The 140282-nt window shown below is 44.3% G+C and overlaps 1 long non-coding RNA gene across 1 annotated transcript; it reads right to left on the bottom strand.

Annotated features, from left to right (window-relative positions):
• Positions 1–4571: 4571 nt before the first annotated feature.
• LOC310759542 lies at positions 4572–81035 on the bottom strand. Its single transcript, XR_014546394.1, has 3 exons — positions 80900–81035; positions 5248–5388; positions 4572–4675 (listed from the first exon to the last, which is right to left on the bottom strand). It is a non-coding gene; the product is annotated as an uncharacterized lncRNA (long non-coding RNA).
• Between the last annotated feature and the right edge of the window lie 59247 nt (positions 81036–140282).

The raw sequence follows: 140282 nt of genomic DNA on the forward strand, positions 1-140282 counted from the left end.
GGCTCTGTACAATTGAAACGTAGATCTTAAATTTCACATCATTATCCAAATAAAATATATCTGCCAAAGGGGACTGGTATTACACAGTTAGAGAACCGCGATACCAGTTCTAGGATTAACATATTGAGAGGAATATAAGAATTTCTCACCTATTTTCCAGAGGGAGACTAACTGGGGAGCTGGTGGTAAAGAGACTAATTGAACATGCTCTCTCTGTTAAGTAGGAAGACGCCCAGCACTGGGGCTGCCCATTCCACAAAAGCAGACGAGACTGTCCTTCATACATTACCCATGCTTTCTAGCGGACAATTGAGTGGGGAAGCATAAAATCTTCTTACTTTTCTAAATAAGTAAAAGAGAGAACAAATGTTTTGTAATGTTCACAAGGTTCAAAACCATACCTGCCTTTCACTTTGAGACCAAAAATATTGCGTGGAAGGAGAAGGGGAAATATTTTCCTCCCTGTCATAACTTAAAGCCACCTACTTCAATACTGATGAGCCCTTATTCAGGAGGTGGGAGTGGGTTTCTTTTAACCTTTTAGAAAAGGCTTTCTACTCTGCCCCCGCCCCCATTGCAGGCAATGGGAGTGAATAAACTACACTAACTTCAGGGCTAACATAGTTAAGGACTCAGTTGGATGCAGGCCAGGAAAATGAGGGGGTGAGGATCCGGCAGAGCCAAGCTCATGTCTGACACACCCCATTTCTGGCCCTACCCCCACTGGGGTTACTTTCAGCCGTACGGTACATCTGTGCCCATGAAGCTTTCTGTGGGTATGCAAGGCAGCCTCCAGGATAGAAGTGCCAACCTCCTTCCACAGCCCCCTGTCCTTGGTTGCACCTTGTCACCAGAAATGTCTGTGGCACAGAGGTGATTCTCTCAACTCTGTCTGGTTTACCTGCTACAGCCAATCTTCCTCTTTGGATTCGGAACACAGGCAGTTGCTTTGTACTAAGCCAAAGCACTGGTCCCTCTAGCTCACTTCCATCGACAGACCAGGAGTGGTTCTCCAGCGTCTCAGGAGCAGCTCTGTCTTATTCATACCAGAGGCGGAGCTAGCTGCTCTGGCACCCAGAGCAGCACACATGCTATTCCCCCGGGGGGGGGGGGGGTTGCAAGCAGTGAGCGGCCCAGAGGGGTGCCGCCCTCAGTGAGCATCCCAGGAGGGCGGGATGGCAATGTCACCCCCCCCTCAGGGATGACACCTGGGGCGGACCGCACCCACCGCACCCCCTTCCTCCGCCAGTGATTCATATCAGTACACACTAAAGACTGAACCTGGGACATTCTTCATGCAAAGGCATGAAGCAGACTTCTGAGCTTAGTCCTTAATGTGCAGTGCTGTAGGGCTGCCTTTGAGGTTGTCTCAGAAACTGCAGCTAATGCAGGAGTGGAATCCCCAGAACCATTTCCAACAACAGCAAAATGAATAGTGACAAAAATGAGAATGCAGAGGCTTTGCTTTTGCAACGATCATTAATCAGGAAAGCCCACAGTCCGATGCACCTACGCAGGAACAAGCCCCATTGAACCCCATGGGAACGTGTTGACATCTGTCCGTCTCAAGAGATAATAGAGTGGGCTTCTGGGGGTGAAGCCAAACCATGGTGTTAGCAGCATCAAAGTTACCTCCCCAGGGTGCAAGCCTGAGCAGTGTGTATGGAGGACCTGGGCTACCCAGGTAAATGTAAAGGACCCCTGGACGGTTAAGTCCAGTCAAAAGTGACTATGGGGTTGTGGCGCTCATCTTGCTTTCAGGTCAAGGGAGCCAGCATTTGTCCACAGACAGCTTTCCAGGTCATGTGGCCAGAATGACTAAACCGCTACTGGAGCGATGGAACAACGTGATGGAAACCAGAGCGCACAGAAACGCCGTTTACCTTTCCACCACAGTGGTACCTATTTATCTACTTGCAATGCTGTGCTTTTGAACTGCTAGGTTGGCAGGAGCTGGGACAGAACACCTGTCGCAGGGATTTGAACCATCAACCTTCCAATCAGCAAGCCCAAGAGGCTCGGTGGTTTAGACCACAGCTCCACCTACAACACACACCCCTCTTGGCCTCACCAAGGTGGTCCAAAGCAGACCAATACAATTGGCACCAGCCTGGCTGCAGGAGTAGCTGGAAGGAGGCAGACAAGGTGCCAACCTGCAATTTCTGCTCCTGTTTCTGTTTTCATTGAAATTTTCCAGCATCCTTAGCTGACCTGGCTGGCCCCTCCTCTAGGTTGGGGTCTGAGATGCTGCCTGGAGTGGTGCTTATGACACTCCCTTTGATTCTAGAATGGAATCCTAACCTGTTTGCGAGAGAATCATGGTGCAGCCAACAACTTGCTTGACTTGGGGGCTGGGGGCAAAATAGAAATACGTTGCAGAGTCTGCAGTTGTTCCTTGTCCTTCTGCTTCTTCTGGATGCATAACGTTGGGGTGGGTAGCAGAGTCAGGAGTGAACCTGGATTAGCAAAATTGAGAGGAAACCAAATTACGGTAGTTTGTTTATCCTTCAACAAGTGCCATTACTAGCCATCCCCTTATTCAGTTGGAGGAGCAATAACACCGTGGAAACAAACAAGGAAGCTGCAAAAGCACTTTTCCCAACCATTGGTAATGCCAGCTGGGACTGATGCAAGTTGGAATCAAATTTTAATCAGTCCCCACTTGCTTCATTGGTTAATTAGCTCAATTAAGCCACCACCTTAATGATAAAGGTTTGTGATATGTGAAGTCAGTGTGTAGAGCCTGGGAGTTCTATTTATGCCTCCTTGAGTTCTATGGAAGAAACACCAGATATAAATGTAATTTTAAAATGAGCTTCGTCCTTATGATTTCCACCTTGGGACTGGTGCTATTTAACTTGCTAGGTCTGGGGTGGTCAGTGATGCAACCAAGCTGCAAAGGAGGCCAAATTATTTGGTCGAGACAAAATCCAAGCACTGTAAGGTGTGAAATCTAGACTTTTATACCCTTGGAAGTGGAATGTTCATTTGACCATCATATTATTCTTCTAAAAACTCCTCATTCACTTAAAGCAACTGCAAAAACCCCTGAAAAACAGGGTATCGCTCTTCCTTGGGGAGTGGGTTTGGGAGGGGAGGGAGAATCAATTTTTATGGCAGGAAATTTGCCCCTTAAGTTATCACTAAACCTGCTGATAATTAACACCTTCCATATCATTGGATCAGATAAGGAAGGGAGAGAATCTATTATGTTGATTCCACCGTCCATCTGGTAGTTTTTTCCCCGGAACTGGCTGAAGTAGAGCAGCAGTCATACATAACAGCCTCCGGTAAGTCAGCGCAGCACTCCTGTGGGGTTATCAAGCAGGCCAGCCCTCGAAGGCAGAGCAAAACCTTCCGCCAGGGAACTTCCTGCTAAAGTGCTTGCACCGCATCTCTAGGATTATCCCCACAACACCAACATATCATCTGGCTTTAAACTTCACGCCCCCTGGCAACATATACACTAAAAATTCTATTCCCTTCCATGTGCCTTCTTATCCTTTAGCTCTGTCTTCCAATTGTGCCTCCCAGCAGCCATTGGCTGAGGCTCACACCACCCAACACCAAGCTGGATTAGCTGCAAGCCAATAGCTGGGGGTCAGGATTAAGAGGCCAGTGTGTGCTTTAATATAAGCTGCCTATAATTAATGGCATTATTAATAGCTTGACTGAAAAATTCATTAAAAAATCCATTAAAAATAAATACCCTTTTACAAAAGGCATTGCCTTGGGTGAGAAAAACAGGGGGGGAAGATAAAGCAGAATTGATTGGTGGTTTTCAGTTCAGAGAAAGACAGACCATAGTTCAAGCTGATTAAAATTGAACATTTGAGATTAAGCACTCTTGCCAAAATATTCTCTGTAGTTACTTAATATGAAAATATTATAAGATGTCACATTTAAACATCTTTTATAGAGAGAGGACTTGAGTGTGTGATACGAGTTGCATGTCACTGCTATATAAAGTTCTTCTCTAGCAGAGAATCAGTATAGAAATCTGAAGTTAACTGTATGAGCCACTCCACCTCTCAACTGCACGCAGGGCTTTCAAATGCTTCCTCCAGTTTTTTAACCCCTAACAAAATGCCTTGGGAAACGTTTGCACTGAAATTTGAGCAGCTGTGGGCCTTTGGTCCCTCTGTTTAGGACACTTTTCATTCTCTTTACAATCTGGCAAGCTGGTCTCTGTGGTGCACTGCAGCAATGCTCATTTTTGGCACTTTTCATCTCCCCTCTCGCCCCTCAAGCAAACTCCCCTTCCCCACCAGAATGTATATGCAAAAGGCTGGAAGGATCAAAGGAACCAAGCCACGCCTAGGCCACGTGCCAGCTTTGCATGGACTTTGACTTTTTGCTTAGAGGCCCAGATTGTAATGGCTCTCTCAGGGAATTTAAGGCTTGGAGCGGTAAGCCAAAGCCCTCGTGCTACTAAAGGCTAGAGAAGCTCGCAGAAGGGAGCAGAAGAGCCCAGTAGGTCACATCAAACAGTCAAGAGATTCCCCAAGGCAATGGATTTGGTGCATTCATTTAAGTTGGCCATTAGTGTCTCCACACTGCAGGTTACCTCAGTTTTGAGTCTTGGTCAGTTTCTGTTCTCTTTGCTTCACACAGATCGGCTGCTGGGTGCTTTTGTTGTATGAGAATATCTTGCACGTTTGAGTGTTGGGCTGTTCTACAATAAATGAAGTTTCCAGCTTTGGATTAAGGTACATTTCTGTTAGCAGTGCTTTTTTTCTTTAAAAAAACCCGGTGCTGGTAGAGTTTGAAGAAGAAGAAGAATTTGGATTTGATATCCCGCTTTATCACTACCCTAAGGAGTCTCAAAGCGGCTCACATTCTCCTTTCCCTTCCTCCCCCACAACAAACACTCTGTGAGGTGAGTGGGGCTGAGAGACTTCAGAGAAGTGTGACTAGCCTAAAGTCACCCAGCAGCTGCATGTGGAGGAGCGGGGAAGTGAACCCGGTTCCCCAGATTACGAGACTACCACTCTTGACCGCTACACCACACCATTAAGTTGTTATAGTAATTGCCACACTTTTAACATTGGGGGGGAGGTGCCGGTACTGTATACCATTGAGTACCCCGCAGAAAAAAAGCACTGTCCATTAGTCTTCAAAATATTGGTATGAGCTTTCATGTACACACGAAAGCTCATAAATAAGAAACTTAGTTGGTCTCTAAGGTGCTACTGGAAGGAATGTTTTTATTTTCTTTGACTACGGCAGACCAACACGGCTACCTACCTGTAACTAGAACATTAGTCTTCAATTAGGGATGTTAGAGTAATCCATTGAAATGGACTTTCAAGTGGATTTTCTTCCATCCACCTGTTGGACCCCCATCTGGCACGGGCTCTTCTTATGAACACTCTTCATCTTAGTTTTCTACCATTTAAAATAAATAAATACACATACGATGCATAAATTGCTTTGCAATTCACATTATCTACATATTCCTGAATGTATAATTGCTGCTGTCTCAACAGAGGTCTCATTCATTTTCTTTATTTCTGAAATGCTGTTTGTCTGCATATATGTTGCTAGAGACAGCCTACAGCATGGGTAGGCAAACTAAGGCCTGGGGGCCGGATCCGGCCCAATCGCTTTCTCAATCCGGCCGGCGGACGGTCCGGGAATCAGCGTGTTTTTACATGAGTAGAATGTGTGCTTTTATTTAAAATGCATCTCTGGGTTATTTGTGGGGCATAGGAATTTGTTCATTATTTTTCTCCAAAATATAGTCCAGCCCCCCCACAAGGTCTGAGGGACAGTGGACCGGCCCCCTGCTGAAAAAGTTTGCTGACCCCTGGGCTACAGGCAGTAAGGCTAGAATCCTAACCATATGAACTTAGAAGTAGGTTCCCTTGAATTCAGTGGGTCTTATTCCCATGTAAATGGGATTATGATTGCAGCCTTCATCCACTTCCTTCTGTACAAATCATCATCATTACCACCAATGGAATTTAGCATTCCTCATTGTTCTTTCAACCTGGAAAGATGTGATCTCTTTTGTTGCCTATTTTGTTGTCAAGGTGAGGGATCAGGATAGGGTTATGGTTAGGGTTAGGGTTGGGATGGGAGTTAGGTTTAGGTTTGGGTTTAGGGTTAGGGTTAGGGTTAGGGTTAGGGTTAGGGTTAGGGTAAGGGTTAGGGTTAGGGTTAGGGTTAGGGTTAGGGTTGAGGATAGGGTTAGGGTTGGAGTTCGGGTTGGAGTTAGGGTTAAGGTAAAGGTTAGGGTGGTTAGGGTTAGGGTTGAGGATATGGTTATTGTCAGGTTTGAAGTTATCGTTATGGTTAGGGTGAGGCTTAAGGTTAAGGTTAGGGTTAGGGTTAGGGTTGAGGATAGGCTTAGGGTTGGAGTTGGTGTTGGGGTTAGGGTTAGGGTTAAGGTTAAGGTGAAAGTTAAGGTTAGGGTTAGGGTTAGGGTTAGGGTTCAGGTTGAGGATATGGTTGAGGATAGTGTTAGGGTTGGAGTTGGGGTTGGGGTTACGGTTAAGGTAAGGGTTAGGTTTAGCGTTGAGGATAGGGTCTGGGTTAGGGATGAGAATACGGTTAGGGTTAGGGTAAGGGTTAGGGTTAGGGTTAGGGTTAGGGTTAGGGTTAAGGTTAGGGTTAGGGTTGTGCTTGGAGTTAGGGTTAGGGTTAGGGTTGAGTATAGGGTTAGGGTTGGAGTTCCGGTTGGGGTTAGGGTTAAGGTAAATGTTAGGGTTTTTAGGGTTAGGGTTGAGGATAGGGTCAGGAGTAGGGATGAGGATAGGGTTATGGTTAGGTTTGAAGTTAGGGTGAGGGTTAGGGTGAGGGCTTAAGGTTAAGCTAAGTGTTAGGGTTAGGGTTAGGGTTAGGGTTAGGGTTGAGGATAGGGTTAGGGTTGGAGTTGGGGTTTGGGTTACGGTTAAGGTAAGGGTTAGTTTCAGCGCTGATCAGAGGGTCAAGGTTAGGGATGAGGATAGCGTAATGGTTATAGTTAGGTTTGGGGTTGGAGTTAGGTTTAGGTTTAGGGTTAGGGTTAGGGTTAGGGTTGAGGATGGGGTTAGGGTTGGAGTTCGGGTTGGGGTTAGGGTTAAGGTAAAGGTTAGGGATGTTAGGGTTAGGGTTAAGGATAGGGTTATGGTTAGGGGTAGGGGTAGGGTTAGGGTTAGGGTTAGGGTTAGGGTTAGGGTTAGGGTTAGGGTTAGGGTAGGGTTAGGGGTAGGGGTAGGGGTAGGGGTAGGGGTATGGGTAGGGTTGTGGATAGCGTTAGGGTAGGAATTGGGGTTGGGGTTACTTTTAAGGTAAGGGTGAGTTTTAGCATTGAGCCGAGGGTCAGGGTTAGAGATGCGGGTTAGGGTTAGGGTTAGGGTTAGGGTTAGGGTTAGGGTTAGGGTTAGGGTTGGGGTTGAAGTTAGGGTTCGGGTTCGGGATCGGGTTCGGGTTCGGTTTAGGGTTGGGGTTGAAATTAGGGTTAGGGTTAGGGTTGAGGATAGGGTTAGGGTTGGAGTTCGGGCTGCGGTTAGGGTTAAGGTAAAGGTTAGGGTTGTTAGGGTTAGAGTTGAGGATATGGTTATGGTCAGGTTTGAAGTTATCGTTACGGTTAGGGTGAGGCTTAAGGTTAAGGTTAAGGTTAGGGTTAGGGTTAGGGTCAGGGTTGAGGATAGGCTTAGGGTTGGAGTTGGTGTTGGGTTAGGGTTAGGGTTAGGGTTAGGGTTAGGGTTAGGGTTAGAGTTAGAGTTAGGGTTAGGGTTAGGGTTAGGGTTAGGGTTAGGGTTAGGGTTGTGGATAGGGTTAAGGTAAATGTTAGGGTTTTTAGGGTTAGGGTTGAGGATCGGGTCAGGGGTAGTGATGAGGATAGGGTTATGGTTAGGTTTGAAGTTAGGGTGAGGGTTACGGTGAGGGCTTAAGGTTAAGCTTAGGGTTAGGGTTAGGGTTAGGGTTAAGGATAGGGTTAGGGTTGGAGTTGGGGTTCGGGTTACGGTTAAGGTAAGGGTTACTTTCAGCGTTGATCAGAGGGTCAAGGTTAGGGATGAGGATAGGGTTATGGTTATGATTAGGTTTGGGGTTGGAGTTAGGTTTAGGTTTAGGGTTAATGTTAGGGTTAGGGTTGAGGATAGGGTTAGGGTTCGAGTTCGGGTTGGGTTTAGGGTTAAGGTAAAGGTTAGGGTTGTTAGTGTTAGGGTTGAGGATAGGGTTATGGTTAGGGGTAGGGTTAGGGTTAGAGTTAGAGTTAGGGTTAGGGTTAGGCTTAGGCTTAGGCTTAGGCTTAGGCTTAGGGTTAGGGTTGAAGTTAGGGTTAGGTTTAGGGTTAGGGTTAGTGTTAGGGTTGAGGAGAGGGTTAGGGTTGGAGTTGGGGTTGAGGTTGGGGTTAGGGTTAGGGTTATAGTTAGGGTTAGGGTTGAGGATAGGGTTAGGGTTGGAGTTGGGGTTGAGGTTGGGGTTAGGGTTAAGGTAAAAGTTAGGGTTGTTAGGGTTAGGGTTGAGGATAGGGTTATGGTTAGGTTTCAAGATATGGTTACGGTTAGGGTGAGGCTTAAGGTTAAGGTTAGGGTTAGGGTTAGGGTTGTGGATAGGGTTAGGGTTGGAATTGGGGTTGGGGTTATGGTTAAGGTAAGGGTTAGGTTTAGCGTTGAGGATAGAGTCAGGGTTAGGGATGAGGATGCGGTTAGGGTTAGGGTTAGGGTTGAGAATACAGTTAGGGTTGGGGTTGTGGTTAGGGTTAGGGTTAGGGTAAGGGTAAGGGTAAGGGTAAGGGTAAGGGTAAGGGTTAGGGTTCGGGTTCGGGTTGTGATTAAGGTTAGGGTAGGAATTGGTGTTGGTGTTACTGTTAAGGCAAGGGTTAGTTTTAGCGTTGAGCAGAGGGTTAGGGTTAGGGATGAGGATAGGGTTATGGTTAGGGTTGGGTTTGAATTAGGTTTAGGGTTAGGGTTAGGGTTAGGGTTAGGGTAGGAATTGGGGTTGGGGTTACTGTTAAGGTAAGGGTTAGTTTTAGCGTTGAGCAGAGCGTCAGGGTTAGGGATGAGGATAGGGTTATGGTTATGGTTATGGTTATGGTTATGGTTATGGTTAGGGTTAGGGTTAGGGTTAGGGTTAGGGTTGGGGTTGAAGTTAGGGTTAGGGTTAGGGTTAGGGTTAGGGTTCTTAGGGTTAAGGTTGAGGATAGGGTTATGGTTAGGTTTCAAGTCAGGGTTAGGGTTAGGGTTAGGGTTAGGGTTAGGGTTAGGGTTAGGGTTAGGGTAGGAATTGGCGTTTGGGTTACGGTTAGGGTTAGGGTTAGGGTTGTGCATAGGGTTAGGGTTGGAATTGCGGTTGGGGTTACGGTTAAGGTAAGGGTTAGGTTTAGCGTTGAGGATAGGTTCAGGGTTAGGGATGAGGATACGGTTATGGTTATGGTTAGGGTTAGGGTTGAGAATACGGTTAGGGTTGGGGCTGGGGTTGGGGTAAGGGTTAGGGTTAGGGTTAGGGTTAGGGTTAGGGTTAGGGTTAGGGTTAGCGTTAGCGTTAGCGTTAGGGTTGTGGATAGGGTTAGGGTAGGAATTGGGGTTGGGGTTTCTGTTAAGGTAAGGGTTAGTTTTAGCGTTGAGCAGAGGGTCAGGGTTAGGGATGAGGATAGGGTTATTGTTATTGTTATGGTTATGGTTAGGGTTAGGGTTAGGGTTAGTGTTCGGGTTCGGGTTAGGGTTAGGGTTAGGGTTAGGGTTAGGGTTAGGGTTGGGGTTGGGGTTGAAGTTAGGGTTAGGGTTAGGGTTGAGGATAGGGTTAGGGTTGGAGTTGGGGTTACGGTTAGGGTTAGGGTTGGAGTTGGGGTTGGGGTTGCGGTTAGGGTTAAGGTAAATGTTAGGGTTTATAGTGTTAGGGTTGAGGATAGGGTCAGGGGTAGGGATGAGGATAGGGTTATGGTTAGGTTTGAAGTTAGGGTGAGGGTTACGGTGAGGGCTTAAGGTTAAGCTTAGGGTTAGGGTTAGGGTTGAGGATAGGGTTAGGGTTGGAGTTGGGGTTCGGGTTACGGTTAAGGTAAGGGTTAGTTTCAGCGTTGATCAGAGGGTCAAGGTTAGGGATGAGGATAGGGTTATGGTTATGGTTAGGTTTGGCGTTGGAGTTAGGTTTAGGTTTAGGGTTAATGTTAGGGTTAGGGTTGAGGATAGGGTTAGGGTTCGAGTTCGGGTTGGGTTTAGGGTTAAGGTAAAGGTTAGGGTTGTTAGGGTTAGGGTTGCGGATAGGGTTATGGTTAGGGGTAGGGTTAGAGTTAGGGTTAGAGTTAGGGTTAGGGTTAGGGTTAGGTTTAGGGTTAGGGTTAGGGTTAGGGTTAGGGTTAGGGTTAGGGTTGAGGAGAGGGTTAGGGTTGGAGTTGGGGTTGGGGTTAGGGTTAGGGTTAGGGTTAGGGTTAGGGTTAGGGTTAGGGTTGAGGATAGGGTTAGGGTTGGAGTTGGGGTTGAGGTTGGGGTTAGGGTTAAGGTAAAAGTTAGGGTTGTTAGGGTTAGGGTTGAGGATAGGGTTATGGTTAGGTTTCAAGTTATGGTTACGGTTAGGGTGAGGCTTAAGGTTAAGGTTAGGGTTAGGGTTAGGGTTGTGGATAGGGTTAGGGTTGGAATTGGGGTTGGGGTTATGGTTAAGGTAAGGGTTAGGTTTAGCGTTGAGGATATGGTCAGGGTTAGGGATGAGGATACGGTTAGGGTTAGCGTTAGGGTTGAGAATACAGTTAGGGTTGGGGTTGGGGTTGTGGTTAGGGGTAGGGTTAGGGTTAGGGTTACGGTAAGGCTAAGGGTAAGGGTAAGGGTAAGGGTTCGGGTTTGGGTTCGGGTTGTGATTAGGGTTAGGGTAGGAATTGGTGTTGGGGTTACTGTTAAGGCAAGGGTTAGTTTTAGCGCTGAGCAGAGGGTTAGGGTTAGGGATGAGGATAGGGTTATGGTTAGGGTTGGGTTTGAATTAGGGTTAGGGTTAGGGTTAGGGTTAGGGTTGAGGATAGGGTTATGGTTAAGTTTGAATTTATTGTTATGGTTAGGGTGAGGCTTAAGGGTGAGGGTTAGGGTTAGGGTTACAGTTTGGGTTAGGGTTGTGGATAGGGTTAGGGTAGGAATTGGGGTTGGTGCTACTGTTAAGGTAAGGGTTAATTTTAGCGTTGAGCAGAGGGTCAGGGTTAGGGATGAGGGTTAGGGTTAGGGTTAGGGTTAGGGTTACAGTTAGGGTTGGGGTTGAATTAGGGTTAGGGTTAGGGTTAGGTTTAGGGTTAGGGTTGAGTATAGGCTTAGGGTTGGAGTTGGGGTTGAGGTTGAGGTTGGGGTTAGGCTTAAGGTAAAGGTTAGGGTTCTTAGGGTTAGGGTTGAGGATAGGGTTATGGTTAGGTTTCAAGTTAGGGTTTCGGTTAGGGTGAGGCTTAAGGTTAATTTTAAGGTTAGGGTTAGGGTTAGGGTTGTCGATAGGGTTAGGGTTGGAATTGGGGTTGGGGTTACGGTTAAGGTAAGGTTTAGGATTAACGTTGAGGATAGGGTCAGGGTTAGGGATGAGGATACGGTTATGGTTATGAATATTGTTAGGGTTAGGGTTGAGAATACGGTTAGGGTTGGGGCTGGGGTTGGGGTAAGGGTTAGGGTTAGGGTTAGGTTTAGGGTTAGGGTTGTGGATAGGGTTAGGGTAGGAATTGGGGTTGGGGTTACTGTTAAGGTAAGGGTTAGTTTTAGCATTGAGCAGAGGTTCAGGGTTAGCGATGAGGATAAGGTTATGGTTATGGTTATGGTTATGGTTAGGGTTGGGATTGAAGTTAGGGTTAGGGTTAGGGTTGAGGATAGGGTTAGGGTTGGAGTTGGGGTTGAGGTTGGGGTTAGGGTTAAGGTAAAAGTTAGGGTTGTTAGGGTTAGGGTTGAGGATAGGGTTATCGTTAGGTTTCAAGTTATGGTTACGGTTAGGGTGAGGCTTAAGGTTAAGGTTAAGGTTAGGGTTAGGGTTAGGGTTAGGGTTGTGGATAGGGTTAGGGTTGGAATTGGGGTTGGGGTTATGGTTAAGGGAAGGGTTAGGTTTAGCGTTGAGGATAGGGTCAGGGTTAGGGATGAGGATACGGTTAGGGTTAGGGTTGAGAATACAGTTAGGGTTGTGGTTGTGGTTAGGGTTAGGGTTAGGGTAAGGGTAAGGGTAAGGGTAAGGGTAAGGGTAAGGGTTGTGGATAGGGTTAGGGTAGGAATTGGTGTTGGGGTGACTGTTAAGGCAAGGGTTTGAATTAGGGTTAGGGTTAGGGTTAGGGTTGAGGATAGGCTTAGGGTTGGAGTTGGGGTTAGGGTTAGGGTTAGGGTTAGGGTTAGGGTTAGGGTTGGAGTTGGGGTTGAGGTTGGGGTTAGGGTTAAGGTAAAGGTTAGGGTTCTTAGGGTTAAGGTTGAGGATAGGGTTATGGTTAGGTTTCAAGTCAGGGTTATGGTTAGGGTGAGGCTTAAGGTTAATATTAAGGTTAGGGTTAGGGTTGTGGATAGGGTTAGGGTTGGAATTGGGGTTGGGGTTAGGGTTAGGGTTAGGGTTAGGGTTAGGGTTAGGGTTAGGGTTAGGGTAGGAATTGGGGTTGGGGTTACTGTTAAGGGTTAGGGTTAGGGTTAGGGTTAGGGTTAGGGTTAGGGTTGGTGTTGAAGTTAGGGTTAGTTTTAGGGTTAGGGTTAGGGTTAGGGTTAGGGTTAGGGTTAGGGTTAGGGTTAGGGTTGAGGATAGGGTTAGGGTTAGGGTTAGGGTTAGGGTTAGGGTTGGAGTTGGGGTTGAGGTTGGGGTTAGGGTTAGGGTTAAGGTAAAGGTTAGGGTTCTTAGGGTTAAGGTTGAGGATAGGGTTATTGTTGGAATTGGGGTTGGGGTTAGGGTTTGGTTTAGGGTTAGGGTAGGAATTGGGGTTGGGGTTACTGTTAAGGCAAGGGTTTGAATTAGGGTTAGGGTTAGGGTTAGGGTTAGGGTTGAGGATAGGGTTAGGGTTGGAGTTGGGGTTAGGGTTATGGTTAGGGTTGGAGTTGGGGTTGAGGTTGGGGTTAGGGTTAAGGTAAAGGTTAGGGTTCTTAGGGTTAAGGTTGAGGATAGGGTTATGGTTAGGTTTCAAGTCACGGTTATGCTTAGGGTGAGGCTTAAGGTTAAGGTTAGGGTTAGGGTTAGGGTTGTGGATAGGGTTAGGGTTGGAATTGGGGTTGAGGTTGGGGTTAGGGTTAAGGTAAAGGTTAGGGTTCTTAGGGTTAAGGTTGAGGATAGGGTTATTGTTGGAATTGGGGTTGGGGTTAGGGTTTGGTTTAGGGTTAGGGTAGGAATTGGGGTTGGGGTTACTGTTAAGGCAAGGGTTTGAATTAGGGTTAGGGTTAGGGTTAGGGTTGAGGATAGGGTTAGGGTTGGAGTTGGGGTTAGGGTTATGGTTAGGGTTGGAGTTGGGGTTGAGGTTGGGGTTAGGGTTAAGGTAAAGGTTAGGGTTCTTAGGGTTAAGTTTGAGGATAGGGTTATGGTTAGGTTTCAAGTCAGGGTTATGGTTAGGGTGAGGCTTAAGGTTAATATTAAGGTTAGGGTTAGGGTTAGGGTTAGGGTTAGGGTTAGGGTTAGGGTTAGGGTTGGAATTGGGGTTGGGGTTAGGGTTAGGGTTAGGGTTAGGGTTGTGGATAGGGTTAGGGTTGGAATTGGGGTTGGGGTTAGGGTTAGGGTTAGGGTTAGGGTAGGAATTGGGGTTGGGGTTATTGTTAAGGTAAAGGTTAGTTTTAGCTTGAGCAGAGGGTCAGGGTTAGGGATGAGGATAGGGTTATGGTTAGGGTTAGTGTTAGGGTTGAGGATAGGGTTAGGGTTGGAGTTGGGGTTGAGGTTGGGGTTAGGGTTGAGGATAGGGTTAGGGTTAGGGTTGGAGTTGGGGTTGAGGTTGGGGTTAGGGTAAAGGTAAAAGTTAGGGTTGTTAGGGTTAGGGTTGAGGATAGGGATATGGTTAGGTTTCAAGTTAGGGTTTTGGTTAGGATTAGGGTTAGGGTTAGGGTTAGGGTTAGGGTTGTGGATAGGGTTAGGGTTGGAATTGCGGTTGGGGTTATGGTTAAGGTAAGGGTTAGGTTTAGCGTTGAGGATAGGGTCAGGGTTAGGGATGAGGATACGGTTATGGTTACGTTTAGGGTCGGGGTTGAAGTTAGGGTTAGGGATAGGGTTAGGGTTGAGGATAGGGTTAGGGTTGGGGCTGGGGTTGGGGTAAGGGTAAGGGTAAGGGTTAGGGTTAGGGTTAGGGTTAGGGTTAGGGTTAGGGTTAGGGTTAGGGTTGTGGATAGGGTTAGGGTAGGAATTGGGGTTGGGGTTACTGTTAAGGTAAGGGTTAGTTTTAGCATTGAGCAGAGGGTCAGGGTTAGGGATGAGGATAGGGTTATGGTTATGGTTAGGGTTGGGGTTGAAGTTAGGGTTAGGGTTAGGGTTAGGGTTAGGGTTAGGGTTGAGGATAGGGTTAGGGTTAGGGTTGGAATTGGGGTTGGGGTTACTGTTAAGGTAAGGGTTAGTTTTCGCATTGAGCAGAGGGTCAGGGTTAGGGATGAGGATAGGGTTATGGTTATGGTTAGGGTTGGGGTTGAAGTTAGGGTTAGGGTTAGGGTTAGGGTTAGGGTTGAGGATAGGGTTAGGGTTGGAGTTGCGGTTAGGCTTAGGGTTAGGGTTGGAGTTGGGGTTGAGGTTGGGGTTAGGGTTAAGGTAAAGGTTAGGGTTCTTAGGGTTAAGGTTGAAGATAGGGTTAGGGTTGGAATTGGGGTTGGGGTTAGGGTTAGGGTTAGGGTTAGGGTAGGAATTGGGGTTGGGGTTACTGTTAAGATAAGGGTTAGTTTTAGCGTTGAGCAGAGGGTCAGGGTTAGGGATGAGGATAGGGTTAGGGTTAGGGTTAGGGTTAGGGTTGAGGATAGGTTTAGGGTTGGAGTTGGGGTTGAGGTTGGGGTTAGGGTTAGGGTTAGGGTTGAGGATAGGGTTTAGCGTTGGAGTTGGGGTTGAGGTTGGGGTTAGGGTTAAGGTAAAAGTTAGGGTTGTTAGGGTTAGGGTTGAGGATAGAGATATGGTTAGGTTTCAAGTTAGGGTTGTTAGGGTTAGGGTTGAGGATAGGGATATGGTTAGGTTTCGAGTTGGGGTTTGGGTTAGGGTTAGGGTTAGGGTTAGGGTTAGGGTTAAGGATAGGGTTAGGGTTGGAATTGGGGTTGAGGTTGGGGTTAGGGTTAAGGTAAAGGTTAGGGTTCTTAGGGTTAAGGTTGAGGATAGGGTTATTGTTGGAATTGGGGTTGGGGTTAGGGTTTGGTTTAGGGTTAGGGTAGGAATTGGGGTTGGGGTTACTGTTAAGGCAAGGGTTTGAATTAGGGTTAGGGTTAGGGTTAGGGTTGAGGATAGGGTTAGGGTTGGAGTTGGGGTTAGGGTTATGGTTAGGGTTGGAGTTGGGGTTGAGGTTGGGGTTAGGGTTAAGGTAAAGGTTAGGGTTCTTAGGGTTAAGGTTGAGGATAGGGTTATGGTTAGGTTTCAAGTCAGGGTTATGGTTAGGGTGAGGCTTAAGGTTAATATTAAGGTTAGGGTTAGGGTTAGGGTTAGGGTTAGGGTTGCAATTGGGGTTGGGGTTAGGGTTAGGGTTAGGGTTAGGGTTGTGGATAGGGTTAGGGTTGGAATTGGGGTTGGGGTTAGGGTTAGGGTTAGGGTTAGGGTAGGAATTGGGGTTGGGGTTATTGTTAAGGTAAAGGTTAGTTTTAGCTTGAGCAGAGGGTCAGGGTTAGGGATGAGGATAGGGTTATGGTTAGGGTTAGTGTTAGGGTTGAGGATAGGGTTAGGGTTGGAGTTGGGGTTGAGGTTGGGGTTAGGGTTAGGGTTAGGGTTGAGGATAGGGTTAGGGTTAGGGTTGGAGTTGGGGTTGAGGTTGGGGTTAGGGTAAAGGTAAAAGTTAGGGTTGTTAGGGTTAGGGTTGAGGATAGGGATATGGTTAGGTTTCAAGTTAGGGTTTTGGTTAGGATTAGGGTTAGGGTTAGGGTTAGGGTTAGGGTTGTGGATAGGGTTAGGGTTGGAATTGCGGTTGGGGTTATGGTTAAGGTAAGGGTTAGGTTTAGCGTTGAGGATAGGGTCAGGGTTAGGGATGAGGATACGGTTATGGTTACGGTTAGGGTCGGGGTTGAAGTTAGGGTTAGGGATAGGGTTAGGGTTGAGGATAGGGTTAGGGTTGGGGCTGGGGTTGGGGTAAGGGTAAGGGTAAGGGTTAGGGTTAGGGTTAGGGTTAGGGTTAGGGTTAGGGTTGTGGATAGGGTTAGGGTAGGAATTGGGGTTGGGGTTACTGTTAAGGTAAGGGTTAGTTTTAGCATTGAGCAGAGGGTCAGGGTTAGGGATGAGGATAGGGTTATGGTTATGGTTAGGGTTGGGGTTGAAGTTAGGGTTAGGGTTAGGGTTAGGGTTAGGGTTAGGGTTAGGGTTAGGGTTAGGGTTAGGGTTGAGGATAGGGTTAGGGTTGGAATTGGGGTTGGGGTTACTGTTAAGGTAAGGGTTAGTTTTCGCATTGAGCAGAGGGTCAGGGTTAGGGATGAGGATAGGGTTATGGTTATGGTTATGGTTAGGGTTGGGGTTGAAGTTAGGGTTAGGGTTAGGGTTAGGGTTAGGGTTAGGGTTAGGGTTAGGGTTGAGGATAGGGTTAGGGTTGGAGTTGCGGTTAGGCTTAGGGTTAGGGTTGGAGTTGGGGTTGAGGTTGGGGTTAGGGTTAAGGTAAAGGTTAGGGTTCTTAGGGTTAAGGTTGAAGATAGGGTTAGGGTTGGAATTGGGGTTGGGGTTAGGGTTAGGGTTAGGGTTAGGGTAGGAATTGGGGTTGGGGTTACTGTTAAGATAAGGGTTAGTTTTAGCGTTGAGCAGAGGGTCAGGGTTAGGGATGAGGATAGGGTTAGGGTTAGGGTTAGGGTTAGGGTTGAGGATAGGGTTAGGGTTGGAGTTGGGGTTGAGGTTGGGGTTAGGGTTAGGGTTAGGGTTGAGGATAGGGTTTAGCGTTGGAGTTGGGGTTGAGGTTGGGGTTAGGGTTAAGGTAAAAGTTAGGGTTGTTAGGGTTAGGGTTGAGGATAGAGATATGGTTAGGTTTCAAGTTAGGGTTGTTAGGGTTAGGGTTGAGGATAGGGATATGGTTAGGTTTCGAGTTGGGGTTTGGGTTAGGGTTAGGGTTAGGGTTAGGGTTAGGGTTAGGGTTAAGGATAGGGTTAGGGTTGGAGTTGGGGTTAGGGTTAGGGTTAGGGTTAGGGTTAGGGTTAGGGTTGGAGTTGGGGTTGAGGTTGGGGTTAGGGTTAAGGTAAAGGTAAGGGTTCTTAGGGTTAAGGTTGAGGATAGGGTTATGGTTAGGTTTCAAGTCAGGGTTATGGTTAGGGTGAGGCTTAAGGTTAATATTAAGGTTAGGGTTAGGGTTGTGGATAGGGTTAGGGTTGGAATTGGGGTTGGGGTTAGGGTTAGGGTTAGGGTTAGGGTTAGGGTTAGGGTTAGGGTAGGAATTGGGGTTGGGGTTACTGTTAAGGGTTAGGGTTAGGGTTAGGGTTAGGGTTAGGGTTGGGGTTGAAGTTAGGGTTAGTTTTAGGGTTAGGGTTAGGGTTAGGGTTAGGGTTGAGGATAGGGTTAGGGTTGGAGTTGGGGTTGGGGTTAGGGTTAGGGTTAGGGTTAGGGTTAGGGTTAGGGTTAGTGTTGTGGATAGGGTTAGGGTTGGAATTGCGGTTGGGGTTACGCTTAAGGTAAGGGTTAGGTTTAGCGTTGAGGATAGGGTCAGGGTTAGGGATGAGGATACGGTTATGGTTATGGTTAGGGTTAGGGTTGAGAATACGGTTAGGGTTGGGGCTGGGGTTGGGGTAAGGGTAAGGGTAAGGGTTAGGGTTAGGGTTAGGGTTAGGGTTAGGGTTAGGGTTAAGGTTGTGGATAGGGTTAGGGTAGGAATTGGGGTTGGGGTTACTGTTAAGGTAAGGGTTAGTTTTAGCATTGAGCAGAGGGTCAGGGTTAGGGATGAGGATAGGGTTATGGTTAGGGTTGGGGTTGAAGTTCGGGTTAGGGTTAGGGTTAGGGTTAGGGTTGAGGATAGGGTTTGGGTTGGAGTTGGGGTTAGGGTTAGGGTTAGGGTTAGGGTTGGAGTTGGGGTTGAGGTTGGGGTTAGGGTTAAGGTAAAGGTTAGGGTTCTTAGGGTTAAGGTTGAGGATAGGGTTATTGTTGGAATTGGGGTTGGGGTTAGGGTTTGGTTTAGGGTTAGGGTAGGAATTGGGGTTGGGGTTACTGTTAAGGCAAGGGTTTGAATTAGGGTTAGGGTTAGGGTTAGGGTTGAGGATAGGGTTAGGGTTGGAGTTGGGGTTAGGGTTAGGGTTAGGGTTGGAGTTGGGGTTGAGGTTGGGGTTAGGGTTAAGGTAAAGGTTAGGGTTCTTAGGGTTAAGGTTGAGGATAGGGTTATGGTTAGGTTTCAAGTCAGGGTTATGGTTAGGGTGAGGCTTAAGGTTAATATTAAGGTTAGGGTTAGGGTTAGGGTTAGGGTTGGAATTGGGGTTGGTGTTAGGGTTAGGGTTAGGGTTAGGGTTGTGGATAGGGTTAGGGTTGGAATTGGGGTTGGGGTTAGGGTTAGGGTTAGGGTTAGGGTAGGAATTGGGGTTGGGGTTATTGTTAAGGTAAAGGTTAGTTTTAGCGTTGAGCAGAGGGTCAGGGTTAGGGATGAGGATAGGGTTATGGTTACGGTTAGGGTTAGGGTTAGGGTTGAGGATAGGGTTAGGGTTGGAGTTGGGGTTGAGGTTGAGGTTGGGGTTAGGGTTAGGGTTAGGATTAGGGTAGAGGATAGGGTTAGGGTTGGAGTTGGGGTTGAGGTTGGGGTTAGGGTTAAGGTAAAAGTTAGGGTTGTTAGGGTTAGGGTTGAGGATAGGGATATGGTTAGGTTTCAAGTTAGGGTTTTGGTTAGGATTAGGGTTAGGGTTAGGGTTAGGGTTAGGGTTAGGGTTAGGGTTGTGGATAGGGTTAGGGTTGGAATTGCGGTTGGGGTTACGGTTAAGGTAAGGGTTAGGTTTAGCGTTGAGGATAGGGTCAGCGTTAGGGATGAGGATACGGTTATGGTTACGGTTAGGGTTGGGGTTGAAGTTAGGGTTAGGATTAGGGATAGGGTTAGGGTTGAGGATAGGGTTAGGGTTGGGGCTGAGGTTGGGGTAAGGGTAAGGGTAAGGGTTAGGGTTAGGGTTAGGGTTAGGGTTAGGGTTAGGGTTAGGGTTAGGGTTGTGGATAGGGTTAGGGTAGGAATTGGGGTTGGGGTTACTGTTAAGGTAAGGGTTAGTTTTAGCATTGAGCAGAGGGTCAGGGTTAGGGATGAGGATAGGGTTATGGTTATGGTTAGGGTTGGGGTTGAAGTTCGGGTTAGGGTTAGGGTTAGGGTTAGGGTTGAGGATAGGGTTAGGGTTGGAGTTCGGGTTAGGGTTAGGGTTAGGGTTGGAGTTGGGGTTGAGGTTGGGGTTAGGGTTAAGGTAAAGGTTAGGGTTCTTAGGGTTAAGGTTGAGGATAGGGTTAGGGTTGGAATTGGGGTTGGGGTTAGGGTCAGGGTTAGGGTTAGGGTTAGGGTTAGGATAGGAATTGGGGTTGGGGTTACTGTTAAGATAAAGGTTAGTTTTAGCGTTGAGCAGAGGGTCAGGGTTAGGGATGAGGATAGGGTTATGGTTAGGGTTAGGGTTGGACTTAGGGTTAGGGTTAGGGTTAGGGTTAGGGTTAGGGTTAGGGTTAAGGTTAAGGTTAAGGTTAGGGTTAGGGTTAGGGTTAGGGTTAGGGTTAGGGTTAGGCTTAGGGTTAGGGTTAGGGTTAGGGTTAGGGTTAGGGTTAGGGTTAGGGTTGGGGTTGGGGTTGAAGTTAGGGTTAGGGTTAGGGTTAGGGTTAGGGTTAGTGTTGAGGATAGGGTTAGGGTTGGAGTTAGGGTTGAGGTTGGGGTTAGGGTTAGGGTTAGGGTTAGGGTTGAGGATAGGGTTAGGGTTAGGGTTGGAGTTGGGGTTGTGTTTGGGGTTAGGGTTAGGGTTAAGGTAAAAGTTAGGATTGTTACGGTTAGGGTTGAGGATAGGGTTATGGTTAGGTTTCAAGTTATGGTTAGGGTTAGGGTTATGGTTAGGGTTAGGGTTAGGGTTAGGTTTGAGGATAGGGTTAGGGTTAGGGTTGGAGTTGGCGTTAGGGTTAGGGTTAGGGTTAGGGTTGGAGTTTGGGTTGAGGTTGGGGTTAGGGTTAAGGTAAAGGTTAGGGTTCTTAGGGTTAAGGTTGAGGATAGGGTTATGGTTAGGTTTCAAGTCAGGGTTATGGTTAGGGTGAGGCTTAAGGTTAATATTAAGGTTAGGGTTAGGGTTAGGGTTAGGGTTAGGGTTGGAATTGGGGTTGGGGTTAGGGTTAGGGTTAGGGTTAGGGTTGTGGATAGGGTTAGGGTTGGAATTGGGGTTGGGGTTAGGGTTAGGGTTAGGGTTAGGGTTAGGGTTAGGGTTAGGGTTAGGGTAGGAATTGGGGTTGAGGTTATTGTTAAGGTAAAGGTTAGTTTTAGCGTTGAGCAGAGGGTCAGGGTTAGGGATGAGGATAGGGTTAGGGTTAGGGTTAGGGTTAGGGTTAGGGTTGAGGATAGGGTTAGGGTTGGAGTTGGGGTTGAGGTTGGGGTTAGGGTTAGGGTTAGGGTTAGGGTTAGGGTTAGGGTTAGGGTTAGGGTTAGGGTTGAGGATAGGGTTAGGGTTGGAGTTGGGGTTGAGGTTGGGGTTAGGGTTAAGGTAAAAGTTAGTGTTGTTAGGGTTAGGGTTGAGGATAGGGATATGGTTAGGTTTCAAGTTAGGGTTTTGGTTTAGGTTTTGGTTTTGGTTAGGGTTAGGGTTAGGGTTAGGGTTAGGGTTAGGGTTAGAGTTAGGGTTAGGGTTGTGGATAGGGTTAGGGTTGGAATTGCGGTTGGGGTTACGGTTAAGGTAAGGGTTAGGTTTAGCGTTGAGGATAGGGTCAGGGTTAGGGATGAGGATACGGTTATCGTTATGGTTAGGGTTGGGGTTGAAGTTAGGGTTAGGATTAGGGTTAGGGTTAGGGTTGAGGATAGGGTTAGGGTTGGAGTTGGGGTTGTGTTTGGGGTTAGGGTTAGGGTTAAGGTAAAAGTTACGATTGTTAGGGTTAGGGTTGAGGATAGGGTTATGGTTAGGTTTCAAGTTATGGTTAGGGTTAGGGTTATGGTTAGGGTTAGGGTTAGGGTTAGGGTTAGGGTTGAGGATAGGGTTAGGGTTAGGGTTGGAGTTGGCGTTAGGGTTAGGGTTAGGGTTAGGGTTAGGGTTAGGGTTGGAGTTGGGGTTGAGGTTTAGGTTAGGGTTAAGGTAAAGGTTAGGGTTCTTAGGGTTAAGGTTGAGGATAGGGTTATGGTTAGGTTTCAAGTCAGGGTTATGGTTAGGGTGAGGCTTAAGGTTAATATTAAGGTTAGGGTTAGGGTTGTGGATAGGGTTAGGGTTAGGGTTGGAATTGGGGTTGGGGTTAGGGTTAGGGTTAGGGTTAGGGTTAGGGTTAGTGTTAGGGTTAGGGTTAGAGTTAGGGTTAGGGTAGGAATTGGGGTTGGGGTTACTGTTAAGATAAGGTTTAGTTTTAGCGTTGAGCAGAGGGTCAGGGTTAGGGTTAGGGTTAGGGTGAGGGTGAGGGTGAGGGTTAGGGTTAGGGTTAGGGTTAGGGTTAGGGTTAGGGTTAGGGTTGAGGATAGGGTTAGGGTTGGAGTTGGGGTTGAGGTTGGGGTTAGGGTTAGGGTTAGGGTTAGGCTGGGGGTTAGGCTTAGGGTTAGGGTTGTGGATAGGGTTAGGGTTGGAATTGCGGTTGGGGTTACGGTTAAGGTAAGGGTTAGGTTTAGCGTTGAGGATAGGGTCAGGGTTATGGATGAGGATACGGTTATGGTTATGGTTAGGGTTAGGGTTGAGAATACGGTTAGGATTGGGGCTGGGGTTGGGGTAAGGGTTAGGGTTAGGGTTGTGGATAGGGTTAGGGTTGGAATTGGGGTTGGGGTTACTGTTAAGGTAAGGGTTAGTTTTAGCATTGAGCAGAGGGTCATGGTTAGGGATGAGGATAGGGTTAGGGTTAGGGTTAGGGTTAGGGTTAGGGTTAGGGTTAGGGTTAGGGTTAGGGTTAGGGTTAGGGTTAGGGTTAGTGTTGAGGATGGGTTAGGGTTGGAGTTGGGGTTGAGGTTGGGGTTAGGGTTAGGGTTAGGGTTAGGGTTAGGGTTAGGGTTAGGGTTGAGGATAGGGTTAGGGTTGGAGTTGGGGTTGAGGTTGGGGTTAGGGTTAAGGTAAAAGTTAGGGTTGTTAGGGTTAGGGTTGAGGATAGGGTTATGGTTAGGTTTCAAGTTATGGTTACGGTTAGGGTGAGGCTTAAGGTTAAGGTTAGGGTTAGGGTTAGGGTTGTGGATAGGGTTAGGGTTGGAATTGGGGTTGGGGTTATGGTTCAGGTAAGGGTTAGGTTTAGCGTTGAGGATAGGGTCAGGGTTAGGGATGAGGATACGGTTAGGGTTAGGGTTGAGAATACAGTTAGGGTTGTGGTTGTGTTTAGGGTTAGGCTTAGGGTTAGGGTAAGGGTAAGGGTAAGGGTTGTGCATAGGGTTAGGGTAGGAATTGGTGTTGGGGTTACGGTTAAGGCAAGGGTTTGAATTAGGGTTAGGGTTAGGGTTAGGGTTAGGGTTGAGGATAGGGTTATGGTTAAGTTTGAAGTTATTGTTTCGGTTAGGGTGAGGCTTAATGGTTAGGGTTAGGGTTAGGGTTAGAGTTTGGGTTATGGTTGTGGATAGGGTTAGGGTAGGAATTGGGGTTAGTGCTACTGTTAAGGTAAGGGTTAATTTTAGCGTTGAGCAGAGGGTCAGTGTTAGGGTTAGGGTTAGGGTTAGGGTTGAAGTTAGGGTTAGGGTTACGGTTAGGGTTGGGGTTGAAGTAAGGATTTTGGTTAGAGTTAGGGTTAGGGTTAGGTTTAGGGTTACGGTTAGGGTTGAGCATAGGGTTAGGGTTGGAGTTGGGGTTGAGGTTGAGGTTGGGATTAGGCTTAAGGTAAAGGTTAGGGTTCTTAGGTTTAGGGTTGAGGATAGGGTTAAGGTTAGGTTTCAAGTTAGGGTTACGGTTAGGGTGAGGCTTAAGGTTAATGTTAAGGTTAGGGTTAGGGTTGTGGATAGGGTTAGGGTTGGAATTGGGGTTGGGGTTACGGTTAAGGTAAGGGTTAAGGTAAGGGTTAGGTTTAGCGTTGAGGATAGGGTCAGGGTTAGGGATGAGGATACGGTTATGGTTATGGTTAGTGTTAGGGTTTAGAATACGGTTAGGGTTGGGGCTGGGGTTGGGGTAAGGGTTAGGGTTAGGGTTAGGGTTGTGGATAGGGTTAGGGTAGGAATTGGGGCTGGGTTTACTGTTAAGGTAAGGGTTAGTTTTAGCGTTGAGCAGAGGGTCAGGGTTAGGGATGAGGATAGGGTTATGGTTATGGTTATGGTAATGGTTTGGGTTGAAGTTAGGGTTAGGGTTAGGGTTAGGGTTGAGGATAGGGTTAGGGTTAGGGTTGGAGTTGGGGTTGAGGTTGGGGTTAGGGTTACGGTAAAGGTTAGGGCTCTTAGGGTTAAGGTTGAGGATAGAGTTATGGTTAGGTTTCAAGTCAGGGTTCTGGTTAGGGTGAGGCTTAAGGTTAATATTAAGGTTAGGGTTAGGGTTGTGGATAGGGTTAGGGTTGGAATTGGGGTTGGGGTTAGGTTTAGGGTTAGGGTAGGAATTGGGGTTGGGGTTACTGTTAAGGTAAGGGTTAGTTTTAGCGTTGAGTAGAGGGTCAGGGTTAGGGATGAGGATAGGGTTAGGGTTAGGGTTAGGGTTAGGGTTAGGGTTAGGGTTAGGGTTAGGGTTGGGGTTGAAGTTAGCTTTAGGTTTACGTTTAGGTTTAGGGTTAGTGTTAGGGTTAGGGTTAGGGTTAGGGTTAGGGTTGAAGTTAGGGTTAGGGTTAGGGTTAGGGTTAGGGTTGAGGATAGGGTTAGGGTTGGAGTTGGGGTTGAGGTTGGGGTTAGGGTTAAGGTAAAAGTTAGGGTTGTTAGGGTTAGGGTTGAGGATAGGGTTATGGTTAGGTTTCAAGTTATGGTTATGGTTAGGGTTAGGGTTGGGGTTGAAGTTAGGGTTAGGGTTAGGGTTAGGGTTGTGGATAGGGTTAGGGTAGGAATTGGGGTTGGGGTTACTGTTAAGGTAAGGGTTAGTTTTAGCATTGAGCAGAGGGTCAGGGTTAGGGATGAGGATAGGGTTATGGTTAGGGTTAGGGTTAGGGTTGGGGTTGGAGTTGGGTTTGAGTTTGGGGTTAGGGTTAAGGTAAAGGTTAGGGTTCTTAGGGTTAAGGTTGAGGATAGGGTTATGGTTAGGTTTCAAGTCAGGGTTATGGTTAGGGTGAGGCTTAAGGTTAATATTAAGGTTAGGGTTGTGGATAGGGTTAGGGTTGGAATTGGGGTTGGGGTTAGGGTTAGGGTTGAGCATAGGGTTAGGGTTGGAGTTGGGGTTACTGTTAAGGTAAGGGTAAGTTTTAGCGTTGAGCAGAGGGTCAGGGTTAGGGATGAGGATAGGGTTATGGTTAGGGTTAGGGTTAGGGTTAGGGTTAGGGTTAGGGTTAGGGTTAGGGTTAGGGTTAGGGTTGAGGATAGGGTTAGGGTTGGAGTTGGTGTTGAGGTTGGGGTTAGGGTTAAGGTAAAAGTTAGGGTTGTTAGGGTTAGGGTTGCGGATAGGGTTATGGTTAGGTTTCAAGTTATGGTTATGGTTAGGGTTAGGGTTGGTGTTGAAGTTAGGGTTAGGGTTAGGGTTAGGGTTGAGGATAGGGTTAGGGTTGGGGCTGGGGTTGGGGTAAGGGTAAGGGTAAGGGTAAGGGTTAGGGTTAGGGTTAGGGTTAGGGTTAGGGTTAGGGTTAGGGTTGTGGATAGGGTTAGGGTAGGAATTGGGGTTGGGGTTACTGTTAAGGTAAGGGTTAGTTTTAGCATTGAGCAGAGGGTCAGGGTTAGGGATGAGGATAGGGTTATGGTTAGGGTTAGGGTTGGAGTTGGGGTTGAGGTTGGGGTTAGGGTTAAGGTAAAGGTTAGGGTTCTTAGGGTTAAGGTTGAGGATAGGGTTAGGGTTGGAATTGGGGTTGGGGTTAGGGTTAGGGTTAGGGTAGGAATTGGGGTTGGGGTTACTGTTAAGATAAGGGTTAGTTTTAGCGTTGAGCAGAGGGTCAGGGTTAGGGATGAGGATATGGTTATGGTTAGGGTTAGGGTTAGGGTTAGAGTTAGGGTTAGGGTTAGGGTTAGGGTTAGGGTTAGGGTTAGGGTTAGGGTTAGGGTTAGGGTTAGGGTTAGGGTTAGTGTTGAGGATAGGGTTAGGGTTGGAGTTAGGGTTGAGGTTGGGGTTAGGGTTAGGGTTAGGGTTAAGGTTGAGGATAGGGTTAGGGTTGGAGTTGGGGTTGTGTTTGGGGTTAGGGTTAGGGTTAAGGTAAAAGTTAGGATTGTTAGGGTTAGGGTTGAGGATAGGGTTATGGTTAGGTTTCAAGTTATGGTTAGGGTTAGGGTTATGGTTAGGGTTAGGGTTAGGGTTAGGGTTAGGGTTAGGGTTAGGGTTAGGTTTGAGGATAGCGTTAGGGTTTGGAGTTGGCGTTAGGGTTAGGGTTAGGGTTAGGGTTGGAGTTGGGGTTGAGGATAGGGTTAGGGTTGTAGTTGGGGTTGAGGTTGGGGTTAGGGTTAAGGTAAAAGTTAGGGTTGTTAGGGTTAGGGTTGAGGATAGGGTTATGGTTAGGTTTCAAGTTATGGTTACGGTTAGGGTGAGGCTTAAGGTTAAGGTTAGGGTTAGGGTTAGGGTTGTGGTTAGGGTTAGGGTTGGAATTGGTGTTCGGGTTATGGTTAAGGTAAGGGTTAGGTTTAGCGTTGAGGATAGGGTCAGGGTTAGGGATGAGGATACGGTTAGGGTTAGGGTTGAGAATACAGTTAGGGTTGTTGTTGTGGTTAGGGTTAGGGTTAGGGTTAGGGTTAGGGTAAGGGTAAGGGTAAGGGTAAGGGTAAGGGTTGTGGATAGGGTTAGGGTAGGAATTTGTGTTGGGGTTACTGTTAAGGCAAGGGTTTGAATTAGGGTTAGGGTAAGGGTTAGGGTTGAGGATAGGGTTATGGTTATGTTTGAAGTTATTGTTTCGGTTAGGGTGAGGCTTAAGGGTTAGGGTTAGGGTTAGAGTTTGGGTTAGGGTTGTGGATAGGGTTAGGGTAGGAATTGGGGTTGGTGCTATTGTTAAGGTAAGGGTTAATTTTAGCTTTGAGCAGAGGGTCAGGGTTAGGGTTAGGGTTAGGGTTAGGGTTAGGGTTAGGGTTGAAGTTAGGGTTAGGGTTAGGGTTAGGGTTGAAGTTAGGGTTAGGGTTACGGTTACGGTTGGGGTTGAAGTAAGGATTTTGGTTAGGGTTAGGGTTAGGTTTAGGGTTAGGATTGAGCATAGGGTTAGGGTTGGAGTTGGGGTTGAGGTTGAGGTTGGGGTTAGGCTTAAGGTAAAGGTTAGGGTTCTTAGGGTTAGGGTTGAGGATAGGGTTATGGTTAGGTTTCAAGTTAGGGTTACGGTTAGGGTGAGGCTTAAGGTTAATGTTAAGGTTAGGGTTAGGGTTAGGGTTGTGGATAGGGTTAGGGTTGGAATTGGGGTTGGGGTTACGGTTAAGGTAAGGGTTAAGGTAAGGGTTAGGTTTAGCGTTGAGGATAGGGTCAGGGTTAGGGATGAGGATACGGTTATGGTTATGGTTAGGGTTAGGGTTGAGAATACGGTTAGGGTTGGGGCTGGGGTTGGGGTAAGGGTTAGGGTTAGGGTAAGGGTTGTGGATAGGGTTAGGGTAGGAATTGGGCTGGGTTTACTGTTAAGGTTAGGGTTAGTTTTAGCGTTGAGCAGAGGGTCAGGGTTAGGGATGAGGATAGGGTTATGGTTATGGTTATGGTTATGGTTATGGTTATGGTTTGGGTTGAAGTTAGGGTTAGGGTTAGGGTTGAAGTTAGGGTTAGGGTTAGGGTTAGGGTTAGGGTTGAGGATAGGGTTAGGGTTGGAGTTAGGGTTGAGGTTAGGGTTAGGGTTAGGGTTAGGGTTGAGGATAGGGTTCGGGTTGGAATTGGGGTTGAGGTTGGGGTTAGGGTTAAGGTAAAAGTTAGGGTTGTTAGGGTTAGGGTTGAGGATAGGGTTATGGTTAGGTTTCAAGTACTGGTTATGGTTATGGTTATGGTTAGGGTTAGGGTTAGGGTAGGAATTGGGGTTGGGGTTACTGTTAAGATAAGGGTTAGTTTTAGCGTTGAGCAGAGGGTCAGGGTTAGGGATGAGGATAGGGTTAGGGTTAGGTTTCAAGTTAGGGTTACGGTTAGGGTGAGGCTTAAGGTTAATGTTAAGGTTAGGGTTAGGGTTAGGGTTGTGGATAGGGTTAGGGTTGGAATTGGGGTTGGGGTTACGGTTAAGGTAAGGGTTAAGGTAAGGGTTAGTTTTAGCGTTGAGGATAGGGTCAGGGTTAGGGATGAGGATACGGTTATGGTTATGGTTAGGGTTAGGGTTCGGGTTCGGGTTCGGGTTCGGGTTAGGGTTAGGGTTAGGGTTAGGGTTAGGGTTATGGTTAGGGTTGGGGTTGAAGTTAGGGTTAGGGTTAGGGTTGAGGATAGGGTTAGGGTTGGAGTTGGGGTTAGGGTTAGGGTTAGGGTTAGGGTTGGAGTTGGGGTTGCGGTTAGGGTTAAGGTAAATGTTAGGGTTTTTAGGGTTAGGGTTGAGGATAGGGTCAGGGGTAGGGATGAGGATAGGGTTATGGTTAGGTTTGAAGTTAGGGTGAGGGTTACGGTGAGGGCTTAAGGTTAAGCTTAGGGTTAGGGTTGAGGATAGGGTTAGGGTTGGAGTTGGGGTTCGGGTTACGGTTAAGGTAAGGGTTAGTTTCAGCGTTGATCAGAGGGTCAAGGTTAGGGATGAGGATAGGGTTATGGTTATGGTTAGGTTTGGCGTTGGAGTTAGGTTTAGGTTTAGGGTTAATGTTAGGGTTAGGGTTGAGGATAGGGTTAGGGTTCGAGTTCGGGTTGGGTTTAGGGTTAAGGTAAAGGTTAGGGTTGTTAGGGTTAGGGTTGCGGATAGGGTTATGGTTAGGGGTAGGGTTGGGGTTAGGGATGAGGGTTGGGGTTAGGGTTAGGGTTAGAGTTAGGGTTAGGGTAGGAATTGGGGCTGGGTTTACTGTTAAGGTAAGGGTTAGTTTTAGCGTTGAGCAGAGGGTCAGGGTTAGGGATGAGGATGGGGTTATGGTTAGGGTTAGGGATGAGGGTTGGGGTTAGGGTTAGGGTTAGAGTTAGGGTTAGGCTAAAGAAATTGCAACTGCTGCTGAGGAAAAGTTTCCACCAGTGTACAAGAAGCTGGATGAGTATGAGCTGGCACTCTCTATGCAGGTAATGCAACGTAAGGAAAGGAACCTAAGGATTAGACTTGTGCCGGAAAAAGAAGGAGACAACCTGGTGGACTATTTGACAAAAGAATTTTCTGACTTTTGGAAGCAGGAGCTGGACAAAGAAGAATTTAAGATAGAAAGCGCATTCAGATTGGGAGCAAGGCAGAGGAAGAACAGACCCAGAGACTGCTTAATAACTCTAAGATCAAAGGAGGAGCGAGACAAAATATTGAACCTGCATTTCCAAACAACCCTTCGAATCGAAGATTTTCATATTGAGATTTTTAAAGACATTCCCAAAAGTATTTTGGACGCAAGAGGATTCTACAAAGACTTGGTGACACTGCTGAAAAGGAACTACATACCATTCTGGTGTGAATTTCCCCAAGGCTTGTCTTTTAAATACAAGGGGAAGAAAAGAAGAATAAGGACAGTGAGTGATAAAGACAAGTTCTTGGGAGAACACGAAGAAGACCTACAGAAAGAGACGTTTCCAGGACAAGGGCATCCTTCATTAGATACGGATACGGAACCACCGACAAACGAGGAACAAAAACTGGGAGCTGTAGGAGGAAAAAGTAAATAACCCCATCATGGCTCTGCAACTTCTAACCTGGAATTGTAACGGTTTGAATATTCCCAGGAAAAGAAAAAATATATTTCATGCTTTAAAGAAAGACCAATTGGACTTGATTTGTTTACAAGAGACCCATGTGACAAGAGCACATAGGAAATTATTAATAAATAAAAGATTGGGACAAGAATTTATATCTTCAGACAGAGTAAAAAAGAGAGGAGTGGTGATTTATGCAAAGGAAAAGTTGCAACCGAAACAAATTTTTAAAGATGACCAAGGAAGATATTTGGCAATTGAAATTGAATTTCAAGGAGAAAAGTATCTGATAGTGGGAATCTATGCACCAAATGAAGGGAAAGCTGAATTTTTTAAGAAGTTGCATGAGACTTTGATAGATCATATGGATTACAATTTAATCATGATGGGAGATATGAATGGAGTAGTTTCAACAAATATGGACAAAGCACAAAGACAGGTTGTGACAAAAGATGGAAGACTACCAAAGACCTTTTTTGAAATGACTGACAATATGGACTTGATTGACATTTGGAGAACAAAACACCCATTAGAAAGAGAGGGAACCTTCTTTTCTGAAGCCAAAATGACATGGACAAGGATTGACCAAATTTGGGTGACTAGCAGTATGGCGCCGAACATAAGGAAAGTGGAAATCTGCCCAAAAACCTTCTCCGACCACAACGCAGTAAAGATGGTGATGAGGCAAACAACAACTGGCTCCTTCAGATGGAGAATGAATGACATCTTATTCAGAGACGAGGAGATTTGTAAGAAGGCCCAAAAAACTTTGAAAGACTATTTTGAAATTAACTTAAGGACTAAAGTAGAAAAAAGAATAGTATGGGATGCAAGTAAAGCCGTGATGAGAGGGTTCTTGATACAACAAAATACATTAAAGAAAAGAAAGCAAAATGAAAGGAAGGAAAAAATACTGGAAAAGATAAAAGAGGGGGAAAAGAAATTAAGATTGAAGCCAAAATCGCAAGAGATCCTAAGAGAAATTAAATTTCATCAAACACAATATATGGAACTGATGAATCAAGAAGTAGAGTGGAAAATTAAGCAAATGAGACAAAAGACCTTTGAATCTGCTAATAAATGTGGCAAGTTACTGGCTTGGCAAATAAAGAAGAGACAAAAACTCAACACGGTAACAAATATAGAAGTGGAAGGAAAGAACATAAGCAACCCAGCGGAAATTAGGAATTGTTTTCAGAACTACTTTAGACAACTTTACACACAAGGGCCGCAGAAAGAAATGGATATACAACAGTTCCTCGAGAAAAATGGGCTGAAAAAGATTTCGTTAGAAAGTAAGACAATTTTGAACCAGGAGATATCAGCACAAGAAATAGAAGATGCCATTCAAGGTATGACGCTGGGCAAATCCCCCGGACCGGATGGACTGACTTCCAAATACTACAAAGTTTTGAAGGAAGGCTTGATACAACCTCTGAAGGAAGTCTGCAATGAGATTATGGAGGGGAAAAGGGCACCCGATACGTGGAGGGAGGCTTACATTACACTTATACCAAAGACAGAGACTGAAAAGACCCAACTTAAAAACTACCGACCCATCTCGTTATTGAATGTGGATTACAAAATCTTTGCTGACATTTTAGCAAAGAGACTGAAAAGAGTTTTGATGGAGGAGATTCATGGGGACCAAGCGGGTTTTCTCCCAAAAAGGCATTTGTCGAACAATGTAAGGAATATAATTGACATTTTGGAAAAGCTGGAAGTGAACATAAACACTAAGGCTGTTTTGATATTTGTGGATGCCGAGAAAGCCTTTGACAACGTTTCTTGGAGTTTTATGTTGAAGAACCTCCGGGGGATGGGGGTAGGCCAAGGGTTTGAGAATGGTATAGGTGCAATATACTCTGAACAGAAAGCAAAACTAATTGTAAATAATGTGGTTACAGAAGAGTTCAAGATTGAAAAAGGGACACGTCAGGGGTGCCCTATCTCCCCACTACTTTTTATATCGGTCCTGGAGGTTTTGCTTAATATGATCAGGAGGGACCAGTTGGTTAAAGGGATTCAGGTCGGAGCTAAACAATACAAATTGAGAGCATTTGCAGATGACTTAGTACTTACATTGCAAGAGCCAGAAGCTAGTACGAAAAGAGTTTTGGAAATAATCCAAGAGTTTGGTCAATTGGCAGGATTTAAATTGAATAAGTTAAAGACAAAGGTATTGGAGAAAAATTTAACACAGATTGAAAAAGAAAGGTTTCAGAATGAGACAGGGTTGATCGTGGTTAAAAAAGTGAAATATTTGGGTATAAATATGACAGCTAAGAATGTGAACCTATTTAAAGACAATTATGAAAAAACTTGGACAGAAGTGAAAAAAGATTTGGAGATTTGGTCAAACTTAAAGCTTTCCTTGTTAGGTCGAATCGCAGTTATAAAAATGAATGTATTGCCAAGAATGTTGTTTTTGTTCCAAGCATTACAAATAATGGAAAAAATGGACTGTTTCAAGAAGTGGCAAAAAGATATATCTAAATTTGTCTGGCAGGGCAAGAAGCCCAGAATTAAATTTAAGATATTAACGGATTCAAAGGAAAGAGGGGGGTTTGCCCTGCCAGACTTTAAACTTTACTATGAAGCGGCAGCTTTCTGCTGGCTGAAAGAATGGCTGCTTCTTGAAAACACAGACATTTTGGATTTGGAAGGTTTTAATAACATTTTTGGGTGGCATGCATATTTGTGGTATGACAAGGTTAAAGCACATAAAAGTTTCAAAAACCATATTGTCAGAAAAGCACTATTAAATGTTTGGATCAGATATAAAGATTTGCTGGAAAATAAAACTCCAAGGTGGCTGTCGCCAATGGAAGCTAAGGCAGTTAAAAAGTTGAACATGGAGTCGAAGTGGCCAAGATACTGGGAAATCTTGGAAAAGGAAGGGGACAAATTGAGATTGCAGAGTTTTGAGAAATTAAAAGGGAAGGTGAGAGATTGGCTGCACTATCATCAAATAAATGAAGCGTTTAAATTGGACAGTAAAATTGGCTTCCAGGTGGAAAAATCAAAATTGGAGACAGAATTGTTAGAACCCAGTACTAAGAATTTGTCAAAAATGTACAACTTGCTGCTGAAATGGAATACACAAGATGAAACGGTTAAATCAGCTATGATTAAATGGGCTCAGGACATTGGTCATAATATTTTGTTTGCTGATTGGGAAAAGTTGTGGACCACCGGGATGAAATTTACGGCATGTAATGCTCTAAGAGAAAACATTATGAAAATGATATATAGGTGGTACATAACCCCAGTCAAGCTTGCAAAGATTTACCATTTGCCTGATAATAAATGTTGGAAATGTAAAGAAAAGGAAGGTACATTCTTTCACCTTTGGTGGACGTGCCCGAAGATTAAGGCATTCTGGGAAATGATCTATAATGAACTTAAAAAGGTATTTAAATATACTTTCCCTAAGAAACCAGAGGCGTTTCTCTTGGGTATTGTCGGCCAAGGGGTGTTAAAGACGGATATAACTTTCTTTTTGTACGCTACAACAGCAGCTAGAATACTTATTGCGAAGTACTGGAAGACACAAGAACTACCCACACTGGAAGAATGGCAGATGAAGGTGATAGACTACATGGGCCTGGCAGAAATGACGAGCAGAATCCGAAACCAGGGAAAAGAAACAGGGCAAGAAGAATGGAAAAAGTTCAAGGACTATTTAAAGAAATATTACAAAATTAACGAAAGTTAGAATGATGTTGGACTGGAAAGTAAATGGTTACTATTAGTAAGGGTTAAGACAAGGAGAATAAGGAAGACTAGATTAAATTTAAATTAAAATAAGGGAAGATTTGCTGAGCAATTGATAAGAATTTGGAATACAGAAAAGGGAGGCATGAGGAAGTCGGGGAAGAAAGGTATAAGAAATTAAGATTTGAAATGGTACATGTTTTTTTTGTTTTGATTTTGTTTTTTGTCTGTTTATGTATTTGTTATATGTTTTGTTGTTGTTATAAAAACCTTTAATAAAAAATCATTTAAAAAAAAATAGAGTTAGGGTTAGGGGAGGAATTGGGGTTGGGGTTACTGTTAAGGTAAGGTTTAGTTTTAGCGTTGAGCAGAGGGTCAGGGTTAGGAATGAGGATAGGGTTATGGTTAGGGTTAGGGTTAGGGTTAGGGTTAGGGTTAGGGTTAGTGTTGAGGATGGGTTAGGGTTGGAGTTGGGGTTGAGGTTGGGGTTAGGGTTAGGGTTAGGGTTAGGGTTAGGGTTAGGGTTAGGGTTAGGGTTGAGGATAGGGTTAGGGTTGGAGTTGGGGTTGAGGTTGGGGTTAGGGTTAAGGTAAAAGTTAGGGTTGTTAGGGTTAGGGTTGAGGATAGGGTTATGTTTAGGTTTCAAGTTATGGTTACGGTTAGGGTGAGGCTTAAGGTTAAGGTTAGGGTTAGGGTTGTGGATAGGGTTAGGGTTGGAATTGGGGTTGGGGTTATGGTTAAGGTAAGGGTTAGGTTTAGCGTTGAGGATAGGGTCAGGGTTAGGGATGAGGATACGGTTAGGGTTAGGGTTGAGAATACAGTTAGGGTTGTGGTTGTGGTTAGGGTTAGGTTTAGGGTTAGGGTTAGGGTAAGGGTAAGGGTTGTGGATAGGGTTAGGGTAGGAATTGGTGTTGGGGTTACTGTTAAGGCAAGGGTTTGAATTAGGGTTAGGGTTAGGGTTAGGGTTGAGGATAGGGTTATGGTTAAGTTTGAAGTTATTGTTTCGGTTAGGGTGAGGCTTAAGGGTTAGGGTTAGGGTTAGGGTTAGAGTTTGGGTTAGGGTTGTGGATAGGGTTAGGGTAGGAATTGGGGTTGGTGCTACTGTCAAGGTAATGGTTAATTTTAGCGTTGAGCAGAGGGTCAGGGTTGGGTTAGGGTTAGGGTTAGGGTTGAAGTTAGGGTTAGGGTTAGGGTTGGAGTTAGGGTTAGGGTTAGGGTTAGGGTTAGGGTTACGGTTAGGGTTACGGTTAGAGTTAGAGTTAGGGTTAGGGTTAGAGTTAGGTTTGAGGATAGGGTTAGGGTTAGGGTTAGGGTTGGAGTTGGGGTTAGGGTTAGGGTTAGGGTTAGGGTTGAGGTTGGGGTAAGGGTTAAGGTAAAGGTTAGGGTTCTTAGGGTTAAGGTTGAGGATAGGGTTATGGTTAGGTTTCAAGTCAGGGTTATGGTTAGGGTTAGGCTTAAGTTTAATATTAAGGTTAGGGTTAGGGTTGTGGATAGGGTTAGGGTTGGAATTGGGGTTGGGGTTAGGGTTAGGGTTAGGGTTAGGGTTGTGGATAGGGTTAGGGTAGGAATTGGGGTTGGCGTTACTGTTAAGGTAAGGGTTAGTTTTAGCATTGAGCAGAGGGTCAGGGTTAGGGATGAGGATAGGGTTATGGTTATGGTTAGGGTTGGGGTTGAAGTTAGGGTTAGGGTAAGGGTTAGGGTTAGGGTTAGGGTTGAGGATAGGGTTAGGGTTAGGGTTAGGGTTAGGGTTGGAGTTGGGGTTAGGGTTAGGGTTAGGGTTGGAGTTGGGGTTGAGGTTGGGGTTAGGGTTAAGGTAAAGGTTAGGGTTCTTAGGGTTAAGGTTGAGGATAGGGTTAGGGTTGGAATTGGGGTTGGGGTTAGGGTTAGGGTTAGGGTTAGGGTTAGGGTTAGGGTTGGGGTTAGGGTTAGGGTAGGAATTGGGGTTGGGGTTACTGTTAAGGTAAGGGTTAGTTTTAGCGTTGAGCAGATGGTCAGGGTTAGGGATGAGGATAGGGTTATGGTTAGGGTTAGGGTTAGGGTTGGGGTTGAAGTTAGGGTTAGGTTTAGGGTTAGGGTTAGGGTTAGGGTTAGGGTAAGGGTTAGGGTTAGGGTTAGGGTTGAGGATAGGGTTAGGTTTGGAGTTGGGGTTGAGGTTGGGGTTAGGGTTAGGGTTAGGGTTAGGGTTAGGGTTAGGGTTAGGGTTGTGGATAGGGTTAGGGTTGGAATTGTGGTTGGGGTTACGGTTAAGGTAAGGGTTAGGTTTAGCGTTGAGGATAGGGTTAGGGTTAGGGATGAGGATAGGGTTATGGTTATGGTTAGGGTTAGGGTTGAGAATACGGTTAGGGTTGGGGCTGGGGTTGGGGTAAGGGTAAGGGTTAGGGTTAGGGTTAGGGTTAGGGTTAGGGTTAGGGTTAGGGTTAGGGTTAGGGTTGTGGATAGGGTTAGGGTAGGAATTGGGGTTGGGGTTACTGTTAAGGTAAGGGTTAGTTTTAGCATTGAGCAGAGGGTCAGGGTTAGGGATGAGGATAGGGTTATGGTTAGGGTTAGGGTTGGGGTTGAAGTTAGGGTTAGGGTTAGGGTTAGGGAAGGGGTTAGGGTTGAGGATAGGGTTAGGGTTGGAGTTGGGGTTAGGGTTAGGGTTAGGGTTAGGGTTAGGGTTAGGGTTGGAGTTGGGGTTGAGGTTGGGGTTAGGGTTAAGGTAAAGGTTAGGGTTCTTAGGGTTAAGGTTGAGGATAGGGTTATGGTTGGAATTGGGGTTGGGGTTAGGGTTAGGGTTAGGGTTAGGGTAGGAATTGGGGTTGGGGTTACTGTTAAGGCAAGGGTTTGAATTAGGGTTAGGGTTAGGGTTAGGGTTGAGGATAGGGTTAGGGTTGGAGTTGGGGTTAGGATTAGTGTTAGGGTTAGGGTTGGAGTTGGGGTTGAGGTTGGGGTTAGGGTTAAGGTAAAGGTTAGGGTTCTTAGGGTTAAGGTTGAGGATAGGGTTATGGTTAGGTTTCAAGTCAGGGTTATGGTTAGGGTGAGGCTTAAGGTTAGGGTTGGGGTTAGGGTTGTGGATAGGGTTAGGGTTGGAATTGGGGTTGGGGTTAGGGTTAGGGTTAGGGTTAGGGTTAGGGTTAGGGTTAGGGTAGGAATTGGGGTTGGGGTTATTGTTAAGGTAAAGGTTAGTTTTAGCGTTGAGCAGAGGGTCAGGGTTAGGGATGAGGATAGGGTTAGGGTTGGAGTTGGGGTTAAGGTTGGGGTTAGGGTTAGGGTTAGGGTTGTGGATAGGGTTAGGGTGGGAGTTGGGGTTGAGGTTGAGGTTAGGGTTAAGGTAAAAGTTAGGGTTGTTAGGGTTAGGGTTGAGGATAGGGATATGGTTAGGTTTCAAGTTAGGGTTTGGGTTAGGGTTAGGGTTAGGGTTAGGGCTGTGGATAAGGTTAGGGTTGGAATTGCGGTTGGGGTTACGGTTAAGGTAAGGGTTAGGTTTAGCGTTGAGGATAGGGTCAGGGTTAGGGATGAGGATACGGTTATGGTTATGGTTAGGGTTGGGGTTGAAGTTAGGGTTAGGGTTAGGGTTAGGGTTAGGGTTAGGGTTAGGGTTAGGGTTGAGGATAGGGTTAGGGTTGGGGCTGGGGCTGGGGTTGGGGTTGGGGTTGGGGTTGGGGTTGTGGTAAGGGTAAGGGTAAGGGTAAGGGTAAGGGTAAGGGTTAGGGTTAGGGTTAGGGTTAGAGTTAGGGTTAGGGTTGTGGACAGGGTTAGGGTTAGGGTTAGGGTTAGGGTTAGGGTTGGGGTTAGGGTTAGGGTTAGGGTTAGGGTTAGGGTTAGGGTTGGAGTTGGGGTTGAGGTTGGGGTTAGGGTTAAGTTAAAGGTTAGGGTTCTTAGGGTTAAGGTTGAGGATAGGGTTAGGGTTGGAATTGGGGTTGGGGTTAGGGTTAGGGTTAGGGTTAGGGTAGGAATTGGGGTTGGGGTTACTGTTAAGGTAAGGGTTAGTTTTAGCGTTGAGCAGAGGGTCAGGGTTAGGGATGAGGATAGGGTTATGGTTAGGGTTAGGGTTAGGGTTGGGGTTGAAGTTAGGGTTAGGGTTAGGGTTAGGGTTAGGGTTAGGGTTAGGGTTGAGGATAGGGTTAGGTTTGGAGTTGGGGTTGAGGTTGGGGTTAGGGTTAGGGTTAGGGTTAGGGTTAGGGTTGTGGATAGGGTTAGGGTTGGAATTGCGGTTGGGGTTACGGTTATGGTAAGGGTTAGGTTTAGCGTTGAGGATAGGGTCAGGGTTAGGGATGAGGATAGGGTTATGGTTATGGTTAGGGTTAGGGTTGAGAATACGGTTAGGGTTGGGGCTGGGGTTGGGGTAAGGGTTAGGGTTAGGGTTAGGGTTAGGGTTAGGGTTGTGGATAGGGTTAGGGTAGGAATTGGGGTTGGGGTTACTGTTAAGGTAAGGGTTAGTTTTAGCATTGAGCAGAGGGTCAGGGTTAGGGATGAGGATAGGGTTATGGTTAGGGTTAGGGTTGGGGTTGAAGTTAGGGTTAGGGTTAGGGTTAGGGTTAGGGAAGGGGTTAGGGTTGAGGATAGGGTTAGGGTTGGAGTTGGGGTTAGGGTTAGGGTTAGGGTTAGGGTTAGGGTTGGAGTTTTTGTTGAGGTTGGGGTTAGGGTTAAGGTAAAGGTTAGGGTTCTTAGGGTTAAGGTTGAGGATAGGGTTATGGTTGGAATTGGGGTTGGGGTTAGGGTTAGGGTTAGGGTTAGGGTAGGAATTGGGGTTGGGGTTACTGTTAAGGCAAGGGTTCGAATTAGGGTTAGGGTTAGGGTTAGGGTTGAGGATAGGGTTAGGGTTAGTGTTAGGGTTAGGGTTGGAGTTGGCGTTGAGGTTGGGGTTAGGGTTAAGGTAAAGGTTAGGGTTCTTAGGGATAAGGTTGAGGATAGGGTTATGGTTAGGTTTCAAGTCAGGGTTATGGTTAGGGTGAGGCTTAAGGTTAGGGTTGGGGTTAGGGTTGTGGATAGGGTTAGGGTTGGAATTGGGGTTGGGGTTAGGGTTAGGGTTAGGGTTAGGGTTAGGGTTAGGGTTAGGGTTAGGGTAGGAATTGGGGTTGGGGTTATTGTTAAGGTAAAGGTTAGTTTTAGCGTTGAGCAGAGGGTCAGGGTTAGGGATGAGGATAGGGTTAGGGTTTGGGTTAGTGTTGAGGATAGGGTTAGGGTTGGAGTTGGGGTTAAGGTTGGGGTTAGGGTTAGGGTTAGGGTTGTGGATAGGGTTAGGGTTGGAGTTGGGGTTGAGGTTGAGGTTAGGGTTAAGGTAAAAGTTAGGGTTGTTAGGGTTAGGGTTGAGGATAGGGATATGGTTAGGTTTCAAGTTAGGGTTTGGGTTAGGGTTAGGGTTAGGGTTAGGGTTAGGGTTAGGGCTGTGGATAAGGTTAGGGTTGGAATTGCGGTTGGGGTTACGGTTAAGGTAAGGGTTAGGTTTAGCGTTGAGGATAGGGTCAGGGTTAGGGATGAGGATACGGTTATGGTTATGGTTAGGGTTGGGGTTGAAGTTAGGGTTAGGGTTAGGGTTAGGGTTAGGGTTAGGGTTGAGGATAGGGTTAGGGTTGGGGCTGGGGCTGGGGTTGGGGTTGGGGTTGGGGTAAGGGTAAGGGTAAGGGTAAGGGTTAGGGTTAGGGTTAGGGTTAGGGTTAGGGTTGTGGACAGGGTTAGGGTTAGGGTTAGGGTTAGGGTTAGGGTTGGGGTTAGGGTTAGGGTTAGGGTTAGGGTTGGAGTTGGGGTTGAGGTTGGGGTTAGGGTTAAGGTAAAGGTTAGGGTTCTTAGGGTTAAGGTTGAGGATAGGGTTAGGGTTGGAATTGGGGTTGGGGTTAGGGTTAGGGTTAGGGTTAGGGTAGGAATTGGGGTTGGGGTTACTGTTAAGGTAAGGGTTAGTTTTAGCCTTGAGCAGAGGGTCAGGGTTAGGGATGAGGATAGGGTTATGGTTAGGGTTAGGGTTAGAGTTAGGGTTAGGGTTAGGGTTAGGGTTAGGGTTAGGGTTAGGGTTAGGGTTAGGGTTAAGGTTAAGGTTAGGGTGAGGGTTAGGGTTAGGGTTAGGGTTAGGGTTAGGGTTAGGGTTAGGGTTAGGGTTAGGGTTAGGGTTGGGGTTGAAGTTAGGGTTAGGGTTAGGGTTGGAGTTGGGGTTGAGGTTGGGGTTAGGGTTAAGGTAAAGGTTAGGGTTCTTAGGGTTAAGGTTGAGGATAGGGTTATGGTTAGGTTTCAAGTCAGGGTTATGGTTAGGATGAGGCTTAAGGTTAATATTAAGGTTAGGGTTGGGGTTAGGGTTGTGGATAGGGTTAGGGTTGGAATTGGGGTTGGGGTTAGGGTTAGGGTTAGGGTAGGAATTGGGGTTGGGGTTATTGTTAAGGTAAAGGTTAGTTTTAGCGTTGAGCAGAGGGTCAGGGTTAGGGATGAGGATAGGGTTAGGGTTTGGGTTAGGGTTGAGGATAGGGTTAGGGTTAGGGTTAGGGTTAGGGTTAGGGTAGGAATTGGGGTTGGGGTTATTGTTAAGGTAAAGGTTAGTTTTAGCGTTGAGCAGAGGGTCAGGGTTAGGGATGAGGATAGGGTTAGGGTTTGGGTTAGTGTTGAGGATAGGGTTAGGGTTGGAGTTGGGGTTAAGGTTGGGGTTAGGGTTAGGGTTAGGGTTGTGGATAGGGTTAGGGTTGGAGTTGGGGTTGAGGTTGAGGTTAGGGTTAAGGTAAAAGTTAGGGTTGTTAGGGTTAGGGTTGAGGATAGGGATATGGTTAGGTTTCAAGTTAGGGTTTGGGTTAGGGTTAGGGTTAGGGTTAGGGTTAGGGTTAGGGCTGTGGATAAGGTTAGGGTTGGAATTGCGGTTGGGGTTACGGTTAAGGTAAGGGTTAGGTTTAGCGTTGAGGATAGGGTCAGGGTTAGGGATGAGGATACGGTTATGGTTATGGTTAGGGTTGGGGTTGAAGTTAGGGTTAGGGTTAGGGTTAGGGTTAGGGTTAGGGTTGAGGATAGGGTTAGGGTTGGGGCTGGGGCTGGGGTTGGGGTTGGGGTTGGGGTAAGGGTAAGGGTAAGGGTAAGGGTTAGGGTTAGGGTTAGGGTTAGGGTTAGGGTTGTGGACAGGGTTAGGGTTAGGGTTAGGGTTAGGGTTAGGGTTGGGGTTAGGGTTAGGGTTAGGGTTAGGGTTGGAGTTGGGGTTGAGGTTGGGGTTAGGGTTAAGGTAAAGGTTAGGGTTCTTAGGGTTAAGGTTGAGGATAGGGTTAGGGTTGGAATTGGGGTTGGGGTTAGGGTTAGGGTTAGGGTTAGGGTAGGAATTGGGGTTGGGGTTACTGTTAAGGTAAGGGTTAGTTTTAGCCTTGAGCAGAGGGTCAGGGTTAGGGATGAGGATAGGGTTATGGTTAGGGTTAGGGTTAGAGTTAGGGTTAGGGTTAGGGTTAGGGTTAGGGTTAGGGTTAGGGTTAGGGTTAGGGTTAGGGTTAAGGTTAAGGTTAGGGTGAGGGTTAGGGTTAGGGTTAGGGTTAGGGTTAGGGTTAGGGTTAGGGTTAGGGTTAGGGTTGGGGTTGAAGTTAGGGTTAGGGTTAGGGTTGGAGTTGGGGTTGAGGTTGGGGTTAGGGTTAAGGTAAAGGTTAGGGTTCTTAGGGTTAAGGTTGAGGATAGGGTTATGGTTAGGTTTCAAGTCAGGGTTATGGTTAGGATGAGGCTTAAGGTTAATATTAAGGTTAGGGTTGGGGTTAGGGTTGTGGATAGGGTTAGGGTTGGAATTGGGGTTGGGGTTAGGGTTAGGGTTAGGGTAGGAATTGGGGTTGGGGTTATTGTTAAGGTAAAGGTTAGTTTTAGCGTTGAGCAGAGGGTCAGGGTTAGGGATGAGGATAGGGTTAGGGTTTGGGTTAGGGTTGAGGATAGGGTTAGGGTTGGAGTTGGGGTTGAGGTTGGGGTTAGGGTTAGGGTTAGGGTTGAGGATAGGGATATGGTTAGGTTTCAAGTTAGGGTTTGGGTTAGGGTTAGGGTTAGGGTTAGGGTTAGGGTTAGGGTTAGGGTTAGGGCTGTGGATAAGGTTAGGGTTGGAATTGCGGTTGGGGTTACGGTTAAGGTAAGGGTTAGGTTTAGCGTTGAGGATAGGGTCAGGGTTAGGGATGAGGATACGGTTATGGTTATGGTTAGGGTTCGGGTTGAAGTTAGGGTTAGGGTTAGGGTTAGGGTTAGGATTAGGGTTGAGGATAGGGTTAGGGTTGGGGCTGGGGCTGGGGCTGGGGTTGGGGTAAGGGTAAGGGTTAGGGTTAGGGTTAGGGTTAGGGTTAGGGTTAGGGTTAGGGTTAGGGTTAGGGTTGTGGACAGGGTTAGGGTTAGGGTTAGGGTTAGGGTTAGGGTTGGGGTTAGGGTTAGGGTTAGGGTTAGGGTCAGGGTTGGAGTTGGGGTTGAGGTTGGGGTTAGGGTTAGGGTTAGGGTTAGGGTTAAGGTAAAGGTTAGGGTTCTTAGGGTTAAGGTTGAGGATAGGGTTAGGGTTGGAATTGGGGTTGGGGTTAGGGTTAGGGTTAGGGTTAGGGTAGGAATTGGGGTTGGGGTTACTGTTAAGGTAAGGGTTAGTTTTATCATTGAGCAGAGGGTCAGGGTTAGGGATGAGGATAGGGTTATGGTTAGGGTTAGGGTTAGGGTTGGGGTTAGGGTTAGGGTTAGGGTTAGGGTTAGGGTTGGAGTTGGGGTTGATGTTGGGGTTAGGGTTAAGGTAAAGGTTAGGGTTCTTAGGGTTAAGGTTGAGGATAGGGTTAGGGTTGGAATTGGGGTTGGGGTTAGGGTTAGGGTTAGGGTTAGAGTAGGAATTGGGGTTGGGGTTACTGTTAAGATAAGGGTTAGTTTTAGCGTTGAGCAGAGGGTCAGGGTTAGGGATGAGGATAGGGTTATGGTTAGGGTTAGGGTTAGGGTTAGGGTTAGAGTTAGGGTTAGGGTTAGGGTTAGGGTTAGGGTTAAGGTTAAGGTTAGGGTTAGGGCTAGGGTTAGGGTTAGGGTTAGGGTTAGTGTTGAGGATAGGGTTAGGGTTGGAGTTAGGGTTGAGGTTAGGGTTAGGGTTAGGGTTAGGGTTAGGGTTAGGGTTAGGGTTATGGTAGGAATTGGGGTTGGGGTTATGGTTAAGGTAAGGGTTAGGTTTAGCGTTGATGATTGGGTCAGGGTTAGGGATGAGGATACGGTTAGGGTTAGGGTTGAGAATACAGTTAGGGTTGTGGTTGTGGTTAGGGTTAGGTTTAGGGATAGGGTTAGGGTAAGGGTAAGGGTTGTGGATAGGGTTAGGGTAGGAATTGGTGTTGGGGTTACTGTTAAAGCAAGGGTTTGAATTAGGGTTAGGGTTAGGGTTAGGGTTGAGGATAGGGTTATGGTTAAGTTTGAAGTTAGGGTTAGGGTTAGGGTTAGGGTTAGGGTAGTAATTGGTGTTGGGGTTACTGTTAAAGCAAGGGTTTGAATTAGGGTTAGGGTTAGGGTTAGGGTTGAGGATAGGGTTATGGTTAAGTTTGAAGTTATTGTTTCGGTTAGGGTGAGGCTTAAGGGTTAGGGTTAGGGTTAGGGTTAGAGTTTGGGTTAGGGTTGTGGATAGGGTTAGGGTAGGAATTGGGGTTGCTGCTACTGTTAAGGTAAGGGTTAATTTTAGCGTTGAGCAGAGGGTCAGGGTTAGGGTTAGGGTTGGGGTTGAAGTAAGGATTTTGGTTAGGGTTAGGGATAGGTTTAGGGTTAGGGTTAGGGTTAGGGTTGAGCATAGGGTTAGGGTTGGAGTTGGGGTTGAGGTTGAGGTTGGGGTTTTGCTTAAGGGAAAGGTTAGGGTTCTTAGGGTTAGGGTTGAGGATAGGGTTATGGTTAGGTTTCAAGTTAGGGTTATGGTTAGGGTGAGGCTTAAGGTTAATGTTAAGGTTAGGGTTAGGGTTAGGGTTGTGGATAGGGTTAGGGTTGGAATTGGGGTTGGGGTTACGGTTAAGGTAAGGGTTAAGGTAAGGGTTAGGTTTAGCGTAGAGGATAGGGTCAGGGTTAGGGATGAGGATACGGTTATGGTTATGGTTAGGGTTAGCGTTGAGAATACGGTTAGGGTTAGGGCTGGGGTTGGGGTAAGGGTTAGGGTTAGGGTTAGGGTTGTGGATAGGGTTAGGGTAGGAATTGGGGCTGGGTTTACTGTTAAGGTAAGGGTTAGTTTTAGCGTTGAGCAGAGGGTCAGGGTTAGGGATGAGGATAGGGTTATGGTTATGGTTATGGTTATGGTTATGGTTATGGTTATGGTTATGGTTATGGTTATGGTTTGGGTTGAAGTTAGGGTTAGGGTTAGGGTTAGGGTTGAGGATAGGGTTAGGGTTAGGGTTAGGGTTGGAGTTGGGGTTGAGGTTGGGGTTAGGATTACGGTAAAGGTTAGGGTTATTAGGGTTAAGGTTGAGGATAGGGTTATGGTTAGGTTTCAAGTCAGGGTTATGGTTAGGGTGAGGCTTAAGGTTAAGGTTAAGGTTAGGGTTAGGGTTGTGGATAGGGTTAGGGTTGGAATTGGGGTTGGGGTTAGGGTTAGGGTTAGGGTTAGGGTAGGAATTGGGGTTGGGTTAGGGTTAGGGTTAGGGTTAGGGTTAGGGTTAGGGTAGGAATTGGGGTTGGAGTTACTGTTAAGGTAAGGGTTAGTTTTAGCGTTGAGCAGAGGGTCAGGGTTAGGGATGAGGATAGGGTTATGGTTAGGGTTAGGGTTGAAGTTAGGGTTAGGGTTAGGGTTAGGGTTAGGGTTAGGGTTAGGGTTAGGGTTGGGGTTGAAGTTAGGTTTAGGTTTAGGTTTAGGTTTAGGTTTAGGTTTAGGTTTAGGTTTAGGGTAAGTTTTAGTGTTAGGGTTAGGGTTAGGGTTAGGGTTAGGGTTAGGGTTAGGGTTGAGGATAGGGTTAGGGTTGGAGTTAGGGTTGAGGTTGGGCTTAGGGTTAGGGTTAGGGTTAGGGTTAGGGTTAGGGTTAGGGTTAGGGTTGAGGATAGGGTTAGGGTTAGGGTTAGGGTTAGTGTTGAGGATAGGGTTAGGGTTGGAGTTAGGGTTGAGGTTGGGCTTAGGGTTAGGGTTAGGGTTAGGGTTAGGGTTAGGGTTGAGGATAGGGTTAGGGTTGGAGTTGGGGTTGAGGTTGGGGTTAGGGTTAAGGTAAAAGTTAGGGTTGTTAGGGTTAGGGTTGAGGATAGGGTTATGGTTAGGTTTCAAGTTATGGTTATGGTTGGGGTTTTAGGGTTAGGGTTGGAGTTGGGGTTAGGGTTAGGGTTAGTGTTAGGGTTAGGGTTAGGGTTAGGGTTAGGGTTGGAGTTGGGGTTGAGGTTGGGGTAAGGGTTAAGGTAAAGGTTAGGGTTCTTAGGGTTAAGGTTGAGGATAGGGTTATGGTTAGGTTTCAAGTCAGGGTTATGGTTAGGGTTAGGCTTAAGGTTAATATTAAGGTTAGGGTTAGGGTTGTGGATAGGGTTAGGGTTGGAATTGGGGTTGGGGTTAGGGTTAGGGTTAGGGTAGGAATTGGGGTTGGGGTTATTGTTAAGGTAAAGGTTAGTTTTAGCGTTGAGCAGAGGGTCAGGGTTAGGGATGAGGATAGGGTTAGGGTTTGGGTTAGGGTTGAGGATAGGGTTAGGGTTGGAGTTGGGGTTGAGGTTGGGGTTAGGGTTAGGGTTAGGGTTGAGGATAGGGATATGGTTAGGTTTCAAGTTAGGGTTTGGGTTAGGGTTAGGGTTAGGGTTAGGGTTAGGGTTAGGGTTAGGGTTAGGGCTGTGGATAAGGTTAGGGTTGGAATTGCGGTTGGGGTTACGGTTAAGGTAAGGGTTAGGTTTAGCGTTGAGGATAGGGTCAGGGTTAGGGATGAGGATACGGTTATGGTTATGGTTAGGGTTCGGGTTGAAGTTAGGGTTAGGGTTAGGGTTAGGGTTAGGGTTAGGGTTGAGGATAGGGTTAGGGTTGGGGCTGGGGCTGGGGCTGGGGTTGGGGTAAGGGTAAGGGTTAGGGTTAGGGTTAGGGTTAGGGTTAGGGTTAGGGTTAGGGTTAGGGTTGTGGACAGGGTTAGGGTTAGGGTTAGGGTTAGGGTTAGGGTTGGGGTTAGGGTTAGGGTTAGGGTTAGGGTTAGGGTTAGGGTTAGGGTTGGAGTTGGGGTTGAGGTTGGGGTTAGGGTTAGGGTTAGGGTTAGGGTTAAGGTAAAGGTTAGGGTTCTTAGGGTTAAGGTTGAGGATAGGGTTAGGGTTGGAATTGGGGTTGGGGTTAGGGTTAGGGTTAGGGTTAGGGTAGGAATTGGGGTTGGGGTTACTGTTAAGGTAAGGGTTAGTTTTATCATTGAGCAGAGGGTCAGGGTTAGGGATGAGGATAGGGTTATGGTTAGGGTTAGGGTTAGGGTTGGGGTTAGGGTTAGGGTTAGGGTTAGGGTTAGGGTTGGAGTTGGGGTTGATGTTGGGGTTAGGGTTAAGGTAAAGGTTAGGGTTCTTAGGGTTAAGGTTGAGGATAGGGTTAGGGTTGGAATTGGGGTTGGGGTTAGGGTTAGGGTTAGGGTTAGAGTAGGAATTGGGGTTGGGGTTACTGTTAAGATAAGGGTTAGTTTTAGCGTTGAGCAGAGGGTCAGGGTTAGGGATGAGGATAGGGTTATGGTTAGGGTTAGGGTTAGGGTTAGGGTTAGAGTTAGGGTTAGGGTTAGGGTTAGGGTTAGGGTTAGGGTTAGGGTTAGGGTTAAGGTTAAGGTTAGGGTTAGGGCTAGGGTTAGGGTTAGGGTTAGGGTTAGTGTTGAGGATAGGGTTAGGGTTGGAGTTAGGGTTGAGGTTAGGGTTAGGGTTAGGGTTAGGGTTAGGGTTAGGGTTAGGGTTAGGGTTATGGTAGGAATTGGGGTTGGGGTTATGGTTAAGGTAAGGGTTAGGTTTAGCGTTGATGATTGGGTCAGGGTTAGGGATGAGGATACGGTTAGGGTTAGGGTTGAGAATACAGTTAGGGTTGTGGTTGTGGTTAGGGTTAGGTTTAGGGATAGGGTTAGGGTAAGGGTAAGGGTTGTGGATAGGGTTAGGGTAGGAATTGGTGTTGGGGTTACTGTTAAAGCAAGGGTTTGAATTAGGGTTAGGGTTAGGGTTAGGGTTGAGGATAGGGTTATGGTTAAGTTTGAAGTTAGGGTTAGGGTTAGGGTTAGGGTTAGGGTAGTAATTGGTGTTGGGGTTACTGTTAAAGCAAGGGTTTGAATTAGGGTTAGGGTTAGGGTTAGGGTTGAGGATAGGGTTATGGTTAAGTTTGAAGTTATTGTTTCGGTTAGGGTGAGGCTTAAGGGTTAGGGTTAGGGTTAGGGTTAGAGTTTGGGTTAGGGTTGTGGATAGGGTTAGGGTAGGAATTGGGGTTGCTGCTACTGTTAAGGTAAGGGTTAATTTTAGCGTTGAGCAGAGGGTCAGGGTTAGGGTTAGGGTTGGGGTTGAAGTAAGGATTTTGGTTAGGGTTAGGGATAGGTTTAGGGTTAGGGTTAGGGTTAGGGTTGAGCATAGGGTTAGGGTTGGAGTTGGGGTTGAGGTTGAGGTTGGGGTTTTGCTTAAGGGAAAGGTTAGGGTTCTTAGGGTTAGGGTTGAGGATAGGGTTATGGTTAGGTTTCAAGTTAGGGTTATGGTTAGGGTGAGGCTTAAGCTTAATGTTAAGGTTAGGGTTAGGGTTAGGGTTGTGGATAGGGTTAGGGTTGGAATTGGGGTTGGGGTTACGGTTAAGGTAAGGGTTAAGGTAAGGGTTAGGTTTAGCGTAGAGGATAGGGTCAGGGTTAGGGATGAGGATACGGTTATGGTTATGGTTAGGGTTAGCGTTGAGAATACGGTTAGGGTTAGGGCTGGGGTTGGGGTAAGGGTTAGGGTTAGGGTTAGGGTTGTGGATAGGGTTAGGGTAGGAATTGGGGCTGGGTTTACTGTTAAGGTAAGGGTTAGTTTTAGCGTTGAGCAGAGGGTCAGGGTTAGGGATGAGGATAGGGTTATGGTTATGGTTATGGTTATGGTTATGGTTATGGTTATGGTTATGGTTTGGGTTGAAGTTAGGGTTAGGGTTAGGGTTAGGGTTGAGGATAGGGTTAGGGTTAGGGTTAGGGTTGGAGTTGGGGTTGAGGTTGGGGTTAGGATTACGGTAAAGGTTAGGGTTATTAGGGTTAAGGTTGAGGATAGGGTTATGGTTAGGTTTCAAGTCAGGGTTATGGTTAGGGTGAGGCTTAAGGTTAAGGTTAAGGTTAGGGTTAGGGTTGTGGATAGGGTTAGGGTTGGAATTGGGGTTGGGGTTAGGGTTAGGGTTAGGGTTAGGGTAGGAATTGGGGTTGGGTTAGGGTTAGGGTTAGGGTTAGGGTTAGGGTTAGGGTTAGGGTAGGAATTGGGGTTGGAGTTACTGTTAAGGTAAGGGTTAGTTTTAGCGTTGAGCAGAGGGTCAGGGTTAGGGATGAGGATAGGGTTATGGTTAGGGTTAGGGTTGAAGTTAGGGTTAGGGTTAGGGTTAGGGTTAGGGTTAGGGTTAGGGTTAGGGTTGGGGTTGAAGTTAGGTTTAGGTTTAGGTTTAGGTTTAGGTTTAGGTTTAGGTTTAGGTTTAGGTTTAGGTTTAGGGTAAGTTTTAGTGTTAGGGTTAGGGTTAGGGTTAGGGTTAGGGTTAGGGTTGAGGATAGGGTTAGGGTTGGAGTTAGGGTTGAGGTTGGGCTTAGGGTTAGGGTTAGGGTTAGGGTTAGGGTTAGGGTTAGGGTTGAGGATAGGGTTAGGGTTAGGGTTAGGGTTAGTGTTGAGGATAGGGTTAGGGTTGGAGTTAGGGTTGAGGTTGGGCTTAGGGTTAGGGTTAGGGTTAGGGTTAGGGTTAGGGTTGAGGATAGGGTTAGGGTTGGAGTTGGGGTTGAGGTTGGGGTTAGGGTTAAGGTAAAAGTTAGGGTTGTTAGGGTTAGGGTTGAGGATAGGGTTATGGTTAGGTTTCAAGTTATGGTTATGGTTGGGGTTTTAGGGTTAGGGTTGGAGTTGGGGTTAGGGTTAGGGTTAGTGTTAGGGTTAGGGTTAGGGTTAGGGTTAGGGTTGGAGTTGGGGTTGAGGTTGGGGTAAGGGTTAAGGTAAAGGTTAGGGTTCTTAGGGTTAAGGTTGAGGATAGGGTTATGGTTAGGTTTCAAGTCAGGGTTATGGTTAGGGTTAGGCTTAAGGTTAATATTAAGGTTAGGGTTAGGGTTGTGGATAGGGTTAGGGTTGGAATTGGGGTTGGGGTTAGGGTTAGGGTTAGGGTTGTGGATAGGGTTAGGGTAGGAATTGGGGTTGGGGTTACTGTTAAGGTAAGGGTTAGTTTTAGCATTGAGCAGAGGGTCAGGGTTAGGGATGAGGATAGGGTTAGGGTTGAAATTGGGGTAAGGGTTAGGGTTGGAGTTGGGGTTGAGGTTGGGGTTAGGGTTAAGGTAAAGGTTAGGGTTCTTAGGGTTAAGGTTGAGGATAGGGTTAGGGTTGGCATTGGGGTTGGGGTTGGGGTTAGGGTTAGGGTAGGAATTGGGGTTGGAGTTACTGTTAAGATAAGGGTTAGTTTTAGCGTTGAGCAGAGGGTCAGGGTTAGGGATGAGGATAGGGTTAGGGTTAGGGTTAGGGTTAGGGTTGGAGTTGGGGTTAGGGTTAGGGGTAGGGGTAGAGTTTGGGTTAGGGTTAGGGTTAGGGTTAGGGTTAGGGTTAGGGTTAGGGTTAGGGTTAGGGTTAGGGTTGGAGTTGGGGTTGAGGTTGGGGTTAGGGTTAAGGTAAAGGTTAGGGTTCTTAGGGTTAAGATTGAGGATAGGGTTATGGTTAGGTTTCAAGTCAGGGTTATGGTTAGGGTGAGGCTTAAGGTTAATATTAAGGTTAGGGTTAGGGTTAGGGTTAGAGTTAGGGTTAGGGTAGGAATTGGGGTTGGGATTAGGGTTATGGTTAGGGTTAGGGTAGGAATTGGGGTTGGGGTTAGGGTTAGGGTTAGGGTTAGGGTTAGGGTTAGAGTTAGGGTTAGGGTAGGAATTGGGGTTGGGGTTACTGTTAAGGTAAGGTTTAGTTTTAGCGTTGAGCAGAGGGTCAGGGTTAGGGATGAGGATGGGGTTGTGGTTAGGGTTAGGGATGAGGGTTGGGGTGAGGGTTAGGGTTAGAGTTAGGGTTAGGGTAGGAATTGGGGTTGGGGTTACTGTTAAGGTAAGGTTTAGTTTTAGCGTTGAGCAGAGGGTCAGGGTTAGGGATGAGGATAGGGTTATGGTTAGGGTTAGGGTTAGGGTTAGCGTTAGGGTTATTGTTGAGGATGGGTTAGGGTTGAATTTAGGGTTAGGGTTAGGGTTAGGGTTAGGGTTAGGTTTGAGGATAGGTTTAGGGTTAGGGTTAGGGTTAGGGTTGGAGTTGGGGTTAGTGTTAGGGTTAGGGTTAGGTTTAGGTTTAGGGTTAGGGTTAGGGTGAGGGTTAGGGTTGGAGTTGGGGTTGAGGTTGGGGTTAGGGTTAAGGTAAAGGTTAGGGTTCTTAGGGTTAAGGTTGAGGATAGGGTTATGGTTAGGTTTCAAGTGAGGGTTATGGTTAGGGTTAGGCTTAAGGTTAATATTAAGGTTAGGGTTAGGGTTGTGGATAGGGTTAGGGTTGGAATTGGGGTTGGGGTTAGGGTTAGGGTTAGGGTTAGGGTTAGGGTTAGGGTTGTGGATAGGGTTAGGGTAGGAATTGGGGTTGGGGTTACTGTTAAGGTAAGGGTTAGTTTTAGCATTGAGCAGAGGGTCAGGGTTAGGGATGAAGATAGGGTTATGGTTAGGGTTAGGGTTAGGGTTGAGGATAGGGTTAGGGTTGGAGTTGGGGTTAGGGTTAGGGTTGGAGTTGGGGTTGAGGTTGGGGTTAGGGTTAGGGTTAGGGTTAGGGTTAGGGTTAAGGTTAAGGAAAAGGTTAGGGTTAGGGTTAGGGTTAGGGTTAGGGTTAGGGTTAGGGTTAGGGTTAGGGTTAGGGTTAGGGTAGGAATTGGGGTTGGGGTTACTGTTAAGATAAGGGTTAGTTTTAGCGTTGAGCAGAGGGTCAGGGTTAAGGTTGAGGATAGGGTTAGGGTTGGAATTGGGGTTGGGGTTAGGGTTAGGGTTAGGGTCAGGGCTAGGGTTAGGGTTAGGGTTAGGGTTAGGGTTAGGGTTAGGGTAGGAATTGGGGTTGGGGTTACTGTTAAGATAAGGGTTAGTTTTAGCGTTGAGCAGAGGGTCAGGGTTAGGGATGAGGATAGGGTTATGGTTAGGGTTAGGGTTAGGGTTAGGGTTAGGGTTAGGGTTAGGGTTAGGGTTAGGGTTAGGGTTAGGGTTAGGGTTAGGGTTAGGGTTGAAGTTAGGGTTTGGATTAGGGTTCGGGTTCGGGTTAGGGTTAGGGTTAGGGTTAGGGTTAGGGTTAGGGTTAGGGTTGGGGTTGGGGTTGAAGTTAGGGTTCGGGTTCGGGTTAGGGTTAGGGTTAGGGTTAGTGTTGAGGATAGGGTTAGGGTTGGAGTGAGGGTTGAGGTTGGGGTTAGGGTTAGGGTTAGGGTTAGGGTTGAGGATAGGGTTAGAGTTGGAGTTGGGGTTGAGGTTGGGGATGAGGATAGGTTATGGTTAGGGTTAGGGTTGGAGTTGGGGTTGAGGTTGGGGTTAGGGTTACGGTAAAGGTTAGGGTTCTTAGGGTTAAGGTTGAGAATAGGGTTATGGTTAGGTTTCAAGTCAGGGTTATGGTTAGGGTGAGGCTTAAGGTTAATATTAAGGTTAGGGTTAGGGTTGTGGATAGGGTTAGGGTTGGAATTGGGGTTGGGGTTAGGGTTAGGGTTAGGGCTAGGGTAGGAATTGGGGTTGGGGTTACTGTTAAGGTAAGGGTTAGTTTTAGCGTTGAGCAGAGGGTCACGGTTATGGATGAGGATAGGGTTATGGTTAGGGTTAGGGTTAGGGTTAGGGTTAGGGTTAGGGTTAGGGTTGGGGTTGAAGTTAGGTTTAGGTTTAGGTTTAGGTTTAGGGTTAGGGTTAGGGTTAGGGTTAGGGTTAGGGTTAGGGTTAGGGTTAGGGTTGAAATTAGGGTTAGGGTTCGGGTTCGGGTTCGGGTTCGGGTTCGGTTTCGGGTTCGGGTTCGGGTTCGGGTTCGGGTTCGGGTTAGGGTTAGGGTTAGGGTTGGGGTTGGGGTTGAAGTTAGGGTTCGGGTTAGGTTTAGGGTTAGGGTTAGGGTTAGGGTTAGGGTTAGGGTTAGTGTTGAGGATAGGGTTAGGGTTGGAGTTAGGGTTGAGGTTGGGGTTAGGGTTAGGGTTAGGGTTAGGGTTGAGGATAGGGTTAGGGTTGGAGTTGGGGTTGAGGTTGGGGTTAGGGTTAACGTAAAATTTAGGGTTGTTAGGGTTACGGTTGAGGATTGGGAGATTGTTTAGGTTTCAAGTTATGGTTAGGGTTAGGGGTAGGGTTAGGGTTAGGTTTGAGGATAGGGTTAGGGTTGGAGTTGGGGTTAGGGTTAGGGTTAGGGTTAGGGTTTGGGTTAGGGTTAGGGTTAGGGTTAGGGTTAGGGTTAGGGTTAGGGTTAGGGTTGGAGTTGGGGTTGAGGTTGGGGTTAGGGTTAAGGTAAAGGTTAGGGTTCTTAGGGTTAAGATTGAGGATAGGGTTATGGTTAGGTTTGAAGTCAGGGTTATGGTTAGGGTGAGGCTTAAGGTTAATATTAAGGTTAGGGTTAGGGTTAGGGTTAGGGTTAGGGTTAGGGTTAGGGTTAGGGTTAGGGTTAGGGTTAGGGTTAGGGTTAGGGTTAGGGTTAGGGTTAGGGTTAGGGTTAGGGTTAGGGTTAGGGTTAGGGTTAGGGTTAGGGTTAGGGTTAGGGTTAGGGTTAGGGTTAGGGTTAGGGTTAGGGTTAGGGTTAGGGTTAGGGTAGGAATTGGGGTTGGGGTTACTTTTAAGGTAAGGTTTAATTTTAGCGTTGAGCAGAGGGTCAGGGTTAGGGATGAGGATGGGGTTATGGTTAGGGTTAGGGTTTGGGTTAGGGTTGGGGTTGAAGTTAGGGTTAGGGTTAGGGTTAGGGTTAGGGTTAGGGTGAGGGTTAGGGTTAGGGTTAGGGTTAGGGTTAGGGTTAGGGTTAGGGTGAGGGTGAGGGTGAGAGTGAGGGTTAGGATTAGGGTTAGGGTTAGGGTTAGGGTTAGGGTTAGGGATGGAATTGCGGTTGGGGTTAGGGATAGGGTTAGGGTTAGGGTAAGGGTTAAGGTAAGGGTTAGGTTTAGCGTTGAGGATAGGGTCAGGGTTAAGGATGAGGATACGGTTAGGGTTGGAATTGCGGTTGGGGTTACAGTTAGGGTTAGGGTTAGGGTTAGGGTAAGGGTTAAGGTAAGGGTTAGGTTTAGCGTTGAGGATAGGGTCAGGGTTAGGGATGAGGATACGGTTATGGTTATGGTTAGGGTTAGGGTTGAGAATACGGTTAGGAGTGGGGCTGGGGTTGGGGTAAGGGTTAGGGTTAGTGTTGTGGATAGGGTTAGGGTAGGAATTGGGGTTGGGGTTACTGTTAAGGTAAGGGTTATGGTTATGGTTAGGGTTGGGGTTGAAGTTAGGGTTAGGGTTAGGGTTGAGGATAGGGTTAGGGTTGGAGTTGGGGTTAGGGTTAGGGTTAGGGTTAGGGTTAGGGTTGGAGTTAGGGTTAGGGTTAGGGTTAGGGTTGGAGTTGGGGTTGAGGTTGGGGGTAGGGTTAAGGTAAAGGTTAGGGTTCTTAGGGTTAAGGTTGAGGATAGGGTTATGGTTAGGTTTCAAGTCAGGGTTATGGTTAGGGTGAGGCTTAAGGTTAATATTAAGGTTAGGGTTAGGGTTGTGGATAGGGTTAGGGTTAGGGTTGGAATTGGGGTTGGGGTTAGGGTTAGGGTTAGGGTTAGGGTTAGGGTTAGGGTTATCGTAGGAATTGGGGTTGGGGTTACTGTTAAGATAAGGGTTTGTTTTAGCGTTGAGCAGAGGGTCAGGGTTAGGGATGAGGATGGGGTTATGGTTAGGGTTAGGTTTAGGGTTAGGGTTGGGGTTGAAGTTAGGGTTAGGGTTAGGGTTAGGGTTAGGGTTAGGGTTAGGGTTAGGGTTAGGGTTAGGGTTAGGGTTGAGGATAGTGTTAGGGTTGGAGTTGGGGTTGAGGTTGGGGTTAGGGTTAGGGTTAGGGTTGTGGATAGGGTTAGGGTTGGAATTGCGGTTGGGGTTACGGTTAAGGTAAGGGTTAGGTTTAGCGTTGAGGATAGGGTCAGAATTAGGGATGAGGATACGGTTATGGTTATGGTTAGGGTTAGGGTTGAGAATACGGTTAGGGTTGGGGCTGGGGTTGGGGTAAGGGTTAGGGTTAGGCTTGTGGATAGGGTTAGGGTAGGAAATGGGGTTGGGGTTACTGTTAAGGTAAGGGTTAGTTTTAGCATTGAGCAGAGGGTCAGGGTTAGGGATGAGGATAGGGTTATGGTTATGGTTAGGGTTGGGGTTGAAGTTAGGTTTAGGGTTGTGGATAGGGTTAGGGTTGGAGTTGGGGTTAGGGTTAGGGTTAGGGTTAGGGTTAGGGTTAGGGTTGGAGTTGGTGTTGAGGTTGGGGTTAGGGTTAAGGGTTAGGGTTAGGGTAGGAATTGGGGTTGGGGTTACTGTTAAGATAAGGCTTAGTTTTAGCGTTGAGCCTCTGCTCAGGGTTAGGGATGAGGATAGGGTTATGGTTAGGGTTAGGGTTAGGGTTAGGGTTAGGGTTAGGGTTAGGGTTACGGTTATTGTTGAGGATAGGGTTAGGGTTGGAGTTGGGGTTGAGGTTGGGGTTAGGGTTAAGGTAAAAGTTAGGGTTGTTAGGGTTAGGGTTGAGGATAGGGTTATGGTTAGGTTTCAAGTTATGGTTAGGGTTAGGGTTAGGGTTAGGGTTAGGGTTGAGGATAGGGTTAGGGTTAGGGTTGGAGTTGGGGTTAGGGTTAGGGTTAGGGTTAGGGTTAGGGTTAGGGTTGGAGTTGGGGTTGAGGTTGGGGTTAGGGTTAAGGTAAAGGTTAGGGTTCTTAGGGTTAAGGTTGAGGATAGGGTTATGGTTAGGTTTCAAGTCAGGGTTATGGTTAGGGTTAGGCTTAAGGTTAATATTAAGGTTAGGGTTAGGGTTAGGGTTGTGGATAGGGTTAGGGTTGGAATTGGGATTGGGGTTGGGGTTAGGGTTAGGGTTAGGGTTAGGGTTAGGGTTAGGGTTAGGGTTAGGGTAGGAATTGGGGATGGGGTTACTGTTAAGGTAAGGGTTAGTTTTAGCGTTGAGCAGAGGGTCAGGTTTAGGGATGAGGATAGGGTTACGGTTATGGTTAGGGTTGGGGTTGAAGTTAGGGTTAGGTTTAGGTTTAGGGTTAGGGTTAGGGTTAGGGTTAGGGTTAGGGTTAGGGTTAGGGTTAGGGTTAGGGTTGAGGATGGGTTAGGGTTGGAGTTGGGGTTGAGGTTGGGGTTAGGGTTAGGGTTAGGGTTAGGGTTGAGGATAGGGTTGGGGTTAGGGTTGGAGTTGGGGTTGGGGTTAGGGTTAAGGTAAAAGTTAGGGTTGTTAGGGTTAGGGTTGAGGATAGGGTTATGGTTAGGTTTCAAGTTATGGTTACGGTTAGGGTGAGGCCTAAGGTTAAGGTTAGGGTTAGGGTTGTGGATAGGGTTAGGGTTGTAATTGGGGTTGGGGTTATGGTTAAGGTAAGGGTTAGGGTTAGGGTTAGGGTTAGGGTTAGGGTTAGGGTAAGGGTAAGGGTTGTGGATAGGGTTAGGGTCGGAATTGGTGTTGGGGTTACTGTTAAGGCAAGGGTTTGAATTAGGCTTAGGGTTAGGGTTAGGGTTGAGGATAGGGTTATGGTTAAGTTTGAAGTTATTGTTACGGTTAGGGTGAGGCTTAAGGTTAATGTTAAGGTTAGAGTTAGGGTTAGGGTTGTGGATAGGGTTAGGGTTGGAATTGGGGTTGGGGTTACGGTTAAGGTAAGGGTTAAGATAAGGGTTAGGTTTAGCGTTGAGGATAGGGTCAGGGTTAGGGATGAGGATACGGTTATGGTTATGGTTAGGGTTAGGGTTGAGAATACTGTTAGGGTTGGGGCTGGGGTTGGGGTAAGGGTTAGGGTTAGGGTTAGGCTTAGGGTTAGGGTTGTGGATAGGGTTAGGGTAGGAATTGGGGCTGGGTTTACTGTTAAGGTAAGGGTTAGTTTTAGCGTTGAGCAGAGGGTCAGGGTTAGGGATGAGGATAGGGTTATGGTTATGGTTATGGTTTGGGTTGAAGTTAGGGTTAGGGTTAGGGTTGAAGTTAGGGTTAGGGTTAAGGTTAGGGTTAGGGTTAGGGTTGGAGTTGGGGTTGAGGTTGGGGTTAGGGTTACGGTAAAGATTAGGGTTCTTAGGGTTAAGGTTGAGGATAGGGTTATGGTTAGGTCTCAAGTCAGGGTTATGGTTAGGGTGAGGCTTAAGGTTAATATTAAGGTTAGGGTTAGGGTTGTGGATAGGGTTAGGGTTGGAATTGGGGTTGGGGTTAGGGTTAGGGTTAGGGCTAGGGTAGGAATTGGGGTTGGGGTTACTGTTAAGGTAAGGATTAGTTTTAGCGTTGAGCAGAGGGTCAGGGTTAGGGATGAGGATAGGGTTAGGGTTAGGGTTAGGGTTAGGGTTAGGGTTAGGGTTAGGGTTAGGGTTAAGGTAAAAGTTAGGGTTGTTAGGGTTAGGGTTGAGGATAGGGTTTTGGTTAGGTTTCAAGTTATGGTTAAGGTTAGGGTTTTAGGGTTAGGGTTGGAGTTGGGGTTAGGGTTAGGCTTAGGGTTAGGGTTAGGGTTAGGGTTAGGGTTAGGGTTGGAGTTGGGGTTGAGGTTGGGGTAAGGGTTAAGGTAAAGGTTAGGGTTCTTAGGGTTAAGGTTGAGGATAGGTTTATGGTTAGGTTTCAAGTCAGGGTTATGGTTAGGGTTAGGCTTAAGGTTAATATTAAGGTTAGGGTTAGAGTTGTGGATAGGGTTAGGGTTGGAATTGGGGTTGGGGTTAGGGTTAGGGTTAGGGTTAGGGTTGTGGATAGGGTTAGGGTAGGAATTGGGGTTGGGGTTACTGTTAAGGTAAGGGTTAGTTTTAGCATTGAGCAGAGGGTCAGGGTTAGGGATGAGGATAGGGTTATGGTTATGGTTAGGGTTGGGGTTGAAGTTAGGGTTAGGGTTAGGGTTAGGGTTGAGGATAGGGTTAGGGTTGAAGTTGGGGTTAGGGTTAGGGTTGGAGTTGGGGTTGAGGTTGGGGTTAGGGTTAAGGTAAAGGTTAGGGTTCTTAGGGTTAAGGTTGAGGATAGGGTTAGGGTTGGCATTGGGGTTGGGGTTGGGGTTAGGGTTAGGGTTAGGGTTAGGGTTAGGGTTAGGGTAGGAATTGGGGTTGGGGGTTACTGTTAAGATAAGGGTTAGTTTTAGCGTTGAGCAGAGGGTCAGGGTTAGGGATGAGGATAGGGTTAGGGTTAGGGTTAGGGGTAGGGTTTGGGTTAGGGTTAGGGTTAGGGTTAGGGTTAGGGTTAGGGTTAGGGTTAGGGTTAGGGTTGGAGTTGGGGTTGAGGTTGGGGTTAGGGTTAAGGTAAAGGTTAGGGTTCTTAGGGTTAAGATTGAGGATAGGGTTATGGTTAGGTTTCAAGTCAGGGTTATGGTTAGGGTGAGGCTTAAGGTTAATATTAAGGTTAGGGTTAGGGTTAGGGTTAGAGTTAGGGTTAGGGTAGGAATTGGGGTTGGGGTTAGGGTTAGGGTTAGGGTTAGGGTTAGGGTTAGAGTTAGGGTTAGGGTAGGAATTGGGGTTGGGGTTACTGTTAAGGTAAGGTTTAGTTTTAGCGTTGAGCAGAGGGTCAGGGTTAGGGATGAGGATGGGGTTGTGGTTAGGGTTAGGGATGAGGGTTGGGGTTAGGGTTAGGGTTAGAGTTAGGGTTAGGGTAGGAATTGGGGTTGGGGTTACTGTTAAGGTAAGGTTTAGTTTTAGCGTTGAGCAGAGGGTCAGGGTTAGGGATGAGGATAGGGTTATGGTTTGGGTTAGGGTCAGGGTTAGCGTTAGGGTTAGTGTTGAGGATGGGTTAGGGTTGGAGTTAGGGTTAGGGTTAGGGTTAGGGTTAGGGTTAGGGTTAGGGTTGGAGTTAGGGTTAGGGTTGAGGATAGGGTTATGTTTAGGTTTCAAGTTATGGTTACGGTTAGGGTGAGGCTTAAGGTTAAGGTTAGGGTTAGGGTTAGGGTTGTGGATAGGGTTAGGGTTGGAATTGGGGTTAGGGTTAGGGTTAAGGTAAGGGTTCGGTTTAGCGTTGAGGATAGGGTCAGGGTTAGGGATGAGGATACAGTAAGGGTTGTGGTTGTGGTTAGGGTTAGGGTTAGGATTAGGGTAAGGGTAAGGGTAAGGGTTGTGGATAGGGTTAGGGTAGGAATTGGTGTTGGGGTTACTGTTAAGGCAAGGGTTTGAATTAGGGTTAGGGTTAGGGTTAGGGTTGAGGATAGGGTTATGGTTAAGTTTGAAGTTATAGTTTCGGTTAGGGTGAGGCTTAAGGGTTAGGGTTAGGGTTAGGGTTAGGGTTAGGGTTAGAGTTTGGGTTAGGGTTGTGGATAGGGTTAGGGTAGGAATTGGGGTTGGTGCTACTGTTAAGGTAAGGGTTAGTTTTAGCGTTGAGCAGAGGGTCAGGGTTAGGGTTAGGGTTAGGGTTAGGGTTGTAGTTAGGGTTAGGGTTAGGGTTAGGGTTGGGGTTGAAGTAAGGATTTTGGTTAGGGTTAGGGTTAGGGTTAGGGTTAGGGTTGGAGTTGGGGTTAGTGTTAGGGTTAGGGTTAGGGTTAGGGTTGGAGTTGGGGTTGAGGGTGGGGTTAGGGTTAAGGTAAAGGTTAGGGTTCTCAGGGTTAAGGTTGAGGATAGGGTTATGGTTATGTTTCAAGTGAGGGTTATGGTTAGGGTTAGGCTTAAGGTTAATATTAAGGTTAGGGTTAGGGTTGTGGATAGGGTTAGGGTTGGAATTGGGGTTGGGGTTAGGGTTAGGGTTAGGGTTAGGGTTAGGGTTAGGGTTAGGGTTGTGGATAGGGTTAGGGTAGGAATTGGGGTTGGGGTTACTGTTAAGGTAAGGGTTAGTTTTAGCATTGAGCAGAGGGTCAGGGTTAGGGATGAGGATAGGGTTATGGTTAGGGTTAGGGTTGGGGTTGAAGTTAGGGTTAGGGTTAGGGTTGAGGATAGGGTTAGGGTTGGAGTTGGGGTTAGGGTTAGGGTTAGGGTTAGGGTTAGGGTTAGGGTTGGAGTTGGGGTTGAGGTTGGGGTTAGGGTTAGGGTTAGGGTTAGGGTTAGGGTTAGGGTTAAGGTTAAGGTAAAGGTTAGGGTTCTTAGGGTTAAGGTTGAGGATAGGGTTAGGGTTGGAATTGGGGTTGGGGTTAGGGTTAGGGTCAGGGTTAGGGTTAGGGTTAGGGTAGGAATTGGGGTTGGGGTTACTGTTAAGATAAGGGTTAGTTTTAGCGTTGAGCAGAGGGTCAGGGTTAGGGATGAGGATAGGGTTATGGTTAGGGTTAGGGTTAGGGTTAGGGTTAGGGTTAGGGTTAGGGTTAGGGTTGGGGTTGGGGTTGAAGTTAGGGTTCGGGTTAGGGTTCGGGTTCGGGTTCGGGTTCGGGTTCGGGTTAGGGTTAGGGTTAGGGTTAGGGTTGGGGTTGGGGTTGAAGTTAGGGTTCGGGTTAGGGTTAGGGTTAGGGTTAGGGTTAGTGTTGAGGATAGGGTTAGGGTTGGAGTTAGGGTTGAGGTTGGGGTTAGGGTTAGGGTTAGGGTTGAGGATAGGGTTAGGGTTGGAGTTGGGGTTGAGGTTGGGGTTAGGGTTAAGGTAAAAGTTAGGGTTGTTAGGGTTACGGTTGAGGATTGGGAGATTGTTTAGGTTTCAAGTTATGGTTAGGGTTAGGGTTAGGGTTAGGTTTGAGGATAGGGTTAGGGTTGGAGTTGGGGTTAGGGTTAGGGTTAGGGGTAGGGTTTGGGTTAGGGTTAGGGTTAGGGTTAGGGTTAGGGTTAGGGTTAGGGTTAGGGTTAGGGTTAGGGTTGGAGTTGGGGTTGAGGTTGAGGTTGGGGTTAGGGTTAAGGTAAAGGTTAGGGTTCTTAGGGTTAAGATTGAGGATAGGGTTATGGTTAGGTTTCAAGTCAGGGTTATGGTTAGGGTGAGGCTTAAGGTTAATATTAAGGTTAGGGTTAGGGTTAGGGTTAGAGATAGGGTAGGAATTGGGGTTGGGGTTAGGGTTAGGGTTAGGGTTAGAGTTAGGGTTAGGGTAGGAATTGGGGTTGGGGTTAGGGTTAGGGTTAGGGTTAGGGTAGGAATTGGGGTTGGGGTTACTGTTAAGGTAAGGTTTAGTTTTAGCGTTGAGCAGAGGGTCAGGGTTAGGGATGAGGATGGGGTTGGGGTTATGGTTAGGGTTAGGGTTAGGGTTAGGGTTAGGGTTAGGGTTGGGGTTGAAGTTAGGGTTAGGGTTAGGGTGAGGGTTAGGATTAGGGTTAGGGTTAGGGTTAGGGTTGGAATTGCGGTTGGGGTTAGCGTTAGGGTTAGGGTTAGGGTAAGGGTTAAGGTAAGGGTTAGGTTTAGCGTTGAGGATAGGGTCAGGGTTAGGGATGAGGATATGGTTAGGGTTGGAATTGCGGTTGGGGTTACAGTTAGGGTTAGGGTTAGGGTAAGGGTTAAGGTAAGGGTTAGGTTTAGCGTTGAGGATAGGGTCAGGGTTAGGGATGAGGATACGGTTATGGTTATGGTTAGGGTTAGGGTTGAGAATACGGTTAGGATTGGGGCTGGGGTTGGGGTAAGGGTTAGGGTTAGGGTTGTGGATAGGGTTAGGGTAGGAATTGGGGTTGGGGTTACTGTTAAGGTAAGGGTTAGTTTTAGCATTGAGCAGAGGGTCAGGGTTAGGGATGAGGATAGGGTTATGGTTATGGTTATGGTTATGGTTAGGGTTGGGGTTGAAGTTAGGGTTAGGGTTAGGGTTAGGGTTAGGGTTAGGGTTAGTATTAGGGTTGGAGTTAGGGTTAGGGTTAGGGTTAGGGTTAGGGTTAGGGTTGGAGTTGGGGTTGAGGTTGGGGTTAGGGTTAAGGTAAAGGTTAGGGTTCTTAGGGTTAAGGTTGAGGATAGGGTTATGGTTAGGTTTCAAGTCAGGGTTATGGTTAGGGTGAGGCTTAAGGTTAATATTAAGGTTAGGTTTAGGGTTGTGGATAGGGTTAGGGTTGGAATTGGGGTTGGGGTTAGGGTTAGGGTTAGGGTTAGGGTTAGGGTTAGGGTTAGGGTTAGGATTAGGGTTAGGGTTAGGGTTAGGGTTATCATAGGAATTGGGGTTGGGGTTACTGTTAAGATAAGGGTTTGTTTTAGTGTTGAGCAGAGGGTCAGGGTTAGGGATGAAGATGGGGTTATGGTTAGGGTTAGGCTTAGGGTTGGGGTTGAAGTTAGGGTTAGGGTTAGGGTTAGGGTTATGGTTATGGTTAGGGTTAGGGTTAGGGTTAGGGTTAGGGTTGAGGATAGTGTTAGGGTTGGAGTTGGGGTTGAGGTTGGGGTTAGGGTTAGGGTTAGGGTTAGGGTTGTGGATAGGGTTAGGGTTGGAATTGCGGTTGGGGTTACGGTTAAGGTAAAGGTTAGGTTTAGCGTTGAGGATAGGGTCAGAATTAGGGATAAGGATACGGTTACGGTTAGGGTTAGGGTTAGGGTTGAGAATACGGTTAGGGTTGGGGCTGGGGTTGGGGTAAGGGTTAGGGTTAGGGTTAGGGTTGTGGATAGGGTTAGGGTAGGAATTGGGGTTGGGGTTACTGTTAAGGTAAGCGTTAGTTTTAGCATTGAGCAGAGGGTCAGGGTTAGGGATGAGGATAGGGTTATGGTTATGGTTAGGGTTGGGGTTGAAGTTAGGGTTAGGGTTGTGGATAGGGTTAGGGTTGGAGTTGGGGTTAGGGTTAGGGTTAGGGTTGGAGTTGGTGTTGAGGTTGGGGTTAGGGTTAAGGGTTTGTGTTAGGGTTAGGGTTAGGGTAGGAATTGGGGTTGGGGTTACTGTTAAGATAAGGGTTAGTTTTAGCGTTGAGCAGAGGGTCAGGGTTAGGGATGAGGATAGGGTTATGGTTAGGGTTAGGGTTAGGGTTAGGGTTAGGGTTAGGGTTAGGATTGGGGCTGGGGTTGGGGTAAGGGTTAGGGTTAGGGTTGTGGATAGGGTTAGGGTAGGAATTGGGGTTGGGGTTACTGTTAAGGTAAGGTTTAGTTTTAGCATTGAGCAGAGGGTCAGGGTTAGGGATGAGGATAGGGTTAGGTTATGGTTAGGGTTAGGGTTGGGGTTGAAGTTAGGGTTAGGGTTAGGTTTAGGGTTAGGGTTAGGGTTAGGGTTAGGGTTAGGGTTAGGGTTATTGTTGAGGATAGGGTTAGGGTTGGAGTTGGGGTTGAGGTTGGGGTTAGGGTTAAGGTAAAAGTTAGGGTTGTTAGGGTTAGGGTTGAGGATAGGGTTATGGTTAGGTTTCAAGTTATGGTTAGGGTTAGGGTTAGGGTTAGGGTTAGGGTTGAGGATAGGGTTAGGGTTAGGGTTAGGGTTAGGGTTAGGGTTAGGGTTAGGGTTAGGGTTAGGGTTGGAGTTGGGGTTGAGGTTGGGGTTAGGGTTAAGGTAAAGGTTAGGGTTCTTAGGGTTAAGGTTGAGGATAGGGTTATGGTTAGGTTTCAAGTCAGTGTTATGGTTAGGGTTAGGCTTAAGGTTAATATTAAGGTTAGGGTTAGGGTTGTGGATAGGGTTAGGGTTGGAATTGGGGTTGGGGTTGGGGTTAGGGTTAGGGTTAGGGTTAGGGTAGGAACTGTTAAGGTACTGTTAAGGTAAGGGTTAGTTTTAGCGTTGAGCAGAGGGTCAGGGTTAGGGATAGGGATGAGGATAGGGTTACGGTTATGGTTAGGGTTGGGGTTGAAGTTAGGGTTAGGGTTAGGTTTAGGGTTAGGGTTAGGGTTAGGGTTAGGGTTAGTGTTGAGGATGGGTTAGGGTTAGGGTTAGGGTTGGAGTTGGGGTTGGGGTTAGGGTTAAGGTAAAAGTTAGGGTTGTTAGGGTTAGGGTTGAGGATAGGGTTATGGTTAGGTTTCAAGTTATGGTTACGGTTAGGGTGAGGCCTAAGGTTAGGGTTAGGGTTAGGGTTGTGGATAGGGTTAGGGTTGTAATTGGGGTTGGGGGTTATGGTTAAGGTAAGGGTTAGGGTTAGGGTTAGGGTTAGGGTTAGGGTTAGGGTTTGGGTTAGGGTTAGGGTTAGGGTTATGGTAGGAATTGGGGTTGGGGTTATGGTTATGGTAAGGCTTAGGTTTAGTGTTGAGGATAGGGTCAGGGTTAGGGATGAGGATACGGTTAGGGTTAGGGTTAGGGTTGAGAATACAGTTAGGGTTGTGGTTGTGGTTGTGGTTGTGGTTGTGGTTAGGGTTAGGGTTAGGGTTAGGGTTAGGGTTAGGGTTAGGGTTATGGTTATGGTTATGGTTATGGTTATGGTTATGGTTATGGTTAGGGTTAGGGTTAGTGTTAGGGTTAGGTTTAGGGTTAGGGTCGGAATTGGTGTTGGGGTTACTGTTAAGGCAAGGGTTTGAATTAGGCTTAGGGTTAGGGTTAGGGTTGAGGATAGGGTTATGGTTAAGTTTGAAGTTATTGTTACGGTTAGGGTGAGGCTTAAGGTTAATGTAAAGGTTAGGGTTAGGGTTAGGGTTGTGGATAGGGTTAGGGTTGGAATTGGGGTTGGGGTTACGGTTAAGTTAAGGGTTAAGATAAGGGTTAGGTTTAGCGTTGAGGATAGGGTTAGGGTTAGGGATGAGGATACGGTTATGGTTATGGTTAGGGTTAGGGTTGAGAATACGGTTAGGGTTGGGGCTGGGGTTAGGGTAAGGGTTAGGGTTAGGGTTGTGGATAGGGTTAGGGTAGGAATTGGGGTTGGGTTTACTGTTAAGGTAAGGGTTAGTTTTAGCGTTGAGCAGAGGGTCAGGGTTAGGGATGAGGATAGGGTTATGGTTATGGTTATGGTTTGGGTTGAAGTTAGGGTTAGGGTTAGGGTTGAAGTTAGGGTTAGGGTTAAGGTTAGGCTTTGGGTTAGGGTTAGGGTTAAGGTTAGGGTTGGAGTTGGGGTTGAGGTTGGGGTTAGGGTTACGGTAAAGGTTTGGGTTCTTAGGGTTAAGGTTGAGGATAGGGTTATGGTTAGGTTTCAAGTCAGGGTTATGGTTAGGGTGAGGCTTAAGGTTAATATTAAGGTTAGGGTTAGGGTTAGGGTAGGAATCGGGGTTGGGGTTACTGTTAAGGTAAGGGTTAGTTTTAGCATTGAGCAGAGGGTCAGGGTTAGGGATGAGGATAGTGTTATGGTTAGGGTTAGGGTTAGGGTTAGGGTTAGGGTTAGGGTTAGGGTTAGGGTTAGTTTTGAGGATAGGGTTAGGGTTGGAGTTGGGGATGAGGATAGGGTTATGGTTATGGTTAGGGATGAGAATACGGTTAGGGTTGCGGTTGAGATTAGGGTTAGGGTTAGGGTTAGGGTTAGGGTTGGGGTTGGGGTTGGGGTTGGGGTTGGGGTTGGGGTTGGGGTTGGGGTTGGCGTTGGGGTTGGCGTTGGGGATGAGGATAGGGTTATGGTTAGTGTTAGAGTTGAGAATACAGTTAGGGTTGGGGTTAGGGTTAGGGTTAGGTTTGGTGTTGAGGATAGGGTCAGGGTTAGGGATAAGGATAGGTTTATGGTTAGGGTTAGGGTTGAGAATTCGGTTAGGGTTGTGGTTGGGGTTCAGGATAGGGTTTGGATTAGGGTTAGGGTTAGGTTTGAGGATAGGGTTAGGGTTGGAGTTAGGGTTGAGATAAAGTTTAGGGTTCTTACGGTTAGGGTTGAGAATAGGATTAGGGGTTAGGGTTAGGGTTAGGTTTGAAGTTAGGGTTAGGGTTGAGGATAGGGTTATGGTTCGAGTTGGGGTTAGGGTTAGGGTTAGGGTTAGGGTTAGGGTTAGGGTAGGAATTGTGGTTGGGGTTACTGTTAAGGTAAGGGTTAGTTTTAGCGTTGAGCAGAGGGTCAGGGTTAGGGATGAGGATAGGGTTATGGTTAGGGTTAGGGTTAGGGTTGGGGTTGAAGTTAGGGTTAGGGTTAGGGTTAGGGTTAGGGTTAGGGTTAGGGTTGAGGATAGGGTTAGGGTTGGAGTTGGGGATGAGGATAGTGTTATGGTTATGGTTAGGGATGAGAATACGGTTAGGGTTGCGGTTGAGATTAGGGTTGGGGTTGGGGTTGGGGTTGGGGTTGGGGTTGGGGTTGGCGTTGGCATTGGCATTGGCGTTGGGGTTGGGGTTGGCGTTGGGGTTGGGGATAGGGTCAGGGTTAGGGATAAGGATAGGTTTATGGTTAGGGTTAGGGTTGAGAATTCGGTTAGGGTTGTGGTTGGGGTTCAGGATAGGGTTTGGATTAGGGTTAGGGTTAGGTTTGAGGATAGGGTTAGGGTTGGAGTTAGGGTTGAGATAAAGGTTAGGGTTCTTACGGTTAGGGTTGAGAATAGGATTAGGGGTTAGGGTTGAGGATAGGGTTAGGGTTCGAGTTGGGGTTGGGGTTAGGGTTAAGGTAAGGGTTAGGGTTGTTATGGTTAGAGTTGAGGCTAGGGTTAGAGGTAGGGATGAGGATAGGGTTATGGTTAGCTTTGAAGTGAGGGTTAGGGTTAGGGTGACTTTTAAGATTAAGGTTAGGGTTAGTGTTAAGGTTCAGGATAGCGTTAGAGTTAGGTTGTTAGGGTTATGGTTGAGGATAGGGTGAGAGGTACGGATGATGATAGGGTTATGGTTAGGTTTTGAAGTTAGGGTTTGGGTTAGGGTTAGGGTGAGGTTTAAGGTTAAGGTTAGGGTTAGGGTTCAGGATAGCGTTAGGGTTAAGGTTGGGGCTAGGGTTAGGGTTGGCGTTGGGGTGGGTGTTGCGGGTGGGTAGGAGTTAGGGTTAGGGGTTAGGCTTAGGCTTAGGGTTGAGGTTTGGGTTAGGGTTAGGGTTAGGGTTAGGGTTAGGGTGCAGCATAGCGTTAGGGTTAGGGTTAGGTAAAGGGGTAGAGTTCGGGTTAGGGTTAAGGTTGAGGTTAGAGCAAGGGCTAGTGCTAGGGTTAGGGTTAGGGGTTGGGTTAGGGTTAGGGTTAGGGTTAGGGTTAAGGTGCAGGATAGCGTTAGGGTTAGGGTTAGGTAAAGGGGTAGAGGTTGGGTTAGTGTTAAGGTTGAGGTTAGAGCAAGGGCTAGTGCTAGCGTTAGAGTTAGGGTTAGGGTTAGGGTTGGGGTTAGGGTTAGGGTTAGGGTTAGGGATAGGGATAGGGATAGGGTTAGGATTAGGTTTGAGGATAGGGTTAGGGGTAGGGTGAGGCTTAAAGTTAAGGTTAACGTTAGGGTTGGGTTTAGGATTAGGTTTAGGGTTGAGAATAGGGTTGGGGTTGGGGCTAGGGTTGGGGTTCGGGTTGAGGTTTGGGGTTCGGGTTTGGGTTTGGGTTAGAGATAGGGTTAGGGTTAGGGATGAGGATCAGGTTAGGGTTAGGGATGAGGATAGGGCTATGCTTAGGGATGAAGATTAAGGATAGGGTTAGGGTTAGAGTTGGGGTTAGGGTTAGTGTTAGGGTTGAGGTTAGGGTTGCGGTTGGTGTTGGGATTGGGGTTGGGGTTAGGGTTAGGGTTAGGGTTAGGGTTAGGCTTAGGGTTAGCGTTAGCGTTAGGGTTTGGGTTACCTTTAGGGTTGCGGTTAGGGTTGCGGTTAGGGTTAGGGTTTGGGTTAGAGTAAGGGACAGGGGTGGCGTAGCGGTAAGGGTGGGGGTAGGGTTAGGTCAAGGGGTCCAGTTTGGGTTAGGGTTAAGGTTGAGGTTAGAGCTAGGGCTAGGGTTAGGGTTGGGGTTGAGGTTTTGGCTTTGAGATTAGGGTTAGTCTTAGGGTCAGGTTTGAGGTTAGGGTTAGGGTTTGGGTTGAGAATATGGTTTCGGTCGGGCTTGGGTTTTGGGTTGAGCTAAGGTTTGGGTTAGGGTTAGGGTTAGGGTTAGCGTTAGGGTTGGAGTTGGGGTTGGGGTTACAGTTAAGGTCAGGGTTAGGGTTAGCGTTGAGGATAGGGTCGGGGTTGGGGTTAGGGTTTTTGGTTTTTTTAAAAATAATATTTTTATTCATTTTCCAAGAAAGAGAAAAAAAAATTTATACAATCAATTCACATTTTATCACACATTTATCTCTTTTTTTGACTTCCCTCAGCTCCTCTGCCGATCTTTCGTTTGCATCAATATTATTAACACACTTCTTAACTTACTATTGCCTTTAGATATCTCCTTCCCTCCTCTTATTTTCTTTTTAACAATATTCCTCTGTTTTTCACAGAGTCTCTTGAAAACCAACAAACGTTATCTGTTCATCACATATGCCTTTCAGATAATCTGTAAATCTTCCCCAGTCCTCGATGAACTTTTGGTCTCGTTGATACCGAATCTTCCCTGTTAGTTTGTCCAATTCTGCATAATCAGTCAATTTCACTCTCCATTCTTCCACCGTCGGTAATTCTTCCTGTTTCCATTTTTGGGCCAGAAGTATTCTCGCTGCTGTAACTGCGTATTGAAAAAGTTTACAGTCTTATCTCATTTCCTACCAATCCCAATAAGAAGGCCTCCGGTTTCTTAATAAACGTATATTTCAACATCTTTTTCAATTCATTATATATCATTTCCCAGAAGCCTCTCACCTTTTTACACTCCCACTACATATGATAGAATGTCCCTTCTTTTTCTTTACATTTCCAACACTTATTACATGTTTTGTACATTTTAGCTAGTTTTACTGGCGTTATATACCATCTATATACCATTTTCATCACATTTTCCTTTAACGCAGTACATGCCGTAAATTTTAGTCTTTCATTCCATAATTTTGACCATTCATCATATTGTATATTATAACCAAAATCTCTGGCCCAATGTTTCATTACCGATTTAACCTCTTCATCTTTTGTATACCACTCCAGCAACATTTTATACATTTTAGACAAATTTTTATACTCAATATCTCTAGTTTTATACTTTTATACTTCAATATCTCTAGTTGAAATTTTGATTCTTTTTCTCCATATCCATACATTTTACAGTCTTTTTTAAACATTTCACAGACCTGATAGTAATGCAACCAATCATAGACAAATTCTTTTACTTCTTCATAGGGTTTCATTTTCCATTTCCCACCTTCTTTAACTGTCAATTCTCCATATGTTATCCACCTCCCCCTCATATTGATCTTTTTTACGCTCATCACTTCTAAGGGTGAAATCCAGTGGGGGAGTTTAAATTCCAACAAATTTTTATACCTGTCCCATACATTTATTAACGACCTTTGGAAGATGTGGTTTTCAAACCCTTTATGAATTTTCTTCTTTTCATACCATATATAGGTGTGCCAACCAAATCTATTATCAAACCCTTCCATATCCAACAATTCTCCTTTTTCTAATTTAATCCACTCCTTTAACCAACATAAGCAAGATGCTTCATAATATAGTTTCAAATCTAGCAGGGCGAAGCCACCTCTTTCCTTCGCATCTGTTAGTAACTTAAACTGAATCCTTGGCTTCTTACCCTGCCAGATATACCTTGATATTGTCTTTTGCCATTCTTTAAATATTGATGTCCCCTTAATTATCGGGAGTGATTGAAATAAAAATAACATCTTTGGTAGCACGCTCATCTTTATCGTTGATATTCTCCCCCAAAAGGATAACTTCAACCTTCCCCACACCTCCAAATCCCTTTTTATACCATTCCACACAGGTATATAATTATTTTGAAACAAATCTATATTTCTGGGGGTTAACCAAATTCCTAAATATCTCACTTTGTTCACCACCTCTATTCCAGTTTGTTGTTGCATTACCTCTATTGATTCTTGTTTCATATTTTTTGCAATAATTTTTGTCTTCTTTTTATTTAAATAAAACCCTGCAACTTGACCGAATTGATCTATTTCTTCTAGTACTCTTTCAACACTTCCCAGTGGTTCCTCCACTGTTATTACCAGATCATCTGCGAACGTTTTAACTTTATATTCATTTTTAACCACAGTCACCCCTTTTATTTCTTCATTTTTCCTTATTGATTTTAACAAAACTTCCAGAACCAAGATGAATAATAGTGGCGATAACGGGCATCCCTGTCTTGTACCTTTGTTTATTTTTATATCTTCTGTTGTAATATTGTTTACTATCAACTTTGCTTTCTGCTCTGTATATATTGCTTTTATTCCATTAAAAAATTCCTTACCCACTTCCATATGTTCTAAATTCTTTAACATAAAATCCCATGATATATTATCAAAGGCCTTTTCAGCATCCACAAAAATCATCATAGCTTGTTTCTCATTCCTGGCATTCAGATATTCTAAAATATTAATTATGTTTCTTATATTATCTTTCATCTGTCTGCCAGGAAGGAAACCTGTCTGATCCTTGTGTATAATTTCTCGTAGAACATTTTTCATTCTGTTTGCTAAAATACTTGCAAAAATTTTGTAGTCAGTGTTTAACAATGAAATAGGCCTGTAATTTTTAACTTGCATTAAATCTGAGTCTTGTTTTGGAATGAATGTAATATACGCCTCTTTCCATGTTTCTGGGATTTCTCTATTTCTCATAATGTTATTCATGCAATTAGGATGTCTTTCATTTCTTTATAGTAACTAGCTGTAAATCCATCTGGACCTGGAGCTTTCCCTTTTTTCATCTCTTTTATTGCCTCTTTTATTTCTTCCGTTTCAATCGGGGCATTCAAATTATCTTTTTTTTCCGTCGGGATCTTCTGCAGCTCTTTATCCTTTAAAAATCTTTCTATTTTTCTCATGTTGTTCTTGCCTTTACTTCTATATAGATGTCTGTAAAAGTCCAGGAATCCTTTTCTAATCTCTTTCAGATTATCTATCTCGATACCTTCAATGATGATCTTATTCACTGTGTTTTGTTCCTTTCTTTTCTTTATCTGCCATGCTAGCCATTTTCCTGATTTATTCGCGAACTCGAAATTTCTCTGTCTCAACCTTTTTTATATTTCCTTCTACTTCTTTGTTTATTATCATTGCAAATTGTGTTTGTAGAGCCTTTATGTTGTGTTTTATCTTCTCATTATTAGGTTTCTTTATCAATTTTTTTTCATTCTCTGTTATTTGTCTCAAAATTTCCTTCTTTACTTTCTCTCTATTTTTGTTTTTCAAGACATTTTGCTGGATAAAGAAACCTCTCTTCACGGCCTTGCTGGCATCCCATACCATGTTTGGGGTTAGGGTTAAGGTAAGGGTTAGGGTTGTTAGGGTTAGGATTGAGGATAGGGTTAGGGATAGGGATGAGGATACCGTTATGGTTAGGTTTGAAGTTGGGGTTAGGGTGAGGGTTAGGGTGAGACTTAAGGTTAAGGTTAGGGTTAGGGTTGAGGATATGGTTAGGGTTAGGGTTGGGGCTAGGGCTAGGGCTAGGGCTAGGGTTAGGGTTGGGATTGGGGTTGGGGTTGCGGTTGGGGTTAGGGGTAGGGGTAGGGTTGAGGTTTGGGTTGGGGTTGCGGTTAGGGTTGAGAATAGGGTTAGGGTTAGGGTTGGAGTTAGGGTTGGGGTTATGGTTAAGGTTAGGGTTATGGTTATGGTTATGGTTATGGTTAGGGTTAGGGTTAGGGTTAGGATTAGGGTTAGGGTTAGGGTTAGGGTTAGGGTTAGGGTTAGGGTTTGGGTTTGGGTTAGGGTTGAGGTTAGGGTTAGGGTTAGGGTTAGGGTTGGGATTAGGGTTAGGGTTAGGGTTAGGGATAGGGATAGGGATAGGGATAGGGATAGGGATATGGTTCGGATTGGGAATAGGGTTAGGGTTAGGGTTAGGGTTTTGGTTAGGGTTAGGGTAACGGGTAGTGGTAGGGGTGGGGGTAGGTTTAGGTCAAGGGGTATAGGTTGGGTTAGGGTTAAAGTTGAGGTTAGAGCAAGGGCTAGGGTTATCGTTATGGTTAGGCTTATGGTTTAGATTAGGGTTAGGGTTAAGGTTGAGGTCAGGGTTAGGGTTAGGGTTTGGGTTAGGGTTAAGGTTGGGGTAAGGGTTAGGGTTAGGGTTAGGGTTAGGGTTAGAGTTAGAGTTAGGGTTGGTTTAGGGTTAGGGGTAAGAGTAGGGTTAGGATTGGGGTTAGGGTTAGGGTTGAGGTTAGAGCTAGGGCCAGGGTTAGGGTTAGGGTTAGGGTTAGGGTTAGGGTTGGTGTTGAGGTTCTGGTTTGGGTTTGGGTTTGGGTTTGGGTTCGGGTCAAGTTTAGGGTCAGGGTTAGGGTTAGGGTTGGGGATAGTTTTAGTGTTAGGGTTAGGGTTGTTAGGGTTAGGGTTGAGGATAGTGTTAGGGGTAGGGATCAGGATAGGGTTATGGTTAGGTTTGAATTTAGGGTTAGGGTGAGGCTTAAGGTTAAGGTTAAGGTTAGGGTTCAGGATAGGGTTAGGGTTAGGGTTAGGGTTGAGGTTTGCGTTAGATTTAGGGTTAGGGTTAGGGTTACGAATAGGATTCGGGTTTAGAATAGGGTTAGGGTTAGGGTTAGGGTAAATGGTAGGGGTAGGGTGAGGTTTGGGTTTGGGTTTTTAGTTTGGGTTTGGGTTTAGGATAGGGTTATGGTTAGTGTTGATGTTAGGGATAGGGTTGATCTTAGGGTTTGAGTTGGGATTCGGGTCAGGGTCAGGTTCAAGGTCAAGTTTAGGGTTAGGGTTAGTTTTAGGGGTAGAGGTAACGTTAGGGGTAGAGTTAGGGTTAGGGTTAGAGGTTTGGTTAGGGTTAGGGTTACAGTTGGTTTATGGTTAGCGTTAGGGTTAGGGTTGACGTTATTATCTGGGTTAGGTTTAGGCTTAGCGTTCTGATTAGAGTTACGGTTTGGGCTACGGTTATGGTTAGGGTTAGGATTAGGGTTACTGTTCGGGTTTTGGATCGTATTAGGGATATGGTTACGGATACGGTTAGGGTTGGGTTAGGGTTAGGGCTGAGGTTCTATTTCGGGTTTGGGTTTGGGTTAGAGTTAGGGTTAGTGTTAGGGTTAGAGTTGAGGTGTCCATAGCTGTTATTGGTGAGTTCAAGATTTCAGTTTTTTCCTTAGGTATTAATGGTGGTTTATTTTTGCCCAAATAATCAATTATTTTTTCTAGAGTCTCTGGACCTTCTTTATATAGCTTTCCGAAAAAACTAGCAAAATTTTTACTAATTTCCTTCGGTTCTTGAATCCATTTGTCTTCAATTTTAATTTTATTGATAATTCTATCTTCCTTTTTCTTCTTTAATTGCCAGGCCAGAAGTTTGCCAGGTTTATTTGCAAACTCAAAATTTCTATGTCGCAACCATTTTATCTTCCATTCTATCTCTTCGTTTATTATCATGGAGAATTGCGTCTGTAAAATTTTTATATTTTGCTTAATTAGTTCATCATCTGGTTTTTGGAAAAGGATCCTTTCCTTTTTTCTAATTTCCTCCCAGATCTCCATTTTCTCCTCCTCCTTTATTTTCCTTTGGAATGCATTTTGTTGGATAAAGAAGCCTCTTATGACGGCTTTACCCGCGTCCCAAACCATCTCTAGATCTACTCCTTGATTTAAATTAAACTTAAAATATTCTTCTAAGATTTGCTTGGCCTTCTGTACAGTTTTTTCATCGTTTAACATACTCTCATTAAGTTGCCACCTTTTAACCTTTTCTTCTTTTCCTTTAAAGTTAACTCAGACTGCGCTATGATCTGAAATTGTCCTTGGATGGATTTCTGCTTTTGTAATATTATTTGATAAATCCTTTGTTGTCCAGATCGCGTCGATTCGTCCCGCCGATTTATGTGGCTCTGTATAGTGTGTAAATTCTTTCTCTGTTGGATTCTTAAACCTCCAAGTGTCAAACAAATTCAGGAGTTCTATTAATTGGAAAAATGTAGTTGGGAGTTTGTTCTGCCTCTTTTCTTTCTTCTTTATTGTTCTGTCCATGTTTGGATTGACTACTCCATTAAAATCTCCTAATAATATAATATCCCCTCTAAATATTCTATGACTTTTTCTTCCAAGAATTGATAGAATTCAGATTTTCTTTCATTTGGTGCATAAATTCCAATAACTATCTGTCAGAGGCTCAGGAGCAGAAGAGCAGGGGAGAGAGCAAATAGAGAGCGTAGGGGAATATGACAGTGGACCGAGAGATTCCATGAGCTTCTCCAGCGAATCTGAAGATTCCCAGGAGGGGGCGCCTATGGTAAGGGCGAGGCGAATCCCAGAGGGGACGATCCATAAACAAGGAACCAGAGGGGAGTCCCAAGGGAGTAGCGGAGCAGTAGGGCCAGTTCCCCCACCAGAGCACAGTGGGGGGGAAGAGTCACGTGAGTCAGGACCAGCTTCTCCTCCATCGGGGAGTGGGGAGACGGAGGGAAGGCCAGGTCCAGCTAGCCTCCCCGAAAGGGGGAGCAGTGACACAAGTGTAACGGTCAGAAGGAAAGTGGGAGGCTGCGCGCGCGCGCCAAGTTCAAATGTGGAGGAGCGCGGGACAGCAGAAAACCCGGATTGGGAGCCAGGTCCTAAAGCCCGAAAGAGGGGGGGGAGGAGTCGGGAGAATCAGCGTCAGAAGAATCTCGGAGGGCTGAGACTCCGACTAGCAGAAGGACCCAGAGAAAGAAGGAACAGAGGAAAAGGTGGAGTAAGGCTAGAATCGTAAGCTGGTGTCAGGGGGGAGGAGATTCAGATGGGAGTTCTACGGTCTGACGGACAGATGTAGCGTTGCACGCTGCGCGTCTAGAAATGAGACTGAACTTCAATAAAGACTTTTAAACTTGGGCAAGGAGCAGCGTTGGTCTTGTGTGAGCTGGGACCTTGGGCAGCGCTGACACTATCACTTTTTATTATTGATCTTAACTTCTATAATCACTGTTCGACCTTTTTCATCATTGTAAAGCAGTTTTGGCTCCAGCTGAGGTTTTACATAGGTTACCACCCCTCTCTTTTTTTCTTTACTTGATGCAATAAACTCAAGCCCCAGTCTTTTATTTTATGTTTTTCCGCTACATGGGTTTCTTGCAGACAGATTAGATCATATTTTTGCTTAACCAGAATGTTCCACCTTGTTCCTTTTTGATTTTTCATTTAAACCATTTACATTCCAAGTAATAAATTTATAATCCATACTTTATTTCTTATGATACGTGAACGGATTAATAAAAAATAATAAATAAATAAAATTACACATTCAAGGTCTCAGTATACGTTTAATAAATTCCCTTCTTAAATCTGTCTCCTAACTCTCAACTGTTTGTTCCATTTCCTCTGATTCTCCCAACAATTGCATTTTCCCTCCGAGCTCTTTCCAGTACTTTTTCCAGAACTTGTCTGCATCTAATGCCGATAAGCACTTTCTACATTTCCCTTTAAAGAAAAAGGAGATGCCTTCAGGGTACTCCCACCTATAGTCCACTGCCTTAGCCTTTAGTGCCTCGGCTAGAGGTCTTTTTTATCAATCGATTTGGGATAATCTTGTGGACGATAATATCATTTCCTTCTGACTTGAATTTCTTCTTGTTGCTAGCTTGTAAAATTCTATTTCTGAAATCCATAGAGTTAAAAGAGACCAAACAGTCAGCCAGCCAGTTATTTGCTTTTGCTACATTAGATTTGACTCTAAATGCTTTTTCTATTTTTTGTGTTACTTCTGCTTCTTCTAGGTCTAACCAAGCAGCTAGCTCTTTTGAGATTTTTTTCTCAATTATTTCCTCTGCATCCTCTGTTAGTCCTCTGAATCTTAGAGTATTCTCCCTTCTCTGTATTTGCAACATCGCAATAGAGTCCAAAGTTGAATCCTGCTGTGCTTTCAGATCTGCTGTTTCTTTCCTTATCTTATCACATTCCCTTTTCAACTATTTTCATTTTGTAATTTTTTCTGAGCTTCCTCTAGGTTCTGTGTTTTACCTTTAAGGTCTAGCACTATTTTCGTCAGTTCTGAATTTTTTTGTACTAAATTGTTGACTACTGATAGACTCTAAAGAAAGGGGTGGCTTCTCTCTGCCAGATTTGAAACTATATTATGAAGCGTCCAGCCTATGCTGGCTTTGGGACTGGATATCATTTAAAAAATACAGATATTTTATTTTAATAGGTTTGGGTGGCACACATATTTATGGTATGAAAAAATGAAAGTACATAAGGGATCCTTGAACCACTTGATAAGAAAATCTATTCATGAGGTATGGGAGAAATATAAAAAATCTCCCCATTCGAAGCAATATCTGTTAAAAAATTAAATATGAGAGGTGATTGGGGAATTTATAAAGAGCTGTTAACAGAAGTGGAAGATCAATTAAAACTGAAAAAGTCTGAAGACATTGGAGAGTTATTAACAGACTGGTTACAATACCATCAATTAAAGGATGTCTTCAAACTGGACAAAAAGAAAAGATTTGGTACAGAGATGTCAAGGTTTGAAAAAGATCTGTTGGAAAATAATGTGAAATCCCTTTCAAAAATGTATAAATTTATTTTAGAATGGTTTACTAAAGATGAAGAAGTTAAATCAGTAATGATACACTGGGCAAGAGATTTTGGTTATAATATACAGTTTTCTTCATGGGAAAAGTTATGGAAAGAGAATTTGAAGTTTACAGCCTGCTGTTCGTTGAAAGAAAATTATATGAAAATGATGTATCGTTGGTATCTGACACCTAGAAAAATGGTGAAAATGTATAGAACCAGTTCAAATGTGCGCTGGAAATGTAAAAGAAAAGAGGTTATGTTTTATCATACGTGGTGGTCATGTGGGGTAGTAAAAGCTTTCTGGGAAATGATATATAATGAGTTGAAAAAAATGTTTAAGATAACTTTTGTTAAAAAAACCAGAGGCTTTTTTGTTAGGCATTATAGGTGTGGAACTACCAAAAGAAAATAAAAGTCTGTTTATGTATGCAATGACAGCAGCAAGGATGCTTCTTGCCCAGAGATGGAAAGAAGAAGAAGCACCGACCAGAGAAGAGTGGCAGACCAAGCTGATGGAATATGCAGAAATGGCGAGACTGATGGGAAAGATCAGAAATCAGGAAGACCAAGTATTCTTAAAAGACTAGAATAGCTTTTTAACATATGTGAGAGATCTCTGTAAACAGTTCAAACTATTGGCAGGTGTCAGCGCTGCCCAAGGTCCCAGCTCACACAAGACCAACGCTGCTCCTTGCCCAAGTTTAAAAGTCTTTATTGAAGTTCAGTCTCATTTCTAGACGCGCAGCGTGCAACGCTACATCTGTCCGTCAGACCGTAGAACTCCCATCTGAATCTCCTCCCCCCTGACACCAGCTTACGATTCTAGCCTTACTCCACCTTTTCCTCTGTTCCTTCTTTCTCTGGGTCCTTCTGCTAGTCGGAGTCTCAGCCCTCCGAGATTCTTCTGACGCTGATTCTCCCGACTCCTCCCCCCCCTCTTTCGGGCTTTAGGACCTGGCTCCCAATCCGGGTTTTCTGCTGTCCCGCGCTCCTCCACATTTGAACTTGGCGCGCGCGCGCAGCCTCCCACTTTCCTTCTGACCGTTACACTTGTGTCACTGCTCCCCCTTTCGGGGAGGCTAGCTGGACCTGGCCTTCCCTCCGTCTCCCCACTCCCCGATGGAGGAGAAGCTGGTCCTGACTCACGTGACTCTTCCCCCCCACTGTGCTCTGGTGGGGGAACTGGCCCTACTGCTCCGCTACTCCCTTGGGACTCCCCTCTGGTTCCTTGTTTATGGATCGTCCCCTCTGGGATTCGCCTCGCCCTTACCATAGGCGCCCCCTCCTGGGAATCTTCAGATTCGCTGGAGAAGCTCATGGAATCTCTCGGTCCACTGTCATATTCCCCTACGCTCCCCTCTGATTCCTCTCCTCCGCTCTCTATTTGCTCTCTCCCCTGCTCTTCTGCTCCTGAGCCTCTGACAGCAGGAATACTATGACACTTATAATGGAACATTTTGGATTTTGGATACAATGATTATATAACAGATAGATTACAGTAAAAGATGCAGGAATAAAATTTAGAATTGGAACCCATGGAAGGGAGGAAGGAGGTCGCAAGGTTCGAAAGAATCCTGTTCTTTTTCTAATGTGATGTGTGAAAATGATATGTTTATGGTGTATAACTTTCATGTAAAATTAATTAAAAAAAACACTTAACTTTATATAAAAACACACTTAACTTTTACCCTGCACTTTCTAGGCAAATAACCACACTTTAAAGTGCCATATCCAATTTTCTTTTTCTTTTGCCTTGGTGCAAACATCAAATTGCAGAAAACCCAACTGGTGTTTGTTCCATGGGTTTTCCTGGGGAATTTGGCAAGACGAAACAAAAACATCTCACTTTTTTATTGAGTTTTTTGGGGGGAAATTATACATATAAAACAAAATGATTTCCAACATTAAAATACAGAGTTCTTTCAAACCCTTAGACTTTCCTTCCTTCCTTCCATGGGTTCCATCTTTAAGATTAAATTTACTGCATCTTTTAACCTGGGCTGCATCAATAGGAGTATAGCATCTAGATCAAGGGAAGTAATAGTGCCACTGTATTCTGCTCTGGTCAGACCTCACCAGGAGTACTGTGTCCAGTTCTGGGCACCACAGTTCAAGAAGGACACTGACAAACTGGAACAAACTGGAACGTGTCCAGAGGAGGGCAACCAAAATGGTCAAAGGCCTGGAAACGATGCCTTATGAGGAACGGCTAAGGGAGCTGGGCATGTTTAGCCTGGAGAAGAGGAGGTTAAGGGGTGATATGATAGCCATGTTCAAATATATAAAAGGATGTCACATAGAGGAGGGAGAAAGGTTGTTTTCTGCTGCTCCAGAGAAGCGGACACGGAGCAATGGATCCAAACTACAAGAAAGAAGATTCCACCTAAACATTAGGAAGAACTTCCTGACAGTAAGAGCTGTTCGACAGTGGAATTTGCTGCCAAGGAGTGTGGTGGAGTCGTCTCCTTTGGAGGTCTTTAAGCAGAGGCTTGACAACCATATGTCAGGAGTGCTCTGATGGTGCTTCCTGCTTGGCAGGGGGTTGGACTCGATGACCCTTGTGGTCTCTTCCAACTCTATGATTCTATGATTCTATGATTCTATTCTATAATTCTAACCTTATCTATCTATTATATAACCATAATTACCATTAAAATATTCCAGTTACAAGTTTCTTTACATCCCTGCCACAGATTTTAACTGTTTACAGTGGTCTTTTAAAGAAATTACAAATTTACTCTGGTCATTTTAGAACTTGTTTTGTACATTTTAGCATTTTTACTCTCTGTTAGATACCAACGATACATCATTTCCATATAATTTTCTTTCAAGGAACAGCATGCAGTAAATTTTATTTCCTCTTTCCATAAGTTTTCCCAAGATGAAAGTTGGATATTATATCCAAAGTCTCTAGCCCAATGTATCATCACTGCCTTAACTTCTTCATCTTTTCTATGCCATTCTAAAAGTAATTTATACATTTTTGATAGAGCGTGTTCTCCTTCATAGAGAGCACGTGTTGTGGGCTGGGATTGTATAGATGGCCACAGCAGTGATTGGGCTGTTTTGGGTTGCTGGGGAAATTTTGATGTTGCCAATTTGTGGGATGGACCAAGGTTTTATATACTGAGCACGCAGCATTGAGCGTTCTCTTTCACTGCGTGCACCGGATCACCCGCCCACCCTCCCTAATTTAGGGCTTTTGCGTTTGACCTTGCTATGCCTGTCATGGGGTCGTCTGCTTTTGGGGCAGGGGCCTGGTAGGAATTTTGTCCACTTGGCTGATTGGCTGGTGCCATTTGGTCTTTGCTTACTGCGTAGCAAATCGTCACAACTTGTAAGGTTGCGGTTAGGCATTGGTTAAAAAATTGGTTAGTGGAGGGGTAAGGATTGGCTGTGCCTGCCCCTCCAATGCTGCTGCTGCTGCAAGGGAATTCCGTTAAAAGAATCCAGGGGCTCGTCATGCTTTCGTCCGAATCCCTGGCGTGGGGCTTGGGAGCATGCAGGGAGAGGTGAGGGTCTGGTGACCAGCTCCATTTTCTCCCCAAAATTTTTTTCCCTTACTGGCTTTCGCAGGGTTGCGGAAGTCAGTTCTTTCCCTGGGTGGGGACAGATAGTCGTAACCAATGCCTAAGCAACCATTCACATTTATGTATTTTAATAAAGTTGTGGCCAAAATTATGCCAAAAACCTTAAACAAAAATTCTGTGTGAATTGTGATTGATTTTTGGGGGGTGGCTTGGGGGACCTCAACATGCAACACTTTCGAAATAAAAACTTCTCAGTCCTGTGCCTAGAAATCAAATGGAAATGTAGATGAGCTCCCAAAATGCTACATAAATCATTATTAATACTGCTATTACCAAATAAGCTTTTAGGAAGACCCCCCCACTCCTGCTACTTACATAAGGGCTAAGACAAAACAGGCTTCCAAAAGAGTATGAAAATGTAAGCGTATTATCTTAGTTGTTTCCCATAGTGCCTATGCAGTAGATGCTGTTCGTGCCAGATTATAGCATGCAGAATTCAGTTTTCATCATTGTTCCCCTGAAAATAAATAGGATGACTCATGTGTAACTGGCTGGGTTGTGTATTGGATGTCCAATCTGGGGGTATCAATGAACTCTCTCATACTCCTTCCCAAGAGGGCAGAAATATTGCTCCTTGGCTCAAAATTCCTTCTTGGCTCTTTGCGCTGCCAGCTGTTAGGTTGAATGGCAATCAAACTCTTTGTGCCTTGGAATTAAAAGGATCCTGGAGGCTATGTTAGATCCCACCCTATCTCTCGAGGAAGAGCGATTCTGTGTTCAGATCATCTCTATGTCGCCTAAGGAGTATTGCTAAATTGTTTCCGTGGCTGCGGCAGGGACAGGCAATGCCTGCCTTCTTAAACTATGCATAATGCCATGCAGCGTGTCACAGTGGCCAAATCTTTCTGAGCATGCAATGGGCAACTGGTATCAAAAGTGCCAATCCTTGAATGCAAATCGCCCACAGGCTGCCACCACTACTGCACACATATTTTTATGGCATGGTTTATTATAAAAAATATACAGTATGAATTAGGGCTGTCAACCAATTTAAGGATTTGTCATTAATGGGTAATCTACCCTTTAACTGTTTAATCAATCAATTAGGTTTATAGGCATATCTGTATGACCAAATATCTGAAAATGGTTGCCTTGGTGAAGAAAGGAAGGGCAAGATGATCCGCAATTTCACAAACAAAAGTTAGAAGAAAACTTTTGCCCATGGAATATTAGAAGGAAAGTTCACATATTTTTATTTTGTGGGCCAGATTCAACTCACCTGCTGCACTAGTGGAATCCAGTGTAAGGATTCCCTCAAATGCAATGGGGGTTCCCCTCTCCTCCCCCAAATTCACACAGAAAGGTGAGGGGAACCCCCAGAAGAGTGGTGGGTAGGCTTGAGAGGGGATATTATTCTGTCTGACAAACAAAAAATGTTTGTGCTGATGGAACAATTGCATTAGCACAACATTGAGTTCCACCCTATAGGATTATACTGACATACTGTATTGTACCACTGCTAAAGGAGCCTCACAAAGCAAACGAGTGTCCTGAACTTACAAGGCCCTGCTAATTAAAATTACCAAAAGGGAAAGGCCATAATAAGATGGAAGCAGGACTTAGGTTATGTAACTGAATATAAAGAGTGGGGAAAACTGTGGACAAAAAATATAAATTTTACAGCATGTTATTTAATAAGAGAAAACTACCTGAAAATGCACCATAGGTGGTATTTAACACCAGAGAGATTGGCTAAAATGAACAAATCACTTGGTAATAAGTGTTGGAGATGCACAAAGCAGATTGGAACCTTCTACCATATGTGGTGGACATGTCCAGAGATCAGAAAGTTCTGGGACATGATCCATGAAGAAATAAAAAGTTACTAAGAACTTTACATAGCAAAAGACCAGAAACACATCTTTTGGGAATATTGAACAGTGATATTCCTAGAGAAAATACTAAATTCTTTCTGTATGCAACATCAGCAGCAAGAATCCTGGTGGCTACGTGCTGGAAGGGTAACCAGGTACGGACCAAAGAGGAATGGTTATATAAATTATGTGAGTATTTGGAACTGGCCAAATTGACAGATATAATAAGACTAAAGCCAATGAATACAGTCAAGAAGGAACGGAAGTGCTTGAATGATTATTTAGAAAGACAAGGTTCTAATGTAAAAAATTGGCTGTGTCTAGAATGACCTCGTGAATAGAAAAGGAGAAACATACATACATATCTATATATTAAGATGAAAATAATACTGAAATACAGATAAAATGTGAAATGTGAAAGGAAGTGTTGTGAGAGTGATGGAAGAGTGATTATTACTAATATTTTTTTAAAATAGTGTTTATTGTATTGAAATATTATACTTTTCTTTATTCTTTTACTGTCTACTTTTCTTTGCATTTTTATCTTTTTCTTCTTTCTTTTTTCTCTTTATATTATTGTTTATGTATGGTTTGGTACTGATGTATTTACTTTGTAATAAAAAAATTATTAAAAAAAAATAAAAAAATAAAATTACCAATATCCACTAAGCAAGAACAGTCCTTGTCGCAGAAGATTGTTTTATTACAATTCCCCATTTTAATTTGTTGCTCATGTTATTTCTCCTAATTCTTTCTGGCTTAGCATATGGTGCTTAGCAGAGATGGGCTCACACATCCTGCATGGCCTCAAATAAATGGGTTGCAGCTCAGTAGAAAACTGAAAGCAGCCCAATTTACTGCAGCAACCCTTCCTTGCCAGCCCCTCCTTTCCCCAAGGATACAGAGGGCTCTTATTATTTTTGCTGGAGATTGTGAAGGCTTCCAAATGGACCAAAGCTTTGCAGTCAGACAGAAGTTCCAGAGGGGCCACTTTCCTGTTGCACAGATATGTCATTTGCCACTGGAAGTGCCTGTAATTCCTGGCAGCAGGGAATATAGCATATGCGCTGCCAGGGTGCAAAGATGCGCCCAGCGCCCCCAAATTTAGTTTAGCCACTTCCAAATTAACTACTTTTATTGAGCTTTCTGCGGGAGGGGGAAAGCCAAAAGTTGTTGAGCTTTTTTTTGGAGGGGAAATTGCTCACCTGTGACAACGAAATACTGCTTTTGTTTCCTGACTCATCAATCAGGTATATGGAGTAAGAGAGTGACAGAGGAAGCGGGTAGGGACTTTTGCGCCATTGCTTTTCACTGCCGCCAATCGAGAGGGACTGGTATACAGTAGGTATACATTTGGCGCCCCCTAGAATTTGGCACCCAGGTGCCCCACACCCCTTGCACCCCTGGGTACAGACGGCCCTGCCTGGCAGCCAGGAGTCATGGGGACTTGTGAGCATCCACAAACCCCAGCTGACCCCAAATGACAGCCCCGCAAGCTTAAAGGAGGATTTGCAATACTTGAATTGGGGCTATTTGAGAGAGGGAAGTTCACCTAGTGGGCGGCCAAAGGGACTGAGGTAGCCTTTCAACTCCACATATTGATTTAAGCCAGATTCCTTTGAGCAGAATCCAAAGTACCTTCTTCCACTGAGTTTTTAACTCAGGATTTGCTGACGCCAGTGTTTTCCCCTTGCCCTCCAGCTCCATAAACTGCTTTCTAAGCCGAATGCATCTTTCCTAAATTCAAAAAGGATATAGAGATTCTTTCTGCAGTTCTTGCCTGTGAAGACAAGATACATACAAGGTAATAATTCCGTATTTTTTCAACCTACATTATCCACTCCGGTGGAGTGAGGTGGTGGTGCTACAGTGGATTAAAGATGTCTCTTTTAAAGAAACGATGGGTGGCTGTGTGCTCCACTGATGCCGAGGGCTAGAGCACAGCCTACATGGAAGTAAAACAACAACAAACAACAACAGCAGCAACATAGAAGCAGGGACTATCTCTGTAATAGAGCAGGGAATCCTGAGACTCAGGCCAAACTGAACATTATGGTAATTGTATGGATGCAGTTAATAAACTTGGTTTTTTTAGAAACTGTAAATAGCAGCTGGAGGGATTGAGCAGCCCTGGGACCACAGGGGATAGGGAGGGAGAGTTTAATACTCTCCACCACACCACACCCCAGCTGCAGTTCCAGCAATACAATGCAAATAGCAGTTTCGGGGGGACAATTTTCATCAGAACCACAGTGAGGAGTAAGGGTGTATAGAAAAAATAATGAGATATTATTTGATATTTGACAACACTTGGTGGTTGGCATGCAATACTATTTAATCTTTAACTATATCTAATCTTTAACATAAAATGATTATTTAGCGTTTTATAGCATTCAAAAGCTGAAATAAAATGGCACATAGTATTTGATAATCATAAGAGGTTTCATATTTGATGTATGACAAAACAATGCACATACAACTTTTAATTTAAAAATTCACATTCAGAATTATTTTTGATTTGTTATGTTTTGTTCCTGACATGTTATGACTATTGGATGTACCTAAATCTTTGCAACAGCACTGCCATTTGCCTGTGATACTTGTTCTCAAAAATCCATCAATATATTTTTTAAAGGAAGAAATTGAAAAGTGTGGTGGAATTTTGGAAATGCTCCTTTCAGTTCTGTTCAGCCCCCCACCCCCACCCCCATTGCTATAACTGAGACCATGTGGTTTCCTTCCTCTCCCCTCCTGCATGAGAAAAAAAATTCTTGGGGTCAGTATTTTTATTATTATTTGGATTCCTCAGAAGGTTCAAAGTTAATGAGCAAAGAACCACTGATGGCAATCTCTGCTGATTGATGTAAGTCTGACTGAAGTTGCTTACAAGGAAACAATCTCATTTGGTAGAATTATAAACTGGTCATAAACTAAGATTCTTTGAGTTGTGAGGCAAGCAGGAGCAGCTTGTATGCCATTCTACTTCTCCATAGTCTTTCCTTTCAACTTTCCCAAGTAAGGAAAGGAACCTGCAAGGGCTGAAGCTATTAATTGAATGAATTGGTACATTTGTAAATTGCATATTAAAAGCGTGGATTTTTAATTGGATTCTAATTGGAGCCAGCCCTCATGAAAGGGTGCTCAGTGCTGAGGGCATCAGAAATTATCATTGTATGGCTCTTGATTGAGGCATTGCATTCGAGATAATTTTTGTTGGTTTTTAGAGACGTTAGGTGGCAGTATAATTACTTTAGAAGCTGGTAATTGTCCTCAAGGATCTATTTGTAATTCCAGAGGGGCAGGTGTTGCAGCAGAAGTAACCAGGAATCCTGTGGTGCCTTAAAGATTAACCGATTTATTGCAGCATAAGTTTATGTGGGCCACAGCCCACTTCACTGGGTGCACTGAGTAGGTGCAGATTTCCGGAGGAGAGAGAGGAGAAGAAAAGTGTCGCCCATTTGCAGCTAGTGGGTGCAAGTGATTAATAATCATAAAGAGGCGTAAACCATCCTTTCCAAGGGGCACTCCAATATGAAACTGCTGGAACGGAATTTAGTATTAATAATAACATCAAGAAATTCAGTCCCAACAAATCCTGGGTGTGGCTAGCTCACTGTGGAAAGTAATTGCCTCCCTTTAGGTGTTTGTTAACACAATTGACCTAGCTTTGCCTAGTCATCACCAGGAGTCACAAGTTAGGACTGGGTCACACTCATGTCATTCAATCTTGTACTAATTCACTTGATTGCACATTGTATTCAGTTGTGTCCTTTTGCTTTATCTCTGTGCAAAACACTCCTCCTCCTGTATACTGACCATATCAGTTTGTGCATCTGGCACACAAAAGCTTAAAGATAAAGGTAAAGAGAACCCTGGTCCAGTCGCTGACGACTCTGGGGTTGCAGCGCTCATCTCGTTTTATTGGCCAAGGGAGCCGGCGTACAGCTTCCGGGTCATGTGGCCAGCATGACTAAGCTGCTTCTGGTGAAACCAGAGCAGCGCACAGAAACACCGTTTACCATCCCGCTGGAGCAGTACCTATTTATCTACTTGCACTTGACATGCTTTTGAACTGCTAGGTCGGCAGGAGCAGGGACCGAGCAATGGGAGCTCACCCCGTCGCAGGGATTCAAACCGCCAACCTTCTGATCAGCAAGCCCTAGGCTCTGTGGCTTAACCCACAGCGCCACCCAAGTCCCTTATGCCCCCATAAATGTGTCAGTCTTCAAGGTGCCACAAGACTCTCTGTTGCATTCGTCTCATTTAGTCATACATAATTTTTGTTCTGTTACAGGACATTGGTCCTTCTCCCCACTCAAGATGAAATCTGAATTTCCAAAACAAGCACCGAACTCTGAGCAACAAAGACTTCATGTCTGTGGCATTATCTAGCCCATTCCCCTCTGCACAAAAAGACTGAATCTGCCCAATAGAGGTAGGAATTATTGGATTAATTAAGGCTAGAGATATATATTTTTAAAAGCTTTTTTAAAAATAGTAGGAAGTGGTACATCAAAGTCTTGGATCCCTATGCCCCACTTTGTGATCAAATAGGGCTTCAATGCACTCCCAGAATTGTTGGCGATAGTCATACAGTGGTACCTCGGGTTAAGTACTTAATTCGTTCTGGAGGTCCGTACTTAACCTGAAACTGTTCTTAACCTGAAGCACCACTTTAGCTAATGGGGCCTCGCGCTGCCGCCACTCCGCCAGAGCATGATTTCTGTTCTCATCCTGAAGCAAAGTTCTTAACCCGAGGTAATATTTCTGGGTTAGCGGAGTCTGTAACCTGAAGTGTATGTAACCCAAGGTACCACTGTATATCATAAATTCAAATAGCATATATAATATGCATATTTGGCGCTCTCTCTCTCTCTCTCCGTCTCTCTCTATCGTTCTCTCTCCAACACACACAATTTCTTCTTTCAGCAGCATCATTTTATAGATTTTTATACTTTTGGTGTCCCTACCACTAGGGAGGGTAAGGTGGCCTTTCTCAGAAAATGCACAATAACGGCATAATAACAATAATGTTAAAGGTCATTCAACATTTATAAAGCAAAGCTTTACAGCTCTGCTCAGGAGTAAGCCCCAGTGAGTTCAACAGGATTTATTCCCAAATCTACATGTATAAAATTGTACACCCTTTATGAAACACCATATCTGCCTCTAGGAATCTTCACAATGTGAGTATCCTGATTGTACAGATCAGTTTCAGGTGATGGCCCTACATTACAGGAGTTCTACTGCTATTCCAAGAACTTTGCCCAGGTATTCTGGTTCCTCATCCAATATCCTAACAGTTTAACCATGATTCCTATAAAGAAGATATGCATAGAGACTGCTGAAGAAGAGATAAGGAGATTTTACTTAGACACTGATAATTGGTAGTGCTGGGGATTAGTTTTTTCATTATTATTATTGTTGTTGTTGTTGTTGTTAAAAAGTGATCCAATAATTGAGTGTTACATAAATGATATTTTACTACCCCAAAGGAAGAATTCCCGCTCCCCCGGCGAGATAATTGGGCAAGTTAAAGAGGAAATGCCCAACTTATTGTACGATATGTGGTGCCTACACGTTCCATTGTGGGTATGTTACAGCTTAATTAAAAACAATAGAATATTCATTGACCATAACATTTTTAAAAAGGTGTCATATAATTTTATTTTAAGCTGCATATTCCTTTGGGATATTCTTCCTTCGACTTGGTAGCTCACACTGCTCAGCTGCACATCAGTCAGCAAGTCACGTCATCCGAACGGCATGTGTGCTATTCTGTATGCAAAAGATATCCATGAGTATTAACTAAGTTTGCAGGAGGAATTAGGATCAGTAATAAATGCTTTAGCAAAGAGGCTTTGGGGAATAAAAATGTGTCTTAAGGCAAAATTCTCATAAACTAGACATCATCTTTGATTTACACTTTATAGTATTTTCTCCACTGTATCCAATATCCTCTCCTTCGAGGCTCTCGCTTCTTTTGCCCAGGTTGGAAGGGCAGTTCTGGAGGCTGCAGCCAAGTCAATGGAGTTGTGATCTCTCTCTCTCTCTCTCTCTCTCTCTCTCTCTCTCTCTCTCTGTGTGTGTGTGTGTGTGTGTGTGTGTGGCAGGGAAATGGAGGAGAACTCCTGGAACTTCAGACACAGAGATTGAAGATTCCACCCAGTAATAAAAATCCACCAAGAAAATACAGTTTCGAAAACATTGCTCTCAAACTGGCTCTGCTCACAGTTATCATGATTTAACATAAAAAGGCCTTTGCAAACTTTAGCTTATTTCTATTATAACCACATGAGACATTTCAGTTTCAGAACTGAGAGAGAGAGAAATATAGATTTATTTAGGACTACTTAATGAATCTATAGCAGAATGTGGATTGATCTGTCCCATCAGTCTATTCACCAGACAACACCGCGCTGTACAGAAACACCATTTCATGCCGGGAGTGAAAAGTAGGCTTCTTTCTAAAGTGCCCCATCTATGAGCCTGTGATCTACAGATTAGTTGTTTCTGACAATCTGCACTGACTGACAGGCCTAATTTTGGAGAAATTTGGAGTACTGGGAGAAATTTGTGTTTACACTGAAGATAAAGTCCTAATTTAGGAGTGCTCCCCTGAATTAGATGTGGGGAAATTGTGATTTTTTCCTTTCTCCTTTTCTAATTTCTTTTTTACATATCCCGTTCAAGTCATTGTACTCCAGGGGTTGCCATATTTCAAAAAGTAAAAGGACAAAAGTTGTTGAACCACCAAAATTGTGAGTTCTTTTTAAGAAACCCTCCCAAAAATTGTTTTGTTAGACAAACCCCAAGGTTGTTGAGCTAAAAAATGCCAAAAACCCCACAATTTTTTGATTGACTTGCCTAAGATCTAGGACAAAGCGCCACCTTTCGGAAATTCCCCCAGATGTCAATTTCGCCTTTGAAATCCCGGTAATGTCCGGGAAAATCTGGACGTATCACAGCCCTATGGGGTTCTTAAATAAGCAAATAATAAGCAGGGAGAAAGGAAGCTAAACCTCAAATTTTCTCTCTGCTTGTTTCTTTCTTTTCCAAAGGAGAGGGCTGGTGCAACTTTTTTCAAGTTTCCCTTCATATTTTCAGAAAAGCAGCAATGAAACCAATAAATTCTTAGAAATTAGGTATGCATTTTCAGCTTTTTAAAAAATCAGTTTTGAATGTATTTCATTCCAAACATTTGCTCCAAGTATTACAAATGTGTGAAATAGTCAAACTTGCTTGATCTGTGAAAGCAAGTTAGCATTGAACTTGACATTCTCAACTCTTTCTTTCTTTCTTTCTTTCTTTCTTTCTTTCTTTCTCTCTCTCTCTCTCTCTCTCTCTGTTTCATTTGAAATAGTTTGATTTAATAACACTCCATCTGAAAGAAACTAAAGCTAAGATATGCCTTTATTAAATTAACGAACTGAATCATATACACTTCCACACAGTTTGTCCGCCTGCCCTTCTTCCTTTCTTAAAGAAAGTGTGGGGTTTATCCTCATGTTATTTCGGCTGTCGGCTTCATCAAGGCGGTTTTAAAAAACCCAACCTTTATAAATCAACAGAAATTTACAAATGGGGTGAAAATGTCAAAGTGAGATTTCAAATTGCACACTTCTAGGAGTCACTAAGGCATTTAGTCACAGACATTATGCTTGCGGTTGACTAAATCATACACTGAGTAGACCCACTGAAATTGTAGGTACATGGGAAATTGCCTTAGGCTGAGTCAAGTCTTTGTGCCATCTGGTTCAGTATTGTCAACACTGACCATCAGCAACTCTCTAGGGCTGAGGCAGAGCTGAGGACTGGATTTTTGGAGATGGCAGAGACTGGACCTGAGACTATTTGAATGCAAAGCTTGTGCTCAGCCCTTGACGAACATGACTCACTTGAGGCCATTGATTTCAATGGGCTTACACTGAGTTTGACTTACTTGAGTTTAACCCTTCCTCTCCCTGGGTACTCACTGTCTACGCTGTCCACATACTGTAAGCCCTTTTCTTTGGACTATCGGTTCACAGCAATAATAAGCAGTTTAGCTGCAATCCTGCACACAGTTAGACTGTTTAAAGTTGAATCCCTTTTATTTCAAAATGGTTTGAGAAACTTTGTAGGACTGCAGCCTTTGCCATTAAGGTGATAATATGGAGGCTTTTTGATTATTTAGATTCATTTCGAAGTAAATGGCACTGTATATCACATTGCCATTTATTGCATTAGAGCAGATATTTGAACCCGGGTCTTCTCTAATTTCAACTCAATACATTGGTTCTACATGTTTTATATAACAGTAAACAAACCAGCATTCTAATAGCTACAAACATTTAAAATGGAAAAAAGAAGTAACATTTAAAACATTGCTGTTATTTTTATTATTACTTATTATGTCCCAGGAAGACATGGCTTTATGTAGTCACCCTATTACTGCCTACCAACCAATCTACCCTTATTGAATAGCCCCGAAGCAACATTATAGAAACGGTCCCTGAGAACAGTAAATACAAATTTACTAACTCTCACTCAGCGAAGCTTATTAAGAATAAAGTCCCTTACAGCAGACATTCACTACCACCTAATGCTGAGAAAAAGAAAGACAGCATCATGGGGGAGAAAAACTATTAGATGGGAGGGTGAAAAGAGCTAACAGAAGTTGTTTTTCTTTTAAATTTTGGAACAGCCTTTTCTTTTTCCTTTTTCCTCACAGAGTTTGTCCATATGTTGTTTCAGAGTTTATAATATTGCCTGCAATAACCCCCTCTCCCCATGGATTCTACATCGAGCAAAATAAAAAATCTTATAATGATCAGTGATCTCTTTTCTCCAATTTCAGCTAATGGTATCCAATGTGGAAAGTATGGAAATGAACTAGACTTTCACATAGGGTTTCGCTTCTTGTATACCCTCCAACTTTTCTCCAGTAAAAACAGGCACATCCTATTCTATTACTATTATTATTATTGATGTTTGCTCCAATTTATCACTATAGATACGGAGTGGGGAAAGGGAAAAAAAGGCTTGAACCTGTTCTTAGAAAGTGCAGGTCAAAGTGCAGAAGTGTGAACAAGTCCTCAAACAACATTCAAGCTCTGCTCTTATGGGGTCTTCAGCACAGAGCTATCTGGGGTGCTTTTGAAGCCGTATCTCTGTACTGTTGAGGCCACCACTCAGAACTGTCATTCATGACCAGGGAGTCCTTAACTAACCAATAACCAAGTTCTGCTGCTGTAGCTGGAACTACTCTCTGATGATTTGCGTACTTCTCTTGACTGCTGGTGTTATTCTGTTCCCTCAAAGCAATATACTATTACTTTGTTAAAGTTAGATCAGTCAGTGCATTCACTGCCTATTAGTAAAGTACAAAGTCAGTGAACAAAAGCACCATCTGAGACCACATGCAGCTTGTTTAAACTTTAATTTGTTTTGCAAATGAGTAGTATAAAGTCCTTCTGCAGCAGTTGTGAAGGTGTACACAGTATTTGTATTGTTGCAAACTCCTTTTTCCAAGTCTCAGTTTGGCTGAGAAGCATCTGACTCTGCAAATCTACATGCAGAAAAAGCTGGGTATGAAAGAGAAAAGGATTATGTAAGGAGATTTAGCCAAACCAGAGCCTGGTATGAGAGAATAAGATAATAATTTTAAAAACCTATCTATTCTTCTGCTTTCCTTGTTAGCTATTTGGCAGCAAGAAGACATGACAAAGAAAGGAGTGAGAGACTCGAAGCATCTCATGGAAGAGACAAAGAAACATGAAAAATGTGCAGGTCATGTGGAGACTTGCCTGGAGCTGGTAATGTTGGGCAGTGTCGACTTTGGACGCCTGAGGAATTTGTTCATTGCCAATTCCAATATGAACTGACCTGATCTGCACTTCCTAGACTAATATGTGGATTAGAACATACTTATCCTCTGGATTTCACTGTGCTCTGAAATTCTATATTTCAGTTATTGACATGTGCATTTTAAAATAAAATGCATTTTAAAAGTTCATAGTTGATTGAAAATGTATGTTCTGTGGCAAATTGCAGGCTTCCACGAGACATCTGGTTGGCCACTGGATGCTGGGCAAAATGAGTTGTTTTGGGGATCCAGCAGGGCTCTTCTTATGCTCTTAGGTTCTTCATTTTCATATAGATTTTTCTTAGTGTAGATGAATGCAGAAATGGAAAAGAATGGACTTAGGAATGAACACGTGCAAAAGTGGAATGGACCAGAAATAAACTGACCATTCCATTTTTAATGTTGTTAACAGTGATGATCAAAAGGGCATAGGCTGAAGTAGAGAACGGATACACAATTTTAAAAATAATTGATTGTGCATTTGTAGTGCATTTGAACTGACACTTCATGATTGCAATGAGAATCCAGAAGTGCCCAGAGACCTGTTCAATTCTGAGGTGGCTATCATTTTTCAGCCCACGGGTCATACAGTGGTACCTTGGGTTAAGTACTTAATTCGTTCCGGAGGTCCGTACTTAACCTGAAACTGTTCTTAACCTGAAGCACCACTTTAGCTATTGGAGCCTCCTACTGCTGCTGTGCCACTGGAGCACAATTTCTGTTCTCATCCTGAAGCAAAGTTCTTAACCTGAAGCAATATTTCGGGGTTAGCGGAGTCTATAACCTGAAGCGTATGTAACCTGAAGCGTATGTAACCCGAGGTACCACTGTATTGCCACATTGCAAACCCTCCCAGCATTCGGGAAATATCAGAGCAGATCAAAGTGCGCCGTCCTGTTTCTGGACCACTCTGATCTGCACAGTGGAACATAGGAATCTGCCTTATACCAGGTCAGACCATGGGTCTACACAGACTGGCAGCAGCTCTCCAGGCTTTCAGACCAGGAGTCTTTCCGGACCAACCTGGAGATGCTGAGGACTTTCTTCATGCAAAGCATATGCTCTAACATGGCCCTTCCCCAATGGCAGTAGAGAGAAGGAAATGTGCTTCATTCAGTGCCACTGCCAATTTTTCTGCCACCAGTAACTTAACTCGGGACTTGTCATACTGCCAGAGAGGTTTGGACCAGCTTAGGCCCATGGGGCCAGCAGTATGCCACCGCCTGCTTCTACTAATTCTGCCATGAAACTTCACTTGCGTGGCCACAGCTCCTCACAGGGCATAGGGCCATGGGCCATGCAAACTGACATGTGGAATCCACTGGCCTTTGGGCTGGTTCTGAAAAGTGATCTTTTTGTAACTGTATGGCAAATGATTCAGGTGTGGCTTCTCCCATTCCCACAACTCTTTGAAGAGAAAGGTTTATTTTCTCCCCGCCACAGCCTATTCAAGTACTAAAAACACACTTTAAATGCAAAATCATTGTTTCAATAAAGACTAGAAGAAGGAATTGAAGCATGAATGCAGAGGTGCAGAGATACTTATCAGTGAACTCAGGATAGAATCCTTTTTAATAAATCATTCTGCTTGGGCAGTATATAACTTCCAAAAGAGTGAAAGCACATTTATGTTTTCTTATTCATTTTTTGCATTTACACATTTTAAGTGTTTGCTTTCCTAACTGCCACATGAAGACAAGATGTACTGATGGCTCCTGGCACAGAAGGATTTAAAATGGGATTAAACAAGTTCAGGCTGTCAATGACCAGCAATCATGAGGGCTCCTGGTCCAGAGGAGTCTCTCACTCACTACTAAGAGGTTTTATTTACAAGTGGTATACAAACTTTGCTAAATAAAAATCAAGAAATTAATTTCAGAGCCATAGCTATGTTAGTAAACAACGGCAAAAAGTGTGTCATGGTCCCCTAAAGACCAACACATTCATGATGGCTTAATCTTACCTGAACATTGTTAGATGTCTGATTTTTATTTCTGGAAAGCTAAAGCCATAATAAATGGCATTTGTCAGCCTTTAAGGTACTTCAGGACTCTAAATTGCTGTTGCGTGTGAAGACCCCACAAAACCCCTCCAAAATAAATCACACAGGACACAGAATATTTGTTAAAGATTTTTGGCATTAATTTGGCCACAACTTTATTGATTAAAGCATGTGAGTGGTTGCTTAGGCATTGGTTCGGGCTACCTGAACCTGCACCGGCAGAAACAGGACTGACAACTGGAACGTCCAGAGGTCAGTAAGGGAAAACATACTGGGGGAGCACAGAGGAGGATTTCCGTCTCTTAGTTCACCCCAGATGCTGCCAAGGACTCTGGCATGGCCCTACCCCTGAGAGGGGATCGGACAGAGCAAATCGAGCCCCTGGATTCCTTTAATGGCATTCCCTAGCAGCAGCAACAAAAATGAGGGGCAGGCACAGCCAATCCATAATCCCCTCCACCAAAGAATGAACCAATGCCTAACCGCCAACCTTACAAAGTTGTGACGATTTGCTACACGGTAGGCAAAAACAAAATGGCACCAACCAATCAGCCAAATGGCAAAATTCCTACTGGGCCCCTGGTCCAAAACAGACGACCCCTAGACAGGCATAGAAAGGTCAAAAACACAACCCTAAATTATAGGGAAGGAGGGAGGGAGATCCGCTGCATGATGCGAAAGAGCAAGTACTTCGCCTCGTGCAGCCCCTTAAATAGCCCCTTAGTCGCCAATCAAACCCCAACCTACAGAAAATTTCCCCCAGTAACAAAGAGGCAACCAATGAGGTGCGGAGGTCATCCAAACGGTCCCGCCCCAGCAACAAGAAGGCAGTTTGGTGATCTCACCGCAACACATGGCTCTCCATGATTTGGAGGACACGATTTGTTGGGGAGCAACAGTGAAAGAGTCTATTGCTTTCCTGTTTGCTTGGTGGCTTCCCGCAGGTCTTTGCTGTGTTTCAGCAGGACCTGAAGCTGTTTGGCCGGAGGGGCAGAGCTACAGGGCATTACTAACCAGGAGACGGAGGGGGCAGGGATGTGGCAGCAGTGAAGTCAGGGCTGTGTGGATGCACTAGCAAGGGCACTGGATTGGCTTTGCCAGGGCACTTGCCACCACCTCGCCTGCCCTTTCTGAGCAGGGGTCTCCTTGTGTTCAACTGCGGTAGCCACACAACTCACTTCAATATGAAAACCTATCCTATATCAATTTGTCCAAATCTTTTTCCAGCATCTTCATGCTACAAGTCATCTCACACCTTGTGGCACTGATTTCCATGAGTTAATTTTGCTTTGTGGCCCAGAAACTACTGCTGTTGTGTGATTCTGAATTCCAGTATTATGAGAGAGCCTAGGAACCAACTCCTGGGGGCTGTGGCAGCTTCAGCCCTCCCAATAAAATATTTGAGTGGCGCCCCCCCAAGTTGATGGGCATTCCCATTCAAATGGTGTGTGCGCACTGCATCATGTGGTCGATTATGCAGGGCAGAGCTTACATGCGCCCCCACATTTTTTTCAAGTTGGTTCTCCTGTAAGAGAGGGAGAAAATGTTTTTGTTGATCCATTATCTCTCCACCATTCAGGATTTTACAGAGCTATCAGATCTGTAGTTATAGGCTTTCTTTCTTTTTCCTTTGAAATCAAGTAGATTTCCTCCTAGGTCAATGTTCTTAGGATTGGCTGGTAAGACTCATTATGCCGGCAATTATTATTCAAGAAGAATAAACAGGACATGATGTTGCAGCAACAAAGCATTGCAAAATCACAATATGATAAGCCAGAACAAATGTTTAGGATCAGGGAGTTTAGACTGCAAAGCATCTGGGCAGGGACTTTGTCACATACATTTCCTTTTAGAGCACAGCAAGAGAATTGAAAAAAATAAAATAAAAAAACCAACTTTTGGTAAGTTTTTCCACAGATGTTCCTTGCTTGGGAATATTGATGCCCTGCTTTACATTATCTAAAGTGCAGTATTAGTAACCTGTCCTTCTTTTTTAAAAAGAGTCAAAGTGAATATGAAAAGCCACATTACCACATCCCTATTTTTCAAATATTGTTACATGTGTTAGAAAGACAGGTATATAGGAGTTCCTGCTTTGTTAAGCAATGCATATTTAAACCCCACAAATTTCAGTAAGAGAGCTATTGACATGCTTAAATCCAGAAACTTGGGCACACTTGGCTGGGCAAAAAAGTATTTCTGAGCAAACTTGCATAGAGGAGGACTATACATCTCTCCTGTTCTGATAGATGATTCCTAAACATGCTTAACTTTGGCTAGATGGTACCCTGCTGTCCTGTTAAAAAGAAGTGCATTGTTTCATCAAACCCATATTGGGAGAGACATACATGAGCCCATCTGCCTGCCTCTCCAGTAATGTATTTGCACAATAGAACAAATGGCTCAATGTTTTATCACTTTGAATCAGCTGCAGCACACGCGCCACTTGCTTTCTAATTCCTTATTGTTCTCCTGTGAACTTCACTGGCCCAAGCAGCAGGGTGGACGGGACACATGTAACAGCTCTCACCCACTTACTTACCCAGAGAGCAAAGCCAATTCTCCTGGCGCCTTACTATGCCACTGACACTTTCCAAGATAATAATTCAATTTATCCTCTGCTGCTATTCTCCTGTTATCAACTCTTCTTTTGTTTACATACCAGGCCCATGTAAAATTGTTTGTTCTGCAATGAATATAGTGTCTCCTTCTGGCTCCAAAGTTTCTAATAATGGCTCAACAGCACCTCTTGAGGCCAGCAGCTTAGCACACTCGCAGCCCGTTAACAAATTGACAGTCACCTTTTTAAAAAGACACACAGAGTCTGCACAAGTTGCTGTATCTCTTTGAGGCTGCGACCCACTCTGTTGACCCTTCTAAACCAGAACCAGGTAGGGGGTTTTATCATGAGACCCAATTTTGAGATACCAAACTTTTTGAGTCCCAAGCTTTTTAGATTTTGAGAAGAAGGCATACAAAATGTGTAAAAAAAACCTATGGCATTTCATTGCACTAACTTCTTTTGGTGTTCATAATACGAAAATATTCACTGCAGTGAGAATTGGCATCAGCTGATTTGGGGTTTTACTTAGACTGTAGGAGGACAAAAGGAAAGTCAAGCCTCAAAGTGGTTTATCCCAGTTACTATGGAGCAAGCACCACAGAAAATTTCCAAGGTTTTAGCCGAATAAGTTGAATTTATTGTGTAGACATGTTTTGACCAATGGTCATCCACAGTGGAATAGGACCTTTGGATGTCTTGTCTTCAAGGCTATACTTTAAAAGTCTTATTCAAGATTTTGCTTTAAATTATTTTGAGACCTGATTTCTGAGCATGCAGGTTTGCTGGGGGTTTTTGTTGTTGTTGTTATCACATTTTCTTTTCTTTTTTAAAACGATTATCTTTTCCAAGAGTTGATGTAACTGAGATGACTGAGCTCATCACAATCCTTCCGTCTATATTTTCCAAAATGCAATCACAGTAGATGTTAGTTGTAGAATGCTGTATAAATGTTGATTAGTATCCATTTTCATTTTATGCAATACTACATCATATACATCTTATTTAAGCACGTAAGATTTGTTTACTTGGCAATAATTTAACATCTTGTTCGTCTGTTTTGTTTTAGGACCCCGGAAGAAGATCAAAGCTTGAAATATGGTGGACAGTCTTTCCATTAGTCTTTTGCTACTTTCAAGCACCAGTTTAAGGTCTGTCTCTCCCTTTGTTTTTGTTTTTCCAGCTGTTCAGTTTTACCTTGGTCTTTCTTCCATTCAGGGAGTTTGGGCAATGACATACATGACATTTTCTCTACCTGTTAGAAAAACAGTTTAGCTACTGATCTGCTGTATTGTGTGATAAGTTGCACAATAGATGCCTTCCCACAAATATGTGGATCAAGCAGTCATTGGGTACAATAGGTAGTCAATCTAAATTTGTGTCAAAATAAATATTCACCCCACGCTTCATATGAGACAGTAGGGATATTTGTTTCTACAAAAAGTTGAGCAATATGCAGGGAGGGGGGTTATCATGTGTGAAGTATTCCTTGACTGTGGTTAAGTAAAACATTTTATAATATCATGTTTCCTTTGTCACTTACAAAGAACTCTGTTCTGTAGTTAGCTCGGTAAATTTTCTCCTGCCTTTTACAACAGCTGAGTTCCTACTTTTTTTAGTCATAACTGTATATTATTTACGTTCAATATAAATAATTTGTAACTCGAGAGTGCTATGATTTCCAGTTATTAATTGATTTTGTTCCTTTCATGTTCGTTATCATTTATTTTTGTTCTCTAGACCACTTCTTACATTTCAAGTATTTACATCCCTTTTCATTATAAGTATAAAAGAAGGTTAATAGGTTCAAACGAGCAGCTAGCTGAAATTTGGATGAATTTTTCTTCAACACAGGGATTCTGTGTAATTCAAAATGCTACACACATATCAGTGGAAAATATCATGTCTCACAAAGACGTAAAGTTATCTTTCTTATATCTTGCACTCCTGGGACAAACTTGCCAACAGCTGACTTTTGTAAGCATTAATAATCAGAGCATCTCCTGAACACAAAACAAATGACCAGAGCCCCAAAAGCTGAGGTTGGGATTGGGGGGGGGGGGATTCTTTTCTCCAGCCTGTATTTCAACTATTTTTCAAAACAACCCCACAATAATATTCACTTTAAAGGCATCAATAAAGTGTCATTTGATCGTCTAATGACCTCTGCTGGATGAATTTAATTGAATCAGAATACTCTGCAGAAAATCCTGGATACGCTGAATTTGACTTGTATTTGATGAGTCCACACTCCCAAACAAAAACAGTACCCCCCCCCCAAAAAAAAAACTCCATCCCAACCCCAACACCTTGATATTGCAGACTCAAATTTATTTACTGGATAATAAACACACACAGACTGCCTTTCAACCATTATTTCCAAGGCAGCTTACAAGATAATAAAAGGGACAATCATATCTGACACAACTAAACAGAAGATGATCCAACATGAAAATGAAACGAAAAAGCAGAGGGCATTTGTGTGTGTGTGCGAATTTGTGTGTTCAGGGAGAAGCATTTTAATACATTTCAAACAAACTTTTAAAAACCAGCATAAAAATGCATAGGGGTACTAAAACCTCGTAAAAGCAAACAGCACTATGTTGAAAGTCATCAAAGAGGGCACAAGAAGAAGGGCTAGAGGGTGGGACTTTCTCAGACAAGGAGCCATGACCAAGAAGGCCCCGTCACTACACTACACTTGATATTAGACCAAAGGTCGAGAAGCTAGAGGGGGCTGCTCGTGCCGAGTGTCACTTCTGTTGCCATACCACATGCCGTTGTGGGGGCCGTGCACTGTAACCCCCTCTGCCTCGCCCGCCCTTCTGAAGCAGCATTAGGAAGCTGTTGAGATACAAGGCTGGAGGAAATGAAAGGAGGGTTTGGGTGACTGGCTGCTTTGTCGCTGGCAGCAGGAGTGTACATCCTTCCCAAGTGGATCACTTGATATCATTCACAATTCCTGCCATAGAATGCTCTGCAGACATCAGCAGTACTGTGTCCATATATGCAGCGGCTGAATACAGTGGTACCTCAGGTTACATACGCTTCAAGTTACAGGCTCCGCTAACCCAGAAATAGTACCTCGGGTTAAGAACTTTGCTTCAGGATGAGAACAGAAATTGTGCTCCAGCAGTGCAACGGCAGCAGGAGGCCCCATTAGCTAAAGTGGTCTTCAGGTTAAGAACAGCTTCAGGTTAAGAACGGACCTCCAGAACGAATTAAGTACTTAACCCGAGGTACAGCAATCCAGGGGTAGACTTTCACGTACACACTATTCATTCAACCCCATCATTTATATCCCATGCAGACACATTGCAAACACCCTAACAAATAATCCAAGCATTATTCGCCTGCAGCTTCCTTGAGCCATGTCTTTCTCGCCTCAGTGTATTCCCAAATGCCTCCCTCTTTTCTGGATTGCTTCCTAGATCCAGATAGTTTCAAATGGGGGAAGAGCTCAGTGGTGGGGCCTCAGCTTTGCACATAGAAGGTCTCTGTTCCAATCCTTGGCATCTCCCGGTAGGGCTGAGAGACCCCTGTCTCCTGAAAAGATGCTGCTGGTCAGTGTAGACAATACTGAACTAGATGGGCTGTTGGTGTGCCTCAGGACAAGCCGCTTCCTCGGTTCCTGTGGCTTTCTTCTCAGACAGGAATGCCAACTTCAGAATTTCATTCTGGGGGCCCACACAGGCCCTGGTGCAATTGCTCCCACATCATAGGCAGGATGAGTGCCCCTGCACTTGACTAGCATAGGATGAGGGTTGAAGGGTGTTCAGCCCCTAAAATACATGAAAGAACACAACTTTTAGGGATTTGTGTTGGTCGCTACCACTGATGCCACCAGCACAGCTGAAGAGCTGCTGGTTCCCATTCCTACATAGCCTTATAATTGCAATGATGTGCTAGTTGAGGGGAAGGGAAACCTGTGTGTTTTTCCCCAAAAGCATAAATATTACGGCTTGAGTGGAAAATGTGATATCACTACAAGATAAGCATTGCCTGGAGGAAAAACATCTGGGTTGCCACACAATAAATGACTAACAGCTGCACATTTCCTCCCCACACCCACAATGATAATTGAGTAAGGTCCTACACTTCCCCATGCTAATTTCAGTTTAGGAAAGTCCACGTACTTCTGCCAACTTAGCTAATGGTATGGCTGCCACATGGTTTGCCTTGTTACCTTCCCGCTTCCATCATCCAAGCACCAGACTGTGGGACAATGACTGAGCCATTGTTTGTCAGAAAAAGCAGAACAAGGTAAGTAAAATGGAAAAATAAAATAAAAAACACAGTGGAGTACTTGCTGCTTCTTGTACAATGGTACCTCGGGTTACAGACACTTCAGGTTACAGACGCTTCAGGTTACAGACTCCACTAACCCAGAAATAGTACCTCAGGTTAAGAACTTTGCTTCAGGATGAGAACAGAAATCACGCAGCGGCAGCGGGAGGCCTCATTAGCTAAAGTGGTACCTCAGGTTAAGAACAGTTTCAGGTTAAGAATGGACCTCAAGAATGAATTAAGTTCTTAACCCGAGGTACCACTGTATATTTAATGTATTCTGGGTCCATGCTCAGCCTCCTCTGCCCCCTGATTGATCTCAACATTGGAGAGGGCACCCCCCACCAAATATTTTATGGGGGGAGGCAAAGGGACCTGGGTCCCTTGGAGTTGGCGTCTACGAATGCAAGGCCTGTGTTAACATGAGCTGGGCTTTACAAAATGCTTGTCTGCTTCAGGCAAGAAGAACCTTCTGCGTTTGGAAAGAATGGCCTTACCAGTAATAACAGAATCTCACTGAGAACAAAACATGCCTCTTCCATTTTGGTCTCTACAGCCACAGCAGGGGCTGTAAGTCTCCAACGTCTGACTTCACCCTGGCGGCACACTCCCTCATTGTCTCTCAAGACAGATGGATGCCAACCAACAACCAACCAACACTGAGAACGTGGTCATAATAACTGCTCACCTGGGGGTGCAGGGGAGCGGCATTTGTCACATGGCACAGCCAGGCTTGGGGGACCACCATCTTCCTGGGTGGTCAAGTGGTGAACATGCATGTACGAACTCACCCTTTGATTTCTTTGCCTCTTGTGTCTGAAAAAAGAGCTGTGCAGAGATCCAGATCTCACTTTCCACCAACAGAACTTTTGCTACCTCTTATGACTAATAGCAGGTTGATCTGGATTGTGAACGGAATCCAGGGACCTAGAAAGCTTAATTGGAGAGGAATGAGCTTCCTTTCCCTGCCTTTGCGCTGCTGAGGGCCGAATCAATGAAGGTCATTATACTGGTCACCTGAAGGGTCGAGGAGGTCAAGACTGAGTAACCGAGTGGGGTACTTGCTCTAGGACTGTATTATAGATCTTAACCATGGAAACTGATTTATGCAAATCGTTTTCATATATAGCTCAATATAAAATTATTTTAATAGCCATTCATAAAAAAGGGTGGTGCTTGGTTTAAGCTGGGACATATTATCCAGCCTTTTAGCAGCATGTTACAAGGCGCGTTGTTGTGCCAATGCCCCAAAAGGCATCACCCAAAGATAGTGGTGGTGAACCTATTAGCCTGGAAGCCCAGGTTCTCTTGGGTCAGGCTGCTCAACAGCCAGATTCCCCCCAGCTATGACATCGTGGCAGCTTTGCTGGGAAACCCAGCCAGATGGATGGGATATAAATATATTATTATCATCATTATTATTAGGAAGAGTCCAAAGTCTCAGGTAGTTGGCAGGGGTGCCTGGAAGGTGCAGAGTGGTTCAGGTAAAGGTAAAGGGACCCCTGATCATTAGGTCCAGTCGTGACTGACTCTGGGGTTGTGGCGCTCATCTCGCTTTACTGGCCGAGGGAGCCAGCGTACAGCTTCCGGGTCATGTGGCCAGCATGACTAAGCCGCTTTTGGCGAACCAGAGCAGCGCACAGAAATGCCGTTTACCTTCCCACCAGAGCGGTACCTATTTATCTACTTGCATTTTGATGTGCGTTCGAACTCCTAGGTTGGCAGGAGCAGGGACCGAGCAACGGGAGCTCACCCCGTCGCAGGGATTCGAACCGCCAACCTTCTGATCGGCAAGTCCTAGGCTCTGTGGTTTAACCCACAGTGCCACCGGCGTCCCTGGTTCAGGTAAGTCATGCCATGTTTTACTTTGTAGACTCCCTTCTCAGAAGGAAGCGTGAGAAGCAGGAGTATAGGGGAGAACCTCTCGTTTCCCAAGGAGAAAAACACCCACAAACAGCAGAACCAGAAGGACTTTATTCCTTTTCACCCACACCCAGCCACCCCTTCCCACGTGGGCTTGTGATCGAGGTGCAGCAGCTCTTCTTATCCTCTAGTCAGAGCTTTCCAAACTTTTCACGTTGGTGACATACTTTTTAGACATGCCTCATTTAGTGACACAGTTAATTCAGTTTTGCTAGCAAACCGGAGGTTAAACTAGCCCCTTTCCAGCCCTGGGAGGAATGAGATGATTGTTTGCGCGACACACCTACACGCTGTAGCTGGCACACTAACGTGTCCCAACACACAGTTTGGAAAGCTCTGCTCTAGGTGCTCCTGCGAGGAAATGAGAGGGGCACCTGCCACGTAAGAGCCAGGGATGCACCTTCTATTCATGTCTGAGGCAGACTGGTGAAAATTAGGGCTTGAGACAGAAGCAAACCTTGGGCCACCAGCTGGGGAACTCTGCTCTAGCACTTGGAAGCAGATGCATCGTCTGGCTTTAAATCAAATTTAGGCTGCTTTAGATCCAGATTTAAGACAGCCTGGATGTTTAAAATAATAACACTTTATGTCAACCTTTTCTGTTTACCAAAAAATGGCCTCTGCTGAATAGAGTTTATTGTCCTAAAAGGTTTTTGTAAGGTGGGAAGGATCTGCATAAATAAACCATCGTATACCAAGCTAATAAAATAATTTGGTTACTTTGTTTCATTTCTTTAAAAAATGTAATTATGCACAAATTATCTAGGATTCAGAGAATGGTGTATATGATGTAAAACTATATCTATCTATCTATATCTATCTATAGCGCAAACATTTAGTGATAAAAAAGGCAAGGTTACAGCTGCAAGATTTTGTATGTGTTTAGTACCAAATTACAAAGACCATTAAATTATTTTTTCTACAGGCAGGCCATACACATTATGTACAGCTGAACGTCTGAGGAAATCTATGCATGCATTTCAATTGCTGCTGATATAAACAGCCTCTTAATTTCATTAGCCTCATTTTTCCCCCCTGTAAAAAAAAGAGAAAGAGGTATTTTTGTGTGTGCAACTCACTTTAAAAATTACCCTCATTACTATGCATCTTCTACCCAATCAGGGTAGATATCTCAAATGTACATTTATATAACAATCACAAAAATATTACCATTTGTCTGGTTTTATTTTGTTTTGCCAAGCCTGGGTGATAATTACAATTTTGTCTGAAATAGCAGGTGGTGTTTGTGGAAGGCAGCCCACCCCATTTTGTAAAAACAAAAACAAAAAACAATTCCAAATGATTCGCACCTTTTGCACACTTTTTAAAATATGTGGATTTTGGCATAAACTATCATTCAAACTACTGATTCATAAAATTAAATCTGTTTTTCTGCAAACTAATATTTTTAATGCTTCTGTGCTCCAGCCATTGGAAATCTCTTAACTAAGCTCAAGGCAGTTACAAAACGAGCATTTTTTTTTTCCTTTTAAGTTTAACATTTAGGAAAGCGTTATTTTCTTTTATTCTCCCATTAAAAAGCAAGACTATCGTTGCAGGCACCTCGGAGACTTGTGAGTGGTGGTGCATTGCAGATTACATGGAACATAATTGAAAATTGCTAATATTCCAATGTCAGAAAGAAATTACCGTATATATACTTCAGAAGGGACAACTTTTTCTCTCTTATATAGCAAAGAATAGCTTCCCCCAACCCCACATATTAGCAAATATAGTGTGTTGCAACTTTCCTCAATATGGGGAATAGGATGACCACATTCCCTTGGGCACCTCTACATTTCAGATGTAGACCTAACAGTAAGTGTTTCCCTTCTATCTATGACTTTGCACTATAATTGCTTCCTTGCATAGATGACTAGATAGGCGGCTCCAGTTCTGTGTGAGTCACCCTCCATCCTATACCATCCATTGAATGCATGCTCATACCACTTTTAAGAGTCGTGGTTTCCCCCCAAAGACTCCTGGGAACTTTAGTCTGTTAAGGGCCTCCTAACAGCTCTCAGCACCTTTAAACTACAGTTCCCAGGATTTTTCAGAGGAAGCCACAGCTTCAAAAGTATGGGATAGATGTGACCTATAAAGTCAGATTTGTCCCTTTATCCTGGCAAGAAAGTAACCCCCCCAGCACATCCGCAGGGGGCGGGACCCCAAAATATAAATAGCAAGAAACCTGAATATCTAAAACAATTTTACATAACTGAAAACCTGATCCAACGATTGTGTACTCAGAAATACATTCCACCTAGTTCATTAGTACAGCAATCAAAGGATCGCATTCACATTATGATGTGACTGGACCTTCTGATTTTATTTTTTTACTGAAATATGGCCATTTGCAAATGGGGCAGGAGTAGCAGCTCTGGATTGGATTGGAGCCATGAGGTTGAGGGTGGGATAATGTTTCTACCCCAGGGCCTTTCCCCCTGCTGCTCTTAGCCCCATAAGGCTGGCAACTTCTGCACTGGCATGATTTTGTTGAGGGAAATAGTGCGGAGGGAAAGAGTTAACCATTTCAGTTCTTTAAAAAGGTCAGGAAACCCAGACATTTATCTCCTTTGTAAAGTACTGCTTGACACTAAGAAAAGATTGAAATTTATAAAATTATTGGGCGCAGATACATTTGCTGAATTATGTGAACAAAGTCTGGGTCCTTACTCAGAAAAAAAGCACTTGAAAGTTACTCTAACCTTTAGGAGTTTCTACAGTTTTGCCATCTTTGCTATTTCTTTAAGCAAATAATATACATTACATTGCAACAAAATGTTTCCGTGCTTGACCTGTTTGTGGTGTGCTCCAAACATGTGCTTGAAAACAAGATTTCTCAAAGTGTATAGATTATTATTATAAAAATCTAAATTAAACCCACATGGGGGGGGGGAGTTGAGAACAGTTGGATACAGACATTCCTTAATTACTAGAAAATGGCATGCCTGTTTAACTCTGGTGCAGTGTGTATATTTTAGATCAACATGGTTTGGAATAAGTGCACCTACAACATCTTTTCTTTCTTTCTTTCTTTTGTTATATGTACTAATATTTTCCCTGCCCGTCCCCATAAAGGCTCACATTTAAGTTGTTTTCAGTCAACTATACATTTGCCTTTGAGACTATCAAATATCGTCTCTATTTTGAGGGTTAAGAAGCCAGCCTGAAAGAGATCTTAGCTTTCTTTTCCATTCAAAGGGTTAAACCAAGGCAATGTTGAAAGGAACAGGGGATGGAGAAGGAAGAGGGGGAATAAAAGGTTAGTGTTTTCTGTCCATTAAGGAGAGCGTTCTTTGCTGAAGCCCAATTGGTCATGCATTCCTGCAGGGTTTCCTGGCAGAGAGGAACCCGGCAAAAGCACCTGCCCTGCTCTATTGTGAGCAGAAGCTGGGCCACCAATTTGACCTAGCCATTCCTTTTACGATTTGTTGGAGTCTGTCATTTATTACAGCGTTTTCCTTTGGGCCTAGAGACTTGGAGAAGCCGAAAGGAACAGAGCGTTTCCGTAGCTGCATATGAAATCCACCCCAATGTAATTGAAAGTGGTAGTGTCGGTCTCTTTAGCAAAGTGTTTTGTCAGTCCGTCCAGTCTGGGAATCTGTCAACCAACGACTGTTTTTGGACCGCTCCACAAAATTGGCGTTGTAGCAGAACTGTACTATTCTGAAGCACCTCTATGGGTAGCAGATAGAGGAAATGAGCTCCAGCAGAGGCTAACGGCAAAATCAGCAACTAAACTCTCATGACTAACAGTACTTGTATCTGAAGTGTGAAGTATTGCTCAATTTATTTAAAAAAATGTATCCTAACTTTTGGCCCAGACAGGACTGCAGAGAAGCCTACAGTCATTGCCAACTCACAAGACACCCACAAAGTATATTTTTCAATGCAAACAACATTTTGCAAAGTCCTATTTAAAAAAATAATAAAGTTGCATCTACACCACGGCAGAAATATCCATGTATAAGGTCGCATTGAAAACAAACTGCAGTGTCACTCCATTGGTAGAAGAGAAAGTCGGCAAGCATGGAGTATCCATAACTATGTGGGTTTTGTGGCAGAGCACAGAGAGCACATTTCATTGTTGCCAACTAGACCTTAGAATAGGAGGGCCAAGATTAAGATGTTGAGGGTCTATTGTAGATACAAAAATGCAAAACTAAGGATTCAGAAGCAAATGATTCAAGAAAGAAAATGTTGTGGTAACTCTTATTCAGTTGTAACTCTTATTCAGTAATAAGAGTTACAACAAATCTAAACTGGAATTTGATTAGCTATATTATTTAAATGGATCTGAAAATCTCTTTCCTTAGCCAAATATATCACCTACACTGAAATGGACGAGAGGTGGTGGACTCTCCTTCCTTGGAGGTTTTTAAGCAGAGGTGGATGGCTATCTGTCATGGATGCTTTAATTGAGATTCCTGCATTGAATGGGGTTGGACTGGATGACCCCCGGGGTCCCTTCCAACTCTACAATCCTATGATTCTATGAGACAGAAAGTAGCCAGTTGCATCTTATCAAGCGACCAAGTCATGTGGTATTGAGCTTTGACAATCACTCACAGTGACTGTGCTAACTTCATCTCCCGCCCCCTAAAAAATATCTGGCTTTCCAACATAGGATGCACCAATTCAGTGTTTCCAAAACACTGAGCGCACGCTATCCAGAAGCACTCTTAGTAATAAGAGAAAGGGCACAAGACAAGCAAGGAAGCAAAGTTGATAAAAATATAGTGTTTGTGTCAAGCACAATTGTGTCAGTCAATTTCAAAACTGGATCTATATAAAAAAAAATCCCAAAATCAAGTTCTTTAGATTTCTTGACATCTCTTAATTGTTTTGGTTTTAGCAGGCCATACACATGAAAAGGAAAAAGCTGTGAACTGTGAAATATAGTCAAATCAAATACAAAATTCCATTACATGTTATCTATCTAGTGCTGTCAGCTACTGAACACCATTATATGTCACCGAATGCTGTTACATATCAGCTTTCAAATACAGTCAAACAATAAATACAGTTGCAATGACAGCTATCAAATGCTATCAAGACAAAATAGCATTACAAGTCAGCTAATACTGTCAAATATTAATGGTCATATATCAAGTTCTGAAATCATTAGGTGCCAAATACACACACATATATATACACAGTCATATCTCAGGATAAATACTCTTCAGGTTGAGCGCTTTCGGGTTGTGCTCCACAGTGACTCGGACGTAATGGAGCGCGTTACTTCCAGGTTTCGCTGCTCGCACATGTGCAGACGGTCAAAATGACGTCACGCACATGCACGGAAGCAGCGAAACGTGACTTGTGCACGTGCAGGCATGCCATCGCATCTTATGTTCTGTTCAGAATGCGAATGGGGCTCTGGAACAGATCCCGTTCACATCCCGAGGTACCACTGTGTGTGTGTGTGTGTGTGTGTGTGTGTGTGTGTGTGTGTGTAAATATTTAGCATATATTTAGCATGCTGACCAAAGGAAGTTTTAATTGAAAATATTTTTATCTTTAGATTTTCTAGTTATATTTTGGCCCCCCTATTTTCCACTTCCATCTGTGATTTTCTGCTTTATCTTTTTAACAGAAATAGGTGTTGGTGTCTTCTCTACTCTCATGGGTAATTTCAGCAGGGCAGAAAAAGTATTCGCCTAGTACTGTTGCGAGCACTGTATCGTACTACTAGTAGCAGCGTTAATGTGCCCTCTTTGGCGTTCTTTGTTATAAAGCTGGCCTCGGATGATCTATCTCTCTTGGTTAGTTATATGACTAATTCTGATAACTATGGTAGAAAACAACTTAAGAACCTGTCCACCTGGTAAGGGTTTGAAAAGTTTTCTTGTCAAATAAAGTGAACAGACTAAACAAATCCCACTTGCAACTGGATTCTCTTAACCATGCACAAATATTCATGATACATCCTGGAAATGATGGGGGAATTCACAGAGCGGCACTCGTGTGCATTTCCCTGTTTCACCCACATGCTTTTCTCTCTGGAGGATGCAATTAAAGATGACATATACATTGTGCACTTTGGAATTTCTCTCAAGTGCCTCATCCGTGGCTGGTATGCATACATTTACATAGTACAAGTGCTGCACATTCAACACAATATCACCTAAAGAATCACCTTGGTGGACCTCTCTGCTTTCTTCCCAATATCAACTTTTCCTGGGGGAAATGGAATATGAATACATGGTCCATCCCCCCCCCCATTACCCCTTTTTTTTTGTAAGTCTCAAGTATTTGAGGGTCCTTTTCCTGATGAAATCCAGTTGTCTCAGGATGTGTGTGGTTTGCCACTACACACCCCTGGCTATCTGTTTTGATGAATGAAAGGTGTTCTTTGTAACCAAATCCACTTTTCCTGGGGTGGGAGGAAGAGGACACACATCATAAGCAAAGACAGCCAATTTCTGAATATCTCAGCCCTTGCATTTCAGACTGATAGCTATAAACAGATGTTAATTGTGAGAAAAGTAATAGGAGGAATGCAGATGGTTTGGGAAATGCTCAGATACTATCTATGTGGTTCTTTTCACCATTGGATTGAACAACCAAATATCAGCACACATTTGTTGAAATGCTGGGCTTTAAGGAATATACAGCAAGGTTTTTGTACAGAACGCCCCTACCCCCTTGTGGCATGATGACACTTCTGGAAATGAAAAAAACAGTTATAAAAATTGTGATTGAACCCATCTGAATGAGAACTGAAGCAGCTCAGTGTCGTCGCTGTTGCTGTCTCAACAGTCCTCTGAACCCAGGGCAAAAGTTGAATCCGGACTAAGGCATCGCCTCATTAGCTAGGCTGAAAGACCTGAAACCACACAGTGCACATAGAAACTGCTGCTATTAATGTTTCATTGCTTAAGACTTGAACCCAACTAGTGATGTTGCCAGAACTCAGAAATGCCCAGTTTGGGGAAAAAACAAAACAATTTCTGCAGGCTCAGTGTGTGGCTGTACTCTGAACTAGGCACAAAGCTGCTCCCTCAGTTCTTCAGCTCAGTGTATAATCCAATATGTTAATATTTCCATCCAAACCTGCACCTCCAGGTATCTCCTTTTGACATTTCTGCTTGGATGATTCATTCCCATTACAAGCAATGTATCCAAGTAAGTCATAATCAGAGTACTCATTTAACAACAACAGCAACAACAACGATGTATACCACCCATCATCCAAAGATCACAGGGCTTACTCTGAGTATGATGTAGGTGGAAGCAACCCAATATGTCCAAGACCCAACTTTTCGTTTTCTCTTCTTATCCATTGACAATGTCACCATCCATACTGTTGATTAGCCATGATTGTAAGTTACCACAATAAGATTTAACATAGACGACATCATGGGTTGAGTCTTCCTGACTTTAGATGACACTGCAGATGTGTCAGGCACAGTTATAATCATTTAGCAGACGAGAATAGTTACACTGGCTCTGTGTCACATGCACAAGAAGATCATCAGAAGGGTTCGGAGTTATCGCAATAACTGAACCATTCCCTACAAATAGAATAAATAAAATAATTTTAAATAAAATTTATTTGTGGCTCAAAAAAAAAACCATTGCAAAAAAATGCTCATTACTTTCATTTCCTGGTCAACAGAAACTCTGGTCATCTGGCTGTGTTCTGGCCTTGGCTACGTAAGTCTTCTTCTCTTTGGCCTTCCTCTGTTTTACCTTCGTCTACTCATGCCCAAACAGCATTCTGCTGCTAAAATTAAGTCTCTCTTGTGATGCCCCTCCTCAGATCATTACACTGGCTTCCTGTCTACTCTCAGATCCTGCCAAGTGTCTTCTCCTTATCTCCAGACTCCCATAGCCTTGCAATCTCTTTGCTCTTGTATCTTTCCAGCTATCTGAAAGTCTCTTGTCCCTGACACAACTCTACCTCCCCCCCCCATTGCCACTTATGTCCAGAACTTTGGATTAGCCAATGTCCAATTATAATGTGGTTAAACTATTACACACAACCTCCAAGAATTTAGGGTTTCATTTTAGGCTGTGTACAGCATTTTTTTCATGCAAGTAATATGACTAGTTCTCATTAAAATGTCCAATGCAGCTCATGGACCACACAACATTTGTTCCATTCATGGCAAAAGGGTGAGGAGTTACTGCTGGTGACAGTAGTTTCCGTAGGGCTAAGTGAAGATACCTGATCAACATGGCACCAGCAGTTTCACTAACCTCTGCACTCTCAAAAGAGCTAGCTAAGTTGAGAAGGTTAAACAGGATGTCCATGTAAGCTTTCTTACGAGATCAGTGAAGCTACTAGCAAGCATGTTAATACATCCTCTATTCTCCACCATAGGCAAACATCAGATGGCTGCAATGTCCTAAACAGTGGTCCCTCGGGTTAAGTACTTAATTCTTTCCAGAGGTCTGTTCTTAACCTGAAACTGTTCTTAACCTGAAGCACCACTTTAGCTAATGGGGCCTCCTGCTGCTGCTGCACCCCCAGACCACGATTTCTGTTCTCATCCTGAAGCAAAGTTCTTAACCCGAGGTACTATTTCTGGGTTAGCGAAGTCTGTAACCTGAAGCGTATGTAACCTGAAGCATCTGTACCCGAGGTACCACTGTACTTCTTTATAAAGTACAAATTATGTGGATTTCAATGGGGGGGGGGCAATTAACTTGAAATCAACCAGTATAAAATCAAAGAAGGCAAATACCCCTATCCTCCAAATAAGGAGCATTTGTTTTGATGAAATGGCTACTGGTTGTGGGTTGGATGATGAGCTATAGGCATCTTTCAGATTTCAAAAACGACCTCCCTGTGGACCACACATAATAACAGTGCTATAGCTGAAGACGGTGAAAAATGTGTTTGAGCATTGCAATGAAATTACTGTGTGGATAAAATTAAAATGTTAAAATGTAAGACATTTCCCCAGTTGGATTATGGACGAATGAGCCATACTTGAGACGGTGTGAAACAAATCTAATATTTCTGACTTTAGTTTACAACATGCCTTAAATTGATTTAAAAACCTCTCTAGGGGTGGTTACTTCAATTAAAGTTAAATGATGCCAGGCATCACTTGAGATCTAGAGAACAGATTTAGAAAAATATGTAATAAATGACATGTTTTGTTTAGTAACTTCAGCTTGCAAAGAAGTTTTTACAGGCTGTTTTGATGCTCCATTCTCCCTGGCAACTTCTTCTTTTTCTCCTCAAAGACACAAAAATATCTAATAGCCATTAAGATGATAATAAGAAGTCCTGGTGGCACAGTCTTCAAAGTCCGTCTGCAATGTTAACATTTAGCTGTTACATAAGTAGCTTCTCAGTTACTGATCCAAAATGCCCCGCGATCATATCACCTTGTGCTCTGGATCTGGAACAATATCAGATTTTCAGTAGCTGGACCTAGATCCACGCATGCAGCAAACTGAAGTGAATATGAGAAAAGCCCTGAACAGATGGAACTTCAGATTTAAAGTGGGAGTGCCGTGTTTTTGGGTACTCCCACACATAAAAAGAAAATTTGTCCCTGCAGGTAGAAAGCAAGCATAGCAGGGAGAGAACAGACTGCTTGGGGGCCCTGTTACTTTTCCCAAAACAGGGCCTCCCTTCTGCCCAAAAGGAAGCCATGGAGAAGGTAACACAAAATAAGACTTGTAGCCTCTTAAAGACTAACAACACATTTATTATGGCAGAAGCTTTCTTGGACTGCGAAAAAAATAATCAGCTTGTTGAGTTTCACAGCTTTCAGGAAAACACACACACAATAAAATACTTTGAGCACACTTTGGCTTCACATTTCAAATCACTTTACTCACTTATTGCATTGGATCTTTCAGGCCCTCGCCTGACTCAGCCCACCCAGGAATGCTATTGGATCCTCCTGGACAGAAATACGTAGCCTTAGCAACTCCGTCTTCCTGGCTTGCTCCTTAGTTCTGACTCCAGTCCTGGCCAGTGGCATAACATGGGACAGCCACAGGGGAGCAAGCATACTCCATTCCCCTCCCTCCCCCCTTTCCACGTGCCCCTGGGCGCTGGCAAGCCACGCGACACCACTGGTCCTGACCTTCAGTCCCTCACCTCTGATTCCTTGATGCCATTCCTAGCTCCTGGTTCATCTAAGACTGCTGCTTATTGCTCTTCATTGACAAGAAGCCTATAAAGCCCCTACTGTCCATAACACAAGCTCAAAGGGAACTTAAGTTCTGTAATGATGATTCATGTATCTTTTTTCCTTTTGGTTCTCTGACAGCCCTACCGGGTGTTGTGGGCAGAAAGCAATGCCACGGATGAAATGAGTTGTTGGTTGCCATTCATTTCATGGTGGCAATTTGTTGCTGAAAGACCAGGGGAAAGTGCAGGTTGATGTGAGACTACCAAACATAGAATCATAGAATTGTAGAGTTGGAAGGGACCCCAAGGGTCATCTAGCCCAACCCCCTGCAATGCAGGAATCTCATGGATCTTAAAACCAGGTGCCTTTCTAATGTGCAAGTCGATGCTTTTTTGGTGTGTGGGTAACAACTACTACTACTACTACTACTACTACTACTACTACAGCTTATTATTTCTATATTTGGTTGGGTTTCCCCAGCCGCTCTGGGCAGCTTCCAACAGAAGGTTAAAAACACATTAAACATCAGTCATAAAAAACTTCCCTAAACAGGGCTGCCTTCAGATATCTTCTAAATGTCACATAGTTGTTTATTTCTTTGACCTCTGATGGGTAGAACTGTAAGCATCTTACTTCTTTTCACAAGCCAAATGCATTTTTAATCTTATGATTCTTATTTTATCTGCTATAAACCCCTATTTCCCTAACACTCTTTCCCTCTCTAATATTATTGTATTAAAACTGCTCTTGCTTCAAAGAAAGAAATAAAAGAAAACCAGCACCCCTGTATCCCTGGCTTTCTATGGTGGAGGTGAGGAAAGACAGAAGGTATTAACAGACCCAAAATTTGGGATTAGATTTAAGAGGGAGATCTTTAAATCCAGGTTTTGCATGCTTAATTCCACACCGTTGGAAGGACTATTGATTTTTCACATGTGGTTTCCTGTGTATGCAGTTAAGGGGTTTCCTCTCCACTGTGATCATGTGCCCCAAATGTGAGAAGCCCAACCCCAATAATAGGGCTTTTCTATCAGTTTTAATTTCAAAAATCAGTCTATTCATTTACTGATGGTTGGTTTTGTGTTTGTAAACTGCTCTGAGTGCAAATTGTTAGAGAAATAATAATTGTTAGAGAAATAATAGTAAATAGTAAATAATAGTAAGGGGGGGCGGGAATCCCCTAGGAAATTCAAACCATACCCATAGTTTAATCAGGATTTTTTGCACTGCCCAAACTCTTCCTGTCCAAGTGCAAATGGAAGAAAACGTCTAAACGTCAGAATCCAGCTTCTTTCCCCCTAAAATTCTATTTTGCCTGGAGCAGAAGAAAAAAAAATAACAGCCATCAGAAAAGCTAGAGCATGAAACTCCTCTTGCATTAGGAAAAGTCTTCCTGAGAATTAGCACTAATTGTATTGTGGCTTGCTGTTGTGCAATCAATGTGACTTCACCAAAGGAAACTGGCATTGGTGTCACTAGGTGGCATAGTTCTGACACATTTACAGATCATTACCTAATGCTAATAACATTTCGCAGTGAGCCTGGCTAGTGGAGGAGGGGGTCCCCTTTAACATCACTCAGCTGTACTGCGATCTGCGAGTGTGAGCTGCCTGTCAACTCCCAATGGGTATGAGCTGGAAGCTGAGTTTTGTCATCAGGCCTTGAAATTAAATGACAACAAGCCTGCCTGCACCTGGCTGAAGACACATTCAAGTGCAGTAGGAGATCGGCAGGGAGGAGGCTCAGACCTTGATCCTGGAGGTAATGATCCACACGCCTAACAAATTCTTGAGAATTTAACATTCTCGGTAAGCATGTGGACTTGCGTCCTCATTTGGATTCAATTGGGGTCTTTTGTTCAGTCAATAAACTTGACAGGCCTGAAGTGGAAACACTTGGAAAGGCCACAAGTAGTAGCACCAGGGTGTATTTTGCATGTGGCCAACCCTTTTCTCCCCACAGCGTTCCTCAATCAAGTGTCACTCTGTGGCTGTAAAGGAGAATTAAAGGGGAGGGGCAGACGGAGATGTCCAGCACAGCTTTGGCTCATCAACGTGTGTGTAAGCATTTCAACAGCTGTATATAATTATGCTGGGACGCGGGTGGCGCTGTGGGTTAAACCACAGAGCCCAGGACTTGCCGATCAGAAGGTCGGTGGTTCGAATCCCCGCGACGGGGTGAGCTCCCGTTGCTCAATCCCAGCTCCTGCCCACCTACCAGTTCAAAAGCAAGTTAAAGTGCAAGTAGATAAATAGGTACCGCTCCGGTGGGAAGGTAAACGGTGTTTCCTTGCGCTGCTCTGGTTCACCAGAAGCGGCTTAGTCATGCTGGCCACATGACCCGGAAGCTATACGCTGGCTCCCTCGGCCAATAAAGTGAGATGAGCGCTGCAACCCCAGAGTCAGTCACGACTGGACCTAATGGTCAGGGGTCCCTTTACCTTTTTATATAATTATGCTGTAAATTCTAAGCTGTGATAGAAAAATAGTAGTCTCACCATCACCCTCCAAACTGGTTGGCATTTGTGTCAGGTGCTTATAGCACTTGATTCAGGCAACCAGGAAAGATTAGTCTGTGATTAGTCTGAAGATCATTCTCTGGAACAAGTCTGTCGTATGGGATACTTAGTTTGCATGCATAAACTCAATTTCGGCTCTTTGTTTAGCAGAACAACACCCTGTGTTGTAGTTGTGCGGTAGAAGCTTATGTTTGTGTACCCTAGCCTTAAGGCTAAGTTGGATGCATCTTTATTAATGGACAGATGTGATCATCACTGTGTCTCTGCATTCCAGCAGGGAATGTTAACATTGAATTCCTATGCGTGGGATAAAGTATCCCCAAAATAAAGATACATATTAAATCACAAAACAAAAAAACATAGAAGCAGACTAATTATTATTTTTTAAAAAAAAATGAACTATAACCATATGCAGGATCTGGTCTTGTGCTATGTTCATACGAATTGCTAACACAGTAAGCTTACAGTCAGATCCATGTGCTCCCAAAGTCAATTCAGGACACCAGGGCCAAAGAAAGGGGAAAAATCTATTTGGACTGGGCCTCAAGCTCTAAGGGGGCCTCAGAGTTAGACACGCATTTTTTTTCCACTTGCTTTTATGTGCATTGGACCAAAATGTGACCCACTCTCCCAGCTTAGAGTTGCAACTTTAGAGATGTGATTTGGTAAATACTTTTTTTTGTTGTTGTCCTTGTTAATCGATACATGTTTTGCCATATTAGATACTTACTTACTTACTTATACATACACCACCCTTCATCAAAAGAACTCAGGAAGGTTCACAGGATAAAAACACAAGATAAAAGCACAAATACATAATAGTAACATGTCCATAGATGTTAATGGAAATATATTGGTGCCTCATAAGCGAAAATCATGTCAGAGAGGAGGACCCTCCCAACAGCCTTCAAATGCCCTTTCCCCCCTGTTCTCCAGCTCTCTCTCTTAGTCTCTGCCCAATCCAGACCAAAATAACTGGAGGTGAAGTTCTGAGCCTCCTGGAGGCTGGAGGATGCGCAAAAAGCTGCGCGTCAGTTGCTAGGCAGGGGACTGAGCCATCTAAACAAAGCCCTGCTGTGCCTCAGTCTCTTTGGGGCTTCCTCCACCCTCCCTGTCATCTTCTTCAGGCTCCAGAGAGGGTCTCCTCACAAGCTACAAAACTCTCAAGGTTTCTCCTGCTATTTCCAGGTTTGGATATACAGGGGTACCTCGGTTTTCAGACGTAATCCGTTCTGGAAGACCGTTTGACTTCTAAAACATTCGAAAACAGAAACATTTACTTCCGGAAGCATTTACTTCCGGAAAACTCAATATGGAAGCCGTGTGGTACGTTTGATTTCTGAAAAGCGTTTGAAATAATTAATAATAATAGTTACATTTAGAGCCCAATCAATTTATAGGTAATAACCAACACCTTGAATTGGGCCTGGATATAAACCAGAAGCCAGTGCAATTCACACAAGAACTGGGCTATATATGGCCAGAAAGCCAACATGAGAAATGGTTCTGGCCACAATATTTTGCACCAGCTGTAGGTACCAGACACTTTTCATGGGAAGTCCCACATAGAGCATATTGCAGTCATCTCAAGGCGATTAGGGCATCTGGTGAACCAGCTGAAGCCAGAAACTTGCTCTTTTTGAAACAAGGGAATGTGGGGGTTATGGTTCATCAGAGGCAAGGGCAACTGCCCCTCAGTGACCCCTGAGGTCCCTTCCAGCTTCACAAATCTATGATTCTATGCCCCATGGACACCCATGTAAAAGGGGATGGATGATATTTTTAAAGGACATTCAGGGTTGAAAGTAACATTTTCACAGTTACATAGTTTTTTAGGGAGAAGTTGACTAGTGAACATGCTTCCCTGCTGGTGTTCAAGGGGATTCCAGGGGCAAAGTTCTGGAGCTCAGAGATAGGACCTGAAAGAACAGAGGCTGGAAGCTGCCTGAAGGACTTTGTGATTCTTTTACCCCCAGCCTCTGGCTTTCAATTATTTCCTTCCACCTGATGTGCCAAGAAGGATTATTGGTCTTCAGCGTTTGACCCTGAAGTGCTGGACAATGTGGAAAATCCTCAATCTTCAGCACACGCTCAGCTCCTCCAAGCTTACCTTTGCTCTACATTTCTAGGTTCAGCTCTGGGCTTTCCAGGTCTGTGTCCAAGCACTTTCTTTTCTTTTCTTTTCTTTCTGCGAAAAACCATGCTTTACCACTCTTTATAGCTGTAAACAATTCCATGTTTGCTCTAATTTAAAGGTAAAGGGACCCCTGACCATTAGGTCCAGTCATGGCCAACTCTGGGGTTGCAGCACTCATCTCGCTTTACTGGCCGAGGGAGCCAGCATACAGCTTCCAGGTCATGTGGCTAGCATGACTAAGCCGCTTCTGGCAAACCAGAGCAGCGCACGGAAACGCCATTTAGCTTCCTGCCAGAGCGGTACCTATTTATCTACTTGCACTTTGACATGCTAGGTTGGCAGGAGCAGCGACTGAGCAACAGGAGCTCACCCCGTCATGGGGATTCGAACCGCCAACCTTCTGATCGGCAAGTCCTAGGCTCTGTGGTTTAACCCACAGCACCACCCGCGTCCCTCTTTGCTGCCACTAAATCAGAAGGTAGGGACGTAGTCATGCTGGCCACATGACCCGGAAGCTTTATGCTGGCTCCTTCGGCCAATAAAGCGAGATGAGCGCAGCAACCCCAGAGTCAGTCACAACTGGACCTAACAGTCAGGGGTCCCTTTACCTTTACCTGAATCAGAGGGTGGGTTTTCCTGGTGAGAGCAGGGGTTGGGGAGCAGGGAGCACTCAGAGGGTGGACCTAGAAAGCACAAGGGAAAAGCTAAGTGCAGATGAGCCCACAAACACACAAACCCATCCTTATAATGAACAGGAAAGCCATCTTTCTGACATGCTGGTTTTCTCTGTGCAAGGGCTTGCGTTTCCCTTTGGTGTGGGGACCAGAAGAATGTGCTGAGAAAATGGAGTTCTTTGAATTTGAGAATGCAGAAAGAAGCAGTTTAGAGATGTGGGCCTTGGGGAGGGGGAATCTCTTGGCCTCTTCCCTCTGACCCTGGCATGTAACGCCTGCCACTGGAGAGCTTAATAGGAAGGGATCTCAGAACCAAGATATTTCAAGCAGCCCGAGACTTGACAGGAGAGTTTCTCAACTACTTTTCCGTGGGCCATGGGGATGTGCGCTCTCTCTCTCTCTCTCTCTCTCTCTCTCTCTCTCTCTTATTATCTGTTTTTGTTTAATAGAAATTAAAGAGGGAGACATCAGTAGAAAGAAGGAGTTGGCTAAAAATAGTTATCCTGGCCAGGGCATATTACAGCAAACTCCTTTCGCCTCTGGTGGTTAGTGGAGTTTCCTTTTGTTGTCCTCTCTGATTGTTTCATTTATATGGCAGGTTAGACAGCAACAGACTTCTGTTATTGCCTTTTCTCAGTGGTGAATCTCTCCCCGCCCCCCTTAAGCTTGGAGCCCCCCAGGGCAGTCACTCCCCAACCACAGCTGGTGACAGGCAGAGCTCTGTCTCTCTCTTTCTCTCTCGCTCACTTTTAGTGTGTTCAATACTCAGAGCCGAGTGGCAAGAAGATTAACAGCCACGCTATTAAGTGGAAAACACTGTCTCAATTTTTAAATTGCTTGGGCCTTTAATAAAGGAGAAAGGGAAAGAGAGGAGAGAGATGGAGGAAAAGATCCTGAATGTGTAACATCTTCTGGAGGCTCACATTCGATTTCAGCAGATGCTAAATTGCTTTCTCTCTTCCCCCACCACCCCAGTTTTCGTTCCTTCGAAAGTACATTCTGCTGCTTAATGCTATCTCTCAGTGCTCAGAAAGAGCCCTTTAATCAAATTGCAATGGTAGTCCGTTAAAGGGGGAAGATTAGTGGGCTTGGGGTTCTGCAGCGCAGTGTGGCTATGTGAATCAGAAATTCTCAGTCCTAGGGCTGTTTAAAAGAAAGTTATTCCAGGAAACTTTTTACATCATTAGCTACTTCCTTTGCACTTTCCATTAGTCTTTTCACTAATGCTGTCAAGAAGAAGAGGAGAAAACGAGGGTGAGCAGATTTATAACAGGAAGATAGTGACAGAGGGACACGGCTTCTTCAGAGCTTGCCAGCACAGGGAAAGTTTTGTAAAATGAAATTATTATTAAATCTTATTATTGTTTAATGGATACAGCAGACTGCAACTAAAGTAGCGCATACAATATACCTGTATTACATTGGCCTACCCACTGCATAGTTATATGAGGATGTGTTCAGGAGCTGCATATTATGTACAACGCCCCTCCTTTGTCCCCTTTAAAACCTTGTTTAATCAGTCAAAATTACCCTCTTTGGAGGGAGAGTTCATGTTTCCTGCCCCCACCATGACCTCCTTGCATTTATGGAACCATTTGTGTGGGATGGAGCCTAGGCACACATACCTAACTCACAAATAATTATTCTTCGTGAAAAATGGAGGCCTGTCTTTGAATCGAAGGCCGATGCACATTCTCCTCATGTGAGGGTGCTCCTGTGCAGATGGCACGCAAGCAAGAAGGGGCCTGGGCCCGGCTGGTGGGCACAGCCCTGAACCCATCATTCAGCTCTTCAGTCCGACAGAGAGGTGGCTGCTCAAAGAGAGCTTCATGGAAATTCTTTCATCTTGCCTCAAAATTCCTCAGATGTTCATGTTTAAATTCACCTTCAGCTTTGCTTTAGGAAAATCCTCTGACAATCTACAGATGAGGGAAATTCTCTCAGACAGACAGAGAAAGAGGCTGTGTACACACCGTACAGTTAAAGCACATTTGAAGCACATCCTTCCCCTCAAAGAATCCTGGGAATTCTTGTTTACCGCCTCACAGAGCTACAATTCTCAGAACCTCAACAAACTATAGTTCCCATGGGCTTTTTGGGGTGGGGGGAGGAGTTGCTTGTATCCAATGTAGTGAAAAATCTCCCATTCCATTAGTGCATTTACTTCCTAAAAGCTTGGAGGGCCATTGCTAGTAACTGTAGACAGACAGAGCTAAATGGACGAATGGATAGCCTGGATAGCTCAGTTGGTTAGACCATGGTGCTGATAACCCCAAGGTTGCAGGTTCGATCCCTGTATGGACCAGCTGCATATTCCTGCATTGCAGGGGGTTGGACTAGATGATCCTCAGGGTCCCTTCCAACTCTACAGTGCTATGTGCTATGCTATGAAAGGGGACTCAGCTAAACTGGTAAAGAAAAAGCTATTTATATGTGTTGTATGTGCAATATTACATTGTGCCACCAGATGGAGACATGGAGTCCTGTTTTTCTCTACCTGTTTTCCCTGTTTAAGTTTACAATGCTTTGAACTGAAACACTTCTTTGATGTGTCTAGATGCAGCTGAGTCCAACTATAAGTCAGTTTACTGCGTTGCCGGAAGGTCGACTAGGGGTGGAGGTAATGGCAAATTCCCTTTTAGACCTGATTCGAAATAGGGTAAGTCTTTCAACTTCCCAAAATTGCAAATTTAACCCATCCCTAATCATCTGCATAAGCAAAGTAAGCAAAGGTCTGCAGGAGCTATCTAGTCCACCCAAACTCTTCTTCCAAGGAAAGTTTTGAGTTTCGCTCCTTTCCCCCCAGTAGTACAAATGGCATGCAGGCAAGTTACTGCATCACTGTGTAAGTTGTTGAGGAATCTTTAGCTCAGCCCATGGGAGTATCCTTGCCTATATATATACAGCCCCAGCTAAACTGTGCCATTAATAAACATAACCTTGCTGAACAATCCAAAGGACCCAATTTGTTTCCATCGAAAATTGGCCCCAAAGAGGCTGCTCAGCACATTCAAGCCGGAGTTATGCATTCCTCTCAGCTGTCTAAAGTTGACGTGCCCATGACATATCTGTATCTGTTTTAAATCTCCTTCTTCCCTTAGCATATTTCATTTTGAACTGAGGCCCATGTTTTCTAAATAACAATAATAATGCCACCACAATACGTGTCTTGCATTTATTCATCAAATCACGTGTCCAAAAGATATGCACAGCCACTACAATTCTATTTTATCAAGGGAGCCATTGTCTTCGCTATTTACTCCCCACTGCCCCATTCAGCTTGGTCTGTTTTGAATGACAAAAAGTTGCACCAGCAAAGGGAGGGGGGCAGATATCAGCTAGAAACACGGAAGATTCTGGTTTCCTCCAGGTTAAAGCCAGCCTCTCTCACTGCAGAGCTTTTGTCCTCTTTGCCAGAAGCCTGCCTGCGGGCTTTCTAATAAAGCAACCCCTTTGTCAATGACAGCAATGATTATTTCCTGCAGCTGCCCATCGTGTTGCATTTTGTAACACAATTTGGCCTCCTTTGGCCCCTGGTTAGTCCTATTTAAAGTCCTGCAGGGGTTCGCTGTTTGATCTCTAATTGATATAATTGACTGGGAATAATCAGAGTGGCTTTATAGATTTTTATTGATAGTTAATTTTCCTTCTGCCATTGTTTCATCTGAGAGGAGTATAACCTAATTTACTGCCTCCCCAATGGGATCCATCATTACCCTTTTTGGCAAATGCTGTTGGCGGCCACTTGTCACCAAAGGATCAGAAAGAGCTGTTAAACCTTCAGTGCCTATCATTACTTAGTGGCAGTTTAGAAAGCTAATGAGCATTATAAATTACAATCAATAAGTACACACAATATACAGTTGTTCAGCAAGACGTTATTAAACAAACATAAGTCGGCTCTTTCTTTTTTTTGCTTGCTATACACACAAACACAGACACACAGAGGACCATTCTGAATTAGCATAGGAGCCTGATAAGGCCAGCTGACTACTAAAAGGAACAGCATCTTGCCTAGACTGCATTGTAAAACGAATCCCTAATGGAGTTTGGGAAGAGAATAAAGAAGCCAACAATGTTTTATTTTGCTGTATAAGCAACCCGAGGCCTCCAAACACACGAGCAGAAAACAACACCCCTTGCGTCACTGTGTTTGTTTGATCTGTTCCAGCAGTGTTTCCAAATGCATAACATAACAACTCGGGAAAGGAGAAGCTCCTGGATTTATACCAGGAATAAAGAAAAGTAAACACAACATTGTTTAACACATCTCTGGTGGGTTCTTCTTAATTCCTCTGAAGGCCCAGGGCTGAGCGATGATTTCTCACGTCTTCAAAACGCTACGGTATCAAGGTCATGAGCATTTCCGATAGTGGTTTAGCCTACTAGGTGGCATAACTGAGTAACAGAAACAGAGAACTGAAAGAAACATCTTGGTATCCTGCCAGACGGAAGAATGGCACCCCAAACCATCCTTGCCAAAAGATGCGGCTCTGTGCTATATTTGGTTGTATGCGGCTGGAAAAGACCTTATGAAATCTTACTATCGGTTCTCCTGCTATAGATCTTGAGCTGAAACCTATTCCAGCCCATTCTTGGTATATGCTGTTCTAATACCAATTTCACACGAAACAGCCACCATGTGGAGAGTCTCTGAAACTGAATCCATGTGTGTTGGCTGCTATTTGCAGTTAGGCACTCAGACATCTTCACATGGTTTGCCACAGACTGCTGACAGCAGAGTCTTGCACTGGCAAATGAAAGGGAATGGTGCAGCTACAACAGAACCACATGGAAACCTGAAACCACACATCAGGGCAGAGAGGGTAGCCGTTTCATGTGCCCACCACAATGAAAAACAATCTGCTCTGATGCCTCACTACAAAATTATTCCTCCTACTGCCTAAGGAGATGTATAACTAACAGGAACCTAGGAAAGTGATACAGGTTTGGCCCAATGACTCTCCCCGCTGGCAAGGCATGCATACTTTCCTGTGGATATTATCTGCATGGAGAGGCAAGCTTATTTATAACTGGCCGGTCCTTGGTTGGACTTTGACTGGTTAAGGAGGATCTGAACCAGAAAGGAAGATTTATGCCCAAGTCAATTGCCCAGGCAGTTGAGCTATGTGTTGCGTCCACCCATGGAAAGTGCCAGAAATGTCCCTTAAATCTCATTGACCTGATGCCAGTTCTGGAGCTATTTCACTAGACTTGGGTCAATGTGATTTGCCATATGTTTTTTTGCTTTCAATAAACCATCCCTGTGATTGCCAGGAAAGATGTAGCACTGGCAGGAAGATGTACTTATTTTGCTCTAATAATGGAGATTGTACATCACGGAAGTACAAGGGTGGGCATACTGTAGATGCATCTATGAATGGCTGTATGGACCTTAGTAAGCCTCATATCACTGCAGTTGGCCATGCAGTTCCTAGGGCTGCCTCTGGGCAATGAAATATCACAAGAAATCAGAAGTATGAGGTACATGAGAAGAGAGAACCAGTGTAGCCAATTTTGCTAGGAATAAATCAAGTGAGATTACAAGACACATGTGCAATTCTCCACAGTCCCTAAAGTCTCTTGCGAGAAGGTGGAAATGAACTAATTTATTAGTGAAATCACATCAGGGGCAGTAATTTCATGTTAGTGAATTTACATGTAATAACATTAGACTTCCATCCCTGCATATCATCACAGCTTGGCCCTCCCAGATGATGAATGAGGTGCCTAAAGAAAGATGATGGCTTGATTGTTTTCACAGCAAACAGAGCAGCATTTTAATTTCTTGCTTCTGTGTTTATTGCTTATTTGGCCCCTTGCTCAGCTTGTAAAAACTCAGCTAAGTGGAAATGAATAAATGTAATTACTGTGGGTGACAGTGGTAATCTGTGTGGGTTTTTCATATTGGCTTTGCCAGTGTTAATCTAATCACTGGAGAATATGTGTCATTGTACAAATGTACTGACATAAAGCAGAAGCCCTCCATCAGTCGGTGGCTGGAAAGGGAAATCTTTATGCTGCAAAGCAGTGGAGGAGCACTTTGCCTGCCTAACCACATCAGTTGTGCCAGGCGCTGCTAAGACAAACCATTGCCATCTATGAAAGAGTCTGAAATTTCCCTTGGTGTATCAGACTCATCACTGCTATTTGCAAGGTGAAGAATCATCGCAAGACCATCTCCCCCAGCACAGCCATATAAACCAGTGAGTTGACAAACTGAGAAGACCTTGTTTTACCAATCACCCCATTCTAATTATATTGTGATTGCATTAGAGCCACAGCTCAATGGGATATGCATGACCTACACTGGCCAAGATTTGGGTTTGGCCAGCTCAGCATCCATGTGTAGAAACAACCATAGCTAGTACATGAATGTAAGTTTCATTGTGTAGGCTTTTAGGACATAGAAAAGTACAGCATTTAGGGACAACAACAGCAACAATGACAATGACAACAACAACGACTAGGAATGTATCAGTTATTCACAAAAACAAAGTCCCCCCCCCCACAGATCAGTTTGAAATCATTGTTGCACACCATGTGCATATGATCCATGTTTTTGCATCACATTTTCAATTAGGAAGAAAGCAGGTGACAGCATAAGCCAATATTGATTTGAATGGCAGTTGTGCTTTCTGTGTTTGCTTGGCACCATTATGCAACAGCTTGGAAGCAGCCCCTTTTTTCCAGACTCAGTGATCATTTCCACAAACTTAGTGTCTGACCAGGACCCTTATGCAAAATAAGTTTTAGAAGCAGAAAATCAAGAGCATTCACATCATCTCTACCAAACACAAAACACCCCAAAGTGCAGCTGTAAAAAGCAGGGAACAAACATACTACAGAGAATCTCCTTGAAAGCTATGCACCTCAAGCTGTGTAAACTCACATTACTGACAAAGTCAAAGAGGGCTGAGAGTTGTTGATTTTTAGTGCAGTTTTAAGAGAGCCCAGAGATTCCTGTAAGCATGTTTTTCAGTTGTAAAACCTCCCGAAGAAGAGAAGGGAAAATGTAAACCTCATGTTTCTTGAGTTAAGAGATACAAACACATCAAAAGCAGAGGACAGTCTTGATTTCGGTGATCAGATCTGTCTATGCTTTGACCTCCTAAACTGCGGTAATGTATATAAAGAGGCCATAGGCGAAGAGGAAGGATGCTCACGTCCTTCCTCTCAGCTTATGCCCTTTGTATGCATTGCTGTGTCCTTGGAAGCAGGGATGTGCCTCTTGAAGCACAAAGCCTCTAATACAAACCACCTGTTAGCATTTCCAGTTCAGCTGTTCTTGAGATCAGTGGTCCTTACTGATCTCGATTTGTTCCTTTTTTTCAACAGCTGTAGTAAGTCATAGTTTATTAAACATTGTGTTCTGATGTTCTTAATAAAACTAGTCAGTTCTTACATTTTACTCGGGCCTAAAATCCAGGCAACTTTATACATTGAATCCAAACAGTATATCTAAATCTGCCCCATTACCTATAATGGGCAGAGAACTAAATGAATTAAAATATGACAGTGTTCAGTGTTCCAGTGCTTTGGGATTTCGCCCTGTTCATTTAATATTAGTGGGAATTTTGTTGTTGATTTCAACAGGAGCAGAATTCTACCCTTAATCTTTCTCTAACATAATCACCAATGCACACATGTAGATTCTTCACTGGTTCCTGTGAGCCAGCCCATAGAGATGTCAGAGAATTTCAGCCCCACTCCACAATTCACTGTGGTGCCCTCTCAGTCATCTCTTCACTAATTCAAAGGAAGTCACATACGGCCACCACTTTTACCAGGCACAGCAGAAGTAAACTCCAAGCAGCTTCACACAAAACATTTCTCAGTTTTGTGTTTGTCTCTTTGACTGTTTCTTTGTGGATTTTAAAATGATTTCCCCAGAGTTATCTTTAAAAAGAATATGCACAGAGAGATGATACATATTTTAACAAACACAGATGGAGAAATAGGGCAGGATGGGCTGGGACAGATTTGTCTATCACTAGCAGGGCAAAACTGGATTTGGTCTGGATCTAATAGTGTTGCCAGCTCCCGATCTGGAGGAGACAGCATTGTTTTCTTAATGAGGCACTCAGATACCTTTTTATAGCCCCCCTCCCGGACAGATGGGCATTGAATTACAAGAGGATCTGTCCTGGAGTGTCAACACAAGGGGGCTTGTGAAGAAGGCGCAGCAGAGACTGTACTTTTTGAGAATTCTAAGGAAAAACCATCTTCTGCAGAAACTGCTTCTTGCCTTCTATCACTGTGCCATTGAGAGCGTGCTCACTTATGGCTTATGTGTGTGGTACGGAAGCTGTACTACCCAGGACAGGATGGGGTTGTGCAGAGTTGTTAAGGCAGCAGAGAGCATTGTTGGCTGCCCACTCTCCACCTTAGAGCAGATTTATGCCACAAGGTGCCATAGGAAGGCACTGGACATAGTAAAAGATCCATCGCATCCTGGTCACTGTCTCTTCGAGCTCCTGCCGTCGGGACGGAGATACAGGACGATGAAGACAAGAACGAGCCGTCTTAAGAACAGCTTCTTCTCCAGAGCGATCTCGGCCCTGAATGGGAAGCCTGGACTTTGAAAGTCATCTAATCTTCCTTGCTGTACTATACTGTATTGTTTTAATTAGTGTTTTTATGGAGCAGTCAAGCAATTTCGTTGTCCCTGAGAGGGGGCAATGACGATAAAGATATTATTATTATTATTATTATTATTATTATTATTATTATTATTATTATTATGTGATGCTTCTCTACACCAGTGTTCTCCAGTGTGATGTCTTCCAGGTGTCTTCGACTCCAGCTCCCATCAGTCCCAGCCAACATGGCCAATAGTCAGGGATGGTGGGAGCTGCAGTACAAAATATCTGGAAGGTTGACCGACCTACACACACAAGTTTTCCATTGCATATACACTTGATGCACATTTACATGGAAGCCAAGGGTAATCCCAGACAGTACATGGTTGTGCAACAAAATAACTGTATGTAGAATAAACATGATAGTCTACACAGAGATTTCAGATGCACATCTAATGGGATTGCTCCTTCCTGTATAAGTTTAGTGACGTATGAAACAATCCTTACTAGGATGTAGGTAGCATACAATTGCCTTCTCAGAAATACAGTATGTGCATCTCCACCATCACCACTTTATGGCTCTTCAAGAGCATCTGCCTTCAACTGATCAGGCCCAGAGCACAGGGAGGAAATGGAATCACAATGCTCCCCAGATCATCAAAGTTTATGGGTTCTAGCTAAACTAAATTGTCAACTTTTACCGTATTAACTTGGCTACCTTGAAAAGAATTCAGGTTTGCGGATGGTAATTCATTTCAATGATTTCCTCATCTATAGATACTTTGAAAACAGAAAGTTCAGTAACTAGACAATTCCTCTCCAGCTTTTGTGTGTAAAAGGGATACCATGTCAGCCAAACTATGATACATAAGAATTGCCTCAATTGAAAAGGAATGTTGAGAGATTCTATAATGGAAATAGGACAATGTGAGTCCTCTGTGGAAAAGTACTGCTGGAATCAAGTTATCTATTTCCATTCTAGCCTGGTATTTTGCCATGTTCATTTGTTTATTTCTTTAAGAAATGTAGTGCTAGGAAGAGGTGCTGGATTGACAGCAGCTTTGTATTTATTCAAAGGAGCAGAGCAGGACAAGCCTGGGAGCTGCAGGCAGTCCCCATGCTGTGTACTCTGTGCCCCTCACCCCCTGACCCACCAGGACCACCTCCTTGGGACAGGAGGCAGTTCCTCTTCTCAGCCTTGCTAGATATGCTTGGCTTTTCTTCTGGGACTGCCAACTTATAGAAGGGGGCAACTCTTGCTTATTTTTATTAGTCAAGGCCAAGCCTTTTCCAGACTTGAAAACTCAAGTCTTATTGGCCTTGAAATCTTACAAACAGGCTCTCTCATGAGAATACAATTCCTTCTTGAGCCAGAACAGAAATACAGGGGTTTTTTAATGGCTCCCCTTCTCTTCATCTTCAGAGATTTTTGGGTAGACAAGAAAATAATGAAAAGGCAAGAAGAAGCTCAGTTACAGGATTGTTCCAGCAGCATTTGCCTCCATTTAAGTGCAAAGGATTTTGAACTAAATTATGCTATCAGCATCATTTCAAGTTCATTTTCTTCTGAAAGTCCTTTCAAGGAGGCATTTTTAAATCTCTCATAATAGCAAGTTGAATAGCCAGATGTTGTTGCATGCATTATGAATAGATCATATAATCTTTCATTATATTTTTGATAAATAATGTGTAGGAAAACCCCAGAGATGAATACCAGCAATCAGAACATGAAACGGGATAAGAAGAATTAGAAATGTGCAGCAGAGTATTTGCAACCGAAATAAAGAAAAATTCCCATGTGAACCAGTCACTGAGGACAGCATAGTGAAATTGTTTGGGAACACTGCGAGAAGAACTTTTGGTACATAAGGTCCTATGACTGGGTCACTTTGACCTGTTCTTTGCGCATAAAAGTTGGACTTGTGCCCCAATATGTCACCGTTCCTTGAAGTCTCCCCCCAGCCCACGCTGCAACACCAATGGCAGTGTGACGAGAGATGCCAAGCAATTTGGTTGTGGTTGCAGGCTTCTTCCATCAATCATTCCACTCTGCAGAGTACATGCGACATCTTGTCATTAGAATGGCAGAATTATAAGTCCTGCTTAGGATGTATGGCACACAGGCTCCCGCAGTTAATGTTCTTCTTTATTGGATCTGTTGGTAGCATCTCCCATTTTAATATTTGATAAATCAAAGGGAAAGGAATTGCTTGAAATGGTGTTCCTGGCGTTCATTGACAAAGCCAGTACATCCTACTCAAATTAACTTCCACAAGAAAAGGAGAAAAATCAATTTCAACACAGAGTAGAATCTTTGTTTACTGTTGTTATTACTCTTATTTTACCCTCAGGAAGGGAACACTGTGGCAGACTTAATAATTTGGCTGAGGACAGAGTGTCAGTTTCATTGGGAAGGTGCAGAGACTGCCTCTTTAATTTTCATCACTTTGAATATCTTTATCATTAAAACTGCATGGCTATTTTGTTAAAACATGAAGAAGGTAATATATCTGCTTTTTCTTTGCCAGCATTGCCTATGTTTCAGATTTTTGCATTGTCTGACCCCATTTCAGTCAATTTTCCATATCCTGCCTGCCTTGAATCCGCCGAGGGAACACACTGATGCTGTGTTTATGCTAATTTTATGCTCTCTGAGTTGTGTCTGTTATTCAAAGCAGTTGAAGCAGTTATTGCCAGTAATCTTATTTCTGCTGGAGCCCCAGGGCAGACTAGGCCTCAAAATCGGGCCTGCAGACAAAGGCATAGCCATCAGAGCCTGCTGGTAAATGGCAGCTCTTTCCCACAGAATCTGATATCAGTTACTTTGCAAACACAGTAATAAAATGAAACAAATCAGATTTTCAAGTAAATAAACCAGGCTTCAGTGGCAGTGACAATGGTCAGGACAACAGGATTTTAATAAGTGATGCTATATGCTGGGAAAATAGGAGAGCATCATTTCTCCTCTCTCCTCACCTCACTGCCCACCCAAAACAAACAGACAGATGGGCGGACAGACACAAATAAATAAATACAAATGCAAACAAATGCAAATTTTACAAATACAAATGCATGTCTATCCAGTGTTGCTTGATTTCTGACTATACGTTCAGTGGGCTTTTTCAGAGAATCACAGAAATGTAGAGTTTGGAAGAGACTCGGAGGGTCATCTAGTCCAACCCCCTGCAATGCAGGAATCTCAATTAAAGCATCCATGACAGATGGCCATCCAACTTCTGCTTATAAACCTCCAAGGGAGGAGAGTCCACCACCTTCCAAGGGAATCCGTTCCACCATCAAACAGTTCTTACTGTCAGAAAGTTCTTGCCGATGTTGAGTCGGAACCTCCTTTCTTGCCACCATTGCTACAGGTCCTGCCTTCTGGAGCAGGAGAAATCAAGCTTGCTCCATCTTCCATGTGACAGCCCTTAAGATTTTTGAAGATAGCTGTCATATCCCCTCTCAGTGACCTCTTTTCTAGGCTAAAGGAACACTCACATCCTCAGGTACTATCCCTTATTGCAATTAACAATCCCGCTGCTCCCTCCATCCAGTGTCCATGCACTGGGGGTGCACCTATGTTGTGCAGAGTCTGCTGTGTCCACAGACTTCCCCCCTACACAATCAGGGTTCAAGGTGCACAGAGAACAGGGAGCTATGTGCACGCAAAGCAGACTTCTCGGTACAGATGCTCTTCTTCCTGACCTGTGAATGGGTGGGTGGGTGGGTGTGATATGGTGGGGGCAGAACCAGATTGTATAGCCCACGCTTCACGATATATGTTTATTAATCATGCAAGGGATATATATATATTTTTGTAGAAAGTTTTATTAAGACGTTTCACAATACCATAAAAAGCAAACTATTCTAAACAGGAAATAAAAAAACATTAAGAAGAAGAAAAGAAAAAGAGCTAGAAGAATACAAAGTAAAAGGAAGCAATAAAAGGTGAGAGAGAGAGAGCAAAAAAAGTAAAAGCAAGGGAATAAGAATAAGTAACAAAAGAGAAGAGATATGAATAAAAATGACTTTCAACTTTCCGTCTGTCAGTTGCAACTGCAAGCATCCTCACGATAATCCACTGTTCAATTCCAAATGGCGTCCAGTTCTTCCTCCCTCTGCTAGTTGATGTTTTCCCAATGTTCAATCTAGGTTAAAGGACCCCTGGACGGTTAAGTCTAGTCAAAGGTGACTAGGGGGTTGCGGCGCTCATTTCGTTTTCAGGCTGGCATTTGTCCACAGACAGTTTTTCGGGTCATGTGGGTAGCATGACTAAACTGCTTCTGGCGCATGGAGGACCGTGACGAGTGCAAGAGCGCACGGAAACACCGTTTACTTTCCCGCCACAGCGGTACCTATTTATCTACTTGCACTGGCATGCTTTTGAACTGCTAGGTTGGCAGGAGCTGGGACCAAGCAACGGGAGCTCACCCTGTCATGGGGATTCGAATTGCCAACCTTCCGATCAGCAAGCCCAGAGGCACAGCGCCACTCAATCCAGGTATCTCATGTTCATTCCTTATCCTTTTCATCCAAGAGAGGTTCTCCAATTATTATTAAATATAAAAATTAGCCTTGAACTTCCTCCAGTCCAGCCTCAGAACTTCCTCACAAATTTCTTCGCTGTGTTTATATAATAGCACAATATCCATTGTTAATTACCAGTTCTGCAGACATTTGTTCACACCCAATGCTTCCAGTTACATTTCTTGTTACTATGGTCTTCCATCCTTGTCAATTAGAAAGCTTAACCTTCCACTTTCTATATTTCCATTCTTTTTTTCAAAAGTGTTACGGGGACATGGTCATTTCTTCTGAAATGATTTCAGATTGTACGCAGAGACCCCACAGGGCGAGTGTCACTATTGAGAAAGCCTTCTGCCCAGTTCCCTGTAACCACACTTCTTGCAATGATGGAACTGCCAGAAGGCCCTTGGAACTGGACCTAAGTGTCCAGGCTGAACGGGTGGGGTGGCGACACTCCCTCAAGTATACAGGGCCAAGGGGTTTAAAGGTCAGCACTGACACTTTGAATTGTGCTCAGAAATGGACTGAGAGCCACTGTAGGTCTTTTAGGACCAGTGTTAAATGGTCCCGATGGCTGCTTCCAGTCACCAGTCTATCAGCTGCATTATGGATTAGGTATAGTTTCTGAGTCACATTCAAAGGGAGCCCCACACAGAGCGCATTGCAGTAGTCCAAACAGGTGAGAACCAGAGCATGTACCACTATAGTGAGACAGTGCACAGACAGGTAGGGTCTTAGCCAGCGTACCAGATGGAGCTGGTAGACAGCCACCCTGGACACATAATTAAGTTGCGCCTTCATGGACAGCTATGAGTCCAAAATGACCCCAAGGCTGTGCAACTGGTCCTTTAGGGGCACAGCTATCCCATTCAGGACCAGGGAGTCCCCCAGAAACAATACTTCCATCTTCTTAGGATTCCACCTCAATCCATTGACCGCCATCCATCCTCCAACTGCCTCTAGACACTAAGCTATTGATAATTAGGTAACTCTCTTGCAATATAGCAGATTTGAAGGATACGAATATCAAGCATGGATCATTCATCAACTGCATCAAATCCTTTGACACAAGACCTGGGCTTGTGAATAGATACCAATGGTTGTAGTGACACATCTTTGGCAACAAGTCAGTCCAAAATTAGAGGTAGGCCCAGAGAAGAATTACTTTGTCTGGACTCTTTACCTCTTAATGTGGGAGTAGTTGCACTACCCAGCTGTGGATCTGTTGCGGTGGCAACCCTAAGTAAGAGTAGTTGCCTTCAGGTTCTACTGTTTAATATCTATCTTCTAATGAATTTTTAATCTTTGTTGGAAGCCGCCCAGAGTGGCTGGGGAAACCCAGCCAGATGGGTGGGGTAAAGTAAAGGTAAAGGGACCCCTGACCATTAGGTTCAGTCATGACCGACTCTGGGGTTGAGGCGCTCATCTCGCTTTACTGGCCGAGGGAGCCGGCGTACAGCTTCTGGGTCATGTGGCCAGCATGACTAAGCCGCTTCTGGCGAACCAGAGCAGCGCACGGAAACACCGTTTACCTTCCCGCCAGAGTGGTACCTATTTATCTACTTGCACTTTGACGTGCTTTCAAACTGCTAGGTTGGCAGGAGCAGGGACCGAGCAACGAGAGCTCACCCTGTCACAGGAATTTGAATCGCCGATCTTCTGATCAGCAAGTCCTAGGCTCTGTGGTTTAACCCACAGCACCACCCGCATCCTGGATGGGCGGGGTACAAATAATAAATTATTATTATTATTATTATTATTATTATTATTATTACTGATGAGGAAACATTGTGCCATTATGATGCACTTATATCTGATATCCTGAGGATCTCAAGGGAAGTTAGCACTCCTGCTGGTGATAAATATTCTAGTTGGTTTGACTAAGAATCAAATTAGATCTAGAGCCTCAGGATTTGAGGACTGCTGCCAATAAATCTTGTTTTCCTTTATAATAGTACCCTCTCACCACAGCTTCCTATCTATATACGTGAACCATTTCAATGTATAGGAGAGCATCTACTCTTGCCCATTTAAATGTGCTGCCATCAACTGTTAAACAGATGGTTTAAAACAATCCCGGTTAATGCACAGATATGTTTTTGTAGATGTCTTTCCAGGGGAATATAAATTTAATTTAAACTTTGGTCATATAGTGAAGGGGGACTAGGGGGACTTGTGAGCTAATCCAATTTTAGGGGTGGAAATTGAGGTTATAGTCTCTATCTATTCAGGGTGCAATTTCTCCATAGGTGTTTGGAGAAGGCAGATGGGCAAGTATGTTAGTTCTATGCCGTCTTTTAACACTTTGACAAAAATAACCAACAGATCTCCAGAGACCTAAAGATGGGACAGAAATGGTGAGCTGGAGGTAACACTATTTGTTTAATGTGCTTTCCTGATCTGATATATGTGGGGTAGTCATTACATTACAGGAAGGTTGGGGTTGAAGGAGGGAAGCCAAGACTAAAAATGGAATTGTTGAAAAGGCAGTGCTTAAAACAGGGACTTTTTTCCACAGTCATGCTTATAATATTAAAAACGGAATACGATATAAAGTTTTTGCTGTTGCGCTACTTTGGTTGAGGCTGAAGCACATTTTGACTTACACCTTGGTCAAAATATCAAGAAGTCCTTTCCTCACCACAGAAATTCTGGTCCTAGCACAATCCATGAAAAACTTTCTAAAAGATTTTAGTTAGGGTTTTACTGTGTGTAATTGATTTTTTTCTTCAGATAAGTAGCACAAATATGCTAATTCAAGTCTGCAAGGAATTTGTTTTCATGAAACCTAAAGGAAATCTTTTTCCTTCTTCTTCTTCCTTTTCAAAGGCAATACAACCTCATTTATAAAACTTGCCTGGGAGGAACCAGAACCTTCAGGTAATTGAGCATTTGAATAAATGGAAGCTCTGTTTACGAGAGTCTATATTTAAAAGGGGTTTCTTTTATGTACATAGTCATTTAAAATATGTATATTCCACATAAGAATTAAGATGCTTGAGGTGATGGGCATCAACAAATGTTAAAAAACATAATACAATAAATTTCAAAGCCTAAAACAATGAAGGATACATGGGAAATGTGTTTTACATTTGGAAAACTAAGGTTTTCAGATATGAATTTATGACATACTGTAAATCCTAAACTATATTATCTTTTCGGCATTTCAACTGTTGTTTCTTAAGTGTTTTTATTTGCTTGCTTGTTTTCCAAAGGTATTTAATGTAGAGTGCCCTATATATTGAGGATGAATGGTGTTAACCAAGGATGAAAAGGAGGTTGGCTTCCTCCAAGGAGCTCACCTCTGAATATAAATATAAATGGTGTTTGATCAGAAATACATGTATGTTGTAATGTGATTGGGGTTAGACCAGGCATCCCCAAACTCGGCCCTCCAGATGTTTTGGGACTACAATTCCCATCATCCCTGATCACTGGTCCTGTTAGCTAGGGATGGTGGGAGTTGTAGTCCCAAAACATCTGGAGAACTGAGTTTGGGGGTGCCTGGGTTAGACTATCTTTGGGGGAGTCTTCTCTAATCCTATCAGTTTATAACTGTAATTTTGGATTTTACAGTTATAAACTGTAATATTGGAACTGAAAAAATGATCACTTTCTTTGTTGAGTAAATATCTCTCACCAGGTTTGTGATGTAAGCTTGGGTCAAAATGTTGTCAGACAAAGCTGAGTATCTGGAGACATTCTATAAGGTAAGCTGTAGAGAGCGTATGTTTCTTCTCTCTCCCTAGCCTTGCAACCTGTCTGGAGTGATGCAGTCAAAGCGTGTCCCCAAAGAAACCAAATCCAGGGGATGTGCAGGGACCCCTGAAACCTCTCACAATTCAGAGACCACATGTAACAATAGTCACACACTGTCCTATTTATTGCATTTTATTGTTGTATGTCAATATATGTGCTAAAGTTTAGCAGTCTATCAATTTTCCAAAGAAAAACAAATAAACATTCCACTGCGGTAATTTTCACATCCGTACACATATTGTTCACTCTTCGCGTAATTGTGGGTTGGTGTGTACATGCCTCCATTTATATGTGGGTTTCAAAATGTTATATGTATTAGGTGTCTGTATGGATGGGCTATGCATATATATATAATATCTAATATTTTGAATTCCAAATATTGTGCTCAAGCATTTCTCCCCATATATAGGCTTGGGAAGAATTTAGTGCTAAATAAATGCTGCCTCGAACCAGGCAAGATAAAACATAAATCATTGCATTAAAAACCTCTAACAAGTCTATCTGCTTTTTGAAATGACTGGGAGATGAAAGAGAGAGTCTCATTTAAGAAGGCCCAGCGGAACAGTTCTGCATTTATATAGCTGTTATCAAAAGCAATTCATTTGGAGATCAAATAGACTGACAGATAGGACAAGCTGGGGATCACAGCTGCCTTCAGGCAGCCAAAAGCAAGGATGGTTTCCTGGTACCATCACTAATATTGGGCGTAGTCGATGCTTGCGTCTATTATGGCGTGCAGTAAATGCTGGCGGAATTTTAATGTGCTCTGCTCACACTTGGTGCTGAATTGTAGCCAAGGGAAGGGAGAGAGAGCATCCCTCAGTCTGGTTTTTGAAAGAATACCCTCCCTTGAGCCACGCCTGATCGGTATTTATTTTGAGAAAAGGTGACAGCGCTGGCAACTGCGAAAGAACAAAAGACAAAGCTAGCCTCATTCCCAGCACCCTCCAAGCAAAGGGCTGTTCTACTTGGAACATCAGTACCTGCTTTACAATGGAACTTCCATTTGCTTAAACAAAGGCCATCACGTTCTGACTGGATGCCTGAATGCAGGATGCTGCAAAATCAACCGAAACATCTAGGAGCTTCTAGCCTTCAGATTAAGCTCATGATTTCGTCTCCTCCAAAGCTCTTAGGCTGAAAGGAATTTGTTTGCAGAAATATGGACCTGTGTGTGATATGCACGCAGGTATCTCTATTGCCAACAAAGGGGGTGTGGCAAAACAGGATGCTGCTGTTTTCCCTTCCTTCTTCTTGAAGTGGCAACAGGCCACCCAGAGATGGGGCATCTTGACTGAATGCCTGGAAATGGGGTGGGGGGGCACTCCCAAGTTCAGGTGGTCCTAGCAGACTTACCAGTTGGGAAAGAGATTTAGAATTAAGTTGCAAGTTATTCCTTGTGGTAGTAGTAGTTACCATTTGTAGAAAAGTAAATGTAGAAGTCTACTCTGTTGTATTTTTCTCTTTGGATCCAGTAGAATCCAGCCACCTCTCACTTGGAGCTGAATCGTGCAGCTCACACATGCATAGACACAATTTTATCTGCACTTTATTCCTGTACAGTTTCATGGCAGCTAAACTGAGGGCCAAATTGGACATGTCAAACCGATGCTTGCCTGTTTGGATTTGCCCCCCTCCTGCCCTCTATTTTTTAATATAAAAATGAGCATGCAAGGGAGAGGAGTGAAACTGGCCACTTCCTTTCCTTACCTTACTGTAAGGAAAGCCATTTTCTCCCGCTCTTATACTGGAAGTGAACCAAGTCAGGGGAATGGCTTGCAGAATATGACAGGAAGCACAGAAAAGATTTTGCAAATGGTTTGCTTTTGTTTCATTGAGTTCATTGCAAAGAAATTCAGAGCAGCATTTGGATGCAAACAAAATTGGATGAAATGCCAATTATGGTCAGAGTTATAGCCTTCGAGCAAGTCTACTGTGGGACTAGGGGGAAACCACCCTAAATCCTTGGATTTGAATAATTTCCCAGTTGATAGGATAAATCCCTTGTTTCTCAAAACTCCCATCCTACCGCCTGTTTTGCAAACAAGAAAGAGAAACACTACAAGCAATTTCACTGGATAACCATGCAAATGAAACAGGAGATTTAGACGTCTCAGCCTGGAGATCAGAGGGAGAAGCGTGAAACTGCTGCGAGGGGCATCTGTGCCTTTCTGAGAATCGAACAGGCATAAGTAGACTGGGACCTCAATAGGGATGCCATATATAGCATGCATGCGTCCAGATCTTTAAGTGGTAATTCACTGGAGGTATCTCAATTAGGAAGCAGGCGTGCTGATTTTGACCTGCAAAGTCTTATAATGACTCAAGACCACAATGCTTCAAGAACCGCCTCTCCCAGACCCTGAGGACATCATCTGAGGACCTTCTTTCATGTACCTCTTACACGAAAGATCTGGAGTGTGGCAACACAAGAACGGGCCTTTTCTGTGATGGCTCCATGCTTGTGGAATGCTCTCCCTGGAGAGGATCACCTGGTGTCTTCATTTCATGTCTTTAGGCACCAGGTGAAAACGTTCCTCTTCAACCAGGCCTTTGGCTGATTAACATCATATGTCCTTTTAAAGGCGTTTGTTTGGGGGTGGGGAGTTATTGGCTTGTGGGGTTTTTGTTTGTTTGTTTTATCATTTTGTATTTTTATATTATGAACCACCCTGAGAACTTCAGATGAAGGGAGGTCTACAAATTTAATAAACAATAACAACACTCAAGTATGTGGGAACCCTTACTTGAAATATAATTAGCAGAACTGAGGTAGGCAAAGCTCACCATGAGCAGGCTCTGACTTGGATTCTGATTCCTCCCAGTACAATGGGGCTTGCAGTCCACCACATCGTCATCATCATTCTGGGGAAAGACTTTCCCAATCCTCCTCCACCTGCTTCCTCCTCCCTGTCTCCCCAAGGTGAGGAGGATAGCAGATGGAGGAGACATGGTGTCGTGTCCTTTCTACAGAGAAGTGGAACACTCAGTGCAGGTGTGTGTGTGTGCTTCTGATCAAGATCATCATGGGGGATGTTAAAGCCTCTGTCCCCTCACACCATGGTCTGGATGCAATTGGGGGCTGTGACACAATTATCTATCTATCATCTATCTATCATCTATCTATCATCTATCTATCTATCTATCTATCTATCTATCTATCTATCATCTATCTATCATCTATTTATCTACCTACCAGCACAGTAAGCCTGCAACTTATGCCAGGGTTACATTCCAGGGATTGTGCCTAAAGCCAAAGTCTCATATAGTCTAAACCCATTGGGTTCAGTGGCGGGTGGGGTTGCCAAAGACATTTTTCTCACCACCAGAGCAACACCAGCTCTGAGCCGCTTAGCAAGACTGGGATCCAGGGCCGTCTTATCCATAGGCGTTAGGGGTGCAGGGCACCCGGGCGCCAGGCTCTCAGGGGTGCCAGGTCAAGAGTCTGGGGCCCAAGAGTTGAGTCCGGGGAAGAGCCCGCCCATTGGTTGGAGCTCCGCGGCGGCTCTGCGCTGCGAGTTTGGGGGCGACTGAGCCAGCGAGACGCTGAGGCAGCTGGCCAGCTCTGCCCTCCTGCATGCCTGGGACTGGGCAACCTGGGGGGGGGGGCGGGTGGATCCTTGCACCCCAGCACCGCATATGCTTAAGATAGTCCTGGTAGGATCTGATCAGATAGTGGCTTAGGACTGGTGTCATTCCACCAGTGTTGGCAGTGAGGGCTGGGCTGCCACATGGCGAGCTCCGTCCGCCCTCCATGTCCCGGGTTGCCATGAAAGCACACTCTGCCAGTGGATGGTTATATTCTGATCCACACATTAGTCTAGGAGGTACAGATGAGATCGCCTTCGGTCAGAATTCACAAAGATCAATACAGTAACTGCAACATAGGGAGCCTGCTGAACCTGTCTCTAGACCATTGAGCTTGCAGTTATGCTACGCTTTGCTCTTTCTCACAATCATAACTGTCCTGCCCCAAAACCCAAGGAGGCCTTTCTCAATCCTTATAAAAATAGTTCTTTCACACAGTCAACGTTATTAGTCATAGTGTGCAATTGGTTCTCTATTGGAATAGCAAAGAGGCCCACTGGCAGTGTGAAATGACTGATCTCTTGTGTGGATGTATCTACAGCTCTGAATCCCAACTGCCTCCTAGCTGGAGGCATGGGAGTATTTGAGTCAGAAAGGTGGGAGAGGGAATTGTAATATTAAAGGAATCTCTAAGTCACGTGATTTGACACTACTTAGGCAGAATGTATACCTTTTTTATATACCAATAAAGGTTTGGAGAAGCTGAAAAACTAGCAGAAATCAGACTCCAGTTATGCCAGCTCAGGAAGGACAGGATATAGTCAGTGTTAAATGATTTTACGACAGACTGACCCAATAATAATTAGGAGAGCGTTTACAGGACTGGAAGCACCCACATCTCACTAGATGCAAGCTTAATTTACTGCCCACAAACTATTTTAGAATTCCCCATTTTTCAGGAGTAAAAAAGATCCAAATTTATTGTTTCCAAAAACCTTGCAAATAACATTGTGAAAAAGCATGCATATGCCTGTCTTTCTTAAAATAAAGAAAGGCAATAAAAACTATTTTGGTGTTCACAACAGCAAGGATGCAATTTAAAATCTGAAATAACAACAACAAATTTAAAATGAGATATAGCTATTCTTTAAAAACTGTCTTATATATAAATAATAATAATTCTAAAAGGTACCATATTTACTCAAATGTAATGTGCACCTTTTTTTGGCCAAATTATGCCGTGAAAATTAGGGTGCGCATTAGATATTATGGTGCATTTACATTCACCAGCAAATACTTTTTTGGTTTCAAGGTTTTGAAAATTGAGGTGTGCATTGGATTCAATGGTGCATTAGATTCATGTAAATATCCTGCCTATTTTTCAGAAGAAATTCAAGGTGGTTTACAATAATAATAAAACCTTAAACAATCCACAGTTCAAGCAAATCATGAATCAAAATATTAAAATAAAAAACCAAGGCCGCAATACAGCAATTACAAACCCATCAGCAGAATCAAAATAGCAAAATACCAAAAAGAAGGAATAGTCAACTGAATCCATTTTTAAACAGCTGAGCCGCTGCCACCCAGCTAAAGCAGTTTTAAGTGAGAGGTCCTGATCCAGCCCTCTTGGGATGGGCAAGGCATTCTTCCACAAAGTGGGTATGGTGACAGAAAAGGCCCCTGGCATGCTTTGCCCAGCATGCTGCCCGTATCCAAGGATGTGGAGCTGGGCCCCAGACGATAACTCGAGTCTGGAGGGAAGTTCGTAAGGAAGAAAACAGGCTTGAAGGTACCCAGATCATAAGTCAGATAGGGCTTTAAAGAAGGGGTGGCTAATATGTGGCAAATGGGCTGTATGGTCTTGCCCATCATATCCTTACTCTTCCAGATAGGATTGTGATGGTGCAGAAGCAGCAACAGGTACTAACCAGGCACCAGTCTGTTACTACTGTCCCTATGTCCGCCACCAACTTTTTGAGCTCTTCAATGTGACATAAATGCCCCTATGCAAAGGGCGGTTTTGAGTTTTTTTGCCCATCAAGAACCCATTTCACTCAATTGTTGTGTTGAATGCAGCAGGTAAGTCATTATCATGAAAAACCTCAGGTCCTGCTGCTGAGTTTCATGATGGACATTTGACTAAAATCTCTGGATGAGTTACTAAAGTTGTATTTTTAGAGATGCCATTATTTTGCTGGAGCCAATTACCAGTGCTGGATGGATGTGAAGACAGAATTAAAGCACAAGGCACAACCCACAATAAATGAAGCACTTAAAAAAAACCACACCAAACACATAACACACACGGAGAGAGATTAACATAGGGTTCATATTTTAATTTTTGCAGTTACTAAACAGGAAAATATTTTAGTAGGAAAGAATGGTATTAAGGAGAAATGATTCTTCATTTGCCCTTCGGCAAGGCAAAGAGAGGATTTGATTTGCTGTGTTACGCTGGAATCTGGATTGGTACCCAGAGATGAGAGAGGTGTTTAATAAAATTTACATTTCATTTTCTCACTTGACACCAGTCTCCTGTCACTCACCAAATGAAGGGTATTTAGCAAATAACTTTTGTCAGCTCCTAGACACAGCATGAGAGCAGAGGGTTTTTCTAGCAAGTTTTTTCTTTCTTCATTATGTTCACAGTAAGATATGGTATACGTTGGATGCGTGCCTCTTCTGCAGCTGACAATGGTGCAGCCATACTCAGGAGCTCAGTCACCAAGGCTGGATGTTTTTCATTCAGTCCTTTACTTGCCTAGATAACTCAAGGAATGCCTTCTCTCCTGTGGTCACCACCAGGGCCATCTTTAGCAGATGCGGCGCTGGGGTGCAAATATCCGCCCAGGGTCCCCAAATTACCATGGATAGTGTTGGGGTGACCGTAGCTGTGTACTGCCAGCCATTGGGGGGGGAGCAACTCTCCCCCGTGCCACTGCGGGAGAGCGATCCTCGCAGAGGCTTGGGAGTGAAGTTGCGCCCCTTCCAAGCCTTGCGGGAGGAGAGCACAGCTTCCCTCCCAAGCCTCCTTGGGAGGAGAGTGATCCCTGCAGAGGCTTAGGATGGAAGCTGTGCCCTCCCAGCCTATGGTTGGTGGGTATGCAACTCCCGAGGAGGCTTGGGAGGGAAGCTGCACACCTGCCAGCCTTATGGTTGGTGGGGCACAGCTGGCGGGCATGCAGGGAAAGGGGAGGCCGCCAGCAAAGCCACACAGCTCCCCCTCTTGCTGGGGCACCCCTGAGAGGCCGGCGCCCTGGCACAATGCACCACTAAGCCCTATGGGAAAGACGGCTCTGGTCACCACAGCTGTTAAGATCAACTTAGACTGTGCTCCTAAATACACTTACAAGGGAGAAAGCATTCTTCTGATTGAACATACATAGGCTTGCACTGCAAGAACGCCCTCTCATGCATGGAGAGATAGCCCCTAGATCAGGCTTCCTTAACGTCGGCCCTCCAGATGTTTTGGGACTACAATTGCCATCATCCCTGAGCACTGGTCCTGCTAGCTAGGGATCATGGGAGTTGTAGGCCAAAAACATCTGGAGGGCCGAGGTTGAGGAAGCCTGCCCTAGATATAAGGTCCTTCTTAAACCTGTTCACACACTGTGAGGGTCTCATGGGTCTGTTTAAGCAAGTCCCCACCAACACGCCTGGCTACCAAGCCCCTCCCCACCTGAATGCTCAGTGCGTGAGAGAAGGGGATTTAGATATGCACTAATTTATGCACGTAGAGCTCCTTTGTACAAGGGAAGATGTTGGACCAGACTGGATCTCCCCTTTTGTTGGGGAGCTCTATGCACACACAAAAGGACCCCTTGGCATGCATGCTGAGTGTCTGGCGAGGGTGGCATGGCCACCAGCTGGGGGAGAGGCAGGGGGAGTGGCTGTTGTCTCTGATGGTTCCTCAAAAGCATCTTCACAGAAATAAATGCCACATTTGACTATTTATAATTGTGCTTTATTTGTAGAACAATATGAATTTCCATTTATAAAAATACAATTACGATTTAAAGTAAAAGTAACAAAGTAAAAGTGCAAAAACTAAGGCAACACCCATTTACTATATTTTAAATAAATGGAAATATACTTGACCTTAACTTTGCCAGCACTGTCTTCCTGTGCTTTTTTATTTTTAATCAAACTGCGGGACCAACTAAACTCCTTTTGCATCTTTATTTCCTTTGTCCTTTCTTTGGTTTTGCATTCCTTACTTTGAAGTCAGTTCAAAATTTTATTCCCTTGCATTCACCCTCCAAAGCCAGCTTCCCCCTTTCCCCGCTGCATGTATTCAAAGAGAGAGGAACAATTAGGAGCGCCCCAGGCAACCTGCCCCTTAAAATCTGTTTTTCAACAGATGCAATCAGATAAATAACTTCAAGACCGTCAGATACTAAGGCTGGAATTAGTTTAACTAGGAATAGAAACAACTGAAGTATTTGACCATGTAATTGACCATAGTTGTGTTCTGCCATTAGTAATAGTATATTAAACCCATTGCTTATATGACAAATTCAGGATCTTATTCCTTGATAACACATTAGCTGTATTCATGCTTCACCCAT

This window comes from Podarcis filfolensis, assembly GCF_964270895.1.
Source record: "Podarcis filfolensis genome assembly, chromosome: 3".
Lineage (NCBI taxonomy): Eukaryota > Metazoa > Chordata > Lepidosauria > Squamata > Lacertidae > Podarcis > Podarcis filfolensis.